The 142,062-nt window shown below is 50.0% G+C and overlaps 2 protein-coding genes and 1 pseudogene across 16 annotated transcripts; all 3 read right to left on the bottom strand.

The window, feature by feature from the left end:
* Positions 1-2,998: 2,998 nt before the first annotated feature.
* Positions 2,999-4,001, bottom strand: LOC101713288 (vitamin K epoxide reductase complex subunit 1 pseudogene; annotated as a pseudogene).
* A 33,095-nt stretch (positions 4,002-37,096) lies between these two features.
* Positions 37,097-43,060, bottom strand: Mrps23 (mitochondrial ribosomal protein S23). Of its 6 annotated transcripts, none has more exons than XM_021240130.2 (5): positions 42,873-43,060; positions 42,217-42,387; positions 38,244-38,321; positions 37,930-38,056; positions 37,097-37,462 (listed from the first exon to the last, which is right to left on the bottom strand). In XM_021240130.2, exons 1-5 carry the CDS (start codon positions 43,043-43,045, stop codon positions 37,331-37,333), a joined length of 681 nt encoding a protein of 226 aa, XP_021095789.1. In that variant the 5' UTR covers positions 43,046-43,060; the 3' UTR covers positions 37,097-37,330. The 6 variants fall into 6 exon arrangements, with proteins under 6 accessions (XP_021095789.1, XP_021095790.1, XP_087058627.1 ...); XM_021240131.2 differs by having other exon boundaries at positions 37,097-37,459; XM_087202501.1 differs by having other exon boundaries at positions 37,097-37,549; positions 42,892-43,026.
* A 10,092-nt stretch (positions 43,061-53,152) lies between these two features.
* Cuedc1 (CUE domain containing 1) lies at positions 53,153-133,173 on the bottom strand. Of its 10 annotated transcripts, none has more exons than XR_015447811.1 (13): positions 132,341-132,491; positions 72,048-72,688; positions 68,924-69,042; positions 63,508-63,634; positions 62,684-62,864; positions 61,570-61,653; positions 59,181-59,252; positions 58,319-58,412; positions 57,560-57,618; positions 57,093-57,149; positions 56,891-56,961; positions 54,188-54,512; positions 53,153-53,920 (listed from the first exon to the last, which is right to left on the bottom strand). XR_015447811.1 is itself a non-coding variant. In XM_087202496.1 (13 exons), exons 3-12 carry the CDS (start codon positions 72,375-72,377, stop codon positions 56,894-56,896), a joined length of 1,191 nt encoding a protein of 396 aa, XP_087058622.1. In that variant the 5' UTR covers positions 72,378-72,688; positions 110,512-110,631; positions 132,341-132,456; the 3' UTR covers positions 53,153-54,512; positions 56,891-56,893. The 10 variants fall into 10 exon arrangements, 9 of the variants coding, with proteins under 9 accessions (XP_087058622.1, XP_087058620.1, XP_087058621.1 ...); XM_087202496.1 differs by adding an exon at positions 110,512-110,631 and having other exon boundaries at positions 53,153-54,512; positions 132,341-132,456; XM_087202494.1 differs by adding an exon at positions 103,656-103,766 and having other exon boundaries at positions 53,153-54,512; positions 132,341-132,444.
* Between the last annotated feature and the right edge of the window lie 8,889 nt (positions 133,174-142,062).

The raw sequence follows: 142,062 nt of genomic DNA, 5'->3' as shown, positions 1-142,062 counted from the left end.
AGCCCTCTAAAGGGTCTCCCGAAAGACACTGGGATCTGGTCCTGAACCTGGCTCCACCACGCACTGCCTGCAGGACCCTGAGCATGTGGTTTAACCTCAGAAAACTTCACTTTCTTCATCATTAAGCTGAGATAATCAATAGTCCCTACATCACAGCGATGTTTCATAGAGATAATTCATGTAAAGCACATACTAAGCTTTCAATAATAGTAACTTGTTCTCATCGATTTCGCTGACACCTCTACAACCCGGTGATAAGGGAAGAACTAACGAGGGCTCACGGACAAAAGTCCGGGGATTTGTTTTTTCAAAGAATTTTCATCATTAAATGGATCTGGTCTAGTTCCATAGGCATATTTGAGGGAAACAATTTTGCCTAGAGCGGAAATAAATGCCAGAGACATTCACAGAAACACCAAGCACAAACAATTACTAAGCACATTGATCAATGCTCCGAGCTGTACAATAAAGAAAAGGGAGAAAGTTATGGTTAGGGAGACTCTGTCCTGCACTATCATTTTTTTTTCCTCTTTGCCAGATTATATCTATCAACTACAAATGTGATGGAGTACCTCCCACAAGAAAAAAAACAACAAAAAATCCCCTGACTCTGTATCCCCCTCTGGCAAGGCCCCACCTCAAATGTCTTTCCTTCCCTATGGGGACAGATTTCTTGAAATGTAGTTGGTTACTCCATTTCCTCTGTTAGCTTTTGAACCTGCTCACCCAGTGTTTATGTCCATTTCTTCTGCCCTTGTCAAGGTCCCCTTCGGCTGGATGCTCAGTTCTTTAAATCAGGGTGCCCTGGGCCTGATGTCCAGGCCTCTACTCTGTAGCCCCAAGCTTGAACCCCATACAGGAAGTTACCCACATGTGCTCCCTAGCGCCCCCTCTCCGCCCCCAGGCCACCACGCGATGTCATGCCCCTTGTCACCAATCTGAATGTGTCCAGTGGAGCTCTGTGTCCCCCCTTCCCACAGTGCTCCCGTCTTAAGGATGGCAACCAGATACTTCAGCTGCTCAAGTGGGCCTCCTGCTGCCTCTTTCTTTCACACCGTCCATCCGTCCATCAGTAAATCAATCAGCTTTACCTTCTACGGGAAAACCTGCCCTCAGTCCAAGCCATAGCCATCCCTGGTTGGTCTCCTAGGTTCTCCCCATGATTCCCTGTTGATTTTTCCACAGAGCAGACAGAGTTTTGTATAAGAAAAGTCAGGTCCAGATTCCCCCTTGCTGAGAGTAGAATGCAAGTTCCCTCCAGGGCCCCCTGTGATCTCGACCCAGCTTCCTTTTGTGCTCCGTGCTCAAGTCGCTTGGACTCCTTCCTATTGCTCGAGTGCACTGAGCAAGATTCTGCCGCAGACCCTTTGCCCTTACTGTCCTTTCTTCTGGCAGTGCCCTGACCCCGGGCAACCATGAGCTTCCTCACCTGACGTCACTCGGTTTGTGCCCATCTCAGCAGAGAGCCCTTCTCTGCCCATTCTGTATAACACAAACCTATCCTTTCACCCTTGCTGGGATGTGGTTTTCTTCATAGCATGTATTACTGCCTGGGATGTTATCAGTTTAATAGTTATTTTGTCTTTTCCAAGTAAGTCACAAGCTCCAGGAGGACAGGGACTTTCTTTTGCTCACCACTGTAACCCCACTTCCTAGCGCAGTGCCTGTCTGGCACATAGTAGCTGCTCAATAAGTGCATGTTGACTTAAGAAACAAATCAGCCAACACTGGCTCCCCCAATCCCATGACTAGGTAGCAACAGACCCAAAGCTGGTCTTAGTGCTGACTTAAGAGGTGTATTCATGACAGTGCTCTGCCTATCACCAAATAACCTGGGAGACTGGCCTGTATCTCAGCCTTCTTAGTCTCAAAAATAGTGATCATGTAAAGCTTGAAGCTTGAATACAACATGATTCCTTCCACTTCAGGGTTAGCTAATTAGATTTAATTTTTTTTTCCATTGTAGGAGCAGAGACAAACTTGTGAAATAATTCACCCCAGATTTTCTCTCTGCTGTCCCATGTTATCCGTCTCTACAGCACATTGGTCCAGTGATAGGTTCAAAGAAATGAACACACAGGGTAATGCCAGCTGTGTCTAGGGTGGTCCTGGTGGTTCCTAAGGACACCCTTAAATGAATCAGAGATGCACCTGACCCTGCAGGAACTTAGAGACAAAGGGGGCCAACGTTTCTCAATCTGAGCCTCCTTTGTTGTTCCACCTAAGTAGCAATCGTTGAATTGTGTGCACTGTAAGAAAGACCGAAATATACTTAAAAATTGACAGGAGAGTTTGGAAATCCTCTTTTTCACAAATTGCTCCTTCTCCAGGGTCTATCAGCTCCCCAGCCATGTCACCTTCCTGTGTTCATCTTGGTTAGATGGGGATGCCTTTGGGAGGATGCAGCATCTCTCTGAACAAATAAAAGGTGTTCCTGTTGGCTCCCCTCCTTTAGTTGTTAAGGAGTGTTGTGGGCTGTCACCTGGCAGAAAATCCTACTCCTGATATTCACTGTACTTTTCACTTATCACAGTAGTGGCTGGCGTTGTTCAACTTTATTGGCCTAAGTGCAAAGTACTCACAGCTTCCAGCAGTTAATTTTAACTCTGGCCCTCATGCCACTTCACCCTGTCTTAATCAAAGGCCTGATTTGTTTCTTCTTGGTACTCTTGGACCCTGGAAATGCAAAGTTCTTTTCTGCATGAGCCCCGGTTCATCCCTCTGGCTTTAGATGTAAGTTCTTCTCACGGATTGTGACCTCGTCTTTCATCCCATAAACATTTGACTGGATAGTCCGTCATATAAACTCCCAAGGACACTGAATGTGCACATGAGGTATTTACAAAGTATCAGGGAAGGAGAACATTGCTTGGGTCAGCAGTGGTATAGACGATGGATCGGTGGATCGGGGTGGGGAAACTCCTGGTAACTCACCAGCTGAAAGTCACGAAGTGAGTCCAGGCGAGACCCTGAGGAGCAGTGCAGGGCAGGCGGTTTTGACACCACGGAGTGGAGTGGACCAGAGAGAGATCACAGCAGTCACTGCAGGGGAGGGAGAGGTGCGAGTCGGGAGACTCCCAGGTTTGGAGCCCGGATAACTGGACACTCAGGTCCCCAGAAAGATGGTTTTCTACCCCTTCCTCCTTTTCCTTCCATACCGTCAGGCACCAAGCCGTCTCACTATCCCCAGGATATTCACAGCTCCAACCCACTAGCCTCAGCATGTACCCTCTGTGACTCAGTCTCCTACTCTACATAGTGGGGGCAATAATAGTCATTTTCAGGTAATTTTTTTTTTTTTTTTACTTATTTAGGAAATTTTATTGCTTAGAACCTTCCCTCCCAAGGCAGGGCAGAAACCAGCCCTTGGAGAGAGCAAGAGGCATATTTGGTCCACTTTCCTGTGTGTGGTTATGCATGGCTGGGGGAAAATGCAGGGCCTTCAAGGGATCCAGACACTGCCTGCCTGGGCAAGGCTATGGGCTCTAAGCCGATGAGGTCATCCTAGTTTGGGCTGAGGCCTCAGTGCTGCTTGGCCTTGCCCTGAGGCTCCCAGAACTCCCGGAAGCTAAGCCACATTAGGCCCACATTGACAGCATAGGTGATGATGCGGACAACACAGAAATCATAGAGCACGAAGAACAGGATCCAGGCTAAGTAGATAGAACCAGCAAGGGACACCAGGGAACTCAGCACCAGCAGGACAGAGGCCCAGCGTCCCCGAAGGCTACCTAACAACAGTTGTAGCGAGTAAAAAATGCGCCCAAATACGCTGTTTGATTGATTGAGGATGCTGTCTGCTCCCAGCACGTGCTCCACCAGCCCGAAGCCTCGGCCCCACCTGGAGGACAGCAGATGGCGGTGCCCACGTCGGAGAGCGCGGGGTAGTCCGGGTCGCGGGCGCGTGCCACCTTCACGTGCAGCGCGTAGAAAGACAGCATCAGGCCCGCCACGCAGAGGCCCAGCCGCACCCAACCGGGGTTCCTCCAGGTGGAGCCCATCTCTGCAGGCCCCGCCCAGGTGCCAGGTGGCGGAGAACCCGCCGCGGGCCTTTTTTTTTTGACATTTGAAATTCAAATAACTTTATTTGAATTGAAAAATAGTCAAGCCCTTTTGTTATAAAAATCACCAGGAGTATTTAAGTAAGGCAGTATTTCTAGGTTAACAACCAGATTTAACTCTGGACCTCTTTAAACAAGTGGAGAGAATACAGGAAAAAAAAAATAGGTTATTTACAGAAAACATTATCTACATATGTACTCAGGTACCAATTTGGTGACAGAAGACTTCATTCAGTACATGCTGGCATCTCAGACGCACTTCTGAAAGAGCTGAGTTTTACTTTAAGAATGCCTAAGATCCTTCTTCATCCTCGATCTTGGGAGCCAAATAGTACTTTAAATGTCCCATGTCAGCAACAAGGGGTACATCTGCAGACATACTGAGTGTTACTGTAGGAGAGAGTGGAGTGGCTTTTGTAAAGAAGTTCAGGCACCTCAGTGCAAAAGTTAGCTGAACAGGCTCACTCATCTCTATGGTAACAGCTTCTTCCTCTTTGTCAACATTACTGGTTTGTGACAACTTAATGTTTCCGTTTCCAAGTTCTCCACTTGCAGAGAATTTCACTCCATCTTTTGCACATGATATTACAACAGCATCTCCGATGTGACTGAGGTCTCGGCATATACGTGCAAACTCACCAGAAGGCATCTTTACCACACAACTGTACTCTTTTCGGTTTTGACGCCACGGAGTGGAGTGAACCAGAGAGAGAGATCGCAGCAGTCACTGCAGGGGAGTGAGAGGTGCGAGTCGGGAGACTCCCAGGTTTGGAGCCCGGATAACTGGACACTCAGGTCCCCAGAAAGATGGTTTTCTACCCCTTCCTCCTTTTCCTTCCATACCGTCAGGCACCAAGCCGTCTCACTATCCCCAGGATATTCACAGCTCCAACCCACTAGCCTCAGCATGTACCCTCTGTGACTCAGTCTCCTGCTCCACGTAGTGGGGGCAATAATAGTCATTTTCACGTAAGCTTAAACAACCCACGTACCGCGTGCAGACAGTACCTCGGACATAACAAGCACTAAAGAAATGTTGACTGTCCCGATTACCATCACCATCATCATCATCATCATCATCATCATCGCCATCACTTATTTCCTAACCGCCTGCCCTAAAGCGCCCTGCCCCCTTCCCATCTCCGGGAGTCATCGCTATGATTTGGGTCCTCTTCTCTAAACTTGGGAACAGTCTTTACCATTATTTCAAGCTTCATTTTCCTGGCATTTTCCAGGACCGCCCCCCCCCTTCTGCTGCAAAGGATCTCTTTGCCACAGACTTTAACTCACTCCCAGTGTAAGGTGAATTAAACTTGGAGAGCTCCAGCTCTGGCTCTCCAGTGGACAGAAAGAAACAATATAATCAGGACCCAAACTCCTCTCCCTGGGGCACTGCCAACCCCCTGATGGGCTCCCTCAGAACCCTGTGCCTTTCTTTTTCTGCTCTCCAAGCACTCACAGATGTCTGTTTTCCACGCCTTCCAAAAGAGAGAGGCTGCTCAGAAACTTGTAAATATTTTAATCTCCCTCTTTCCTTCTCTCTGAATATCAAAAGAAGTAAGGGGTGAGGGAAGGGATGTTTTTCCTCCTTCCAGGTAGAGTTTAAATTGGCAAACCCTACAAACAACTTTATTCCATCCCCTGGGGAGACAGGAATGGTGAATTCCCTGACAAGAGAAACACAGGGAGCTCTTAACCCCTTAGAGCCAATTTCTCCAGCTGCACCAGGACTTTGAGAAGCATTAGAAGGAAACAGAACCAGGAAGTCGCCAACAGCCTAGGGTGGGAACCAGGCTTGGGCAGTTGAGCTCTAAATTCCTGCAAGATCTTCAGATCAGGAAACTGTCTCCGGGAGGGCAGGAAAGGCTACCAGTGGCCTGACATGAGAATGACAAGAACAAGAGCCCGAGTACAAACATAAACTGCAGCCTAAAACCACTGGACAGCACCTCTCAGAAGGCTTTACACAGGAAGACACATGGTGTCAGGTGTCATGGCCTTTCAATTCTGTATCTGTGTAGGAAAATATCTACTACAGAGGGTGTGGCACATGAGACAATGTCCTTCCAAGTTTCAGGACTCAATCAGAACCGTGAGAGTGTAAATTCATGCAACATCTGTGAAAAAGCAAATTGGCCAAATGAGTTAAGAGCTGTAAAATCCTCCAAAATCTTTGATTTAGAAATCCCACTTCTGTAGTAGAGTCCAAGGAAATCAATTCAAATACAGAAAAGGATGTTTTCTACAGTGTTATCTATAATAGCAAAAATGGAAAGATCTCATCTGCCCATTCGTCGGGAGAGGGTGAGAAAAATCCGGGGGAGTCGTCTTCAGGGGCCACCTGGTAAGGGTACAACGAGGCTTTTACAATGGAAAGTACGGTGACTTTAAAATTTGTGTACATTGCAAATGTCATGGTCATGAGTAGTAACAATGTAAAACTGTATACAATAGAATTTCAATCACCAGTGCAGGATGATGGATGATGGTGCCTTTTTAAACTAGCAAAATAAAACAGGTTAAAGTGTATTTACCTTTGTATTCTTGTGATGGGACTGTGTGTAGATCTTTTCCTTTCTGTTTTCCTTTCTTTCATATTTTTCAAGAGTTACTTAATGGAGTGTTTCCCTCTTAAAGTAGAAAATACTTATGGGCCTCCAAATTACAAAATCCATCAGGAGTTTTTGCTTTAACATCTAAGTGAGAAGTTTTACATGGGTGTTATCTTTCTAGAATTGTTTTCGTTCCATTCCAAAGTGGACTGGTGCTCAAATTCTGCCACTCCAAGCAGGTCACACACCTTTGCTCCTTTAAAATGCCCATGCTCCCTCAGCTTTCATCCCCAAGCAGGCAGGAGACCCAGCGGGGCAGAAGCAATGCTAGTCTACTCCACTAAATATAGACTGCTGTTTACCCAGGATGACCAGAGGAAGGGAGGATAAAATCTTGCCTTGGATGGCCTGATTCACCTAAAATACTGCATTCTCTCCACATATGTTCCCGGGCAGGTCTTACAGAGGTGTTCTGGACCAGCAGCCTGCAGAATGCAGATACAGGAGGACCAGAGAAATGGGGTAGGGGGACCATTCCCCTCGGGCCTGTGGGGTACCCTCCATGACAGCTACTCAGAAGCCCTTTCCCAGCAGCCCCTGCAAAGAGGAGAAACCATAGGTCAGAATGGACCTATGCACAGCACCTGGAACCTTGAAGACAGAGCTACTATCAGGAAACAGGTGGGTGGCGGGAGGCAGAAGGCCCCAGCAGCACCACCTGAGCCCTTGTCCCGACTTCCTGTGGAAAGGCTGCGGCAACCTGAGAAGGCCGGACCAGAGTCTCCCCAGAGCCCAGGCAGGGGCAGGGTGCTCCCTAGAAGGGATGGCTACTTAAAGGACACTTTTTTGCACCCTGCATGAGAGCCTATGAGGCTCTTCTTTTTTTTTTTTGGTACCGGGGATCAAACTCTGGTCCTTGCACTTGCACAGCAGGTGGCCAAACCACTGAGCTAAATCCCCGGCCCCGTGAGGCTCTCCTTTTAATTAAACTGTCCGGTTTATGAAACTGGAAAGGACTGGTTGCTAAACGCATAAGGAAAAAAGGTAAAGGGGAGGCACCCTTAGGAGCCCCTCATTTTGGTCAAGCCAGCTCTGCTTTGGCAGCCTCTGGGCAGCTTCTTGGAGGGACCTGGGTCTTTGAACCTTCTGGCTTCCTCCCCACTGCACCTCTCCCCGTCCGAGACACCCATCCATCTCTCCTCATTTACCTTTTATTTGTTCAGCCAATCAGAGAGGGAACTCATTTTTGTCATAAGGCAATATTTTGGAGTATAATAAATAAAGCCCATGTATCATTCTTCCGGATTCAGTAATCACTGACTCATAGCCAATCTTGTTTCATCCGCACCCCACCCACTTCCTCCTTCCCCACCAATCACTCGGAAGCAAATCCCAAACATTACATCATTTCACACAATGAAAGTTCACTATAAGTAAATCTAAAAGATCATCTTTTTTTTAAAGCATTGTCACCATACCATATTCAACCTAAACAAAATTAATAATAATTCTTGAACATCATCAAACACCCAGGCAGTGTTTAACTTTTCCCGGCTGTCTCATAAATTTCAAGTCATTTATTTAAATGAAGACCCAAATAAGTTCCTGATAATTGTGATTGGCTGGTAGGCCTTAGGACAAAGAGCTGAGTCTGTCGTTGACCCCTCTGGACCCTCTGGATCCCCTTCATCAGCGCCACGTGCCCACTCCCACCCCGGTACACTCTGCTGCCAACAGGCAGCTTGCACTGATATTTTTCAGATGATTGATCCTGCAGCAGGGTGTGATGGCACAGGCCTGTAATCCCAGCACTCTGGGAGGGTGAAGCAGGAGGATCACAAATTCAAACCCAGCCTGGGGAACTTAGTGATTCAGCAGGCTCTGTCTCAAAATGAAAAATATATATAAAGGGCTGAGGATGTAGTTCAGTGCCAAGACCCTGGGTTTAATCCTCCGTCCTGAAAGGAGAAAGAGGAAGAGGAGAGGGAAAGGAAGGGAGGGGAAGGAAGTACCGCAGCTGCTTCTCTCTGAGAATTGTCCCCCTGGGCAATGACAGTGACAACGATGAATCTGAGAGTAGAGAGTAGAGAGGCCCAGCTCCTTTGATTCAAGGCAGTAAACTCTGCCGTCTAATTTATACCCCAGAGCTGTCGGTGGGATCAGGCTGAACGTGGGGGCTGAAATCTGGCTTCTTCCCCTTCCCCACCCTGCGTCTCCCATCCTATACATTCTCCTGAAGGCAGTTCCTTTATAAGAATCTAAGAATTTCTTGTACTACAATCCTTGGCCCAGGCTCTTCTTTTGGTAGAATCCAACATTAAGACAGAATCCAAATACCACCTAAAGTACCATCTAAATTTACTGCTCCAAATACCATTCAAAACAGATCCCTTCCCAAACACCAGCCATGCTGTTAGCCTCTACCTTCCAAACTCCAAAAACTGCGATGGTGAAAATTAAAACAACTTCACATTTGAATGTCTATGCTTGTACTAAAAGAATAACAGGTTTCCTTGGCTCAACAAAATTTGAATTCACAACTGGAGCCCCACTTGCCTGTTTAAAATTCCAAAATTTTACCCCAAAATTGACCTACAGCAAGTTTCCAGAAATAATGTATCCCAATAATTGAGACTTTACAAATCTTCTCTGTGGAAGTGGCTTTTTCCCAGGGCCCCCTGGTAAGTCGCCGACTCTGTGAGTAAGCCCCGAGGGTCAGACGCTGGAGAGGGTTGCCATGGTGACTGTGGGTGCGCGCCCTCCCGAACGGCTCAGGCTCAAAGGAAAGCCCCACCCCCACCCCCACCCCCACCCCGTGTGACTGAGACGAAGGAAGCGGAGAAGTAAATGTCATTCTCCCGGGTCAATCAGGCAGATATTTAACTGGCTTAGCCTCTGAGAGGCGAGGAAAGCTCTTAAAAGCCTCGCGATGCCCCGGAGCTGACGCTGGGCCCACCAGCTGCTGTGCGCAAAGGCGCACGGGTGTAGCGACGCGCCTGGCCCAGACCGACGCGGGCACCCGCGGAAGCCCGTCTGCGGGGAGGTGGCTGGGGACCGAAGGGCTCTAATTAATTTATTATTGGAGTTCACTGGTAGAAAGGAAGGGTCACTACGTATGTAAATGACTCTGTTTTCATCCCAGGATCTAAACCCACTTAACCAAGGAAATGAAAGCTCCTCACTTTTGTTTAATTAGCTCATTTGGATAGCCAAGCCTGGGAGGGACAAAGAGGCCCGAATGCGGGCACTTGCTCGCTGAATCATTCCTCCCCTCTTCACACACAGACCCTGCTGAACTCTCTTCTCCGTCCTTTTGGCCCAAGTTATTAATGTTTGTAATTACAGACGTGGTGTGTGCTCATTATAACAAGCCAAACAGGACAGACTTTGTAAATTAATGCCTCTCCTTCCTTCGTTCCAATCTCAGTCGCATCAGGTGATCACAGTGAACAGCCTGGATTTAAAGCCTTCCATGTTGTGTCTTTCTCTGCGATCTTTTCATCTACGCAACCATTTACTGTTGTGCCTCTCGCGCCCCCGTCACACACTAGAATGTGGCCCTTGATGCTTGCTTTTTTGCTTCTGCTGCTTAACTCAGTGATTATCATGGCTTCGTGGAGATTCCTTCAGGCCAACCTGTATGAGTCTAATTCATCCTTCCATACCTCTATAATATTCATATATATATATATATATATATATATATATATATATATATATATATGTAGTTTAGTCGACATTCCCCTGTTGATGAGAGAAAAAGGTAACTGTATATTGATGCCATTATTGCCATTATTTCTGTAGAATACATTTCCAAAATTGGGGTTGCTGGACTAAAAGATGAGTTCCTTTTTAATTCTAATAGTCACCTTGAGACTATTTTCCCGAAAGCGTTTAGCAATTCACACACCCACTCCCCACTAGCAATATATGAGAGTCCCTGTTTATACACACACACACACACACACATGCACACGCACACTCAACAACACTGGATGCTATCAGTCTTTAATTTCTGTGTATCAGATGAGTGAGAATAGACTCATTTTTGTTTTATTTCACATTTCCCTGACTACACAGAGTTGAGTATCTTTCCTATGCTTATCAGCCATAAAATGTTTGTTCAGGTTAGCCCTTCATGGTAGGGCATGCCTATAATCCCAGCACTCTGAGAAAATGAGATAGGAGGATTGCAAGTTCCAGCCCAGCCTGGGAAACTTAGTGACTTAGCAAGACCCTGCCTCAAAATGAAAATTGAAAAGGACTGAGGATATAGCACAATGCAAAGGCTCTGGGTTCAATCCCTAGAACTGAAAAAAGAAAAAATAATTATGTCCTTTGTCCATTTTTTTCTTAACAGGTTATATATTAGGGATATTTTTGTCTGTCATATTTTTATCATTACTCTTTTGACTTAGTGAAATTTCATCATGCTGTCCCTTCCCTGCCAGCTTCTCTTGTGAATATCAGCCTTCATCATTTTTTCCAACTTAATGGGCAAAAATGTGGAACTAGGAAAAAAGCACATCATCACTACAGAACAGAGAGGAGACTAAAGTAACCAAAGCAGAGGATTTGTTGCTGGGAGGTTGGGAAACCCCAGGTGGACGGCACTGAGAATCTATAATACTCTGTTTCCCCCTCCGGATCAATTGTTGTATTGTATTCTGGTAGGAGCACTTAACATGAGATGTGCACTTGTAACAAATTTTTAAGTGCACAATACGTTTGTATTGACTGTGGGTGTAATGCTGTACAGCAACCCTACGGAGTGCGGCTGCTGTGCCTGACCTGTAATACTCATAGCAGGTGGAGAGAGAGGAAAGGAGTGGCCCTTTTCCCGACTCGCTCTCTTCCTCTGCTTTAAAGGGGTGTTTCCTCCTGTTGGAAGAGACCCCTTCTCCACCTCCTTTTATTTAGCTTGCTCCTCCTCAGCCTTCAAAACTCAGCTCACACATCACTGCCTTGAAGAAGCTCTTCACCTGCCCTGAGCCGACCCAGAGGCCCCTCCTGTGCAAGCCCTTCATAGACCCTTTGAGGTGCTTTCCTACCCACAGGCTCTAGCGCCTTTGGGAACACTCCATGTATTGCAAGGGTGACCTGAACCAATTCAGCAAACTTTTCTTCAGCACCAGTGTGCCAGGTGCTGTGCCAGTGACAGAAGAATTACAACACATGGCCCCCGCGATTAAAAACTAGTTGCAATATAAGCACGTGCAAAAACCGAGACAGTAGCACATCACAGCAGTGATAGAACATTCTGTACAGAGACCAGACATGTTCTGAAAGCCCTAGGGTGGTTGCAGGGGGTGCAGGGAAGAGTGGTGGAGGATGTGTGAACCTGTTTGGATCCAGGTGGGCGGGACTGGGGAGAGGGTAAGGAGAGGCAAGGCAGCCCATGGGGTGGGGGACGGGCCAGGGTGAGAGCGGGGGGTGGGGGGTGGGGGTGGTACAGTGTGAAATGAAGAACAGAACAGTAGATACAGTGACCAGAGCAGAGGGTCTGCTGGGAAGTGGAGGGCAACCAAGCTGGACAGCACAGAGCTTCAGAAAGGAACTTCTGGCTTATATATGACTGCACGCCACCTCCCCAGATCCCACCAGCTGATGGTAGCGCTCCCGCCCACCAGGTCTTTGAAGATGTGTTCAGGAGTCTTACTAAATTTTGAGCTCTGGACGATCAGGATGATCTGGATGTGAGCCCACTGTCACCATCTAGATCCTTAAAAAGTTAACAGAAGCAGACAGTCAGAGGGAAATAGGATGACGGAAAAACGTCAAAGTGATGCACGCAGTGTGAAAAGGATCGGCTTGGAGCTGCAGGCTTTGAAAGTGGAAGAAAGCCAGGGATTTAGCTCAGTGGCACTGTACCTCCCTTGCAAGCACACGGTCCTAAGTTCGATCCCCAGTACCAAAAAGAAGAAAGTACAGAAAAGAGGCCACCGGCCAAGGTTTTTGGGGGAGGGAGGGGCCCTCTGGGAGCAGGAAGAGGTGGGGAAATAGATTTTCCCCTACAGCCTCCAGGAAGAACACAGCCCTGAAAAGCTTTTTAGCCCAGCAAGCCCATTTTCAGACTCCTGACCTATGCAACTGTAGGATAATAAATTTATATTATTCAAGTCACTAAATCAGAGGTAGTGTGTGTCCAACAGCAGTTGGAAGCTAGTATTGGTGGGACCTCCAGGGATGTGTGTTTCGTAGGCATGTGCACCCACACGTCACTGGCTCCAGTTATTGAGGGGCCTGCTCACTCAATGCCTGCTTAGTGAAACTGCATAATAACTTCCTAGGGTCTCAACATCACGACAACAAAAATGAAGTCGTAACTGTCTCCATGGGCTCCAAGTCAGCTTATTCTTTGGCACAGCCTTTGCTTTTGCAAATATAAATAATACCAGAGCAAACATCTTCCATTTTTGAAGCAATCTGCTTATCAAGGAAAAAAATTCCTTGCACTGTTTTATGGGTCTTCACCCATTTAGCTCACTTGTTTTCCCCAGCATTTGCACTGATTTCCACTCATGATACAAGTAGCCCACTCCTGCCTCACTCTCAGCCTCCGGCACCTTAAGCTTGCTCCTGACCCAATATCAACTGTATAAGTTCCAGCCACTCAGAGCCAAGCAGGGCCGCGCCCAAGGATCAGAAATCCTGGACATTGTGCTAATGCAGGCAGGAACAATTTGCCAAGGCTGCAAGGAACATTCCTTAGGGCTAACGCTGGTCCAGGAGGAAAGGACCTGACACATCCCTGGCTTATTTTATCAGCAACTGCAGTGAGAGAGGTTTTTATTTAAAGAATTACAAGAGATGGTCTGCCTGTGTTTCGGAAGCTGGTAATTTTCCAGTGTTTCCAAATAGGTAGCCTGGGAATTGTCACTGACTGACCCAAAGGGAAAATCTGGTTTATTTAAAGGTCTGATTCTTTTCTCTCCTTGGCAGTATAGCAGTGGGAGTTTTGGGGGGGTTTTTTTTGTTGGAGTTTTGGGGTTGTGTTTGGTTTTAGTTTTGTTTTTAATGAGTCCCTTGTTGACTGCTAATAAGAGCATCCTACAAGCAAGGAGATGATCAGTAATGATCCCACCTGCTTCCAGTCTACAGGACAGAGACAGACCTAAGGCTTTAGCTTCCCTTAGGACTCTTCCTGTTTTCAAGAAAGAGGAAAAAAAACATGTAACAGCTATGCTTGCTTCTGCTTCCTCACTCACAGAAGTCTCATGCTTGGGTATGGGGCTGGTCAGATAGAGCGGGGCCCACAGGGCTTTTGGAAGAGTCTGGAAGCAGAGGCTTCTGGGAGACAGGTCATCACTGTTCCAGGCTCTACAATCTACAGAGTCTGGTGACCTTTCCCTTTCCTCTTCTCTTTCCTCTTCCCTCCCTCTTCTTCCCTCCCAGTCTGATGCTTCCATGGGAAGCAGGACCAATAAAGTCTAGCCCTTAAGGCAGAGAAACATTCTTCTGCACCCAGACAGTCTGGGACTCTGACAAGAATTCTGACAGGCCTAAAGGTCACTCCGTTTGCCTGCACGTGTTTGACCTAAAGAACCAAAAAAGCTGTTGAATTTTGGAGCTCTTCACTGTAGTCCTAGCTCTTCCAGACATCCCTCGGTGAACTGGGGCCTGGGCCTCAGACTTTCGCACAGTGAAATGGCCAAACAATCCTGCTTCCCAGGGAGTAAGCACTGCCTGTGCCTCAGGGAAAAAGAGCCACAAATATTTATAAATCTGACTCTGAGGTGGCCGCTCAAACAGCTGACAGAGCAAAGCCTGACCCAGCCCAGGCCCCAGACTCTCCACGAGGCCTGCTTTCTCCCGAAGCTTCCCACCCACGCAGGGACAGGGCAGGGCAGGCCTCCCACCTCTGGGTGTGGCCCCAGGTGACTCCTCAGACCATGAATTTCCTTTGGCACTTTGAGGCTCCCCTCGGAGGCTTCATGAGACCGCAGCAGGAAATGAGGAACATATTTTTAAATCAGAAGGGGAAGCAATGTCTTTGTGTCAGATAAGTGGCCTGGATCCAGGGCTGAGAAACTGTGGCGGATTTCTCCTCGCAGACAGCAGGTGCTCTTCGAGATGTGGTTATGGCAACAAAATAAATGATGGATAATTGCTTTTGTGACAACTTGCCAATTAAATTAGACTCAGCAGAATAACATAATGACAATTTGTTATGCTCCGGTGGGCACTAACATACCAATCATAATTAAATGCTATGACTGAAATAGAATAGCGCTCAACGCAGGAATATATAACCCCAATTCCCTCTCCGTGAAACATTATAGGTTGAGGCTTGATTTTAATTTCAGGAAGATAATGGCATTAGCGCATATCCGAGTGGGTTTGTGGAGAGGCCTGTGGTGAGAGAAGATGGGCCTGAGAGAAGAGTAGCCCTAAAGAGGAAACGCCCCGAGGGCTGAACAGCAAGGTCGTGGGGAAGAGCTGAGGAGCCCTGTTGTGAAAACAGAGCTTGCTGGGTTGGGGCTGTGCCTGGTTTTCTCCTCAGAGCTTGGGAAGAGGAGGAGCCTTTGCCAATGGCCTCTGAAGTAGCAGGGCCTGAGCCATGGGAGCTCTAAGGCTCCGTGTCTCTGAATGATAAAAAGGAGCTTAAGCCTCCTTTTGCCAGGCTTATGCTGAGTCCTCTTCACCCATAGTGCATTTTCTCATCACAACCCTTATCTCAAGTGAAGAACCAGCAGCCTCAAAGACCAGGGGCCTACTCAAAATCACAGCTGCTCAGTGCAAGCCCAGAGTGTCTGCTTCAGAACTGCTTCCTCTAGGCTTCTACCAAGCTCTTCCCTCCACACCTTGGTGGCTGCATGAAGCAGTTATGTCAGTGAACATCTGGGAAGGAAATGAGGGCTGGACGCATAGAAGAAGTAGGAAAAGAAACAAGTAAAAGTCAATGCCGGCTAGGTTTACAGATACCCTTCCTTCCCCAGTCCCACCCTCCCTGCTCATAGCTGACTGGGCCAGGAGAGAACAGCTGGTCCAAGGAGAGCTAATCAAATTCTTCCTCTGGAAACTATGACTGAGCTGCTAGGCCAATCCATAAAAGAGTCCTAAATGTGCATTGATTTACAAGAGCTTCTCTATTCTAATGCACACACAGTGAGCAAAGCACATAAAGGTTACAACTCAACTGTCAAAAACTTCACTGGATATTCTAAGTATCGATTGTGTATTCAAACTTTAATATCTTCCCTGATGTATTAATCTCAAGTCAGTCCACAAGAGACCAGAGGTGAGTCTTTTTAAATCAACTAACAATAATTCTGTTTTCGGGCCAGGGATTTAGGGCAGTGGGTTCGCCACCTGCTGTGCAAGTGCAAGGACCTGAGTTTGATCCCTGGTACCAAAAAAAAAATAACAATAATAATAATAATAATTCTGTTTTCTGTTTTTTAAAGTTTAGAAACGGGTTCTATTCAGATAAAAGGCATGGTTGAGTTTTCTTACTTTTTCTCTTAAAAATCTTAACTGAAGGCTGGGTGGGCGTGTAGCTCAATGGTAGAGTGCTTGCCTAGCATGACTGAGGCCTTGAGTTCAGTCCCCAGCACCACAAACCAAATCATCTAATACTAATGCATTTAAAATGAAAACCCACCTCCCCAGTCCCAGCCCCTGTGATGACCACTGACATCAACTTGGTGTCTATCGTCTGAGCATTTCTTCTCCTGCCTGCATCGCCTTGATATGTGAAGACAGACCTGGTGTTCTAAGGGTAAAATAACAAGGTATTTGAGGTTTACTTCAGAATAACCCATGCGTGGGAAAAGCAAAAAGTGGGATGGAAAAAGAATACACAAAAGTTGAAAATTATTACAACCAAGAGATGAGAATTTACAGGTTTGTTACATTATATATATTTTTTTTCTTTTCTTTTTTTTTTTTTTCTTTTTTTTTGGTTCTGGGGCTCAAACTCATGGCCTCATGCATGCTAGGCAAGCACTCTACATTCTGGTCCAACACCTTTTATTTTTCCATGTTTAAATTTTTCTACAATAATAGTTTAAATTTTTAAATACTGCTTTACTGAGTTTTAATTTTTTAAAATGGACTTTTTTTGTGTGTGCCAGGGATCAAACTCGGGTCCTTGCACTTGCGCAGCAGGCGGCGAAACCACTGAGCTAAACCCCTGGCCCCAAATCCCTGACTTTTGATTTATATATTATATATTGATTTGCTTTTTTTGAACTAACACTTTGACTGGGGATGTAGCTCAGTAGTAGAGTGCTTGCTTAGCCTACACAAGGTCCTGGGCTCAGTCCCAGCACTGTGAGAATAAAGAAATAAATAGCTTGTTGCATCTCTTCTTTCTTGAAAGAAGAATTACACATAATAAAATCCTGAAAGTATTAATTTCTGGCCCAAAGAGTAAATGTGGGCTGTTTTTGTTTTTGTTTTTTGGGGGTGTTTTTTAGTTTTTGAAACAGGGTCTTGCTATGTAGCCCAGGCTAGCCTTAAACTCACTATGTAGCCCAGGCTGGCCTTGAAATCATGGCAATCCTCCTGCCTCAGCCTCCTGAGTGGTGGGATCACAAGTGTGCACCACCATGCCTGGCAATAAATGTGTTTTAAATTTGTCTGCAATTGCCAAGTTTCTTAAAAAAAATATATATATATATATATATATAATTTTTTTTAAATCTGTATCCTTCCAAATGCTATTAGCACTCTGTTTAATTTTCATCAATTTTTATAAGGAAAATGTATCTCATTTTATTTTTATATTGTGTTGTTTTAATGATTGCTGAGATTGAATATTGTTTCATGGTTTATATACCACAAGATGTACTTCTTCTTTGATGAATTGCCAGTTTATCACAGTTGCTCATTTATTGATAGTATTTCTTTTTTTTTTTTTTTTTTTTTTGGTACCAGGGATCGAACTCGGGACCTTGCACTTTCAAGGCAAGCACCGGAATCACTGAGCTAAATCCCCAGCCCAATAGTATTTCTTTTTAATTACTAGTTTGTATATGATAGATGTTAATTTTCTGTCAAGTATATATGTTTAAAATATTTTCTTTCGCTGTTTAACTTTTGATTGTGGTATTTTTGTTGTTGTTGTTGGTTCACTATGTAGTTCAGACTGACCTTGAACTTACTGTGTAGCAAGCTGGCCTCAAATTTATGGCAATCCTCCTGCCTCAGCCTCTGGAGTCCTGGGATTATAGGTGTCCACCATCACACCTGGCTTGATTGTGGTATTTTTCACCGTGCATAAAATGTCATTGTTTATGCAGTCAGAATTGTCACTTTTTTCCTAGTGTCTTCTGGGTTTTGTGTCATGCTCAAAGAGGTCCTACATTTTCTTCAAATGCTATTATAGTTTTAATTTTTATTTCTAGATCTTCAATATATATAGGATATATTTAGGGTATGGTACCATATAGAAAACCAAATTTGGCTTTCCCTGAAATTTCACGACCTATTCCTAATAGTGTTTATGTAATGTTCCATCCTTAACTCACTGATGTAAGCTACTGTTTTTGTCATATACTTAATACCCAAACACATGAGTTTTTTTCTAAACTCCCTATTCTACTTCCCTAATCTAACTGCATACTTACATCATGCAGCTTTAATTGTTATTGCTTTGTAACACATTTAACAGCTAATAGATAACATCACATCTTTATATTTCAGTTTTATTGAGAATTCTGATACATTTATTCTTCCAGTTGAACTTCAATAACACATTTTTAAGCTAAACTAAAAACTGCAATAGTATCTGATTTGATTTGCTTTGATTTTACATATTAATTTGGGAAGGATGGTCCAGGAGTCTTTGGATGAAAAGGAGAAACAAAAATGCTCAAGGTTGTCCACACATACCCCGAATTCCATGGCCAGAATCCAGCATGCTCAGGGATGTGTCCAGGAATGATCCTACCCCACGCCCACAGCCCACTCCGCTCACCCTGCTCTGTATTCAGCTCCTGAGTTTTCTTCCAGTTGGGCTCCAACTCTGATTCCTATTAGCCCATAAGTTGTTTCTCTGTCCTTCCAGACACCTCTTGCTCTGTGAGCCATTCCTCTATGCAGGTGAGACCTCTCATTTCCAGACTGATCCCACCCAGTGAAGCCAACCAGTAGGGTCAGAATTGGCCAATGTCTTTGATGTCATGGTAACAGAGGGAAACTTGGGACTCTTATGATGCAGACTTTCCCCTCTTTTGACTTTACTTCTATAACGCAAAAAATGAGGAAATGATTATGACTTAGAACAATCGTCATAGACTAATTGGTAGGTTAGGAAAGGAGTTTTGATTTTTTTTTTTTTAGCAGTAGTAATGGGTAATACCTTTCCCTAACGTCCATCTTGCCCTGATCCCTGAAAAGAAGTAGGAAAGGAATATTCTAGGACTGTGTTGTCCAAGATTCCACCAGTTTCAGACATTGTCTCTACGGTGACTATTCAGTTTCCACAGGTGTTTGACAGGACCAGGACGAGGGGGAAGCAAGAGCCAAATCTGCACTCCTGAGAGCGTGAGAGCGAGTGACACCTTGTTCCTGTGCCTCACTTGCCTCACCTTCAGCCCAGCCCTAGCACTGGATTCTGGGTGATGGAGGCCATGGTCCTCTGCCCAGAACCCCTCTGTGCCAGCTGTTGACGGCTCACAGCTAGTATCCCTCACTGGGAATCACCAGCCACGGGGAACTGCCCTTCCCCAAATTACACCTTTTCCAGGAGCAGCCTGTGGCCAAGGACTGGCTGAGGCACCAACCTCACAGCCTCACAGCTCACTTTGGAAGGGCTCAGAGAGCCTTATCCACAGCCTCAGGCCACCACCAAGCAGGGAGCACGACGCTTGCTAGGCCGAAGAGGCATCTGGTGGCCTCACAGTGCACACCTTGCTGTACAACCTAATCAATCCATTTACTGGAAACACAGAAAGCTGCACCTATGACCAAGACCCAGAGCAGAAAAAGGCTCCCCAGCAGCTTGGGACTGTGAAACAGCAGCCTTGTGTCTTCAGCTGTCTTACTCAGCAGGCTCTACGGACCCACAGAAAGGAAAGGCACCTCTTGGAGTTTCTGGCAAGCCCCGATAGGAGCATAGCACTGTAGGTGCCTGAGGTCTCCAAGCAAGACACACGGTCTGCAGGAAATATTATATGCCAGTGGCAAAGCCGGCCCAGAATGCTCCTGGGCCCTGGTAGCGATGAAGCTTCTAATTGGCACCATGACCTGGTAACTGGAGCTGCCCATCGTAAACTGGTCCTTCCAGGTACCAGACGGAGAGATGTTATGGCAGGGAAAGAGTATGAGACCAAGCCTCATATTATGAATGAGACAGGCAAGGCTTCTTTACAGGGGCTGCAGCCCTTGAGCAGAAAGGAACTGTCCCTCGCTCCACAAAGGAAAGGGTTGCTTTGTATTGATTCATTGGGCTGGGCTGATCTGGTAACTTTGCATTAGTCACAGGCAGAGTTTCAAAAGATGCTCTTCATCTTGTGCACACACATTCTCAGCCTTAAACTTGGGCTAACGGGTTGCAAACTTGTTCAGGAACTACTGAGTTACTCTTCTAGCTGCCATCAACATCTGTCTTTTTAAAAAAATTTTTTTCAGGGCTTTTGCACTGAGCTACATCCCCAGCCCTTCTTATTTTTTATTTTGAGAAGGGATCTCTCTAAGTCTCTAAATTGCATAAGCTGGGCTTAAACTTGCAATCATCCTGCCTCAGCCTCTCAGAATCCTGGGATCATAGGTATGTGCCACCACACCCGGCACAGCATTGGCATCTGACTTATATAAACCTACTGACCTTATGATGGGGCTGAAGGACCTTCAGTGCTTGAGCTCCTGAGAAAACAATGGTGGAGTAGAAGAAACACGCCCCCCCCCCCGCCCCGCAAACAGGCAACAGGCCAAGCTAACCCTGTATCATTGGACAAAACACTTTTTTTGTAGTGATCAACATGTCTACATGCAGAGCCAAGTAGAATCTGCCCCAAGGATTAAGGCAGCAAAGGGGAAGACACAATATAAAAACAGAGATGCCAAGGCTTTTATCCCATTTTGGTCATATACCAGGCATCTATAGGTGCAAGTGCTTTAGCAAAAAAGTTTCTGCAGAGTAAGCTCAGCAACTATTATCATAACCCACAGTGAAGCTTGTACAAACCTAATAATGTGTCGCTCGGTCATATAACCTCCAAAATCAGTGATCTTTAAATTAGCTAAGAGCTAGTGATGTTCAAACGCTTATTTTAGTTTGTTTGGTTTTTTTCTCAGTAATTCTTTTGCTCTCAACAAGGAAGAGTTTTGGGGCCCAGAGTTTATTTGCCTTATGTCCCCTTGCTGTAGTTCCTGTCTCAGGCCCATCCTCTAAGTGCCAAGGGCCGGTAAGCCCAACAGAAATCCATGGTGAGATGGAAGAGGTGCATTCGGGTCAGCACAGGGAAGCTGTGAACAGGCAGCCCTGACTCCCAGGTCACAGGGCAGTGTCAGCACAGCCCCTTTCCCTCAGCTCACCCCGATGGCTCCATGAGGGTCCCCTATGGCCATGACAGAAGGAGAAAAAGGCCCGGCTATGTGCACAGATGGGTCAGCTCAGTGCGTCCGCGTGAGCCAGGCCTGCTGACGCTCATGGCGGGCCGGGTCCAGTATGCCTGGCACACAGTTGGTCCACTGGGGAGGGGCGCTTCCTGCCCTTCCCACTTGAGTTTTAATGATGAGTGGGCAAGGACTGCCGCTAAGGCTTGTGGAGAACTAGTATCCAAACATCAGCCCCCAGGAAGGACAGTCGGGTCATCCCTCCAAACGAGCCACTTAGACAGCAGCAGTGAGAAGGACCTGGTGCAGGTGGTGCAGAGGGGCACGATGAATCAGAGGCTTGAGACCAAATGCGGCATCAGGGGCTGGCGTTTGTCCCATTGATGCAGGAAACCAAACCAACTCGCAGTGAGAAGCCAGTGGATCTGGGCAGCTGGAAGGCTGGTCCGGGTGGGTACTGTCCACCCCCCGCATGACCGTCCCTCAGCCACTGACAGCAGGGCTGCTGAGGATGCAGAGCTTCCTCCCTCACTGGAAACTGCTTTACCCAAGCTACGGCCCCTCCTAAGGGGTGGTGCAGCTGGTCAATAACTAGCTGATGAAGCTGAGCGTGGTGGGGACACGCCCGTAATCCCAGCTAGTACTCTAGGCAGCTGAGGCAGGAGGATGGCAAGTTTGAGTCCTTCCTGGACCATTTAGGTAGACCCTGTCTCAAAATAAAACATAAAATAAATAATAATAATAATTTCAAAGGATTGGGGATATAGCTCAATGCAGAGACCCTGGATTCATCCCTAGATAGATGGATAAATAGCTAGTAGATAGACAGACAGATAGATGGATGATGGCTAGCTGGCTGAGAGGGGATACAAAAGCCCAGCACTCATAGCTTACGACAACTCTGCAAGGCCATCCCAGCTCCAGAGCACCCTGTGCAAGCTGAGGTCCCGAGCTCATTACCCGGCAGCCTGTCCCTCTGCCTTTCTTAGCGGCCCCAGACATATCGCCCAAGAGCACTCGAGGTCATGTTCTGCAGGCAGCTCTCAACTCTGCAACTCAGTTTCCGGGAAGCCCAGCCTCAGGACTAAGTGTCAGGAACCCGAATGATGCTGGCTCCATCCCTTGGCTCAAGGGACCCCAAGAGCTGCACCGAGGTCTGCTCATCAGCAGCTGAGCCTTGCGTGGGTCTTCAGGTCGGCTCTTTCCAGCCTGTCCCACACTCGGTTGCTTCCTCTCATGTGCCCTTTGTCCCCACTCGGAGCCAGATGAGAGGGGAGAATTTTAAACAGTAACAGTAAAGCCTTCAGGAAGCCAAGGACAAACCAAGGGACCTCTTCTAGGGAACTGGACCGAGCTTGTCCTTCTGAAATGACGGGGAAGGGCTATTAGCATTTATGAGGTCCATAAGGGATTCAGTGTAGAATAAAAGTATTTTTAGTAAACGAGAGAAAAATGTAGAAAACCGGCTGATTGATTGACAGACAACCCAATTTTTAATCTGGACATCTTTAATAAATTCTGCAATGCAGGATTATCCATCTTATCTCACCTGGATTTCTACCCTTCACAAGGAGATGGCCTTGATTTTAAAGGCTGGAATAAGTGGCTTCTTTATCAAAAATCTTCCTATAACTGCCCAAGCAGAGTAGCTCTGAGTTTGTCCCCAGGAGCCAAATTTCATCAACTTGCCACAGTAAGAGTTTTTCTGAAGAGCTACACATAGGAAATCAGTTGCTTTTTACGAGGCCTTTCTGGATTTAAACACAAGTGAAATGCAAATGCCAATTTCACATAGATAAAGTCACGCCAGCTGTGGTTCCAAGAGCCAAAGTCATAATGCCAAGGCTCCTGTGCTGACAGAATGCTACATTCTTAAACAGGCAGGAGCTCACTGACTCCTTAACAACCTCCTGAAGCCGGGGCAGTGCTACATCATCCCCATGACGCAGAGGAGCAAACTGAGGCCTGCGGAAGTTAAGGAACTTGCCTAAGATTCCAAAGTGTAGTGTCACAGCTGGATCCCCAGTCCGCCTAACGCACGGCCCATGTTCTTAACTACAATACTTTGCTCCAGGATCCTAAGGATTTCCAGCTATGTCTTCTGTACATCACAACCTCATAGTCATTTATACTTCATACTTACCACTTACATATCAAACTGGACATTTTCTACACTGATTTAACTTTTCAAGATTATAGTGTCCCCTTCCTTTTTGAAGAACTAGGGTACAATATATTGCTTATTATATATTTTCAAGAATTTTTACTCAGTTTGTTTGAAGGCATTTCTCCCATATTAATAATGGACTTCAAATTATAATTTTTCAGAGTCACAAACCAGTCAAAAGGAAATCCTAAGTTTGACTTTCTTTATTGGCAACTAACATATTGAGGACAGGACAGCTATTAGTGTAGTTTGCCTAACACTGAAGCCAGCAAGATTTCCATACTGAATTCTGCTGCCCAGAACTATTTCTTCTTTGGGGAGGTACAATGGGAGGTAGCTGTATATGTGTTCTATAATTACTTTTAAAGATTGTTTCCTATCCCTTTCACAGTAGCATCCAAAAAAATGAAATATCTAGGAATCAATCTAACAAAGGAAGCAAAAGAACTCTACATTGAGAACTACAGCACTCTGAAAAAAAGAGATCGAAGAGATATAAGAAAATGGAGGACCAGGGATTTAGCTCAGTGGTTTGAGCACCTGCTGCGCAAGCCCAAGGACTGAGTTTGATCCCCGGTACCAAAAAAAAAAGAAAAGAAAATGGAAAGACATCCCTTGCTCCTGGGCAGAAAGAATCAACATAGTGAAAATGGCCATATTTCCAAAACTGCTATACAGATTCAATGCAATCCCGATTGAAATTCCAACAGTATATTTCACAGAACTAGAGAAAAAAATTCAAAGATTCATTTGGAACCAGAAGAGACCTAGAATAGTAAAAGCAATTCTAGGAAACAGAGACATGGCAGGGGATATCACAATCCCCAACTTGAAGCTATACTACAAAGCTACTGTGATAAAAACAGCATGGTCCTGGCAAAGAAACAGACCCAAGAATCAGTGGAATAGATTAGAAGATGCACAAACAACTCCAGACGTACTCAGCTACCTCATCTTTGACAAAGGAGCCAACCATTCTCACTGGAGGAAAGATAGCCTCTTTAATAAATGGTGTTGGAAAAACTGGATTTCAACTTGCCAAAGATTAAAACTAAACCCATATCTACCACCATGCACTAAACTAAAATCGAAGTAGATTAAAGATCTAAATATTAAAACTGAAACACTAAACTTTCTGGAAGATAAGTTAGGTAGAACTCTTGAAGACATTGGCATAAGAAAAAACTTTATGAACAATTCCTCAGTAGCACGGGAACTAGCCGAAAGAATCAACAACTGGGATCTCATCTTATTAAAAAGCTTCTGGACTGCAAGAGAAACCACCAACAGAGCTAAGAGACAGCCTACAATGTGGGAAAAATTTTTTACCAGCTGTTCCTCAGACAAAGGATATACAATCTAGATACTATCTAGATACTATACTGTCTATATACTATCTAGAATCTATAAAGAACTCAAAAACATCAGACCCCCCAAATATAAAGACCCAATTCAAAAATGGGCATCTGAAATGAACAGACATTTCTCAGACAAAGAAGCAAATAAACATATGAAAAAATGTTCAGCATCACTGGTCATTCGAGAGATGCAGATGAAAACAACACTGAGATTCCGCCTCACCCCAGAAAGAATGGCTGCTATCAAGAAATCAACCAGTAACAAACGCTGGTAGAGTTGTGGGGAGAAAGGAACCCATCTTCATTGTTGATGAGAGTGCAGACTGGTGCAAGCACTGTGGAAATCAGTATGGAGACACCTCAGACAACTAGGATTAGAAGTCCCATTTGACCCAGCTATTCCCCTGCTGGGGATCTTCCCCAAAGAATTAAAAGAATCATACCACAGTGATATATGTGCACCCATGTTTATAGCGGCACAGTTTGTAATAGCTAAAGCTTGGAAACAGCCCAAGTGTCCATCAACTGGAGACTGGATAAAGAAGATGTGATTTTTATAAAATGGAGTACTACTTGGCCATAAAGAACGAGAAACTGGAGACATTTATAGCTAAGTGGATGCACATTGAGGTCATACTTTTAAGTGAAATAAATAGGACACACGTGTAAATACCAAATAGTTTCTCTGGTGTGAGAAACTGAAAGTGTAAATAAGGATCAAAATGTATATTTGAGGGGCTGGGGATTTAGCTCAGTGGTTTCGCTGCCTGCTGCGCAAGTGCAAGGACCCAAGTTCAATCCCCGGTACCAAAAAAAAAAGTGTATTTGATATTGTGAAATAAGAAGAAAAGGTCTAAAGGAGTAGGGGAAGTGGGAGGGGCAGGGGAAGGAAAAGAAGGGAAAAGAAAAAATACAAGAAAAGAAAAAAAATAGAAACAAAGTCTTTGTAAATAGGGAAGGGTGGAGGGGGTGGAGGGGGTGGAGGGGGTGAAGGGAGGGCAGGGGAGTGGGGAAAAAGTAAGAACCAAGATGCATCATGTACAGGTATAAGATCCCAATGATGAATGTAAACATATTGTATACCTAAAATGTACCAATAAAAGAATTTAAGGAAAAAAAAAATAAAAGCAAAGGCAATCATTAAAAAAAAAAAGATACATCATGTGAAGGTACAAGATCCCAGTGATGAATGTAACTGTACTGTGTACCTAAAATGTACTGATAAATAAACTTCATGGAAAAAAAAAAATTGTTTCCTACCTGGGCACTTGGAGGATGAGGTAGGGTTGCAAGTCGAAGCCTAGCCTGGGCAATTTAGTAAATGAGCAAGACTTGTCTCAAAATAGAAAACAGAAAAGAAGCTGGGAATGTTGCTCAGTATGAAGGCCCTAAATTCAATCCCAAGTACACAAAAGAAAAGGAGAAGGAGGAGGAGAGAAAGGAGAAAAGGAAAGAAAGAGAAAAGAAGGAAAGAGAGAGAGAAAGAAAAGAAAGAAAGAAAGAAAAAGAAAGAAAGAAAGAAAGAAAAGAAAAGAAAGAAAGTTAGTTTCCTGTTCTCTGAAGATACCTTCAAGCTCATAGTTACTAAACATAATAAGCAAGAAGTCATTTATTGTCAGCAGCCCAGTGGTTCAAGGTCTAACGTCTTTATAGATGTGCTTTCATTCTGTTCTTGCTGGTTCTTACTCATGGAGTTCAGTTTCCATGTGGGCCTGATTATGACGATCATAGTCCCATATTTTTTAAATGATTTATAGGAATATGAGACCTGATGTAAAAGCATCTCTTAGAAGATCTCTTTCCATGTTGTGTAGGACCAAACCAATCTGAGGCTACTCACGCCAAGTCCAGGGCCTGAGCGTTCCCGGCCCGGGCACTGGGTGAGTGGGCCCGCATGGCTATCCTACATGCGTGTGGCTCTGTGTCCCTTCACTCTCCCTGGTGGCCCAGCTGCCTGCAGGCAGGCTCTCCTCTCCCGTCCCTGCCTTCTCCGCCAGCTGGCAGTAGCTTTTCCAGGGTCCCCGCCCAGGATCAGTCCATACCCCCAAAGCACAGCAACCTCCTCATTCATTCACCTCTCTCATTCCTGTCCTCCTGTCGCTGAGACCTGGGTATTTCTTACTGTCATGTCAGCGTATCATATTATTGGAGAACTCCAAAAAGTATTTTATGGAGCTTTTTAGGGAAGGGGTAAAGGGACACTATTGTGTCCAAATAGTGTAGCCTGCCATTGCTAGAAGTCTCTTCCTACGAGCTTCTCAACAAATATCACTTCAATCACATTTGAGACCCCAAACACATGGGCATGAAGGGCTGCCTAAAGCTTGATTTATGGGTCCCAAAACAAACTAATCAACTTTGCAACAAATACATCTTTAACTGTGCTTACTGAGGTCTTCGGTACCCCCAAGTGCTGCTTTAGGGTCCTTGAGGGAAGGGGGAGCCTTGGGGTGGGAAGGAAAGCAGCTAAGAATCACCCGCAACATCAGGTGCACGGTTCTGCCAGTAAACAGCTGTGTAGCAGACAAGGCCAGCACCTGGCTGGTCTTCTCATCTGCAAGGTGTGAAGAAGAAGGTCCGCCTCGTACGTTGTCACATGGAACAGATGCGGTTAAATAACACCTGGAAAGCCCTCAGCACAAGGTTAGACATCTGTTAAGTGTTCAATAAACATCACTGCCCCTATGATACCAACGTCCTCAGACACACCGACCCCTCTCTTCCCCACACTCGCTCCCGGCTCTGGTCTGGTGGATGACCTCAGTTAAGGATGACTAGGATAAATCACTCCAGTCCAATGGTCCAGTTGCTGAGGACATTATTCTGAAGGCCTGAAATGCAGGCCTCCCGGATTTTATCTCCCCTCGCTCGTTCTGTGACCTACAAATTGAAAGGAGGACGGTAATTCAGACGTGGAAGGGTCCTGGAGATCCCCTCACCCCATAAACAGTCCACCCTTTAGCCGCATGGCGAGTTCTACTGTTGAGATAAAGCAGAAGCTGTTTGAAAATAAGCCAAAAGTCTCTCAGGAAGCCCAATTATATTTTTACACCAAGAATTAAAATGCTGGTGCTGCCGACCTCAGCCTATCATTCACAGACCTTTTATCCTGTAATTAAGCCCGATCTGCTGCTGGGCTAATTCTTCCCTGAATGACACCACCCTTCGAGCCAGCCCTAGTGTCGGGAGAAGACCTCGCTCTGATGATCTATTACACGCATGCGTCACCGCGGTGAGCTGCCTCCCTTGATGATTTATCCATAACACATCATCGGAGTGAGGCGCACTCGTAATGCATTGCTCAATAAGTCTGCGGTGGCAGAGGGAGGAAGCCGCGCGTGGCCAAGCCGCTGCCCTGACCCGGCTGAGTCAGAGCACCGGCCCATGCTGGGCTGTCCCTTCCTAAACAAATGTTTATGTGGCGGGAGGGCCTTATGCCAATAGGCTTTTAAGACATGAAGAGCCGTGACTTTAGGAAAGTCCTATAAATCCAGAGCAGAGAGGCCTCACCCGCAGGGTGGCCATTTACCTCCTAAGCCCGGAACTCGAAAGCGCTCACTGCTTAGAAGGACAGGGCTGCTGTGAAAGGTGCAGCCCGAGCCAACCCACAGACAACCTGCGGTTAAAAGCTTACACTGTTAAAAACCACACACCTGTCATCCCAGCATTCTGGGAGGCTGAGGCAGGAGGATTAAATCAGTCTTCTCAATCTTATGATGTACTTGAAGAAACTGAGGCACAGATAAGTGAAGCAATTTATCTAGGGTCACAGAACTAGGAAGCGGCAGAGCTAGAGTTTGAGCCAAGGGAGTCTGGGTCCAGGGCTTTGCTCTTAAACCCTACAGATTTATGTGTCCAGTCATGTAATAGAGTACTATACAGCCATGAAAAATGAATTAACTAGAACTACATATGACAATACAGGTAAGTTTCAAAAGAAAACTCTTTCGTGAAAAGATCAAATTACAGAAGAATGCATGTAACAGAATCAATTTTTAAATATGCAAGACAACATTGTGTTTGCTACAGTTGCACACATTTGTAGAGAAGTTATTTTATAAATGGGAAGGATGAATAAAATACTAAGGGTAAATATTTCCACAAGGGTAAGGAAGAGGGTATAAAAGATCAGGGATGAACAGACAGAGGCTTCACCTGTGTTTGTTAAATTTTATGGCTTAAACCAGGTTACAAGTATGTGGACATTTATTGTAACTTTTGTATGCCTGAGAATATATATACACCAGACTTATCCATGACTGTAGATCTAGCTCTGTATTTCCTCACAGCCAAAGCTGAATGGGAAACAAATGAGTCAACTTTACTAAGGCCCTGAAAATAAGCTTTCCAGTTGCTCCAATGCAGCACAGGTTTCCCTTGAACTAAGATGTGAAAGAAACTTTTCCCATGGGTTTCCACTGAAGGAGAAATGGGTCATGACATTCCTGGGGAAAAATCCAAAGTGGGCATCACACCATGTCTCCTGGCACCCTGTGGTGTCTGCTGCTGGCTTTGCGTCAGAACAGGACCTGCCTCACTGCCCACATCCGGGCATCTCCAGAGGGCACAGGCGCTGGGGAGCAGGCATGGGGCAGGCAGGCCCTGGGCAGGCCCCTCTGCACACTCCTGGGCTTGGTGGTTCCAGAGGTGAAGGAACCTGCGTTTGCTCCCAGGGCTGCCATGACAAATTGCCCCACACTGAATGGCTTTCGATAGAAATGTATTCTCCCAGAGTTCTGGAAGCCAGCAGCAGAGGCAGGATTTGAACTCAGGTCTCTCCACTCTGTCCTTGCCCTCCAGAGCCCTGGCTTCTTCCTAAGCTTCCTTTTCCCGTGGTTTTCTGATGGGGTCTGATCACGGAGTTGTGATGTGGACGTGGCTCTGGAGAGGGTCCTGCCTGCCGCTGTCTGCAGCCCACGCTGACTGTGGACCTCCCTTGGCTCACCGCTGGTCTTCGTGTCGCTGTCTTCTACTGTGTCTGCTTCCAAATCTCTCTGTAAGGGGATCCTACTCCAACAAGACTCAGGTTAACTTGATTGTATCAGCAAAGACCCTGCTTCCAAACAAGGTCATATTCCCAGGCACAAGCAATGAGGACTTCAGCACGTCTTTTGGGGACACAGTTCATCCCCAAACAGTCATTTTTTAGCTGCCCCCCCCGCAACTACTGGAGATTGAACCCAAGGCCTTCATTAAAAGCTATATCTCCAGATCCACTTTACAAGGCTCCCCATTCCTCCAGACTAGCTCTGTCATCTCTCTCTTTCCCCTTCCCCCACCCTCAAAACAACCGTCTTCTTTTATTTAAAAAAAAAAAAAAAAGAGAGAGCTATATCTCCAGCCTTATTTATTTATTTTTGAGACAGGATCTCTCTAAGATACTAAATTGGCCAGGATGGGCTTGAACTTGGGATCCTCCTGCGTCAGCCTCCCAGAGTGCTGGGATTAATAGGCATGGGCTGCCACGCCCAATTCTAAAACAGAGTCTTACTTAGCGTCGTAACACAAAGTAACTAAAATGAAAACATGCCGGGCTGGAAGATAGCCAAACCTACATCCATCCCAGCGGGAAACCAACAGACTGTCCGCAGTTGGTACCGCAAGAAAGGTGGCGCAAGCTGATTGGCTGGTGAAGCGAACCCCCAGGAGCACTAAGCACAGAAAGGGCACAGGGACAGGGTTGCGGTGGGAGAGAGGGAGGGTTTGTCCCGAGGACTGCAGGGAAATCAGAAGAGGGACTGAGTGTCAGGTGATATTCGAGAACGACTGTTAATTCCGTTGTTATTAGGTCTGATCATGGTGTGTGTTAGTGGAAGAAAGACTCGTATTTTTCAGAGAAGCAGGTTGAACCCCTTGGGTGGAAAAGGTCAAGTCTGCAGTTGCTTTAAAACATTTCTTCTTTTTTTCCTTTTTGGTTTTTTGAGACAGGGTCTTGCTATGAAGTTCAGACTGGCATTGAACCTTGAACTCACTATGTAACCCAGGATGGCCTCGAACTTGTGACAATCCTCCTGCCTCAGCCTCCCGAGTGCTCAGATTACAGGCATGTGCCACCACTCCGGGCTGAAGGAACTACTTTTAGATGTCAGTAAGAAATAGCAGTACATCCAGTTCACATCCTTTTGTTTTGTTTTTTTGCCTATACTGGGTTCTCATACATAAAACATCTTGATCATACACTAAAAGTTTTATTCTCTTCAACATGACTATAAAGTACATTCTTATCCTTCAGATCTTCAGGGAAGCACTTTGGGGTTTGGCAATGTGTATGCCAATCAAACAATAAACATCCGTCACCTCCCTTTCATTAATTTTAATTCTAAGTGGCGGATGGCTCAGAGGACCTAAGTCCTGCAGATGAGATTTTCCTAAATGCGAACCTCTTAGGCTGCAGGTGTTCAAAGGAGCTCTTGTAGAAGCCCCTGTAGCTGGACTTGGCCGCCAGCCCCTGCCTCAGTACCCTTTTCTTCTCCACAGCCCCAAGTGGGAGACTTCCAGCTGGGGCAGGCTGCCCGAGCCAAGCACTACCACTCAGGCCTTAAGCTGGAACTGTTCAGGATGGAGGCCACTGCCTCTTGCTGTGACCTCAGGGAGCCTGTGAGGGTGGCCGGGCAGGAAAGCCAGGAGGCTTGGGGACTGACCCTCGGGCACTGCGTGTAACGGTGGAAACCCTGGCCCAGCTAGGAGCAGTGGCAAGGCCAGGCCTTCAGCTCCAACTCAACATCTTGAGGGCCAAAGCCCGAGGAGCCAATGCTGCATACACGGCAGGCAGAGGAGCTGTGGCCGGGCTGCAAGGTTGGGGAGCCACAGGGCCACTGCCTCAGGTGGCCAACCTGGAGCGCTGGTGATTCACATTCAAGACAACCCCGAGCACCTCGGTGATCGCCCCGCGCCTGGGGAGGGTCTCACGAGCGGGCGGTCTTCCCTGTGGACTCCTGTAGCAGGTGGCCTGGCTACCCCGCTCCCCAGGCCTGGGCAGGGCTCTGCACATCACTGTCATTGCCACAGCATTTCCCCTTCCTCGCATCTTTATTTCTGTGTAACTGATGAAGGCTCGCATGTTGACAAAGTTCTGTCACAGCTGGTGTCTTCTTCCAGTGTTGCACCCCAAAACGTATTCGGTACTGATTTTATCATTCCCGTGGCACAGATGGGGAGCCATCCATTTGTTCATCGTTTCACTCAACAAATGCATTTTCAACAATCTATTAGATTCCACAGGAGGCTGAGGCAGAAGGATTACAGCCTGGGGATCTGAGCAAGACCTGGACTCAAAATAAAAATTTTAAAAGGCCTGGGGATGTACCTCAGCACTCTCTAGGTTCAATTCCCAGTAGGACACCCCCCCCCAATCCATTAGGTTTCAGATTCTGTGGGGCTGGTGTGGCTTACAATGGCTAAGTGACTTGTGCCAGCATCAGCATTCGAACCCAGCTCTTCTGACTAAGATGTACAGAGGAAGGAGCCCAGAGTGGGGTGGCACCGAGGCTCTGTGCTCCTGCGGCTTTCCAGCTAGCTGCAGGCGACTAGGATGCAATGGGGGAGGAGGCACTTTCAAGAGCCGAGGGTGAGGACGGAGCCTCCCCACTCTGCCCACCGCTCAGCCCTGGCACCTGTGGCCGCCCCACGCCTTCACAGGAAGACAGGGCAGCTCTCGCACCAACTGCTGGCCAGCTCCAGGCCCCAAGAACAATGTCTCAGAAGCTGCACCCTTCTCTGTAGCTGGGCCTCTAGGGAGCAACCGGCCAGCTTTCCTCCGTAATGTGGGCTGCAGGGCGGGGTGGGGCGCAAAAAAGTGTGCCCAAGGCGGGTGGGGGGAGAGCCATGCGGAAGGAAAGAAGAGAGATGTGGCGTTAAGACATTAAGATTCTGATTCCTTTTTATCTCTTTTGTTTTGTTGTATTTGTTTCTTTTTAAAACAGGGTCTTACTCCCTAGTCCAGGCTGGCCTTGAACTATGTAGCCCAGGCTGGCCTCAAATTTACGGCAATCCTCCTGCCTCAGCCTCCCCAGTGCTGAGGTTACAGGAATGTACCACCCACCACAAAGCGTGGTGGTGCGCGCCTGCACTCAGGAGGCTGAGGGAGGAAGGTGGCAAGTTTGAGGCCAGATTTGGCTACATAGCCAGACCTTGTCTCAAAAAAAGAAAAACAGAGAAAAGAAACTAATTTCTAGAGCTAGGGGTGTAGCTCAGTGGTAGACCACTTGCCCTATATGCATGAGGCCCTGGGTTCCAAACCCCAGCACTGCAAAAACAGTTTTCTGCACACACACATAAACGCTAAGAAACAGCTAAATAAAAGCAAGTTTTTCAGTGAAATCTACCAGCATTGGGTAAGTTCCGGGAGTGGACAAGTTCCCAAGAGGTTTGATTTTCTTTCTCCTTTGCTCTTTTTGCTTTTCATTTTCTAAAATATTCACTGCCCCATTTATTGGGTGCTAAAGGGGAGGCTAACTGCGTGCTGGGGTAGGGGAATGGGGGCTGAATGTCCCGACGCGACGCGGCCCCTTTCCGACCCAGCGCTCCCCGCCCGCCGACGCCCAACCGCCAGCAAAGACAGGCGGGTGCTGGTCGCTGTCGCTGTCGGGAAGGTGGGGACACTGCTCGGGCAGGGTCTCAAGGGGCGCGGCGCAGCTCCCGGTTCCTCCGCTGCCCCTCTGACGGCGCGACGCCCGCAGGCCTTTGTCATTTGTCCCCATGGCCTGTCCCCTCCCATCCCTACTCCATCCCAATAGCGCCCCAGGACTTCGGCTCCCTAAATCTCCGCCAGAACGCTATTTTACAAGGACATTCGTCAACCTTGAAAGGCAGGGTACCCAGAGGCAAGGAGAGGAAGGGGAGCGGTTTAAACAGCGTGAGAGCGCAGCGCCACCTCGTGGTGCCGGGGCCGACTGCTTCCCGCGGTGACATTTTCAGACAATCAATAGCTCATTATGAACCATAATCACAACCTGATGTTTACTTTTGGAGAAATGCTCAGCAGCAAGGGATGCACATGCACTTTGCCGCATGTGTGCGAGACCCGCGATCCTAAATGCCACCGTGACTATTAAATAGTATCCTGCCCGCGAGCAAACAGGAGGCAGCAGAGATTGATTGTGTATCTTTTTCGTCTGAGCTACTCACCAAAAACAAAGCATCCATTGAAGCCGTTGACCTTTTACTAACTGCCGGGAGGAAAATGCTTGATAAATAATAAATAGACCACCACTGATGTTGCTTAGAACCATCTTCTAATTAAAAGAACTGGGCGACTAGAAGGTCAAGTGACTGACGTTTAAATTACAATCCAGGAAGTGTCAATCAAGGGCAAAACTACACTTGAGATGTAGTTTCACTGTCAGCTGGCAATTCAACAAAAACTGCCTCTGTCAACTTCCAGGTAGAAAGTGGCAGTGGTGGACGGGGGCGATATTTTTAGGAGATATAACACTTACTTCCTGGCTCCTTCACTTTCCCTAGCAACCTCCTCATTACCGTGCTCCAGCTATAACCGCTTGTCTGCTTCAGAATCTCCACAGAAACTGCTTCAGCGCCGGGCTCACCCAATCACAGACGCGCTGGTCACACTGAGCTACCCTCGGAGTGATGGGGAAGCCATTTCTTGTGTTTCCCACAGGAGGGCAGATGCCCTTCCTCTGCCAGCCAAGGTGACCTCAACCGAGTCGCTCACTGAACCTGCCCAGGCTTCCCTGCTCTCTCTGAGCGCAGTCAGAAGCTGACACACGAGACTGACCGCCAGAGTCACTTTCACCTGTTGGCTGTTCTAGAACAGAGCTCAGGAACAGAGCAGGAGGAAGGAGTCTTGGACTCCCTGCCTGAGCTCACTCCGCTGCCTCTCCCTGTCGCTGCCTGCGTGGCACCCTGGCCGAGGGAGGGCCAGCTGGCTTTCCCTCTCGGCACCCCTGGGTCCCCTGCCCCAATTCACTGGGACTCATCCCGGTCCGGAGGCGGAGTCAGGCTTGGTCACAGCGCACAGGTCACCCCTGGGCTCTCAGGGAAAATTGTATCATCCCACTTGAATACCACTGTTTAAATTTTTTTTAATCTTCTGAATGTTTTTACTTTTTAGTTTTTAAAAACTGTATTAGTACGTGTTTGCGGTACATCATGAATACATTCATTGGAGGTAGTCAGTACGTGTACATAACACCTCTTATTTCTTTTTACATCCCCTTCTCCCTTCTCCCCCACCCCATCTGAATGTTTTTAAGTGGCAAGCCACCCTTTACCTAGAAGCGGACACACCATCTGAAACGGGCACTGCAGACGCCATTTCCAAGGCCACAGTGGCAGGGAGGGTGCTTCTACCACAGCAGAGTGCACACAGCGCTGCGTCTGCCCTGCCAGCTCCTCCTGCCATAGCTCAGCGCTGAGCCCTTACCCTGGACTTCTACCACACATTTAAATCACAGTCCAAAAGGGTTCTGGCTCATTTTGCTGACTCTCATCACTCTTGCCTTCCCAACTTGATTTGAAACTTTGGGGGGGAGGTGTGAAACAGGGTCTCACTATGTAGTTCGGGCTGGCCTTGAACTCACTGTGTAGCCCAGGCTGGCCTCGAACTTGTGGTGTCCTCCTGCCTCGGTCTCTCAAGTGCTGGGATTACAGGCCTGCACTACCACACCCAGCCAATTTTAAGCTTTTTAAAGAAAAGAATGAGGTCAGAGTTCCATTCTCCCCAAGAACACCAGAGGGGCCTGATGAAGTCGTTTCCCCAAACTGCAGGAAAGGTTCTGAATTCCCCACATAAACTTCACACCTTCCCCGTCTTCTGATCACTGAGGCTGTCCCTGGAGAAGGCACTGTGTGACAGCAGCTGCCTCCCCATGCTGAGAGGCTCTTCCTGTCCCTCCTCCTGAGTCCCATTCTCATACCCTGGTGGTGAGGAGAACTGAGGTTATTATTACAACTGGAGATGGCTCCTCCTCAGTGTAGTGGCCCACTCAGTACAGTCAAACCTAGAAACAATCACTGTCACTCTGGCGTTGGGTGTATCACAAAGCACCCATAAAAAAGGATGAGGCATATTAACTGGAAAAACAAGGTACAGAACAGTATACAGGGTCCCCATACTCACACCCAAATATTTCTGGAAGGCCAAAGAATTGGGGACCATGGTAGCCCAGGGGTAAGGTGGATAGCGGGGGAACAGAGGTAGAAGGGCTTTCTACCTTTAAATTCTGAACCATGCACGTATCTAAGTTGTTTTAAGTGTGCAAGGACTTTGTAAGTCTTATCATTGTGTCAAGGAAACTGCTTTTTATAACCTGAAACCCAAGAGAAAGATGAGTGGCACCTCCCCACCCACCCACCCATTGTTCCTCCTTCACTGGCTTGTAGGTCCTCTTCCCAAGGTCTGGCCAGGTACTTGTAGCCAACGGTCGCCTAATGGCATTTGTATTTCTGCTTTTTGAGACAGGGTCTTGGTCTGTAGTTCAGGCTGGCCTTGAATTCAGTGATCCTCCTGCCTCAGCTTCCTGACCACTGGGAATGCAGGCGTGGGTCACCACGGCCAGCTGGTTTCCTACTAGTATCTTTGACAGAATGAAAGTGACTTCCTCATCTAAAAGCGAAGCATTCCCCAAACACAAGGAATTGTAAAGTGACAAACTGGGCAGAAGCAGAAGCAGAAGTGCAAGTGAAAGGGCCGAGAACTGCTTCTGCTTCGGGGACTCGCTGACCTTCAGTAACTGAGTACGCAGGCAGGGGGACAGGCTGTGAGATGTGGACCCTGCCTTTCGGCCCACCAGAAAGAACCTCTGGATAGAAAAGCTTCATGAGTTTTAAAATAAGGAATTTCTGAAGCAGCAGCTTATTACTATTACCTGAAAATTTTAACGTGGTCACAAGTACAATCTCAGCTACAGTCTGAGGAGTATTTCATTTACTTACTACAACACAGGAAATGGGGAAACCAGGACAGCTAGTGAGGGCTGAGCACAGCCAGGGAGTCCAGATGCTCATGGAGAGTGTCGTCTGAATCAACTGCCCCAACCACCCACGGATCCAGGGACCTAGAGGGACACCATCTGCATGTGTAATCACATATTCATATATTCATTCACTCATTCACTCATTCATTCAACAACATCTACTGAGCAGCCCACTCCGCACACAGCCGTCTCCAATGCACTCAATCCATGACACTAAAGTGTGAGCCTCCATCCATCATCAACAGTCCGTCCTCACTGCAAAGCACAGGTTGGCTTGGCCTCTCAGGGTGACGTTAGTAACTGTACACAGCTGGCTTGGGACCATGTGCGCGAGGAAGAGTCTGGTGGCCCCAGACAAGATTCATAGCAGGGGACAAACGCAACTCACCACAAGCCAGCACCCTACTCAGAGAAAGTCCCATTCAAACAGTCCTGCTAAGGGTTTCTTCGTGTTATTTATAATTTCAGTGCTCACCTTGGCAGCACATATACATGTTATTTACAATTTCAGAGTAAATTTACTTTATCAGCAGTACGGAATTCTTTATTTAGAGATGTCCTAAAATAAAAGTTCATAAACCGCTTTTTACAAACCACGATAGAGGGCTTATGACAACCCAGAAGTGGGAGCTAAGAGAAGGCAAACACAGCACCTTGGAGATCAGGGAACATTTACATAGCCCAACTGTTAGAAACAGCTCCCTCCTCCAGCGCGCAGCGTGGCTGTCCGCGTACACAGTACACAAGTCCTTCAGGGAGCAGGGGGACCTTTCCACTGCTCCTTGGGTGCCTCCGAATGCTGGTCCTGGCTGCCTTCTTCCTCGGGCTGGTTTCCGTCCAACACAGCTTGGGGTCTGACATCTATGTAACTACTTTCTTGCTGCTTAAAAGACCAGACAGAAGCGTGTCACACAGATGTCACCATTGTCACTCGACTGGCTGCGGCCATGTGATGAAGCACGTTTTGCCACTGAGGAAAAATTTAGCACTAATATCTTGTCAAATTCTTTTATGGCAAATGGTAAACATGATACTAAAAACGTCTACAGAATCGTATTTTGGAGAGCCCTGCTAATTCTTCACTTGTTCCAAATAGCAGTGACGACCACAATTCCAGTACACTCACTCAGCCAGATCCTGACCTGGGGTTTGAGAACGTGAACCAAGGTTGGGGAAAGAACACCAAACTGCTCTTTAACTTCTGCTAAGGAAGCAAAAATTTCAACTGTAAGGGTACCTTCTTGTGGATGCTGGGGATCAAACTCAGGGCCTCATGCAGGTGAGACAAGTGCTCTACACTGAGCTACACCCAGAGCCCAACAAAAACAATTTTAACAATAAAGTACTCACAGTCCTCATTTCTCCTACTCGTCTTAAAATGACACCTTCTGCCAACAATGCCTTTCCTGTTTCCACAAATAACTTCTCTTCATCTGTTTCTCCAAGGTTCTGTAGCTCAACGTACTTCTCCACAAACCTGGAATTCCAAGCAGCTGTGTCTCAGCCACTTTGTCAGGGCTGTCAAGATGTGACATCCTAGCACTGAGCACATCTTCAACAGCTCCTCCAACGGCTATGTCTGTTTCTCAAGGAGAATTCAACAGAACTTCTCATTCTGACAGCGAAATCCTTGGCAGGGAAGGGGGGACCTGAAAATGGCTTACCGTTGACAGACAGACTTGAAGTTTGGATTGAGTAGATCGAAAGGTTTTTGACCAGATCCATAGGCAGAATAAAATTTCCTAGAAAATACAAACAACACAAAAATCACATTTCCTCTTCCTTCGGTGCCCCAGTTCCCCAGTTCCCCTCAAAAGAAGTAACATTAACCAGTTTTTGGTATATCTACCCAAAGATAACCCACGGCCTACAAGCACTTATGCATCTATCATTTCTTGTCCCAACCACATTCTTTAATCTTTAAAGGATAAAAAAATCCTACTCTACATTTTCTTTCTTTTTTTTTTTCTGCAGTATCAGGGATCGAACACAGGACCTTGCGTTTTCGAGGGGGGCACAGAGCCACTGAACTAAATCCCTGGCCCTCTCTTTTTTTTTAATTAAGATAAAATTCACAAATTAAAAAATTAACCCTTTTTGAGCCGGGCCCATTGGTGCACCCCTGTAATCCCAATACTCAGATGGCTGAGGCAGGAGGATCACAAATTCAGGGCCAGCCTGAGCTATACAGTGAGCCTCAGGTCAGTCTGGACTACAGAGCAAGACTGAAGAAAATGAAAAAAACATTTTAAAAAGTAACATTTTAATGACACTGAGTTATACTTAGTACAATCACAGTTGTGTAACTATGAACTCCATCCAGTTTCAAATACTTTCATGCTCCCAAGGGAGTTCCTACACCCATTAATGAGTCATTCCCCATTTCTTCCTCCCTCCACCTTGCCTTTAAAGCTTATTTCTTGGAGAATCAGTGCACATTGACTGTTTCCAGCCCTTTGCTGCTGCAGACACTGCTACACGGATCACCTGCGTCTGTGCACTGTGCAGAGAACTCTCTGGAATACATTCAGGAAATGGGATTATTGGATCAAAGGACTGTAGCTGTAAACAAGCCATCCGAGTCACCAATATGCTTCCCAAAGCAGCTGCTCCAATTTGTACCTTCACCAAAGTGTGAGTGCCTAGTTCCCTGTATCCTGACCAAGTTACACACTCCAACTGCTTGATCTTTGCCAATTTGATAGGCAAGAAATAAGAACTCATTTTAATTTTAATTTGCCTTTTTTTTTTTTTGGTACCAGGGATTGAACTCGGGACCATGCGCTTCTGAGGCAGGCGCTGGAACCACTGAGCTAAATCCCCAGCCCTTAATTTGCCTTTTTTATGAAAGAGGCTGGCTATCTCTGAAAGTTAAAAGCAAACTGAATTTCCTTTCCTGTGAGCTACGCATGTTCTTTGCCCATTTTTCTGTCTAGTGGTTGCCATGGACTGAATGTTTGCAACACCTAAAATTTTTATATCGGAACCCTGATCCCCACGGTGATGGAGTTTGGAGATGGGACCTCTGGGAGGCTGGGATGCAGCTCGTGCGGGGATCAGTGGCCTTAGAAAACAGGAGAGGGCCTGCTTCCTCTCTCTGCTCTCCCCCATGCAAGGATGCAGCAAGAGGGTCTGCTCTCAATCAGGGCTCTCACTGGAACCTGACCAAGCTGGCAGCCTGGTCCCAGATATTCTGGCCTCCAAAACTATAAGGCTTATAAAGCTATTTTACTTACAGAAGTATATTTCTAGGGCTGGGGATTTAGCTCAGTGGTTCCACTGCCTGCTTCGCAAGCACAAGGTCCCAAGTTCGATCCCCGGTACCAAAAAAAAAAGTATATTTCTGTTTACTGAGGTCTATGGAATGTTATCACAGCCCAAAACAAGCAGTGATCTTTTGCTTGTCAGTTTAAAAGCAAACTTCATAGCCATATAAATAGGACATCAGTCCTTTGTCATACACGGTACAAAAAGTTTTTTCTCTTTTTTTGGTTGTCTTCTGATTTTGCTTCACAAATGATGTTAAGGTATAAATGAAACATGCAAGCTTCCTGACCCCCAGGTACACAAAATGGTACTGGGCAAAAAGGTACTGAAAAAGTCTAATTTCGCCAGAGATCTAATGTCCTACCCTGAATTTCCACACAGAGCAACAACATACTTGTTCTGCTATCTTAAGAAACTGTGATGGAAAAAAGAAAGAAGAGTCCTAAAAGATAATAAAGACTATCAATTCCATTTTCTTGCCTCTAAGAATAATATAAAAATAATTTCAATTAGGCACAACCAGGACTGGGAATGTAGCTCAGTGGTAGAGCCTGTACCTAGCATACACAAGGCCCAATACTCAAGCAAAACTGATCAATTAGGCACAAGCACTGGTGTTAACATTTAAAAAAAAAGAACCATACAAAATCTAGGCAATAAAAACTAAGTATTTGAGAGGAAGGTTGGTCAGTAAATTCCCAGTGAGTGATTTACACTTAAGAATTAAGCTGTGTACACGGGGAAGCTGAATGTGGCCATAGATGGGGTTTCTAATCCATTGTTCTTGAAGTTGCTTCAGGGTGCTAATAAAATACTTATGGCAGGGCCGGGGATTTAGCTCAGTGGTTCCGCCACCTGCCTTGCAAGAGGAGGGTCCTGAGTTTGATCCCTGGTACCAAAAAAAAAAAAAAAAAAAATATATATATATATATATATATATATATATATATATATATATCATAAATATCCAATACAAGGACAATGATTAAATTACAAAACACTCACAACAGGCTAATATATTTTTAAATGTATAACAACATGGTAAAATGCTCACAATGTTAAGTAGAAGGACACAAATTATTTGTATCATACATTACTGATTTTATATGTGCACAGACATATACACACATAGAAAAGAAGGGAACAGATCCAAATGACAATAATGGTTATTGTGTGTGGTACTGGAGATCAAACCCAGGGTCACAGTATCACAAAACTACATCTCCAGACTTCTTAATTTTTTATTTTGAGACTAAGTCTCCCAGGCTAGTCTCAAACTTGTGACCCTCCTGCCTCAGCCTCCTGAATAGCTGGGATTACAGGTTAGTATTTTTTGAAGGTTTACTTTGTGCCAGGCACTGAACTAAAATCTTTACATGCATTTTCGTACTTCACCTTTACAACTCTATGAGGTACTATTATTATATCTTACCCTATGAAAATTAATGCATACAGGATAATTTGTCCAAAGTTCTAGGTCACAGAGCTTCCTTCAAACTACTGTCTTTAGATGGTGAGATTACAGGTGATTTGTACTTTCTTCTTTATGCTTTCTCTTTGTTTCTAAATTTTACACAATAAGCACGTATTACCTTTATAATAAAAGAGAAAATAGATGCTAAAGAAGTAAAGCATGCAAGCACTATCCCTCAAATTTCTAGTGATGAATATTTCAAATTCCTTGGACTTTTTAAAATTAATTTTATTGGCACATCTTTAGGTATACAATACAGTGACATTAAATTTCTTTCTCTCTTTCATTTGTATAGTCCTTTTTTTCTTTGGTGGAACCAGGAATCAAACTCAGGACCTTGCCCTTGCCAGGCAGGTGCTGGCGCCACTGAGCTAAACCTCGGCCCTTTCCTTGGACTTTTGAAAGGTCCTTCTGAGTGCCTTCAAAGACCCCAACTACTAGGCCACAGACCCTGTTCCTCCTATCTCCTCCACTCTTGGAGGAGGCACAATGACCAACACAAATGAAATCAGAGATGTGATTCCCAACCAGTCACCCTCCCGTGTAACCAAAGGGAGTTAACCTCCTTCGGTCTCCTATGTTGAAAAAGGGTTACTAATAGTACAGTGCCTGGCACCACGCAGATGTGCAAAAGACAGCTACACCTGCAATGCTGTGTCAGCCTCTGGGCTCCACATTCCACTTCTCAGAGCTTCTGTTTCCTCTCACCTTAGAAAGGGTTGCTATTGCCTCCCTTACTATACATGATCATCCATCTGCACCAGGCAAGCCCCTGACTCAACGTCTTTTTTTTTTTTTTTTTCAACGTCTTCTTTAGGTTACCAGACTGCTACCTAAACCTTCTTTCTTTCTCAAGTTCTGTTGCGTCCTGATGACTATACGGGCTGCACACTCACGCTCTAATCCGATCCTCGTAGTACAAGATATCCTGGATGGACGCTTTGGCTTTGCCGTATCGCAAGCGGGGCCTTCGGAAAACCGGCTCACTCAGCGGAGGAAAGGCCTTATATACGTCAAACCAGAGGGGCTTCTCCTTCAACAGCCCAAACCGAAGCAGGTCCCGAGTCCTTAGAGAGGGAACAGAACCAAGGTCAGTAAGCTACAACAGTTGCCAAAGGCCCTGAATCGGTCTGGCACAGCCTGGTGCATCAAAGGCTGTGCAGTCCATAGAACCCGAGGAGGATGGAGCAGGAAGGTTCCCCACGTCCAGGAAAAACATCGCCACATCCCACGCCAGCCTAAGCTCGCTCAGGGGTGAAACCCCTCTATCTTCTGGTGCGCGTCCCACCCACGTCCGGTCATGAAAAATGCAAGGACATTACAGGCAGGGCCATCAGTCTCTTCCTCAAGAGCGGCAACTGGGAGTGGGGGTACATTCGTTAAAGTGACATGAATGTGAAGAGACGCCGACAAGCACAACTGCTTGGAGCCAGGAAAACATGACAGCCTCACTCGGCTAGGACACTCGCTTCTGCAGAAGGCTTCGCCCAGCTCGCCCAACGAAAAGCGTGACCCAGAGAACCCCTTCCTGGGGGAGGCACTCTCAGCCTACCCCGACTCCGAGCACACACCGCGAGAAGACGCTCCCCACGGTTTCCAGCCGGCTCCCAGCCATGGCCACGCGCGGGACAGAAGACGACACGCCGCAACCGGAACCGGAAGCAGGTGAAGGCAGCGTAAGTTGCCCGCCGAGCCCAGGATCGCGCTCTTAAACCACAGCCCCATCCGGAGGACGGGGCCAGGCAGAAGCAAAAGATGGGCAGAACAGACGCGCTCCGTGGCTTCTTGCCAGATTCAGGCAGGAACATTCGATAGCCGAGTCAAAAGGGAGGGAAGGCGCCAAAACCAAGCAGAAGTAGTAAGTGACCTATCTAGGGGAAGGATTGAGTATGGTGCTTGCTTTACTCTTTGTGAAGCCAGCTCCTTCCAGAAAGTCGAGCCCCGCGGAGATAATACTGTGGGGAAGATGGGGTGGTGGTAAGGCGGGGCTTACTGATGGGATAATAGAGCCAGAGATTTGAAGTCACTAGTTCTGGGGCTGGACTCAGCCTAATCTTGGTCAGTCACAGGCTACGCAGAAGGAAACCGAGGCCCACGGAAGGGCACTTTCCCAAATTACACTGGACTCCAGGCAGTATAGCGCTCGCCACCTGAGCCCTTGGTCCCAGGAGTGCCACCGGCATCCACTATCACAGAGATGCTGCCTGCCCCTGGGTTTCCTCCGCTGAAGGAGCCTCTGGCTCGCTGCTCCTCGGACCTTGAACAGTGAAAGTGTCCGGAACACGCAGATTCCGAAGAGAGTACTCCAAAATCCGGAGAAAGTCACGCTCGCTGTTAAACTGCTAAAAACAAGGGGCTGGGGTGTAGCTCAGCATTCATACTGCAGGGGAAGTGCTCCATAGAAACTAAAGCATAATGTGATCAGAATACTTGTGCAGAAACGGTCATTGCAACATTATTTGTAATAGGAGAAAATCCACCGGGAAGTGACTGGAAAATATGACATATATTCCAGGGAATCCTGTGCAGCTATTAAAATGAAGAAGCCAGACCCATATCTATTTGCCTAAATTAATATCTGTAGCTTATGGCTAAATGAAAAGGGAAGTTCCAGAAACGCCTTTAGTGGGATCCTAACCTGTCAGAGGAAAAATAAAAACAAATTTCCATCTTGGTGCCTGTGTTTGAGGATAGAAACTGTGCGGAAGAACATGCCAGCCTGTGAATATGGCGGGGGGGGGGGGGTTACAAAGGGAGAATGGAGAATTCTTTTCTCCCTTTATGTGTGTCTTGGAGTTTAACTTGTAAAAAATTTGTATTCTCCTGGGCGTGGTGCCACAAGCCTGTAATTCCAGAACCCACGGATCGCAGGAGGATTGCTGAGCCCATCTGGCCTACTTATTGAATTCAAGATCAGTGTGAACTACATAGCCAGACCCTGTCTCAAAAAAATTTTTGTTTGCTGTATTCATATTTGAGCCCCCCCCCCCAAAAAAAACCCCTTCGGTACTGGGGAATGAACCCAGGGACTGCCCTGTGCCAGGCGAACACTTTACCTCCAGGCCACATCCCCAGCCCCTCCACCCCTTTGTTTGTTTGGAAACTCGGTCTCCATAAATTGCCCATATTGAAGGGGAACTTGAGATCCTACAGCCTCAACCTTCGGAGTAACTGGGATTACTAGATAGGTGTACCACCCACACTGGCTCCTTTCTGAATTTTTTAATCCAGTGAATGTTTTAAATCACACACACGGGGTCCCTTGGGAGCCCGTTCTCTTTGTCAGCAGGAAAAAGCCTGAAGTCATGAAGTCTTCCCACTCCAAGGGAGGCTCCTGAGGGGAAGCAGGACTGTTTGATGAGCAGTTACTACTTGTTTGTGTTATCTCTCCGAATCCACAGCCTACTCACTAGCTATTATCATGCTCATTACAGATAAGAAAGCAAGGCCTCAGGGGGTTAAGTAACTTGTCTGATCGGCAACTGATTCAGCCAAATTCTAGCTCAGCCTGGCCCCTTTTTAGGACCCTAAGATGCTACCTAGTCTTGCTGAACATTAGAGAGTGGACACTGAGAGGACCCAGCAAAAGGGGCCTGTGAAACAGAGGATGCAGTGAACTGAGACGTGCTGAACTGAGAGGTAGGCTTCACAGCTGCCTCCCGACCCTCTGGAACAGAGGAGGGAGCATTCTGCTCTGACTCTTACTCCCTGGTGCTGGGGAGGTTGAAAAGACCTGGGAAATCGCAAACATGCTCCTAGCTAAATATAGCCTCCCCAGGCCTCCTATCAGCTTTCCAATTCTGTCTCAACCAGGGCTATCTGCCAGCACAGACCACAGACACACTTCCCTTCTTCCGCCAGGGCCTGGCCCCCAAAGCGAGCTTGGTCACTCTACTAAAGAATTAGAAGTGTTGATTCCAAGAGCTGTGAGGAGAACCCAAAGACCCAAAGCTTCACTGTGGAAGAAATTGCAAGGCAGGACTTTTCTCTCGAAATCACCTTCCTCTTTTGAGTCTTAGAAGTTTCCCTTTCTAGAATCATAGCTAATGCTTCTGCGACTGAGAGAGCAGAATGCCGGTGGGCAGAGCAGGGGGACTTTGGGGTTGCAGAAGCATGGTTGACTGGGAGCCCTCTGAGCCTACAACCAAGTTGTTGGGTAGCTGAGGACACAGGGAATGGACATTTAGGCTTTCCGTCGTTTTTGGTAGGGACCACCTACTCAAGGCTGAAAGGGCCTGGGCACTTAGTAAGCGCTGGTGAATGACAGTTCCAGTGGCTCTTTCAGGATCACCATGGCTGCTATGTCATAATCCACCAACTGCCACCAGGGTGTGCCGCATTTTGATGCTGTCCCACAGATGGCTCCATTCTTGCCATAAGCATTCAAGCACCTGTCTGACCCTCCTGAGTCCTGAGACATCAGTGCCATATTTGTGAGTGATATGCCGAATTGCTTGATTGTACTGGGGCTGCTAGGGCAGCTGTAACAAAGATCAGGTGCCTAAAATAACAGAAAGTTCTTTTCTCACAATTCCAGAGCCTGGAAGTCTGAGATCAAGGTGTCTGTGAGGTTGGTTTCTCCCGAGGCCTCCGTCTTTGCCTTGTAGAGGGCTATTTTCTCTGTGTCTTTGCCTGAACTTTCCTCTGTGAGTGAAGCTCTGTGTCCTAATCCCCTCTCCTTATGTGGACACCAGGCATATCAGGTAGAGTCCACCCTTAAAGCCTCATTTCAAGTTTGGCCCGTAACACTGGTAGGTGCCCACGATCGCTCCACTGTACCCACAGATCCACGCCCCCACCTGCCATCCTCCACCCTGCTCTGTGCCACAGCAGGGTGACTTCTGGGGGCTGCATCTTCAGTCCCTTGCTCTCTGCTTCCAGCTGGATTCCATTTGGGCCTGCCAGTGGCAGGCATTGGCAAGGGACTGGGAGGAAGAGGAGAGTGGAGTCAGTCTTCATTCCCTGGCTCCCTCCACAAACGCTGGTCAGTCCATGCCAGGCAGCTGCCCCGCCAGGACTAGAGACTGAACCCAGGACCTTCACACTTAGCTACCTCTCCATCCCTTTTTAATTTTTTTTATTTTGAGACAGGGTCTTGCTAAATCACTAAGTAGTCCTTAGAATGCAAGTCTTTGGGGTTGTTTGTTTTTTCTTGAGACAGGGTCTCGCTATGCAGTTCAGGCTGGCCTTGAACTCACTATGTAGCCCAGGCTGGCCTCAAACTGGAGGCAATCTTCCTGCCTCAGCCTCCCAGGTGCTGGGATTATAGGCGTGCACCACCCTGCCTAGCCTTAGAATGTAAGTTCCCTATATCTGTCCACCTCTCTGTAACCAGGACGCAGTGAACTGAGGCTAGAGCGCTTTTAAGTAGTGCATGGAGTTTGTCGGACAGAAGAAAAGCACCCCCAATACTGGCACAGATTTGGGAGGTGAAAAATGCCCCCATACTGACAAAATCATGAATACGGCTGCTCACCTATGGCAGACAGCTAGGGTCAGGGATGAACTAACTCGTTACTTTGAAAGGGGGAAAGCAACAATATACAGCATATGGGGCCGGGGATTTAGCTCAGTCGTTCCGGCGCCTGCCTCGCAAGCGAAAGGTCCTGAGTTTGATCCCCGGTACCAAAAAAAACAACACACATACAGCATATGAAGCCAGATATAGAGGCAAATGCCTGTAATCCCAGCACTCAGGAGGCTGAGGCAGGAGGATCACTGTGAATTTGAGGCTAGCCTGGGCTACACAGTGAGGTCCAGGCCAGCCTGAACTGCAAAGCAAGATCCTGTTTCAGGAAAAAAAAAAAAAAAAGTATATGTAATACACAGTGTATGAATTACAGGCCCACCGAGTCCCAGGACAAAGATGAAAGGCAAAGAAGGGGACGCTGACGACCAAGGCCAAAGTGCCTTCCCTTAGCTAGGCTAAGAGAGATCTCCTGGGTGCTCCGGGAGGCTGAGCCAGGAGAATGGCAAGCTGGAGCCCAGGCTGCGTGATTCAGCAACTTAGCAAGACCCTGTTTCAAAATAAAAAGTGCTGGGGCTATAGTACCCCCAACACACACACATTACCTTCCCCTTTCTCCTGGGTGAGCACTGTCCGGTCTCCTTGGGACACCTGCTCCTGCAGTCCCACGTACTAGCTGCATGGGTGAGTGCCAGGCCTGCTGTCTCTCACGACTCTTCTCTTGCAGCTCGGCGACTTGTCTGTCCCACTGAGCCCCTCTGAGGGCAGGACCCAGGGCTCTTACCTCTCCCTGCCCACTCCAGCCTGTTTGGCCACACGAGGGCTTGGGCTCCTAGTTTTCCAGTGAGCAGCATGGAAGACTAAAGCCAAGTGAGGATAAATGAAGATGCCGCGACCCCAGCCTCCCTCCTCAGCACAGCCGTCCTTCAAGGCCTCCCCGGAACACTGACCGGGAGAGAGCTACGCTACGGTGGCGTGGAAATATCCCCCACCAGCCACACGCTGGGCAGCCTGGTCACTTCCACTTCCAGCTGGGCTCTGGACCTCTCTGGTGGACAGAGGTTTGGGTGGTTTGGGTTTTTGTTTTTTTGGTTTTTTGTCTTTTGCCGGTACTGAGACAGAACTCCTCATGGCCTTTGCACTAAGCTACATCTCCAGCCCTTTTTAAATGTTTTACTGGGTTTGGGGGGAGGGGGGGTTGTTTTGTTGTTGTTTTTGGAAACAAGGTCTCACTAAGTTGCTACGTTGTTGCCTGGGCTAGGCTCAAACTGGTGATTTTTCTGCCTCGGCCTCCCAGGGTGCTGGGATGACAGGCATGCACAGTCACACTTGGCTCAGAGATTTTTACAAATCCTCTGGGCCTCAGCTTTGTCGCCTGTGAAATGGAGACAGTCGGAGCTCCTAGGAGAAAGCCTTGGGGCAGTCAGTCCGTGGGTTGATACAGTGAAGTCCTCCAAACGGTGGCTGGTGTTTAGCAACCGTTGGACGAACACGAGTGATAGTAATGATGTCTGACTACTCGGCAGGAAAAAGCAACAGTGGCCTACGGTTAAATCCCATTCGTAAAACATTTTCACATGGCCGCCTGCTCTTTTCTTCACCAAACAGGGGCCTTGCACGCACGCGCGCACGCACACACGCACGCAGGCATGGAGAATCCAGCCCGGACAGAGGAGAGATCCGCACTTTCCGCTCACACCTGGCCTGGGAGAGCTGCGTCCCCTCCGGGCCATTCTACAGCCAAGGAAACAGGAGCCCGCTGGGCCTGGGGTGACCATGTGGCCTGTGATCATTACAGTTAAAGGTTGACTCGGGTCTCTGTGGTGTTCCATGGTCCACCAAGTATGAGACCTGTCCAAGGCCCTGGTCTTTCAGGGCTGCTGTGGGTGCTTCTCTTGCTGTGGAAGTCAGAGCAAGTTGGTCTTTAGGTGTGCACTTGAATCTCCTGGAGATCTTCAGAAATACAGGTTCTGACTCAGATCCTGGGTGAGGCCTGGAGCTTTGCATTTCTTTCATTTTGCAGCATTGATGGAACCCAGGGACACTACCTTAAGCCACATTTCCAGCTCGCTCTTTCTTTCTTTTTCTGGAAAGAGTCTCACTAAGTTGCCCAGACTGGCCTCAAACTCACTACCCTCCTGAGAAGCTGGAATTAGGGATACGCGGCTCCACACTCAACTGAAAAGCTGCTCCCCACCCCCCAGTACTGGGTATTGAATCATGGCCTTTGTACTGAGCCACATCCCTGGTCTTTTTTAAAATTTTTAATATTGAGACAGGGCCTCACCAAGTCCCTAAGTTTCCCACGGTAGGCTTGAACTTGTGTTCCTCCTACCTCAGCCTCCCTGAGTGCTAGAAATGCAGGGGTGTGCCGGGTCCCTCTGAAAGTCCGCAATTCCAACAAGCTTCTGGCTTGATATTGGGGCTTGCTAGTCTACAGCAGAACAATCAACTTTCCCAGGTTTGTGTCAAAAGTTGTAATGGACCACTCAGCTTTAGCACTGAAAGTGCTACAACCTGACCACACTTAAATAGCGAGGTCATAGCAAGGTGGCTTGTGCTGAGTTTCTATGGAGCTTCAGAGCTTCGTACTCCAGAGTCCCTGGAAGAATCCTCTCACCTCATAAAGAAGAGTAACAGTTAGGGCTTTGGGTGTAGCTCAGTGGCTGAGTGCTTGCCGACTATGCCTGAGGCCCTGAGTTTGATCCCCAGCATTGCTAAAAGAAATAATAAATAAGATTCTTTTTTTTTAATAAATAAGATTCTTTAAAAAAGGAATAGTGACACTTTATAAATGACCCCTGACTCCAGGCCTCAGCCTTCCAGGCAGAGTAAATGCTAGTTTTGTGGGGACTGAAACTTAAATCCTTAGTGGCCCTTTTAAGCTAAAACCAAAACAAAACCCCCCAAAGGCTTTGTTTTTCAAATCTTGCAAAACAAGATCCTGTGAACAAATTCCCTTCAGTCTGTTTAGCCTCAGGGCTGCTCACATCTGGGAAAATGATGTTTCCTCTTTTGGCGGCCAGTGACTGCCACTTCTGCAGGATGACCACCAGGGGGCAGTAGATTTACACAGCGCCTTTCAATTCTGCTAGCTACAGAAATTTCCAACTCTTGCCCCGAGCTGGCCCAGCCCGCTGATCCAACAAATTAATCTGTGCCGTGATAACGGGCATAAGGAGTTCATGTGCTTCTCTCTCAATAGCATATTTTCCATTTGATGAAAATACTAAGAGATTGTTTTAAAACCAGATAAAGAATGTTAATGGGGTAGTTCAGGCATACTGCTGGGTCACAGATCACTGTGGAGTTTCTGAGCAGGAGGACCCTTTCTCTATTCTGGGAATAGCATCCATGCAGGGGTCCTGGGTCTTATCACTGTCTCCTGCCAGCCCCCAACATACTGCCCCAGCATTAGGCATCAGGTCTGACATTCAGCTGCCTGGGTTCAAATCCAGGTACTACCATGTATTACTGAATAAGGAACCGAACATCCCCATGCCTCAGTTTCCTTTTTTGTTTTTGTTTGTTTGTTTCTTGCTTTTTGAGACAAAGTCTTGCTATGTAGTTCAGGCTGATCTTGAACTCACTATGTAGCCCAGGCTAGGCTTGAAGTCATGGCAGTCCTCCTACCTCAGTCTCCTGAATGTTGGGATTACAGGTGTGTGCCACCATGCCCGGCCTCAGTTCCCTGATGTGTATGAAATGGGAGTAATGCTGATTGCATATCAGTGTTGGGATTAGGTAAAATCATGCCTGTAAAGCACCTCAGAAGAGTGATGCCATATAATAAACCTCATCACCCCACCTTACTGTCCTTTTATTCTTTAGACCAAACAAACTCTCCCGTTTTCCCGCCAACCTCTAATCCCTACTCCCAAGCAGGTGCCTCAAGAACAGAGGGAGGGTTGAGATCCCAAAAGGGATGCAGTGTTTTCCAGACCTGTGATCTCCTTGCAAGTTGGCCTTTGAGCCCCAGGGCCACCAGTGGGACCAGACTCCAGAGAGCCTGGCTCAGCATTTTGCAGAAGATGAATCTGTATCACCTTGTGGCTCTGGGGAGCCCAACATTTGCAGATAAGCAGCGTGCAAGGGTAGAGGCTGGGGCCGCCATCGCGCCTGCTCTGTCTCCATCCTGGGTCCTGGGCCTCACTCTTCAACATGGTAGTGTTCTCTCTTTCTCACTCTCCCCTCCCCTTTCTTGCTTCCCCTCCCTGTGGTTGCAGTCACCTTCAATCTCATCTACACTAATAGGCAAAACAGTGTATGGTTCTAGGGCCGGGGATTTAGCTCAGTGGTTTCACCGCCTGCTGTGCAAGCGCAAGGACCTGAGTTTGATCCCCGGTACCAAAAAAGAAAAAAAAACACACCCAGTGTATGGTTCTCAAATTTTGCTATGCATTATCATCGCCTGAAATTTTACAGTCAGATTCTCAGGCAAAAATCCTAAACCAATGGGATTGGGATCTCTGGCATCCATAATGATTCTAACATACAGCAAATTTGAGAGCCAGTGTCCCAGAGGAATTCTCCAGCTGTAATGTGCACACAAGTTGCCTAAAGAGTTGGTCAAATGCACATTCCAGTTCAGGAGGTCTGGGTCAGAGTCTGAGATGCCCAGGTGCTGCTGCTGCTAGACCACCAACCAAATGTGAGTGGCCAAGTTGCAGAATTGTGGTTGATGTATCAGAATCTTCTGAAGGGCTTTTACAGTGCAGCCCAATTGCAAATTCACTACATGTGGAGTGGGGGCTGATAACAGGGGTTCTGACACACTCAGAGGTGATGGCTGGTGAATTGCTGCTGGTTCGTGGAGCACACTTGGAGTAGCAGGGAAATACAGCATGCAACACAGGGTTTGGGATCAGGCAGCCCTGGGTCCCCTTTTTTGGCTTAATGCAGTTCTAGCTCTGTGATCTTGGATAAGTTACTTAAGCTTTCTGAATTGTCATTTCATCATCTGTAAAGTAGCTGTTACTGGACAAGGTCAGGTGAGCTAATATGGACAGGTTAGTGTGCTAGTCCTCAGACTTGACCACAAACTTGAAGAATCTAGGGAGCTTTAAACAACAACCTGTAGTTGATTTAATTAGTCTGGGGTACTGAGCATCTGGATATTTATTTACCAGTACTAGGGACCCAACCTAGGGGTGCTGTACCACTAAACTACACTTCTAGCCCTTTTTATTTTGAGACAAGATCTCACTAATTTGTCCAGGCTGGTCCCGAACTCATACTCCTGCATCAGCTTCCCAAGTGCTGAGATTACCAGCATGTGTCACCATGCCTGATTTTAAAAAATGTAGCTCCCCCACTTTTTTCCAGTGCTAGGAATTGAACCCAGCTCCTCCTGCATCCCAGGTGAGTGCTCTACTAATGAGCTACATCCCCAGCCCCTACAGAATTTTAAAAAAGTATTTGTGGGCACCCAGTACTAGGGACTGATCTAGTACATGGCTTCCAAGCTTTAAAGTGCACTGGAATTGCACTAATTCACCCATGTTTCTGACTCACAGGCCTGAGCTGGGGCTGGGCCTGGAACTGGGAACTGGCCTTTCTAACAAGTCCCAGGTGGGGCTGAGGCTAGCTGTCAGTGGCCCATGTGCAGAGCCAGGGTGGTCACCATGGCTGTCCCAGACCTATCACTACTCAAGCCCATCCAGGTTACATGGGGTGGGCCAGCCCCCAGTGGGTGGGGGAACCTGTTTGTACCTAGGGCAGAAGAAAAAGTTGGTTGCTTGGGAACATGGCATTAGGGGGAAGAGAGGCGGGCTCGGTGGTGGTGACCTGGAGCCCAGGAGCAAGATGGAAGCTACTGGGAAGCCTTTGGCTCACTACGAGGAAGAAGGTTTAACCTCAGAGGGGCCCTGTTTGGAAATAGCATCAGCTTCCTCTGCTGGTGGTGCCCCTTTCCTGTCCTGTGTGGGACTGGGGAGCAGGGCAAGGCGACGGGGGACTGGAAGGTCTCTGCGTTCCCTTTGAAGTTGGAGTTCGCAGGCCCTGCTCTTCCAGTCGCCTTTAATCCAGAAGCTTTCTGTTTATTTAGGCAATTGACCCAGAGTGCAGGCAGCTTTCGCAATACACTGGCTTTCCCCAGGCATTTCCTTTGCCTATCAGCAAGCACTTGACTTTCCTGGGCAAACAGGAAGACAACAGCGCCCAGACAAAGCCAGCAGGTCGGTGAGGTTGTGGTGCAGGGCGATAGGCGTCACCTGGGGAGTGCAGCAGGGACAGCGCTGGAGCCCTTGGGGCCTAGAAATGCCGAGGGTTAAGGGGAGAGCGCAGGAGAGGCAGGTGGCCCAGGGACACGCAGAGAAGGGACAAAGCGGGAGGGTCCAGCCCACAACTGCAGGCCACATGAGAGCACCAAGAGAACACCAAGTCTTTATTACGGGAATTCCTATGAAACAGCTCCAAGAAAAAACCCACACATAGGAGAAAAAATAATAAAGCAACACACAGAGACTTGGGGCTGGGGCTTCCCCCGCTGCGACTGGTCCAGGGGCTGGCAAGGGAGGAGTCGGGGTCACGCCCAGAGCTCCTCTTCTGCCCCTCGGGGTCCAGCCGTCTGGAGCTTCAGTGGGCGGCTGAGGGTTCCCCCTCCCTTCAGCGGCCCGGGCCTGGCCAGGGACCCGCCAAGGCCGGGACCGCGACCAAGACCGTGACCGCGACCGGAGTCCCCAGCACCGCGCGTCCAAACTTGGTCACGCTGCCGGGCTTGAGGACTCTCGGCCGCCAGGGGTCGCAGAAGAGGGGAGGGGGACGAGGAGCGAGGCGCGAACTGGCTCCCCTCACCACGCCCCATTACCTCGCAGCCACCGGGCCCCACAAATACTGTGGATCCACTCCCAGCCCCGCAACCCCGCAACCCCGCAACCCCGCGCAGGGAAGCTGGACCCGGCTGGGCTGGCTGCGCGCTCCCGGGTCCAGGGAGAGTGGCGTCTCCCTCCCCTTGGCAGTGGTCGTGGCCGGTTAAGCGTCGCGGAGTCAGTTTCCCTCCTCCCACCACTTTCTGGCTTTGGGCAGGCGCGCCCACCCGGCCCTGCACCTTCTCCAGGGCGTCACTCTTGAGTCCCCCGAGGCCCACCCTTGCAGGACAGACGCCGCCTCGGCTCGGAGGCCACCCTCCGACCCTGTTGGGAGAAGGGGGAATGCTGAGGGCCACCTCTGGGCACGCCCACCCGCGGCTCTAAGCGGCTCTGCAGCCCGGGGAAAGGCTGAGATGCAGGTGGCCTAAGAAAGGGGACGAAGTGCCCAGAGAGCCGGGGCCAGGGGTAGGAGGCTGGGCAGAGTCTGAGGCCTGGCTGGAGAGAGGGGGAGGGAGGAAGGCGGGAGCTCGCCTCCAGGCCAAAGAGCCTCAGAGCCTCGTTAGAGTGATCCTGCTCTTTCCCAACTCCCACCTCTGCACTTTAAGTAGGGCAGGGGTGGTTCCTGTGATTCCTGGTGATTCCACTCATTGCTGTAGAAAAGCCTGGCTGCAAAAGGGGCTGTGACCAGCTGCTGTCTCGAGGGGTCCCGAGCCCCCTCCTCCGATCACGGATGGTGACTCCGAAGTTGTAAGGCCGGCAGAAGGTGGCAGTGGCTGGGCTGGACCATGGCAGGAGAACTACCCGGCCTCCAAATCAAGTCCGGCTGCATTTGGGCCTTTAGCAGGGTGCCGCCTTGCCCTCGGCTGCCCCACCGGGTCGGGTCAGAGCATCCCTGGCGAGGTGGAGAAGCTGGCACCTGGCAGGGAGAAGAGACAGGTGAAGTCCTTTTTCAAAGGTGCCCACTGGCTGGGCATGGTAGTGCGTGACTGTAATCCCGGGACTCTGGGAGCCTGAGGCAGGAGAATCCTAAGTTCCTGGCAGCCTGGGCAAAACTTAGTAACTTAGCAAGACCCTATCTTAAAATAAAAAGTGAAAAATGGGCTGGGGATGCAACTTAGTGCAAAGACCCTGGGTTCAATCCCCAGTATGGGGGAAGGGTTTGGTCAGTGGTTTCTAGAGAGATATTGTTGGGTAGAAGATACCAAAAGTCAGGAGCTGCCTCCTTTCTCCTTTCTCCAGGAACTCTGGAGAACTCTGGCCCGGGTCATCCTGGCGCCCTGCAGCACAGCAGGGGCTCTGCAGTGGGAGAGGGAGGCCTGGGATGGGTGGGATGGGCTGGCAGGAAGCAGGACAGCGCCTGCCCACCTGTGCTGACCCAAGGGGGTCTAAGGGCAGGGAAGTAAAGTGGGGCCAGAATCGGGTGGGTCCCAGACACCAGGCTGAGATATTCCTAAGGTTTCGCTCAGGAGACCCACACAGAGAACAAGGGTGAAGTGGGACCAACGTGGTGTTTGGCAATGGGAGGGACAGAGGTGGCAGCAACTAGGGCTACTAAGGAGGTGATGAGTCTGTGGGGCAGAAAATGGGGAAGAGAAATGGAATGAGGAAGCAGGAGGAAAGACTGCTGGCTTTCAGGGAGCTGATGTCCAGGGCTGGAAAGACAATCATGGTGCAGCTGGGGATCGGAGACCATGTGGAGGAGCAACGGTGCCAGACAACTGCTCAGAAGCCCTGTTGATGCCAGGGAGTGTGTGTGGGTGTGTGGGGCCGAAAGGGTCAGGGGCAGAGCAATGAGTGGGCAGAGAGGGCATGGGAGGAGCAACCGGAGCCCGAAAGGGAAGAAGGAGAACCAGGGGTCCTGCGGTCCCGGGAGCTGAGGGAGGGAGGGAGGGAGGGAGGAAGAGCAGGGAGGCTGAGGCCCTGGAGCATCTGGTGACCTCCCCAGTCAGCCCTGTCTTGGAGCTGCCAGCTCCAAGTAGGTGGAGGAAGCCGCTCACTCTGGGGTCAGCGGGGCAGCACAGGAAATGCTCCTCCTGGTTTGCCTGTGCTACTGGGATTGAACCCAGGGTGCTCGATCACCCAGCTGCATCCTCAGCCCTTTTTATTTTTTTAAATTTTGACACAAGGTATTACTAAATTGCCCAGGCTGGCCTTAAACTTACAATTCTCCTGCCTCAGCCTCCTGAGTAGCTGGAATTGGCTGGGATTATAGGTGTGCACGACCAGCCAGCCCCTCTGGGTTTTCACAGTGGGGAGAAGTAAATTTAAGGGAAAAGCTAGAAGACTCAGGAGAGAAAGGAATGATGAGCAGGATTCTGAGACTGGGGTGGTTTGGGGTAGGACCCACTCTCCCTGGGGACCAGTGGAGAGGAGCAGGGTGGGAGATGACTCCAACATGGGATCGGGATGGAGGTGTTTCCCTGGCTGGCTTTATCTATCTATCCAGGCGTCCCAGAAATGTGGGATGCAGGGGTGTAGCTCTGTGATGACTGAGGCAAGGCTGGGGAAAATGAGGGGGTCTGGAAGCGCCTGGGGAGGGGCATAGTGGGGAGACAGCTCAAGGGGAGGGAGGGAGCTTGTATTTACTGGCTCTGTCCTCTGCACCTGGTGCATCTCACTGCCACCGTCACTACCCTGAGCCCCGCACCTGCCACACAACAGCTCAAGAAAGCCGGGCAGATGCTGATCACAGGGCCCAGGACAGAGATGGGGCAGGGCAGGCAGCTTCCTGATGAGAGAGAGGGAGGCTTGTGTGTCTGGGTCCTGTGGGAGGCCTCTCGTGCTCTCCCCGTCTGTCCCCTAGGTAGGTGCACAGGGACACGGGAGGAAAAGCAGCCGGGTCTCAGAGCTCCTGCCGGAAGCAGCTGCCTCGGGGGAGGTGGGATTTCCTCCTCCAGTGTGGCAGGTCCCAGACCACCTAACCCAAGTGGAAGACTGGACATCGTGCTATGTGTGCCTCATTTTTTTCTGAAATGGTCCACTCTGTGCTGAGTGTGTCCGGGACTGTCTTCTCAGTGGAGCTGTAGACTATTCAAGGTCAAGAGCTGATTCTGTTCTCCTGTTCCCAGCACCTGTCCAAGGCAGGTGTGATGATATTTTGTCAAATGAGTAAATAACCAAATAAAAGAGATGCAACAGATTAGTCTCCATGCAGAAGCCCACGTCCCTGGCCACAATGAGGAGGGAGGAGACGGAGCACCTGTGCTGTTCCGCTGCCTGAGCCCAGTGCCTCTGTTCCCCTAGAAAGACAAGTGAAGTGTGGCAGCCCCAGACAGCCATGGCTCTGTGACTTACCTCTTACTGTCCTTCTCTGAGGGCTTCCTCCATCTTGGGTGTCTCCTGCCGCCTTCCCCGGAAGTCTTCATCTGAAAGCAGAGGGAAGGCACCTCATCCTCCACCCTGAACCCACCACCCCCTTCCTCCAATGGGGCACATGCTGGCTCAGGTGGGCAATGCATGTGTCTAGTGAGAGGCAGCAGGACACCTGGGAGCTGACCTGACTCTCGGGCCTTGGACAAGTTCTTTCCTCTTCTTTGGGTCTCAGTTTCCTCATCTGTAAAATGGGAGGGGAAGCCGGGGATTTAACTCAGTGGTTCCGCTACCTGCCTTGCAAGTACAAGGTCCAGAGTTCGAGCCCCAGTACCAAAAAAAAAAAAAAGGGAGGGGAAGCTGGACTATCCAGAGGACCCCCAAGCCCTCTGGTCCTTGTCTCTGGATGTCTCCTGGCCTTGAAGGGCCCCATGGCATGAGGATCAGGGTTTAGCTGTGTGTGGCTTGGCAGGATCTGAGGGGGGTAGGGCTCTGTAGGGTCTTCTGGTCCCGTGGCTTTGGAAGACTGGGTGAAAGCTGAAAGGCCTGAAGCTGTCCAGCACATGGCCCCTGACTTGGGACACCCAGGACCTCCTCCTGCAGTGTCACCCATCACAGACACCCTGGAGCCGACGGTTCCGCTCCCTGGCTCACCACAAGCGTGGCCGTCCACGTCGTCCAGGAGATTGGCCGTGGATGCGGCGGGCCCCAGCCTACCCAGCCATTCAGGAAAACTATCCAGGAGGGAGACCCGCACTGCCAGAACCCACCCAGCTCTACCTACGCCCTGCCTTGCCCCACCCCAAGCTCAGGAGGCCTCCATCTGTTCCTCAACACCCCAACACTGCCCCTCCAGTCTCCTTTCCTGGGGCCAGCAGAGCAGCCAAGCCCTGACCCTTGGCCCCTGGGCCCCATCTCCGGGAGTAGGAGAGGGACTCTCTCCCTGCTCCTCTGTGGATGTTCAGCTTCTAATATCCTGGCCCCCTGTTTGACAACATGGACGGGAATCTGGGTAAAAACATGGAAAACCTCATTTCTACTCAAGGGGCTGAAGAGGGGAAGGCGGGCCTCTCGAAATGAGGAGGTGTGAGGGCCCAGGACCAGTTCATCTGGAGAAATTAGGGGAAAGTTTGCTGATCACAATGGAAGAAAGAATTTTTCTCCCAGGAAGGAGGAAGAGGAGGAGAGGAAGAAGCTGGCATTGGCGTTGTCCCCATCATAGGGCAGACAACCTCCTTCAGCTCTGCTCCCCCAGCCTGGCCCTACTGCTCCAGGACACGGGTGGCAACCAAGCAGCCCAGCGCATGGAGCAGAGAGAAGCCTGCAGAACCCGATGACACTGCTGGCAAGGCCACAGCCTCAGAACACCAAGGCAGAGTCCACCACCCAACCCATGCCAGGCCAGAAGGATACGACTGATGCTTGGGCAAGTGCTTTCTCCTGGACTTCCTCATTTTGGTCTTCTCAGAGAAGGCCCGGGCCAGCTCAAACAGCTTCCTCCGGGTGGCTGGAGCAGAGAAACCTGTGAGCGTTCATTCTCTTGGCAGTGAGGCACCAGATGGGCTTCCCCCAAGTCTGGGGGTGGCTAGGGCAGCACGAGCCCCCCTGGGGTGGGAGCTGGGGGGAGGGAGGTGACAGGAGTGGCAGACACCGGCGGCACCTCAGGAGCAAGGCTGCCAATCCCAGGTCGGCCTGCAGGGGCAGCAGAGGCCGCTAGGAGCCAGGCCCAAGGCCCCTGGGCAGCCAAGATCCGGGTATTCCTTCCCCAGCTGCGACAGCCTGCCAGTCGCGCAGCATTTGGCTTCCTTTCCTGCCCCTCCCTTAGCCACCTCCAGAGTTGGTCCTGGGATTTCCATGAGTAATCTGAGATTTTTCCTGAAACGAAGCCTGGAAGGATAGCGCTTCTGAAGGCTCGAAGGACTGAGGGGAGAGGTCCCCAACCCTGACGGCTCCCTGTCCCACAGAAAAGGGGTTTCACAAGGGCCTCCCTGCATGGCCGGTCAGGGCCAGCTGCCTCAAGCCACGGGGAATGTGAAGGCAACATCCGGGTGAGGCCATGTGGGGCACATTATTTTCCTGCAGACAGCTGGCCCAAGAGGATTGAAACTTAATTTGTATCCAGACTCAGCTGCAGAGGGAAGTGAGGCAGGAAGGCTGAGGGAGCCAGCCTGCGATTAAAATGTCACTCCAGTTTACCCAGAGTCAGTGGCATTCAAAACCCTGCCTGCCGCCCAAGAGCTGGGAAAACGGGGCGGGGGCCACAGGGAGGACTCACATTTTCCCATGTGTTTCAACTTGTCCCGGAATAAGGCATCTTCAGACACAGCAGGGTTGGCATCACTGTTTCCTAGAAGGAGGAAACACCTGCTGAGGGACGGGGTCTCCGAGGTCCCGTTAGAGAGGAAGACCGAGGCCCCAGGGAGGTGGGGCAGGGCATTCCCCACGGTGGCCCTTTGAGCCCTATCCTCCCATTGCAGCAAAGATGCAGGCTTCTTCCCTTAACCAGGAGCGAGGTTAAAGCCAGCAGGACACCTGGGATTGCAGGAGCACTTCTTTCCCCTGGCAAACCATGCTTTCCTCCTCTGTGAAAATGGGGACCCTTTCTTTTTTGAGGGGAGGGGGAATTGAACCCAGGGCCTTCACATTGAGCTACATCTCCAGCCTTTTTTAATTTTTATTTTGAGACAGGGTCTCACTAAATTGCCCAGGTGGGACTCAAACTTGCAATCTTTCTGCCTCAGCCTCCCAAAATGCTGGGATTACAAGTGTGTGCCACCCGAGCTAGCTGAAAACGGGGACACTCATGATCTGCGGCATGTGTGGGAAGCCGGCTGGCATGGAGTCCCGGCTCTCCACTCCTCACAGCAATTCCACAGCCCGTGAAGTCACACTGGTAGTCTGAGCTGTGGCAGGGGTATTTACATCACAGAAGTCGCCTGGCACTACAAGCCAGGCTTCCCCTGCACCAGAGCCACTGTTAACCATTCTGCCCGCATCTATGGGCGTGTGTCAAACACCTGGTGAGCTTCCCTTCTTCCTCTGAGGGTCAGCCCTCCCTCATGAGCTCCAGGACTCTAAGCAGGAATGGGAATGGGGTGCGGCCAGGAACCGGAGCCCCTCCTGGTTCACCAGCCCTGCGTGGGTCCCTCCTTGCCTTTTTTTTTTTTTTTTTTTTGTACGGGGGATCAAACTCGGGTCCTTGTGCTTGTGAGGCAGGTGGCAGAACCACTGAGCTAAATCCCCGGCCCTCTCCTTGCCCTTTTAAAGCCACATTCTCCATCCTGTAACTAATCCCAAGTCACCTTGCCTGCTAAGTCCCCTCTGAGTCATTCTGATCCACCTCAGCAGCCCTGGTGTCTCTGGTTAATTCAGGATCAGGGACAAGAGGCTCTGTGAAAATGCCCAGATGCGAATCTGCTGGGGCCTAAGCTGCTGGCTGTGGGATTTTCTCTCTTCAGACTGGGTGAGCTGAGCCCCCACCCTGCTGCCCCTGCACACCCCACTCCAGTGCACCATGGATGCTGTTCCAGGCAAAGGCTGCTGAGCTTTTCTGTGCCTGGGCAGCTTGTGTATGTGTGGGGCAGGGCAGTGACCAAACAGGGGACACTGTGCCCACACAGAAGCAGAGTCCAGATGTTGAGGGTTCCCAGCTCTGGCTCTGCTGTCCAGTCCATGTGTCCCATGCCCTGGGCCCCCTTCAGCCAGAAGGCTCCTGGCACAAAGGCCTGGCCTACTCTTCAGGCAATTCTTGTTTTCATGACCTTGTACTCAAAGCTTGAAATTTCTCTTCATTTAACAGCTAGAGCAGGGCTTAGCCCACAGCAAATATTTCCCAGCTACTTGATAAATGAATGAACAAACTCTTCCTGGATGAATCTCACCCTCCTCCTCCTCCTCCTCCTTCTCCTCCTCCTCTCCATGCATTCTCTATAATCAGCAAATGTGTCCTAGGTATGGTGGTCCATGCCTATAACCCCAGGCACTCAAGAGGCAGGAGGATCACAAGTTTGAGTCCAACCTGGGCAACTTAGCAAGGGCCTGTCTCAAAATAAAATAAAATAAAATAGGGCCAGGGATTTAGCTCAGTGTTTTCGCCGCCTGCCTCACAAGCACAAGGACCCGAGTTTGATCCCCGGTACCAAAAAATAAATTAATAAATAAAATAAAAAGAGACTGGGATGTAGCTCAGTGGCAGAACATTTGCCTAGCATGTCCAAGGACCTGTGTTCAATCCCCAGTACTGCCAAAAAAACCATTTTAAATGTGCATCCTCAGCTTTGCTGCTGTGTTCTACCTGTTTCTTGGACATAGTTCCTTACAGGACCATGAGCTTCTACAGGACAGAGATCAGGCCTCGTAAGTCTCGGAGACCTTCCTGCCCCCATGTCCTACCAAGGGACATTATGTGGTGAAACGTGTCTCACCAGGCACAGGCTGGGAGCTCAGCCAACCTGTGTTAACCATAGGCCCAGGCTAGCGAGGACCCAGGGCTGCTCGGTGAGGGGACTCCTCGCTCCACAGCAGATGCTGAGAAGGGAGCAGCACCATCCCTTCCAGCTTGCTGAGGGGCCTCAGGACCCCACCTCTTTCTATTTCAAAGCCTACCTCCAAACTCCAAATATTCAAAGCAAAGTTGGGGTGTGTTCCCCGGAAAGCAAGGTTACCTGGGACAGAAGAGGGAAAGCCAAAGTCGTCTCCCACAGCCACATTGCTGGATTTGGATTTCTGGGACTCATATTTCAATCGATCTGGAAAAGTACCACATTTCTGTTAGGGAAGCGAGCTCCTGGCTCCCAGAGGTACACTCAAAGACGGAGGAGGCTGAGCCCCTAGAATGACAGCCAAGCATACATGTGCACACAAACGATACAAGTACAAGTGGTAACATAGAAACCACTACCTGACAACTACCTAAAATGTTAAAAAGTCAGAATCTGATGGTGGCCGAGAGAGTCCAATACCTTGATTTTTATTTGTTTGTTTGTTTGTTTTGGCTTTTTGAGATAGGGTCTTGCTATGTAGTTGGGTCTGGTCTTGAACTCACTATATAGCCCAGGCTGGCCTCAAACTCATGGGAATTTTCCTGCCTCAACCTCCCAAGTGCTGGGATTACAGGCGTGGGCTACCATACCTGGCTCCCCAGTGTCCTGATTTAAAAAGGAAAGGCCCTGAGACCTCCACAGCCTTTGCACAGCCTGCCTTTGGATCCCCTCTTTAGGCCCTGTTCTTGCTGCTCCTCCCCACCCACACACATAGGCCATGACCCGCAAAAGACAACCTCCACAGCCCTCTTGTACCCAGCCCAGGAAGCCCCCTATCCTGAAGGAGAAAAGCAGCCAGGCTGGGGAGCAAGGTACCCCCCCAAAGATCACCCAAATGCCCTGCCCTAGCATGCTCCATGCAAGGAGCCCCCACTCTGGCTGTGGTGGCGCCGGTCACTGTGTCCCCGAAGTTCCAGGCTGTCCCATCATCCTTGTGGCTAGAGCCCAGGGAGGAAAGGCAACATCCTGTCCCCTCAAGCCAAGGCCAGTGCTGAGCACACAGCAGATGGGGGCGGTGCACCCCTCCTCCTGTGAGTCCCAAGGGAGGAAGAGGGTGTCTGGTGAGCCAGGTCCACATGGGCAGAATTCTGGGGCTTCCCCAGGATTGCTGGTGTGGGCTGTGCTCTAGCAGTACATAAGTGCTGGCACCCTGAGCCCCACGGCAGAAGCCCATAGCCCTTCCTTCTCCAGCCCTGGGGCAGCGGCCGCAGTGCCCATCCGAGCCACAGATGCCCACCTCTCTCCAAGGCAAGGAGGAAGTCTCGGTTTCGCTGCAGCTCCTTCATGAACTCCTCATTCTGCAGGAAGAGTGCGATCCTCTCATCTTCCAGGTACTGCTTCCAGCGGCTGTCCTGGTCTCCAGCTGTGGGAGGCAGGCCTCCCTCTCTGCTCACAGACTTGGCACACCGGGAGTTACCCTGAGGGAGGAGCATGCTGATGCTTCCTCACAAGGCACACACTGCACACACATCCATCCACACTTATATGCACATTTACATGCACACATACCCTTTCCCAGGATGCTTGAGCCCACCACTCTGCTGTGGAAGCTGCAAGAGCTCAAAAATTATCTTTCCCTGAGACCTCAGACCCCCTCATTCCTTCATCCACAACCTGTGTGCTCCTGAAAACCCATCTGCACACTGCTCAACAGCCTGCATATGGGCACTCAAACTCCAACCTCTCCCTGTGCAGTCGCTCTGCAGGGTGACACACATGCTCTGCAGGGACACTTTAGGATCTGTCAGGGTCTGGGGAGAAGCTACCCCAGCCCTTTCCCAAGAGACAAGAGCCACTGGCTGCCCCAAGCCCCCTCCCTCCATCCTGAGGTGAGAGCTGTAGCCAGCTGTCACTTCTCCCTGGCAGAACAGGAAACCTCCAGGTCCAGACAGAAAGTGAGGCTTCCGGTTGGGCATTCTTTGTCTGCAAAGCCAGGGCAACAGAAATAACTCAGCCTGAGATTAATGACCAGGAAGCAAAACAGGCTGGCACAAATCATGTGGGTGAAGAGATACTAGACAGGCAGGCGGGCCAGGGGCGGGGCAGGGTGCAGCCCGTTACCTGTATGCTGTCCAGCTGCTGGGGCAGGATTCGGAGAAAGTCGTCAGGGAGGTTGCCCAGTAGGGGTGGGTTCCAGTTCCGATAGTGCCTCTGGCTTGCAGAGGGCCCAGAGCCCAGCACATCAGTCCTGGGGGTGGAAGGTGAGGAGGAGGAACAAGCAGTCAGGCCAGAGCATGGGCCTCCCCGCCTCTTCACACTCGTCCTCCAGGCAGGCAGGATCCTGCTCAGAGCTTCCCAGGGCCCCTGCTGCCTTAGACAAAGGCTTTGCTTTCATCACAGGAGGCTCTTCTCAGTCAGCCTGGCTCAGTCCTGGCCCTTGGCCTTGGCCCTGGGCTCAGGTGACTGTCACTGCTGTCTACTCAGAGGCCCTCCAGGGCACTGGAACTCTGCTCCTGGTACTATTGTCAAGCTTGTAGATTTAGACATAAATGTTTATGAATGTTCCCTGTAATCAAGGGGTCATGTCCTTTATACCTAGCACAATATAAAGGAAGTACAAGGCCGGAGATTTAGCTCAGTGGTGCTGCTGCCTGCCTCGTAAGCGCAAGGTCCCGACTTCAATCCCCGCAGGTATGAAAAAAAAAAGAAAACTGAAATCTAAATGAAGTATTGACACAGAAGCCACCAACAGCCAGCTTGGCTGCAGGAAAGGTGTGCAGCAGGAGGTCTGTGCCAGGACAGGGGCCGCTGTGTGGCGATGCTCCCCAGGCCTGAGGGCAGCCTGGAGCCCGGCCAGGTGCTCCCCCAGTTCCTCCGAGGCCGCCTGCCGCGTGGCAGCCGCAGGACACGTGTTCTGCTGAATCGGGGAAATGACACACTGAGGAGGCAGCTGCGGGCCAGGGGTGGTAGGGGCTCTCTCCTGCTCAGCCTGGCTTTGATTTGGCCTCCAGCTCCAGGAATCCCGCCCGCCCCCTCACTGGAGGGGAGCTTTTCCGGGCTCTAGGACTGTGGAAATAACTTCCTTTCCTTTTCTATTTTGGGCCAGTGGCCGCCGGGGGCGAGAGAGAAGAGGAGGCAGCAGACGGATCACCAGCTGCTAGGAGCATGGTGGGAACTCAGCCTGGCAGCCTGGAGCCAAGGGAACCCCGCATGCGGCCACCCTCTCACAGTAGAGGCCAGGGAACCCTCGGAGAGGGCAGCCTTCTGTCCCTGTCATAGGCTTTGCTTTCCTTCCAGGCCCAAGAGGACACCCCAGCTCTCAGGGCCTTGAAGACCACCTCTGGCCACAGCTGGGAGAAACATTCTCTAGGGTCATGACCCTGCACTGGGCCCCAGGGTCTTCATCTGGGGACACAGGTGCCCATCCTGAACTCAGCCACACCTTGGGGCCACCCAGAAAGCTGCAGAGCTATATCTGGGCCCCTCCAGCCACTCTGTCACCAAATGACCCAAGCCGGAGGGGTCGGGGTAGAGGAGCCCCTGCTTCCCACTGAGTCTTCCTTCCTGCTGGGTCCAGGGTGCTAGAGGAAGGACAAGCCCAGCCCCATCGGACCCCGAGCCCTGGCACTGGTCGGGGCAGAGATGCGGGCAGGCCACAGCTGCAAGGGCAGGGGGAGCAGACCGTGGCAGCCTAGGAAACTCCATTGTGGTTGGAAAGGAATGTCAGAAATGAGCTGAGAGGCAAATAAAATACTTCCAAGGCTGTAATTCCAATGCAAGAACAGCAGGCGGCCGGTATGGAGGGGTCTCTGGGACTTCAGAGACTTTCAGACAGAGGGAAGGAGGGACAGGCTGGGGGAGGGGAAAGACTGCAGGGTGGGGCCGATCTCCTGGCCAGAGCCTCTGGACCCCAAAGCCAGAACCTCAGGCTCCATCAGACCCAAGTTTACCGAGTGTCAGACCTGGCTGCCAAGGACTTCAGAGACAGGAGGTTGAACAGCAGGATTTTTGGTGGGGATTTTGGTGGAGATTTTTTTTTTTTTGGTACCAGGGATCGAACTCGGGTCCTTGCGCTTGCAAGGCAGGCGGTGGAACCACTGAGCTAAATCCCCGGCCCTGCTGGGGATTTTTGAAGTCCGCATGGGACAGGCCCTGTCCAAGGCACATCAGTCCTCCAGGATGCAGGGATCCCGATGTTCCAGGCTTGCTCTCTGGGAAGGCCCTGCCTCGTGGGGCAATGTCCAAGCTTCCAAACTCAGCCCACCCTCACAGACACCCAGAGACTGAGGGGTCAGACCATTTTCCTCCTTCAAGACTGACCCCTCTCAGCAGGTGGGAGAGTCTGACCATACCACTGAAAGCCTCTCAGGGCCTCCCCGTGGCTGCAGGGTAAGATGGAAGCCCCCACCACCTGCTGGCCTCTCCAGCCTCGCCCAGCTCTCCATATTCCAGCAGTTCCCAGATGCACCTCTCCTGCCCCCAGGCCTTCGCACATGCTGTCTGTCTCCTGTGCCTGGGACGTCCTCCTGTCCACTACTTCATTAGGCTGATGCCAAGGTGTGTGGCCTTCAGCTCACAGCGTGGACAGCAGTTCCTCTAGCAGCTCCCCATCCCTGTGTCTATGCTCCCTGGACTCTGATCTCCTTGGGGTGTGAGTGAGGGGATATGGCAGTCTGCTCATCTGTGATAAATGCTGGAAATGAAATGTCCTGGATACAGAGACAGGAAGGGGCCCTCGAGTGACCTGGGGTAGGCAAATCTGAGCCTGGCAGACCATGAGAGCAAAGGTGCAACGCTCAGGGGCTGGCCCTACTGCTGGTGCATGCCGAGAGCCTGGGGAAGCCTCAGCACTGGTCTCCATCTCAGAGTTGGAGCTGACCTTCAAGGTCAGCCAACACAGCTAAGGCAGGAAGAGCAGTAAACCGATGATTATAGGTCTGCTCTGTCCCCAGCACTGCACTAAGTGCTCCACATACAACAGCTCAGTCCTGAGGGGCAAGTTAGTAACCCCATTTCCCAGATGAGCTAATGAAGCGATACAGCAGATACAGCAGAGACAGCAGAGACAGCAGATACATCAGAAGTTTGGCAGCAAAAGAAGGGGGAGTCAGGGCCAGGGATTTAGCTCAGTGGTTCTGGCACCTGCCTTGCAAGCACAAGGTCCTGAGTTCGATCCCCAGTACCAAAAATAAAAAAGAAGGGGGAGTCAAGTTCCCTTCAATGTGCCCGTTCCCCACACAGCACAGCTGAGGTTCCTGAGTCAGGTCCAGGCAAGGACAACAGCTGGCTGAAGCCCACAGGGTCTAAATAAGGCCCCCTGGGCCTTGGTCTAAGTGAGGCTCCCATCAGTGGGCTGCACTGCCCCTGCCCCTGGCCCTACCTCACCCACAGCAGAGCATGGGAGGAAGAATGAGGCGGGACACACCCACCCTAGGTCTATGCTGCCATTTACTCCCACAGCCTTGGTTTTCTTTTCAGAAAAACAGCCAGAACCATTTTGCCTAACAGAAACTAAACTTTGTGCAAAAGTTATCTTGAGATACTAAAAAAAAAAAAGTCAAAGCCAGGCACTAGTGGCACTTGCCTATATTCTCAGCACTCTGGAAAGCAGGAGGATCAAAAGTTCAAGGCCAGCCTGGAAAAGAGTTTATCTCAAAATAAAAAAGGTGAGCCGGGGATTTAGCTCAGTGGTTCCGATGCCTGTCTCACAAGCGCAAGGTCCTGAGTTCGATCCCTGGTACCAAAATAATAAAATAAAATAAATTGAAAAGGCTGGAGATATGGCTCAGTGCTTGCTGGTTTCAATCCCCAGTCCCCCACCCCCCCAAAAAAAGAGAGGGGGAAATAATTGTGACCCACTAGAACATGCAGGTCCTGCCCAGGTTTCACCAGACTACCCACTTATTCCTTACCTCCCACCCCAGCACAGCCTGGCATCTTCTGTACACTTTTTTTTGGTACCGGGGATCGAACTCGAGTCCTTGCGCTTGCACAGCAGGCGGCGAAACCACTGAGCTAAATCCCCGGCCTTCTGTACACTTTTTTTTTTTGTACCAGGGATCGAACTCAGGTCCTTGCGCTTTCGAGGCAGGCAACGGAACCACTGAGCTAAATCCCTAGCCTTCTGTACACTTTTAATAGATCCTACCTCAAAACACTGCACTCTGTAACTCTCTAGATTTCAACTGGTCCCTAAGCTACAGTCCGAGAGTCCTCACTGGGCAGAAAGAGTAATTGGCTTTGAAATCCAAAAGATCTGGATTCAAATCCCACCTGTCAGCTATCTGTACAATAGGGGTACTGACAATGCCACCTCATAAGTCATTGGGTAAGGAACCTTGGAAGTTTCAGGCGTTTGAAGGGTGCTTGGTAAATGGCAGTGGTTCTTTGTAGCTATACCTGCGTGATAGATGACACGATTCCCCAGCACCATGGCTCAGGGGCTCCCAAGATCCCCCACCTGGCCTGAGTCCTTGTAAAAACAGCAGTTCAGGGTCAAAGAGACAACACCTAGGCTCCGAGAGCCCACAGTCCACTACAAATGCGGAGCCCAGGAAAACAAGGACCTCGAAGACCCACAGGACCCTGCTGGCCGCCAGCTTCATTTCAAGCTTCCATTCACAGAATCCTTAACCTGGAAAAAGTCTCCAGGGACCTCACACTCCACTCTCCTGCCTCCAGTTATCAAACTATCGCTGAAAAAGGGATTTACTCCCACTGTTTAAAAAATCCCCCTAAGGGCTGGGGATTTAGCTCAGTGGTTCTGCCACCTGCCTCGAAAGTGCAAGGACCCGAATTCGATTCCCCAGTACCAAAAAAATAAATACATAAATAAAAAAATCCCCTTAAGATTGCTGGGCACAGCGGTGCATGCCTTTAATCCCAGAGACTCGGGAGGCTGAGGCAGGAGGATCACAAGTTTGAGGCCAGCCTGGGCAACTTATCAAAAGCCTGTCTCAAAATAAAATAAAAAAGGCTGAGGTATAGCTCAGTGGTAGAGAGCTTGAACAGAATGTACAAGGCCCTGCTTTTGGTCCCCAATACCAGAGAAAAAAAATCCCCACAACCTCTCTGGCCCAGAGAGGACAAGAGACAGCAATTCTGTCAGTTACTGATGACTACTTGAGAGAGCTGTGTGGAGGGGCTTCGAGATCCATCCTGACTCAGCAGGAAAGAGCACAGGGATTAATCAGAAATGTTTCCTCAGGCTCGGGGGCGGGGGGCGGGGGTCAGTGCACCCTCCGTGGGGTCACCCTTCCTACTGTGGCATCTCTGTAACCCCAGAAAGCAGAGGCTGAGCATGCAGCACGTGACACCCTGCCTAGCCTGGAGTAGGAATTTAAATGTTTGCTCTTGCAATCCGGACATTTTGAAAGTTCTCCGTGTTATCGAGCCCAGGCGTCTCTTGCCGCTGTAGGAGCCTGCTCTTCGTGGAATCGTACAGGGAGAGATCCAGCCACGTTTCCTGCAGTGTCTGTACACAGCCCCAGCCGAACCCTCCCTACTCCCCTGTGCTCAGAGAGAGACGGATCCTCACCGGGGCGGTGGCGTCGGAGGGTAAGGCCTGTCGAACATGTGCATATGGTAGGCTGGCGGGGAGTACACAGGCGGGGGCTCTTCATCGGAGCTATCGGGTTCCAAAGTCCTTTCCAAGATCTAAATCAGAGACGACAAAGAAAGACATATTAAGAAGCCTTCCTGGAATCCAAATGGCACGGAGACAAAACCAAGTGTGGGCGAGGATGTGTAATGAGGCACACATGTGCCTTGCTGGTGGGAGTGGAACTTGATACAGCCGCTTCTCTGGAAAATGGGTTTTGTCTGCTAAGCCTGAACCTGTGGCAACCTCTGTTCCCACCATTGCTGCAGCCCCAGCAGACATGAAAGCACATGTCCCCAGAGGAATGTTCATAGCAGCATCAGCCTCCCAAGTGAGGTTCAAGACCAGGCCAAGGTTAGGGGGCAGCAGCCTCACTCTGTGGGCAGGGCACTGAGGGCTCTTGCTCCCTGAATGTCCCTTGATCTGGGTGTGACACTGTGCCGTGAAGCTTCACCCAGCTGCATGCTTGTGATTCTCATCCTCTTTCACTGGAGAAACGTCACCCATATCCTCTTCAAAAATACTTCTGCATCTATTGTCTTACCTCAGACTGCCTGGCAAGGTAGGATGTGGACCCTACCCCTTTCACAGAGGAGGAACCTGAGACACAGGTTGACTAAGCAACATGAAACTGAGTCTTTAACTGGAAACCTGCTCCCACAGCTAGGGTCCTTCCTTCAGGGGCAAAGCCCCACACCCAGCTTACATTGTCAGGGTGCACAGAGGCTAGAAGCCAGCTCTCCCATCCAGCTTCCTGTCTTACCCAGGAGCCAGCAAGAGGGACAGGGACAGGCCAGGACTGAGCTAGGCCTCTCCCCAGATGTCGCCAGAGGCATCTGCCGCAGGAGATCCCTCATCACACGTCCCGATGGTCTACATGTCACCTGCCAATCCTCCTCCACCCCTCAGTGCTCTTCCCAACTCCCGCAGGACTCGAGAACGGGGAGGGCCTCAGAGGCTGTGGATGGGTCCACATTTAACTCCAAGTGAGTTTTCAGAAGTCACTTCTAAACCTGCCTCTCCCTGCTTCTCCCCCCGCAAGCCTGGCTGGACACATGTCTGTCTAGACCCGCCGTACCCGGCCCTACAGCTTCACAGGGAGCCTGGCAGTGAGCACGCACGTGTGAGCGCACACACACTGCAGAGTTTGCACATGTCTAGGAGGCCTCTGGCCCTGGAATACACTAACGCTCTTTCCTGTGAGGCAGAAAGTATTTAAACAGATGCTTTTGCAGGAAAGAAGAATATAGCTGCTTTGTGGGCCAGGGCTGTGTCTATGGCAGATTACCATGAGGAGGAAGAGAGGGAGAGAGGGAAAGAGACAGAAAGAGAGAAAGAGAGACTGACAGAAGCACAGAGAGACAGATGGAAACAGAGAGAGATAGACAGAGAGAGAAAGATGGAGACAGAGAGAGAGAGAGAGACATCGAGACACTGAGCACTGTTCCTGTTCATGGCAGCTCCGTGGGAACCTGAGGCACAAAGAGGACTTGCTGAGGCCACCGGCTGCCCACACACTCATTACCCAGACTCCTCTGCTCTGGGCCCAGCCTAGGGCCTGGCCAGTTCCCATGAGGCTGGTCTCATGAGGCATGGCGGAGGGCAGAACTGGTGGGAACTGTTTCCAGAGGAAGCTGTCCTGGTTTCCTCCACTGACTGCCTGTGGGAGTCAAACTCCCAGACCCCAGAGGGAGATCAGGCCAAGGGCTCCCCAGTGCATCCTGCAGGGGCAGAGGAGGCCATCCAGAGCCTCCTGGGGAGGAACAACGCCATGTACATCTCAGAGGCAGGTGAGCTCCAGAAAGGCGGCCCCAGTCCCAGTCCCTTCTGGCCTCCTCTGCCACCCGACCAGCCACAGGGAGCCTGTTCTGGCCCTAGGGTACTGGGGTTTTTGGCCCTGTGGGCTGCTTAACTCACTGTGGGTAACAGATGCTGGCCAGGTGCAGGGGTGGGGGACAGGCTCTGGGACATTTATCTGGCAGGAGACAATTCCCTGTGGCAAGGGCACCCCTGGGCCGGCCTGCCACCCATCACCCCGAGAGGGGGTCTTTCCAGTCAGCAGTTACTGTCGCTCCAGCTGCTGCTTGTAAATTTTCTGCAGACTTCTCACTGGCGGGGCTCAGAGCTGGCTGCTCATGGGCCCAGCCAGGGCGCCAGAGGGGGAGCTGGGAAGAGTCCAGGAGGGCAGTGTGCAAGGAGGGTCTCCACTGGACAGCAAGTCTCAGGAGAAGAAGTCACACACAGTGTGGGTGTCAGAGGGACCGACCAGGGAGCCACAGGGTTGTGGGCAACACGGATAAAGGAGGAAGATCCTGCTTGTCAGACTGTTAGGACCAAGAGACTGCAGAGTGAGACACTGCAGGGAGCTTTCCAGCTCACACTGAAAAAATGTATTGCACACACACTCACACACACTCTCACACTCACACACACACACACCTCCTTCCCACAAGGAGGATCTGGGCTTTCCAATACCCCCTCCACTGGCCAATCCAGGCAGCTCAATAAGAGATGATAGAAAGTTGTGCAAATACAGTGGCAACATTTATTCATTGGACAAACATTCCCTGCGTGCCTGCTACGTGTCTGGACTGTCCTGGATGCCGCGTGTGGCACAGGGGGAACAGAGAGATGCCGCCTCCAAAGCGCTGGTGTCTGGTGCAGGCTGAGATCCTCTCATCTCCCCAACTCTTGCCTCCAGTCCCTACTGGTCTGTGCCCTGGGAGGGCACGAACTTTCTGACTTGGCCAAGGTACACACCACGAGGTCAAGAGCCTTTCTTTAAAAGGATACATTAGAAGACTCTGGGCCTGGAATTGGGACTCGGTGTGTAACCCAGGCATCTGTATTTTTAACAAGCACCTTGATTCTGATGACCCCTGATCCAGGCTCTTGCCTGTTGCACCAGGAGAGCTCAGTGTTTGTTGATCGACTGCACGATTTCTGCCCATTAAACTAAGGCTTGATTCTATTTCCCAAGGGGAAGGAGGCCTGCTTGCGGGTTAGACCTAGGCAGGGGAGTCGCCCCGGGCCTCTAAAGGCCGCGCCCACTGCACCCTACCTCCGGGGGGATGCTATCTTCCGAGTCGGAGCTGTCCTCCTCGGCGCTGCCACCGCCCCCCTCCAGGTTCATCTGCAGCAGCTGGTCGATTGTGGCGTCCACCGCGCCGCTGTTGGCGCGCAGCACGCACTCGATGATGTCGTAGTCCATGTTGGGGAACATGGTCTTGAAGTCGTCCATGGCCTGGTTGAACTCCAGGCGGCGCACCTGGCGGGCCGGCCGGCTGTTGTTGAGCTCCTGCGGGCCCGCGGCGCCACCCCCGCTCCCCGCCCCGGCCCCGCGCGCCCCGGCTCCGCCGCCCCCGCTGCTCCTGCGGAACAGGCTGGTCATTTTGTGCAGCCGCTTGGGGAAAATGTTTCCAATCGGGCGGCCGCGAAGCTCCTTGTTCCCGGTCCTTCCGCCGTCGGCTGCCTGCTTGGTTGCTTGCTCGCTCCGCGGGCACGGGGAGCTCACCCCTGGGCCTCCTCCTCCGCACCCCGGGGCGGCCAGGAGGGAATGGGCGGCTGGAGGCTCCGGGTCAGGAGACTAGGGGCGCTGGCGCGGAGCCCCAGGCGGCGGCATGCGAGCCTGGGCCGGCTTGGCTGGATGCAGCTCATCCACACCACCGGGGCATCCTGCAGCCGGCTCCTGGATGGTCGCACCTGGAACAGGGGAGAGAGGGCGGTGAGTCAGGAATCAAGGCTCTGCGGCGCCATATTCTGCCACCGTTCTTCACCGACGTTGGAGAGCTGCTTTTAGCAAAGGCTCTCTGCAGGTTAACCGGTGCCAGCACTCTACGGTATGTGCACAATCCCGTGCTGCAGATGAAGAAATTGTGCAAAGACTTGAAGTAAAAGAGGCAGGATTTGAACCCAGGATCCATGCCCCATTCCCCAGCCACTACCAGTTTCAATCACTACACCTACTGCACCAAGGACCCCTGAGGACGCGATGGACAGGAGGTGCCGGGGTCTGCTTCCCGTCTTCCCACATCACCACCCCAACATCGTGTTCCTGTCACCACAGTGTCCCCCCCTTGTGCAGAGTCCTCCTGAATCTGAGGGACTCCCCAGGGTCACCAGGAGCCTCCAACCAGGGAGGAAACATCATCTCCATCCCTGAGCAGCTTAGGATAGGGGAGGCCCTGCACCACCACCGCGCCATGGGGAGCCCAGGACAGGCCTTAACACTCAACCCAGGCCTTCAAGAAGGGCCAGTTCCACAGGAAGGAGAGCTCCGATCCCGGGACTGCGTCTCCCCCACCGCTGTTAGGCTGGCATGTTACATTTACATCAGGGATGGAGATCTGTTTTTAGACTATGAGTGCCCTGCATGTTTAAAAAAACAAACCCCTAGAAGTTTCTTCTGAAAGCTCTTGAGGAACCATGGACATCAAGTTCTCCCCCAATCCCAGTTCCTCTGCCCCTGCCAGCTGGGCCTGCAGACCCCCAACACCAGCACAGTGTACCTGAGGATATGTGCACACAGGGCTGACAGTCAGCACAATTAGGGACCTGAGTCTGCCACAGAAAACCACCCAGCCCACTCAGAACCAGCAAGGAAACCACCGCCAAGGTTACCCCTGGGTTAGTGCAGACGAGGGTAAACTGTATCCAAAGCATCACGTTCTGACTTTCTCCCGCTTACCCCACCATTGACAGTCATTTAGTTAACTGTAGAAAAGTAGTGGCTGTATTTTCCTTTTCTAGCACTTGGGGGTCACAAGCTTTACAGCCGGAGGAGAAACAGTCTTGTGAGCGAGTCAGCTGGATCTCAACACCGGATGGAGTGAGAAGCAGGGAGTGAGGGCTGCGGGAGGTCAGAGGGTGCCTCGCTGCCAGTGACTGCCTGTGCCTGCAGGTCAGGCCCCTCATCATTCACCGGCCCTCACTCATCCAGTGGCTTCAAGCACCACCACACTGAGCTTCTTGTCACCTTCACACAGCTACCTCCTTGGTGTCAGGGCTTCCGCTCTGGGCCTGCTGAGTGTCTGCCTAGCCTCAGAGAGGTGGTTGGATTTGAGGCTGAAAAACTACAGGAGCTCTGTGCAGCCAGTGGACACTGAAGATACAAACCACAAATCCACTCCCACCCTGGGGCAGTGTGTTAATAGAAACACGTATCTACATTCGTCCTAATGTGTACATACTTGTTCTTTGCACATATTATCACACACATGAATTTATTTTGCTAAAATGTCATAGCTAAGCCCAGTGGCCTATGCCTATAATCCCAGCCACTTGGCAGACTGAGACAGGAGGATCATAAGTTTAAGCCCAGCCTGAGTAATTTAATAAGACCTTGTCTCAAAATAACTTTTTTTAAAAGTGGAGGAAAGGGGCTGGGGATGTAGCTCAGAGGTAGAGTCCTTGCCTAGCACATGCAAGGCCCTGTCTTCCATCCCCAGCACCACAAAAATAAATAAATACATAAATAAATAAATAAATAAATAAATAAATTTAACTCTTTTATTTTTATGTGATTGAATCATAAATTCTACTGTGTCCTAGTTTTTACTGTTGAATAGTATATGGTGGCCATCTTCCCATGTCAGAACACACTGACCTACCCCATCATGCTTAACCCTTGAGTGGTATTCTGTTGACGGGTAAAGCTTGATTTATTTTCCACCTCCCTCTGCCCAGATGAGCCAGTCACAGCCCAGAGAGGCCAAAGTCATTTCACAAGGAGAAACAGAAGGGCGCCCTCAAGTGATCGTCCAAGCATTTGGTGACAAGAATGAACACAGGGAGGTAGCCTTGTGCGACACAGCTTCCCACAGCTGGCTGCAGATCCCCGACCCCCTCCTCCGCCTAACGCAGCAGCAGGTCAGAGGCTGCTACTCTGGCTCTGCCAAAATGCGCTCTAAGCCTTGGCTCTGCCCTGGTGGCTGCTCTGACCCTGGGCTCTGGGGACCTGCCCTGAGTGAGGCCCGTAACACAGACCCCTGGGCCAGCAGCCCCAAAGCCAGTGCCCTGGTGTCATCACACATAGGGACCAGAGTCTCATGCTCAGGGCCTCTGGAGCAAAGCCACCATGTTCCCGCCCCTCTGATAATTCTGCAGATGAGGAAGCCAGCTGTCACTTGGAGAAAGAGGCCAGAACCTGGCCACCCAAGGGGAGTAAGAAGATGAAGTGGGGCATCTATGTCCCCATTCACAGTCCTCTGGGCAGGTCCCTCTGGCTCTCAGCCTGTGAGTGCTGAGAAGCCCTGAGAGGTGTCCTGGCACCTGGCGTTCAGTGACAGTGAGCATTTGCTGCTCAGCCCAGCTGCAGACTCCTACACATCCCTGTCCTCTCTGTGGCCTGATGCCCTTATATGGCTTCCATGCAAAAAAAATAAGCTAATCCTCAGCACAGTGCCTGGAATGCGGTGAGCTGTGTTCTGCTGTCTCTGCCCCCAGATGCTGGTAAAGAACCAGGTACAGTTGGGGTGCCAGCCAAGCTGCTTCCCAGGGTTGGGAGATAGAGTGGGGAATTCTCAGGAACTCTTTGCAGCACTAGATGTCAACCCTGGGAATTTCTTCAGCACTTTGGAAGGAAATGCTGGTCCTCATGCCCCTGGGGCTGGGGGTGGGGGTGCCTGGACAGCCTCTTCATTGACCCCAGATGCAAATGGTTAAGAAAGATTATTATGAGTGTGTGGCACAGTATAGAGCAATCAGGATCCCGAAAGCCAGGCTGCCTATAGGTAGCACCAGGAAGGGCGTAGGGACTCCCACTTCTCAGAGGACTGTCCCCTTCTCCCCCTTATTACACTGTGCCGGCGGTGTGGCTCGACACAGAGAGAAGGCCTGTCCCTAGGGTCAAAGTTATCCATGTCAGGGTGCTTTTGCTACCACCTCTGCTCAAACCAAAAGCAATTTAAGGCACATGAAAGAATGAAGACACCCAGGTGACCTAAGTCTATGAACTTGTGCCAGGCGTTCACGATAAATCTTTATTACAACTCCAAGAGATAGGTGCCATGATCTCCATTTTATAGCCATGGAAAATGCTCCAGAGAAGTTAGATAACTTGCCCACAGCCACAGAGGAAGATGACCCACACAGCACGGGGGAGGCTTCTTGGCTCAGCCCCAGATTCGGCTCTGTGATCCTGGGGAAACCATAGCACCCCTCTGAACCCCAGCTGGTGAGCTCTGGCAAGGAAACAGGGAGATAACCCCTGACTGGCCTCTGACAAAGGAACAGAGTCAAACCCACTGGGCCCGTTAGACCTCTCATGAACACAGGGTAGTGGTGACCCGAGGACCTGGAAGCAGAAACCCACACCTGTTCTCCCCCATGTCCCACGGAGCCAGGCTGAGGCCAGCCTCCTCTTTCTCCCTGGAAAAGAATCCAGGCCTGGCAGGGGCGGCACACAGCCAACTCCACTCCTAGAGTGGGTAGCAGCCAAGGCCTGAGTTACTCCGGGCCTGGCCCAGGGAGGTGGGCAGGCTCCCCCAGCCTTGTCCAAGGTCAACCCAGCCAGCCTCCTGCCTTAGCGAGGCCTGCTGCCATCAGGGCCAATGCAGCCAGGGTCCTGGGTTCCTGTTCTGACCCTGGAAGGCTGTGTGCCTTTGCAACATCAGTTCATCGCTCTGGTTCTCAGCTTCCTTGCTGGTAGAAACAGGGGTGACACCTACTTGGAAGGCATGCTGTGCTAAGACTTCTGTGGGTGCCTGGGGCACAGGGAGCAGCCAGGAAAACAGGCTGGTGTGGCCTGGGCTACACTCACACCCTGAGCCATCTCAGCCAGCCCCATGGCACATGGCACCCCAACTCCTAAGCTTCTGTGGCGCCTTCTGACCTCCTCTTGGACACCCCCACTCCACCCCTGCATGGCCCACCTGCTGCCTCCACGTGCTGCCCACTAGCAACTCTGACAATGTGGGTCTATCCCATTGTGATTCCACCCGGCCCCGGCCTGCTGCTCTCCATCTCTGTTACCCGAAACTCCATGGGCCGCAGGCAGAGCTTTGGGCTCATCTTCAAGTGCTCTCATTTTGTTAGGCCCTGCAGCCCATCCACAGCACCTCCTGTCTTCCCAGCCTTCACAATGTCTTAAGAACCCAGCCACCTCCATGCCTAGCACCCTCTGCCTAACTCCCTGCCTCTCCTTCCCCGCTATGGTGGCCATGGCATCCCTTGGCTCCAAAGCCCTCCTGGCTCATGGCCTTAGACCCAACCCAGAGCTTCCCAGTAACCCACCAGGCCCCACGTGGTTCTGCCCCGTCACCCCTTTGACTGCCATCCATCAAGCATGGAAGCACACAGAGACACACATTCAGATAGGCGCATGGACAGACCTTCGCCTCTCTGACCACCTGTGTCCTCACCCGTTCCCAGCAGGCCAAGCACACTCCCTTCTGGGGCCTCTGGCTCTTCCCTTTCCAACATACGCCATGTTCTTCTCCCACAGATCTGGGAAGCTCCTTCCCTCCATTCCTCATCCTTGTCACCACCCCACCTCCGAGGGCTCTCTGACCTTTGCCCTGCTCTGTCCTATGAGACCGGCCACTTCAAATGCTATCTGTCGTCGACTATCTTCTCCACTAGATGTAAGCTCCACAAGGGCAGGGTCATTGCTGTACTCACTGCAGGACCCCCAGACCCTGAAACAGTGCCCAGCACTATCAATCACTAGATATCCTCTAGGTGGGTAAGAAGGGAAGGGAAGATGGAGAAGCATGATAAATAGGGTTTCTTCCTTGCCCTGCCTCCTTCGGCTCACAGCAAGGGAGGAGGACTTTTTAGTTTCCAATGCTCTTTCTCTGCACTCTCCCTGACTCCTCACTGCCAATCTACAAGGTAGGGCATGCGTTACTGTCCCACTTCTCAGAGAGTGACAGAGGCCAGGGCAGTTCAGTGACATGGCTAGGTCCCATGAGCTTTCTGCTGCCTGACCTCAGGGCCCCTGCCTGGCATGAGAGGCTGGTCCCCTTTCTTCACCAGATCAGCTCAAGGGGACGGGAGGCCACCCACTCCCAGAGCTGACTTCACTTTCCATTCCACCACCCCGGAGAACCACAGTCAACCCTGAGAGGTGGGAGTGACCACAGGGGGCCTCGGGAGGAGGTCCCAAAGGCCAGCTCTGGAAGGCAGGGTAGGACTGTCCCAGACCAGCTCTGTCCCTGCGCACCTCAGGCTCCCTCTTCAGAAAATCACCGAAAAACAGACCCTAGATCATGTGATCCCAGCTGTCCCAGGAGGCACCTGTTTCCTGCCCAAGCTCTGGGCCCAGCCCAGTGGTACTGCCAGACCAGGCCACTAGGTGGCATAGCCGTGCTCAGGCCCTGGCTGCTCCCGGGAAAGGGCAGACGGCAGCTTCTCTGCCAGGAGCCAAGAGTGTGCCCCACCCCCACTCCGAGAGCCCGAAGGGCCACCCAATGGCCCCTGGGGCCTTGGAACCCGAGGTGGGAAATCTAGCACTCCGCCACCGCTTTCTAGCCCTGGTCCTTGGCACACATCACCAACCCGTCCCCCAAAGCCCACCCAGCTCAGGACCTTTTGTGACAGGGCGCTTTGGCCAGCCACTGGCACGTGACCAGACCTGGCCAGGGAGACCCAGTGTGCAGCCAGCACCTTCCCTCCCCTCCCGTGTCCATCCGGGAAGCTAGGGCTGGGCTGCAAAAGCCAGCAGGGCCAGAATGAGGTCACATGACCCCCCGGGAGGCTTGTGTAACCATGGATAAGTCCTGGGAAACCTCACTGCAATGGAGGGGCGACTGGGTCGGGGCAGCCAGGCAGCGCATCCTCCTTGTCCAATTGTCACCTCAGACACAATGGGGGCGGGGTGGGGCTCCTGAAGAGGCCCAACAGGGGAGAGGGGAAGGGAGCAGAGCAGAGACAGAGGCGCTGCGATCCGTGCATGCATGAGTGTGAGTGTACCCGGGGGTGGCTGAGGGGCGGCCCTGACAGAGCCATCTTGTCCTCCTGCCCCTGCGCAGGCTTGTTTTCTTCCCAAGCTATTAATGTTGCTGCAGCTTCAAAAGCCGGGTGACCTTTAAATGTCGAGTTGCCTGCTCCTGCCCAAGGCGAGGAAACAGCTTAATGGAAACTCGGCCCAAATGGCCACAGCTGCTGGGGCTGCAACAAAGCCAGTCTCATTGTCTGAGGTCCCCAGGGCCACTAGACAACCACACCTCTGCCCACCCCAGGGTAGCCAGGAAGGGCCCAGAGGTCCCTCGCCATAGCCACTGGAGAAAGAGGCCAGGCTGGATGTAAGCAGAGGAGGAGGAACAGGAGGAGAGACACAATTCTGCCATTCCCTGCTTGCTGTGTGACCTTAGGTTGGCTCCTTCCCTCTCTGGGCCACTTAGCACTTCTTCATCTGTTAAACGGGATTTGATAAAAGGACCCTCAAAGCTCTTTGCTAGGAAGAAAGAAGGGATACAGAGAGGTAGGACACATGGCTTCCACAATCACTCAGCTAGGCAGCTGGGGCGGGGGGCGGGGGGCTGTGGGGCACTACCTACCTTTCCAGGGCTATCACTTGCAGCTGTGCAGGCTGTGCACTGCACAACTCCTTGACCCAACCCCACGTCTTATCACCTAGTCAGATCTGTAGATCTAAGGCACTCCAAAACCTTGTTGTTGTTTTTAAAACTTTTAAAGCCAGGCATTGTGGTACATGCCTATAATCCCAGGCTCAGCACTCTGGGAGCATGCTGCAGGAGGATCACAAGTTGGAGTCCAATCTGGGCAATTTAGCAAGACTCTGTCTCCAAATAAAAAATAAAGGAATGTAGGGAGGCCTGACGATGTAGCTCAGTGCTGAGGCCCTGGGTTCAAGTCCCAGTACAAAAAATAAATAATAAATAAATAAAAATTAAAAAATTAATTCTGAAAATAAAAAAGAAGGAATAAAATATTTTTCTTCTCTAATTTCCTTTTTCCTGCTTCGACATTTCTGGCCATATCTGTAGCCAATGGGAGATGTGAGGCAGGGACTAGGGCAAAAGATCCCAAAGGAGGTTAATGTCCCTTCCCCACAGGCAAATTGGCCCTGGGTCCTTGGGCCTTAAGGACACCATCTTTTATCTCTGCTTCTGACGCCCAAATATCAGGCTTGGCTGCCATAAAAGGCGTCATCAAAAAGTCGGCTCTGCTTTGCAGCTGAACAGATCCAAGATGAAGCTCCTGGGAGTGAGTAACTCATGTCCTTGGTAGCATAATGGTAATAACAATACTGATGATAAGAACCAATGCTCACTGCCTGCTTTCTCGGGTGCCAACCACTATTCCCAGTGCCTTATGCATGGCGACTCTCCATCCTGTCAGCCTAGAAGCTACACATTACTCCTGCCCTTTCCGCTTTATAGAAGTGAAGGTGCTCGTTCAAGGTCACACAGCTGAGTAGCCAAGCTGAAATCTGAACCCAGGCAATCTGATTCCAGAGTCAACACGCTACACCCATCAGGCTTGAGCAGCACTCTGTGTTCCCTGGAGCCAAGCACAGGGCCAGGCACACAGCAAGCATCGGTGGCTGTGAGCTGCACTGAATCTTGACAAGCAGAGTGGCCCCTGAATGGGATGGGGGGGGTGATTCTGGGTGCCTTAGCATTATAAGGGATGGCACTCATGTCTAGCAAGCAAAGGAAGGAGTCTGCAGGTAAAGCCTTGTCCAGTAGAAAAGCAAAATGCTTTTCCCCACACCACCAGAGTTGTCAAGTTGCCTGACAACCAACTGTTTAGCATCACAACCTGGGTGGATGAGGACTATTTCTACAACAAACACCAGAAGCTCAGCCAAGACCTTAACCCAGGCGCATGGGAGGAGATCAAACCCCAGTGGATGGAGGGGTGCTGCTCCCCACCAAGGTGCCACAGCTCTGGGGAGCCCCACTGGACTGGCAGGAACGTGTGTGTGCCTGGGACCTGGCGAATTTGACCTGACTGGGAGAAGAGAGCTATGGCAGCTCAGGTGCAGGGCCAGGAAGCTGGGCCGGCTCCAGGCATGAGCTCATGCTGGCCCAGGCCCAGCTTCTTGGGAAAGAGGAACCAGTTGCCCTCCCTGGGCCACCCTTCAGGGTCTGGGGGTGAGCTTTGAAGTCTGGAAGGCAGCAGGAGACATCTCTGGGCTCCTGGGACAGGTGGGGAGTCAGCCCCACAATCTAGCATGGCCTGAGGCATGGAGGCCTAGGGACCTGAGGTTTGCAGGGGTCTCAGGCTGGGCAGAGGGGCCCTGCGAACAGAAGCTCCAGTCCTTCCCCTAACCTTCTAGGGAGAACTGAGCCAGAAGAAATAGATCAGGGAAATTTTCCCTGTAAATTGTTGTATGCCTGTTAAGTCTTAATTCGTGTTCACTTCTTCATTTAAAAATAAAATATGCAAGAACATCAAAGTAATAGCATTGCCAAGAATCTTGATGTTCTTTTTGCATATGTGTATTATCAGCAATGGACATGAGTTACTTTTTTTTTTTTGATGCCAAGGATTGAACCAAGGCCTCATACCTGATAAGCACATTCTACCACCGACCTATATCCCCAGCCCTTAGAGTTACTTTCTGATAAAAATGATAGCAAATATCTATGAGTCCTTGCTATGTGCCATGCACCCTCTGAGCATATGGCATGTGTTATCAAATCACCACAGTGATGTGATTATTAGTGACATTACAGATAAGGAAACTAAGGCTCAGAGAGGTTAACTGACTTCATAGGATCACACAATCGGGGCAGAGCCAGAGGTGGAATCCAAACAGTGTGGCTCCCAAGTCCATGCTTTTCTTAACACCCACCTGACACTGTCTCTCTAATTAAATCAAAACAAAACAAACAACAACAAAAGCAAACTGATGCTGGTAGAAGAAATCTGGAAAAGCAACCAAGCCCCAGGGCCTTCACGGCTTAAAACCTTGTGCAATCCTTAGACCCCCCCACGCGTCCTTTCCTGCCACGGTTACTTTGGTAGACCTTCTCCAGGCCTGCCTCAGTGGGAACCAGGCGCTGTCCCCTCACTGTGCACCCTTCCACCCTGGTCAGGGACACAGGGCCCAGGGGGCACAGGGGTGGCCCAGGCAGTAGCCTTTTTGAGGCAGGACCACAACTAGAGGGCCTAACTCCGGCTGGTGACCGCGGGTGCTGGGTCTGGGGAAGAGACGTCAGAGAAGGGCAGCTGAGTGGGCCACCACTCAGGCAGACAGCAGATGCCCGACTGCAGCTACCTGGGGAACTGGGCTCTTCCAGCGTGTTTCCCTGTCTGTGAATCAGGGACACCCGTACCCTCGCAGGTGGGGCTCCCGAGGGGAGGGAGATTCACCACAGTGGGCACCTGCCAGTTGGGGGCAGCTGTTCTTAAGATGGGCATGGACCCTTCACACCCCAAGACCACACAGTTCTCAGGGGCTGGCCCAGGATGTGCTCTTGAATCCACCCCAGCTGAGCAGGAGCACACCACAAAGGTTTCAGAGGCTTCTGAGGGAGAAGCCCCTCTGTCCTTTCCTGCCCATGCCCTGTCCCCCAGCGAGCAAGCTTCTGAGGGGAGACGTGGCTGGAGTATTACACCCAGGCCTCCTGCTCCTCCTCAGGAAGGAGGTGGCTCAGTGGCAGTGGTGGTCCTGGTGGTGGGTCTGCCCCACGGCAGCAGCAGCACAGGCAAAATGGCCCTAACAGAAGCGCTGCCTCTGGCAGCTGAGGAATGCAGGCCCAGGACGGGAGCCGAGGCCAGGAGAGGGGGGAGCTTGGCCCATGGCTGAGCTTCAAAAGAGCAGGCAGCAGCTGCTCAGGGAGGGCCACCCTCCTCAGGCAGCCCGGACACCATCAGAAATTCCATGCAGCCCAGACAGCAGATGGGATTGTTTAGAGCATTTACCCCGACCAGCTACTCCCGCACCACAGGCTGCCCCTCCTCCTCGCCTCCCCACTGTGGGCTCTGTAGCAGCAGCCTCCCCTTCCAAGCCAGGAGCACCCAGAGGCAGCTGCCAGGTATCCCCTCCCCGCCTGACACCCTCACTCACTCACATCCCCAAGTGCCCCCACATGCACTCTGGAGTTCCATGGCCAGGGAAGCAGGAGAAACCTCGGCTTCTCACTTCCAGATAGTGCAGGGGTTGAAGTTCACAGGGCTCAGTGCCTGCTGAGCTGGGACTTGATCCCAGACTGTGAGACTCCTGGACCAGGGCTCTCTCCTTGTGCGGCGTACACACAGCGCGCTCCAGCGCACAGCCCATGTGCCGCATGCGCCCGCTGCCACACACACCAACTCACTTGCCCAGTGCAGCACATTCACATCAGCCTGGGCCCTTCACAGCCATGGGCACAGACATCTTCTCCAGGATTTTCTTCGCACTCTCTCATCATCCAGCCCAGGCGTTCAACAGGTTCCTCTCTTCACTCAACTCTGAATCTGCGTTTTGAAAATAGTCACACTCTAAGCATGTGCAAATACACACATACTATGCACATGAACAGCACCCTCATCCTTCCTACAGCAAGCCTGTTCCCTCACTGGGCTGATGGCAGAACCAGATGAGGCGAGGATCGCTCCCTTTCTCTTCCCTCTGCGCCTACGATGGCTTTTACAGCCCTGGTGAGGTCAGGCTGACCCGACTTGAAGCAAACCTGGCCGGAACCAAACAGTGGCACGCTGGCCAAGGCATTGGTTTCCTGATTGCCTGCAGGCCCAGCTCCTAAGGGAGTGTGGGGCCGGGCCTCAGCCTGGCCTTGAAATCTGATAGTCAGGGGAAGGGGCAAGAGTTCCCAGGGGCCCCAAAACCAGTTTCCTTTGCTCTTGGGGGCCTCAGTCTCCACTTCTACACTTGATCTTAGCCAAAAGGCCGAGAAGCTCTACTAGAATATGGAGAGCAACAGGACCTGTCCAGTCTGGTCACTGAAGTTCACCCAGATGCACAGATATCGGGAGGGATGGAGGAGTGGACCAGGCCCAGAGAAAGTCACCACTGTACTAGGCACATACCACAATGCCAGAAGGTGGGTGTGTCCCAGCCCCTCTGGGATGGATGGACCTGTGCACTTTCTTTCACTGTAGAACCAGAACCTCTTCCCTCAAGTGGAACCTTCAGCAGAAGTTTGTTACTGAAGACATTAAGCAGAAACTTGCCCTTGCCTGGTCCAGTATTTATGCATAATGGAGAACCTGCCCTTTAGTGGGTGCTAGGCAAAGTGTTTCTCACGCATCTTATCATCTAATCATCCTGACAGTGTAGTTCAGTACATTATCTCCTTCTACTGGTGTCACCTTCTGCTGTCAGGCACTTTATAGATGGGAACCCTGAGTCACATATGACCTAAAGGTTGTCCAGGATTATGCCCCCTTCCACCTGCAAAGCCGTATGGAAACTTCCAAAAATGGCTAGACATTTCTCAGTCCTTGGCTCCTTTAATGATCACCATTAAAGCAGGATGTATTCAGCTAGTGCTGAAACACTGCCAATGAGTATGCATCCCAAGTCTCCTGACACACCACAAACTCCTGCAATGTGTGCTAAAGCCTGGATTTAATCTCTCCTGCATTCGTCTTCCAAACTGTTTGCATCTACCTGTTCCCCTCACTGCAACCGATGTAGCTTCAGGAAATTCAAATACATTTTCCTATGGGTCCAAGAAAAAAATGCACTCTGCACTGTGGTAGCGCATCAGAAGATGTTGGAGGAGACCGCTATCATCTGACTCCCCTGAAGGGTTTGTTAAGAAAACACGTTCTTCATCCCACTATTCAGTGGGACTTTCTGGTGGTGTGGTCAGGAAACATGCATCTTAACAAGCTCTCCAGGCCACATGGATGCACGGTGAAGTATGAGGACCACTGTTCTACAGGTGGGTGCAGTTTGGAGACCTGAACACTGGTTTTACGTCCATCACTAAGCAGCCAAATGATCTTAGGGAAGTCCATTCACCTCCTGGACCTCTAGGTTCCCTGGAAATAGACAGAGAGGCAAATGAGCCCCAAGATTCTTTCCATCCCTGACAGCTCCGCGTCTGCTCAAGTCCCCAGTGGTCCATACATGTAGGAACTGACTTTCAAGGACTGATAGATCATCATGCACTATAGGGACTCATTACAAAGTGTTCCTGTCTGGTTGGCTTAGGAAATCTGCAAAAAACACCTTCTCTGGCTCCAGGCCCTAAACAAATGGCTTTTGGATTATCCACGCCACCTCCCTCCTTCCCTGAACATCTATCTTCCTCATTCCAGCCACATCCCTCACCCAACCAGGATTCTGTAAACATTGGTTTCGCACACCTGGGCTTAGTCAACAGTCATTAAACAAAGGCACTGCCAAAGTAGCTCACAAGCCCACACTTGCACTGGGCTTGCACCAGCTCTGTGTCTCACGGGAAGCAGCCGGTCTGGGCTGTGTGGATGGACAGCGAGCTCTCTTCCTCCAGCACAGGGTGAGCGTGAGGGCTGCTCACAGAATGAGCAGAGTGACAGAATGGCCCCAGCCTACCAAAGGGCTGCATGCTTATCTGGACTTAAGGGATGTGAGGAGACCACGTAAGGAGCGGCCAGCAGTTGCTGGAACCTTCCAAAACTAACTAGACATTTCAGTCCTCGGCTCCTTTAGTGATCACCATTAACACAGGATGTATTCAGCTGTGCTCAAACATTGCCTGCTGGTACCAAACGTATAACCAGCTCAGCCTTCCAGGTCTGTGAGTGGTCAGCAGTGGAGGTGTGGGGGTTATCGGATCCGCTGCCTGGACACAGGGTGAATTCAGACTCATGTACCTTTGCCTGCCATGAGCCTGTGCACACAAAATAACTAAAGGGGAAAGGGAAACAGGAAAGCAAGAATGCAAACCTCCCCAGCGGGAAACATCTGTGAATTACAGCCTGCATCTGCTGATCCTCATCATTTAAGAAACCCAAAATAGATGATCCTCTCACTCCGACCATACTGACTGTCCATTATGACTGTGCTTTGTGTGTGCGAAGTACTCCACAGTGTGCAACGCTGGGGAGAGTCCATGAGACCCCTCCATCAGCCAGGCTCCAGGACAGGCATGGTAGCTACATGGAATTCCCACAAATCCCAGGAGGTAGAAAGTATTATTTTGCAGGGCTGGGGATTTAGCTCAGTGGTTCCGCCCCCTACCTCACAAGTGCAAGGTCCCAAGTTCAATCCCCAGTACCAAAAAAAGTATTATTTTGCAGATGGGGAAATTGAGGCACAGAAGAGCTAAAAAAAAAAAAAATAACAACTCACCAGAGGTCTCATAGTCGAGAAGTGACCAAATCAGGACTATGCTCAAGCCCAAACTGCCAACTACTTACCATATTGTCACCCACTTACAATAATGCACCTGTGTGGGGAGCAAGAATGTCCAGAATGGCTGAGCACACGGAGCAATGCTGGCAAAGGTCTCCCCTCCACCCTCCTAGAGTAGGAGAGAAGTGATCATGTGGAGCTGCAGTGGGCAGGGAGGGAGCAGGGAAATGAAGAGAAATGGGGGCACCCCAGCTGGAAACTGAACACTCACTTCCTCTGCCACAGTAGTCCAGGGCTACTGGTGAGGGACCTCACCATGCTCCACTGCAACCCCAAACAGGGCCTCCCCGTCCTGGTCTGGCCTCTCTTCACATTACATTTCCATTGCAGCCACTCTGGGCATCGGCCAGCATGAGTGAGGCCAGGCAAGAGGAAGTGGCCACACTTGAAAATCATTAGCATGCAGCCCTGAGCTTGAGCCCTTTGTTCTTGAGCAAGGACTGTAGCATTTCACTTTCAGGAAAGAGCTAGGAGGGCGGGGCAGGCTCGGAATTGCACAACCAAATGCACAGGCTCAGACACACACTGGCCCCAGGTGGAGTTTGCTCAGAGGCCACCTGCAGAAAAGTGCAGGCAAACCACAGCCAGTCACACACAGCAGGTAGAGAGACAGGGGAGAGACAGAGACAGAGAGAGAGACAGAGAGACAGAGACAGAGAGAGAGCGCACAAATACAGACTGACTGTCTCCACTGCTTTTTCAATTAGAGAGGGCTTCCAGCAGAGGACAAAGTCAGGACTTTGTGGTCAAGTCTTCCAGGTCAGGGAGGCCAAGCCAAGGAGCAATGAGAAGGAAGGGACTCGGCTGAGCAGATGCCAAGGGAACACTGCATCCTGCAATTCTGGGAAGGCTGCCTACCTGCACCCCTGCTTCCCAAAAGGCTGCACCCCTCTTCTGATCATCAGATGTCACACACACCTCACCCCTGCCTTGTCCCAGATGGGAGAAAAACACCTAGAAGTCCTCACGGACACCCACAGTGAGGGCAGCTTTGGCAGGGCTGTGGCCTTTCCCTGAGAGTCACCTCTCAGCTACCAGCTGTGGCCCCAAAGGCTGTGAGTTAATTTGGGGGGAGGGAGGCTAAGGGCTGGGGAAGTGAGAGGGAAGGAAGGAAATAGGGTTACCAGGGGAAAAAGTCAGTTGCAAGGAAAAACCTGTTTCTAAAATGAAATGCAAACAATAATAAAACCGGCTGTGAACAAGCCCCATAAGCCTTTGTCCCCAGAACCGTCCTAGCCACCCCCTCCCACCCCACCTTGCCAGGTCCACAGGAGACTAAGATTTTACTCTGCTTCCTTCCTGTGTCTCCTTAGAGCTTAACCAGGAGGCTCTTGAGGAAATTAGGAGAAATGGGCCTTTGTCCTTTGGCAGTGACAAAGTACACAGCTTCCTTTTGAGGGGTCTTCTCACATTCTCACACCCCCACCTGGACTCACCCCACCCTCCCTGGGCTCTGCTGGGTGGCGGCAGGGAGAGGGGTCAGGAATGGGCTTGTTGAGGGAAGCTGTTTCCTCCTTGTTGTGGGACTGACGTCTGTCTGGTAGGAGCAGGCCACCCACTAGGTCCAACTCACCCCCTCAAAGCGGCTCTGTTTGCAAAGGGCTTTCGGGGACAGGAAGCAATAAACAGAGTCAAGCGGCCAAGATGCAGGGGCTGATTATGCAGTTTATGGATTTTCCAGGCCTCTGTGTACTCTTCCACCAGCTGCCTAGGGCTCTGCAGAAAAAGGTGCTGGCGAAAGACCCGCTGGCCCCTAGCTTCACAGGTGGCCTTTTGCAGGCCTAACTGGATCTTTCCGAGCACGGACTGTGTAACTTGAGGGCCCCCATAAACCACCATGGAGAATAGCCCCTGCCCAACAGGACTGGAGTCCAGCCTGCTAGTGTCTACACACACACACACACACACACACTCCCGGCAGATGGCTCGCCTCTCCACTCAGCTCTGAGTTATTGGGAGGAGGGAGCCCCCATGCTCCTAGAGGGTAGGGTGTGCCTGGTGGAGACAGTCTAACGCTCTGCCCTGGGGGGTGGCCTCTCACACAGAGCTGAGGTTGTAAGAAGGTGGTCTGGGCTGGAGGCCTCCTCAGCTGGCAATGCACTCCCCAAACAAGGCAAGACCTGGGGGACGGTAGACAAGTCCTTGTGGGCACAGCCACAAATACAGAGTGGTTTGGAAACCCAAAAAGGGGAAATCCCACATATCTCTCAGGAATAACATGGCGGGTGGCACTAATGGGGGACGTAGCTCAGCAAGTACTCAGTAGAGCACTTGCCAGGCATGCATGATGCCCTGGGTTCAATCCCCAGCACTGTAAAAAATAAAAACGGATTAAATTTTAAAACATACGGCTGGGGATTTAGCTCAGTGGTTCTGTCGCCTGCCTTGCAAGTGCAAGGTCCCGAGTTCAATCCTTGGTACAAAAAAACACACAACAAAACACAGGATACCTTCATGCACAGCCACAACTGTCAAAGGGGAATAGAATCCTATGAAAAAGCAAGTGGCAGGGCCATGTGTGTGCTAAGCTGCTTTCTGAAGGTATCTGAGTGTCTATGGCTGGATCTGCAAAGCCACACATACAACACACAACACACACCCAGCAGCAGTGGCCTAGGGCAGGATGCAGAAGGTGGCAACTCCCCCCCCCCCCCCGTAGCAGCAATCGAACTCAGAACCTTGTGCTTTCGAGTCAGGCACAGCTCCACTGATTTGAGCCAAATCCCCACCCCCGAAGGTGGGAACTTTTGCTGTTTACTTCATGTACCTCTGCATCTTTTCATGTTTTTACAAATTTGCATTATTTCTAGAGCTTAAAATTAATAATTTAAAAAATACAGTGCATTGGTAGTAGGTATGTAAAATGATACAGCCACAGTGAAAAAGGTTTGGTGGCTCTTCTAAAAGTTAAACAATAGATTTCTCCTGTGACCCAGTGATTCCCCTGAGTGCACATCCAAAAGAACCGAGAGCTGGAACCCAGGCAGATAACTGTACCCTAGCATTCACAGCAGCCCACAGGTAGAAAGAACCCAAGTGTTCATCCACAGATGAATGGTAAACAAAACACAGCATATACATTTGAAACAATGGCATATTATTCAGCCACAAAAAGGAGTGAAATCTTGATAGATGCTGTAAAATGGATGATCCTTGAAAGGATTGCCCTAAGTAAAATAAGCCAGACCCACCCAAAAGGGCAAATACTGAATGAGTCCACTTCTGTAAGGTACCTAGAACAGGCAAATTCATGGAGGCAGAAAGTAGAAGAGAGGTTTCCAGGGGCTGGAAAGGCAGGGAATGGGAAGTTAGTATAAATGGGCATAGAGTTTCCTTTGGGGTGATGAGAACATTCTGGAAATTCTTTGCATGACAATGCAAAGGCATTAAATGCCACCAAGTTGTACATTTAAAATGGTTAAAATGGTAAAGTTAATATTAGGTATATTTTTAGCACAAGAGAGAAGGAAAGAAGAAGGAAAAGGGGAGGGAAGGAGAGGGAAGGAGTGAGAGAAGGGACATGTAATTAAGGGAGGACGAGGCACTGGGCACTGGGATGCAGAAGCCCGACTCCTGGGCAGAAGGGGACACTACTTGGGCACGCAGAGAGGGCCGCCAGAGCACAGGAAATCCTGGCCTACACAGAGGGGCTCTGTCCCCATCTGCACAGAGTGGGCCGGGACACAATGACACCCTGTTGGTGAGGGCTGCTCACGTGCCCCGCGGGGGAGGCGGTGGCCGTCCAGGGACACATTGGGGACATTTGGAAGAGCTGGGTCGTGATGCATCAGGAAATGGGAATTAGAATGGTCAGTGCGCCCCAAAGGGAGCATCTGAGCACCTTGGACAGAGGGAGGGAGGCGAGTTCTGGGAGGGGAAACGGGCAGGAGTCCAGCCCAGCGTGAGAGGAAAGCAGAGTGGGCTCCGCGGGTGCTCTGCCAGACGCGAGTCATTCACTCAGCTCGCGCGCCAGCCAGCACTCCAGGCCCCGGGCCGGGTCGGGCCGCAGGCAGCAGGAAGTGGGGCTGGCAGAGGAGAGAAGAGGCCTGGGCCACCTGGTAAACAGAGGCTCCTCCATTTACGATGAAGTCCCCTCCGACAAACCCAAGGCAAACTGAAAACACGCACTGAATATGCAAGCTGCCGAACACCATAGCTCGGCCTTGCCTACCTTAAACACGCTCGGCACACTTAGCCTGCAGTCGGGCAGTCATCTAGCACAGTCTGCTTTATACTACCGTGCTGAGTATCTCAATACTTACTGAATACTATACTGAAAGTGAAAAACAGAACAGTTTATGGGCTCCCAAGCGCAAGGTCCTGAGTTCGATTCCTGGTACCAAAAAAAGGAACAGTTTATGGGTATGCTTTCACGACATCATGAACGAAAAAAAAATTCTGAGTGGAAGCTTCACAAATCACAAACCATCTGGACCTCAGTGCACTTTCAGTCCCCCACCCATATGGTTCAAAAATAAATACGTGTAGTGGGCCGGAGATTTAGCTCAGTGGTTCCGCTGCCTGCCTCTCGAGTGCAAGGTCCCGAGTTCGATCCCCGGTACAATAAATAAATAAATAAATAAATAAATAAATAAATAAATATCCAGGCAGTGGTGCAGCCTCTCTGGAGGCTAAGGCAGGAGGATCACAACCTTGAGGCCAGCTTGAGTGACTTAATGAGTCTCTCTCAAAATTAAAATTTTTAAAAATGGCTAGAGGATAGCTTAATGGTAGAGTCCTTCCCTAGCATGTGCAAGGTCCTGGGTTCAATCCCTAGTGCCAAAAATAAAAATAAACAAATTCCTATATAAAACAAGAAAGAAAATCTGCCCTCCCATCTCCATGTTCTTGCAGCAGGCCAAATCCCCTCTTTCTTGAGGCTGGATTGTTGCATCCAGAATAAGAAGTCAGATCAAGCTGCCCGAGTGGGCTGAGCACCTGTGAGCTGCTGCCCGGTTATCAGACATGGACTGACCCCATTTCTTCCTTCCTGGAGGACAGGAGCACAGGGAGCCCAGGCACAGCCAAGCAGGGTGCCAGGCTCTGGGGCCTGTGACTGCCCAAGACAGACTTCTGAGAGCAATATGGTTTCCTGAGGTTTCACCCCACGTATCGCCAGTGTGCAAGGACAAAGAGAAGGCGCGGGCAGGGGCAGGTTCGTGGTTAGTGACAGCTCTGCCTCTCTGAGACAAGAATAGTTCAACAGCCGACGTTTTATAAAAGGACATCCAAGGGCTTCCTGAAACATGCTAGGTGCTGGGTGGTGTGTGTGTAAGAGGGCGGGCAGCCCTGAAAGATCCTGACATGACACTCTGGCCACCTCACAGACCAATTCTGCCTACAATTGTACTGTCCAAAAAGGTAGTCACTAAGCACATGTGGCAATAAAAATTTTAATTGAAATTAAATAGGATTACAAATACAGTCCTTTGGTCACACTGCCACATTTCAAGGGCTCAACAGTCCCTGTGCTGGCCAGTGTGTATTTCAGACCATTTCCAGCCTGGCAGGGTGCTCCATCCCGCAGTGCTATTCTGGAACCTAGAGGAGAGCCCCCCTCCTTAGGGGAAGAAACCCTTAATTTACTGTCCCTGTGAGAGCTTTGTCACAATCACCAGGGGACCCCCAACTAAGGAGCCCCCGCCAGGGCAGGCAGAGCCAGGGTAAGCTCTGTACCTGCCCTTTCACCATGATACCCAAGAGCCAGCCTCATCCAAGATCAAAGCTCTGCCCTGCTTCCTGTGAAACTGGAGCCCCAAGCAGAGGGGAAGAGGAGTCCAGCCAGAGCCCAGGTTTCAGAAGAGGTGGGGAAAAGGGGTGTTCCTAGCATCCAGGGCTCCTCCACCGGCCCCTCTCCTGGGTACATCCATGTATGGCCCTGGCACTGCCTCTCTACTGGGCTACTCCATTGCAATGGAAGCAGCCAGAGAAAACCGGAGTTGCGGTGGGGGTAGGGACAAGGGCTCACTCAGGGCAATAGTGTTGTTTCACAGAACACATGGTCAGGCGAAGGACGTGACGGTGCAGAGTGCATGGGTCTTTGGCCCTGTGTCTTTGACTAACCCAGACAGACTGAGCTCCCCGACCTGTGCCACACAGGGCACCCAGTGATGTACGCCCATCACCCTGACTCAGCCAGTCCTCTTCAGAACTTCCCCACCACGTCAAAGCGGCAGCACTGTCTCTCATCAGCGTGTCTCAGCCTGGCCCTGAAAGCCAACCAAAACGACCTGTAAATCTGCACTTTTCCCCATAGGCAGCAGATGGGGGCCAGGAGGAGGCTGAGCAGATAACACCTAAAGTGTGGTATAGGGCCGCAGGGAGACCCTAAGAGGGCCAGGCCAGTGAGGCAGGCCAGTGAGCCTGGTTCTGCTCAGGGATCTTGGAGCAGGTTCGTTTTTAACTCTGGCCTTTTCTAATTCAATAAAATAGATATAGAAATCTGCATGAAACACATAAACTTAATGACTTATCATCAGGCAAACACCTCGTAACTACCCATGGCAAGACACAAGATTTGCTGGCCACCCTAAAACCCTCTCCACGTGCCACGAGCTAACTGTTGTGTCAATCACTTCCACACTTTTTTTTTCCTTTGGCAGTACTGGGAATTGAACCCAGGACCAATGCAACTAAATTACATCCCAACACCCCCATCCCCCTTTATAAATTTTGAGACAGGGTCACTGAATTATTCAAACTGAGCCCTAATTTGTGATCTTCCTGCCTCAGCCTCCTAGTTACAGCCCAGGCTGCTCGGCTGTACCCTATGAACTGGGGTCTGAAGTTCATAGAGCAAGTTTCCTCTTTTCTCTGAACCTTTGTTACCTTCCCTGCCCAACTCACGGGGCTCCTGTGACAATAAATAGAGATAATGAACCTGAAACCACATAGGGAAATGTTTATGACATTTTGTTATGCAAAGAACACAGGATGCAAATGGATATATAGAGTATGCTTTCAACCACCTAAAGAAAAATGACCTAGAAAAGAGACCAGAAGGAAATGTGCCCATACATGCATCGCCATCCTGAATTCTGCAAACCTTTCCCTTTCTTATGTTTTCCCACAATTAGAATATCACAGTGTGATCACGAGGGGCCAAGTCATTTTTAAGTCTTTTTCAAAAGTGTTCTTAAAGCATGGCACCAGATTGAATGTGTCACCAGCCTTGTCCATCCTCCCTTCACCGTCCCCCACCCCCAGCCCTGCTTCTGGGTTCTCTCGCCCTCCAAGAATCCGGCCAAGCCATGGTATCCACAGCCCGCTTCCCTTGAGCCTCCCCACTGATCTGGTCCCTCCCATCTCCCCTCTATGCAGGGTCATGTCCCAGCATCCCTCCCTCTGAGTCAGTGGTCATCCGGTCATCTGTCACCTGCAGGGCTTGTTCCACGAGGACTGCTGGGCTCTATCAGAATTCCTGACTCGCCATATCTAACAAGTTCTCAGGGGCTGCTGCCCATTGGTCCAGAGACTGGAGCGCACTCTGAGAACACTTGATTTGTACCTCTCCTCCATCTGCCTAAACAAGCCTCATTCATCCTTCAAGCTAGGGGGTCCTAGCTTAGGATCCCCTTTTCTAAGAAGCAACTGCTGAATGGATCTCTCTCCCCCTTCCTCCACTCCGACCCGGAAGGGTGTGCTGGTGGAGGGAGAGCACCTCAGTGGCGTTGATCATCTGCTACCTTATGGGATTGGGTCCCCTCCATCCTATCAGCCCTTAAGTGCAGAGATTGGGACAGACACGTCTTTAGTGACTCCACATTATCCAGAAGGCATTCCTCATCTCCGGGCTGAGGTGAGTCTATCTAGACCACAAGCTCCCCAGCGATACATGCAGGCTTCTAACTATTACACTCACTGGGCCCCTACTATGTAAAAGGACGCACAGGATAACAACCTCTTTGCAGGCTGGGGAAATAGCTCAGTGGTGGAACACTTCCCTAGCAAGTGCAAGACCCTGAGTTCAATCTCCAGCACCACACAAAAAATTAACTAATTAAAAAGGCATTTGAGGGCCAGGGATTTAGCTCAGTGGTTCCACCACCTCCTGTGCAATCGCAAGGACCCAAGTTCAATGCCTGGTATCAAAAAAAATAAAAATTAAAATGCATTTGAAAAAATATCCTTTTTCTTCACAGACACCAAGAATTACAGAGCACGAGTCATAGCAGAAGCCTATAAAAATGCTCCACGAGGCATCCTCTCAACTGCAGCCAGACAGTCCCCACCCTCAGCCTAGCCTGCAACGCACACACAACCGTGGCCCCAGATGCAGGTGTCGGGGCCCACCAACACCCCACACACACACACACACAGAGTTGCGGTCACACCCTCATGTAACCATGGCGAGGGTTTGGCCACCTGCTGTAGGCTCCATTGTTCCCCAGCTCGCACCATGGATGGCGCAGACATTGTTAAGAGAACAGATGTCCAGGCAAGCGGGGACAGCAACTGGGAACAATGGCTGTGGTTATGCAGAGCTGGACTCCACCAGAGTGGGGCAAGGAGACACTGCCTCCCTGTTCCCTGTCTAGGAACAGACTGCCCATTTCTGCCTATAGCTGGGGGTCTCAGGAAGATATTGTGAGCAGGCCAAAGAGACCCCAGGTTCTGGAAGGTAGATGTTGGTTTCACCTTGACCATGGACAACTTTCATTTGTATACTTCAGTTTCACTATCTACCAATATGTACTACTCAAAGAAAGGCATGGTGACACACACCTGTAGTCCCAGCATTCTGAGAAGCTGAGGTGGGAGGATTACAAGTTCAAACTGAGCCTGGGCAACTTAGAGAGACCCCATCTCAGAATAAAAAAAAAAAAAATAACCAAACAAGGGCTGGGGATGAAGCTCAGTGCAAAGGCCTTGGGTTTAATCCCCAGTACTCCTGCCCCCCCCCACAATGAAAGTAAAGTCAAAAACAGAGATGGTAAAGATTCCCTTTGGAGGAATGAAAGGAGAGATTAAAAAGAAAATAACAGCCAGGCATTGTGGTGTAGGCTTATAATCCATCACTTGGGAGGCTGAAGCAGGAGGGTCACAATTTCAGGGTCCAGCCAGGCTATATAGCAAGTTCAGTGCCAGCCTGGAATAGCAAGACTCCATGTCAAATACACACACACACATACACACACACACACACACACACACACACACACACACTGCCACTGTGTAAAAGAAAGTAACTACAAAGAGACTGGGCAGAGAGGCAGCATCCGCTCCTGCAAGGGGCAACCTGCAGGCCAGCTGAGAGGAAGCAGTGTCAAGACTGAAGCTCACCTTGTTTCCTCCCCATCCCCAGAGGTGTTTCCAGACAGGAAACGGCATCTTCCACATGCCAGTTAAGTCCTCTAGGAACCTGTCACTTTCTTCCAATCCCGCTACTCCTCCTTCTGACCACCACCTGCCCCGACATGGCCCTAAGTCCTCACCCCAGGAGCCTCACCCCAAGCAGCTGTGACTATTTCAGGACCAGGATTGCAGCTCTCCTCCTCCAGGCAGTCTTCCCACATGCACTGCTTGGCTCACTCCCTTGGCCTTGCCAATTAGACCCTCTCTCTCCTTGCACTGTCCACGTGGCAGCACGTGGCAGTCACTGACACCACAATTGTCATTACTGGTGGCCCTAAAAGGCAATGCCCACCTGGAAGGAGGGAAGTTTTTGGTTTCATTCAGTTCCTTGTCCCCAGCACCTAGCTTAACGCCTCCTACAGAGCAGGCAAGCAAGTATTTACGTTGATCCAAGGAAAGGATGGGGAGGAAATTTAAAATCAGGCAGATCCACCCTAGGCACACGTTTCAAAGCTCTGCAGAATTTCTAACAGAGATTTTTATTAGCGCATCTTGCCTGCCACTGGGAAGGCTAAGTCACAGTGGGTAAACATGCCACAGGTAACTGTGGCTCAAAGGGAGAAAGAAGAAAACTTAGAAGTTGCTGTCTCAAAAGTCCTTCTTTCCCCGGGACTTTGCGATCACAGTGGCCTCACAACTTCACCCTTTGGATGGAGAACAGATCCAAGTTGCTGTCCACAGGGGCAGGAGCAATATGTCTCCACTGAAGTCCACTCTCGATAATGTCACGGGGATAACTGTTGTATGTGGGGGGAACCTGGGAATCAGCATTCCTGACTGGGAGCCCCAGGAAGGTCAACTCAGAAACAGGGACAGGGGTGATGTCACACTGGGCCTTGGGAGAGAGGGCTTTTCTCTCCCACGCCTGAGGCTCCCAAGGGAGGGAGAAGGGCTCCAAGTGTCTTACCCTACAGGCTCAGGCTCCCCGGGCTGGTGCAGACCACCCCTCTTGGCCTCTCCAGCCCCAGGCACAGACCAGTGAGGACGACAGCCCTCAGAAGAGGCTGGAATGCAAAGCAGGTGCCCTGAGTAGCATAAAAGTAGGCAGGAAAGAAAATGTATTCAGCCTCAACCAGAGTAATTTAAAAATGTACCATATGCCAAACCCTTGGCAAGGTGCGGCCCCAGTCTTTATTTGATCTTCACACCAACCCAATGAGGCAGCTCCTATATTCCTTGTTGTACGAACAGGAAAGTCAGGCATTGTTCTGCTGGAGGGAGAGAAGCCCAGGAGGCAATCCTCAAACACTGGGTGTGTTTGGCCAAGGCTGGGGCAAGATTTAAGTATCTTCGAGTAAACTATTAAAGATGCTTGCTCTTTATTGGGTTTCTTTCTTAAAGACAGAACACAATAAAATGGGATTAGGCAGGAAAAACCTCTTGCTACAGGTAGGGGTGTTAGAGGCACATGGTACCCCTGTGTCTTCCCAGGATAGAGCCGTGAAAGGTGCAGCTGGACCAAGTGCCATGCTGCAGGCAGGAGACTGGACAACTTGACCTTTCCTGCCATGTAAGCAATGCCTCCCATGCTCACAGGTTCTTCAGGCTCCACCTGCAGTCACATGAGGGGCTTTTGGACAATGCAAAAATCAGAGGTCACACATACACCCTTTGCTCAATTTAACAAGCAGTTGGGCTGAGAGTTCAGATATTAAAAGTGAAATATTTTTTTAAATGAATGTAAGGTTTGGAGTTTGACAATTTCATCAATGAGGGTCATGTGATGGCATTAAAGTTAGCACAGTTAAGTTAGCGTCCCTGCTAAAAGCCACCTGCCTCGCCTGCTGGATAATGTAGTTTACCAAACCAGCAGTGCCAGAGATGAGTAGGCAGGCAAACAGCTCAGGCAGAAGACAGTGCCTATCTTGGGAAGCCCCTTCCTGTCCGCTCTCCTCTCCCTCCTGAAACTCGCAAGGACCTCAAGGACACAAAGCAGATCTGCGGCTGCCCCCAGCAGCTCAGGCCAACACTTGTGCTTTGGTCTGGAACAGAAGGTTCCCTAATAGGTTGTCATTAGCCTGGGAAGGCAGAATGCCCTGGGCCTCCGGGCAGGAGGAGGAGGCCGGTTTATATGAAAGATGTGAAGTCTATACAGAGGCATTCATTCTGCATGTTTCATTCCAACCAGCAACTCACTAGTCTGAATCCAACACAGAATTTCCTATTGATCCTAGGACAATCATACGACAAAAAGCAGCATTTCTCCAGATAGGATTTTTCTTAAGGTAAAGGGAATCTCATCACGAAAGCCCTGTCTTCTCTAGAGTTCTAAACCTCTCTAAACTCTCAGAAGAAGCCTGGAGAGGGCAAAGGCTTCACCCTCAGGGTTGCACCAAAGAAGCAGAGCTGGTGCTAGCTCGCTGACCCCTACCCAGCAACCCAGCCCAGATGGCCGGCAGCTGCCTCTGAGAAGGTAGTGGGCAAAGGGGCTGAGAGCGTTTATAAATTACTGCACACCCCACTCTGTCCTGATGGCCCCAGGCCACAGGGGGAAGACCACGCAGGGCAGGCCAGGTCAGGAGCCACGCTGTGGAGTCCTCGCTGGAAGACTGACCCCTGCCTCCCAGGCTGCCACAAGACCTCCGGTCATCCCTGCCTGTAATGCCCTCACCTCCCTCTTTGATCCCAAAGAGGGGAGGAGGTGGGGAGCAAAAAAGAAATTTCCACTCAGCATCCATCTGCCCAAAGCAAAGGCAACACAAAGGCCACACCTGTTTCCATGGAGATGCAATTGGCCAAGCAAAAGAACAAAACAGTGAGAAACACAAGCCTGTCACCACCTTCCGGGCCAGTGTGATCGATGTTGGCGGCCAGAGGCCCCGACAGGAAGACAGCGGAAGGATGAAAGGTAATCAGCAGATCTAGAAGCCTAACGGGAGTCCTTTCAGTGGGCAGAGAGGGAGTCGGTGACCTACCGCCCCCCCGCAAGGCCTACACACTCACCCTCGGGGGCCCAATCTTCAGAAAGATCCTGAACAAAAAAATCCTGAACTGAAATCCAAAGTGAGCGATTATTCATTTCACAAAAGGATTCTTTACTTGACAAAGGAATTCCAGGAGACAACATCCCAGGGTGGGTTGGAGAGGTAAGCCTGGTCTCCTTACTTACTTTTCTGAGGCAGTGGAGGAGGAGGAGGGACCCTGGGGATAACTGCCAGGCAGAAGACAGCTGTGTGGGGACAGGACCAGCTTCTAAGACATCCACTGAGAGCGCCACAAGGCAGTTTTGAAACAGGTGAACTGGGTGTCGGGAGGCCATTCAACAGCAAGGACACCGGGCCGGTAGAGCGGAGGAGGCTGGGCAGCAGGTGTGCAGTGAGGTGCCTCAGGTGGTGGGGGTCCCGGCAGGTGCAGGGAACCGAGAGGGAATGTGTGGGAACCAGTCCTCACCACCCCAGGGCCGCAAGAGGAGGGGCTTGGAATGTCAGAAGCTGTCCACAGTCTGTTCAGCAGATGGCTGGGGCTCAAGGGCAGTCACAAGAGAGCCCTTGGCTTGCTCTCGCCATTCATCAGGTGACATTACTAAGCGCCTCTGTGCACATGTTGTCATCCTGGGACAGGAACAAGGCCACACACCCACACACCCTGCCTTTGGAGAACACCACTCCACTGGGTCCTTCCTGGCTCTAATCCCCACAGGGAACAAAAACCAAGGGTAGCAGCGATCATATTTACTGAGCGTGATGCGGGGCCAGACAAGCACCCCAGGAAGGAGATCCTGTTCCTGTTCCTTCCTCATTAAGTGACGGAAAAACAGGCACCAAGAGGTAGGTAATATGTCCAAGTGGAGAACGAACTCAAGACCAGCTCTCTAACCCAGCCAAGGTGGTTTTTGCCTTGTGATGCCTCCTCCAGGAAGGCCAGCTGGCTTTCTTGCCAGGTATAAGAATTGCTCTGTGGCCTTGAAGTCATTCTGTCTTGGGCCTTAGTCTGCCTCTCTGCAACCAAGAGGCATCATTCTAGGCTGAGCCCCCAGACAGGACAGCTCCCGGGGAGTGACTGCCATCTACTCCTCCCTAAGACCGATCTTGGGGACCATCTGGATTCCTTGGTTTTCTCTTCCCAGCGGCCCTCATAATGGCTTCCCGAAGACAGCCCCACCGGGTCACCCCAATTAGTTGGCTCCCTGCCCAACTGGAGAATATCCCTGCTGGGATGACCCAGGAGGACTGAGAGAGCTTCCCTGAGACTCTGAGGAGGGGGCTGGCTTTATCTCACCTCTATCCTCTCCAGCCTCCTGCTTGTTTTAGAATTAAAATTAGGAAGCAAAGAAGCGGACACAAGGACACGTGTTCAACACAATTCACCAAATGAAAAATAGAGTCAGGCTGTTTCCAACTCAAAGTGTGACAAGGTGACTGGTCTTGCAAGGAGATCCAGTTTACCAATTAGGATATATGGCAGACATTTTCCTTCCCTGCCTGAGCTGAGCGTGCAGCTCTAAGGCTCTGACAAAAACATATGCAAAGCATACATAAGCATACAAAATCAAGTAGATGCCATGTAAGGCAAATGTCGATTTAAAAATGTGAGCCAAGCCAGATGCGGTAAAGCATGCCTGCAATTCCAGCACTCAGGAGCCTGAGGCTGGAGGATCTCAAATTCAAGGTCAGCCTGAGCTATACAGTGAGCCTCTGGCTCAAAAAACCAAAACCAAAACCAGAAAACACAAACAAAAACAAAAATGGTGAGTCAAGAGTGGTGGCACACATCTGTTCTCTCTCAGCTATTAAGGAGGCCAAGGCAGGAATATTGCGAGTTCAAATCCAGCCAGGGTCACTTAGCAGGACCCTCTCTCAGTGGTAGATTGGCCCTGGGTTCAATCCCCTGTACTGAAAAAAAAAGTGTGAAGGGACCCACAGGTTTTTCAAAATTCTTTCAACAAGTGTGGGTGTGAAAAAAGTTTGAAACCTGTTGCTTTATTTCCCTGGAAGGAACCCTCACTCCCTCTGTGGAAAACCCAGCAGGCCTCGGAGTAGTAAGTTCCGGGTGGAAGGCAGCTGCAGGTACAAAGCAAGCATGGACCTGGATCTCGGTACCAGTTTGCTTGTGCTGCTTCTTAGCTGTGTGTATCTGGCTAAGTCCCCCAAACTCCCTGAGCCTCAGTTTCCCCATAAGTATCTGGGTATATATACCATGCCAGGCATATTGAAAACCCTGATGAGGAGAATGAGGATGACATTAATGAATAATGGGAAGTGCAACAGCACAAACAGCCCCAAATAGCAGTCAATCAGCAAGCATTTTGTGTTTGGCTTGGACCATTATATGCTATTTGCCTCAGCATGATATTAGTAACTACTATTTTTAAATAGCTAATACTCATTGACAGCTCACTACATGCCAGGCACTGGACCAAGTGCCTCCTAGGCCCCAGCTCATTTTGTTTTCACAGTAACCCCACAAGTCAGGGGTTTCATTCTTATTCCTGATTCACAGGTACCAGCAGGTTAGGTAGGTACTTGCTTAGCTCATTTGGCTAGCAAGTAAGGGCCCAGTAAGTCTGGGTGTTTTGTTGGTGGCACTGGGAATTGAACCCAAGGGTGTTCTACTACTGAGCTACATCTCCAGCCCTTTTTTTTTTTTAATTTTGAGACAGGATCTCTCACTACGATGCCCAGGCTAACCTCTAACTTACAATCCTCCTGCCTTAGCCTTCCAAGTAGTTGGGATTACAGGTGTCCACCACTATGCCTGGCTTGGGTCTGTTTGATTCCACAGTTCAAGCTCTAAAAATCCTTCCTGCTCACAGTACAGCCTTCAACCAGCAGCAGCCTCTACATCAACTCATTTGCAGAGCAGGAACCCAGGACCTAGTCCAAACCTACACTGTCAGAATCTGCATTTTAGCAAAATCTATGAGGGATTCATATGCACGTCCAGATTTGAGAATTAGTGCCCTAAAGCATCAGTCTGACTGGGTTACCGTCCCGGTTTGCCTCGCTGAAGGTAACAGAATATTTGCATACATACACAGCTGGCAATTAAAGCAAGTGAGGTGGTTAGGGATTATAATAATCCAACAGTAACACATGCAAAATGCCTTTTTGGAAAAGGGCTAAGAGAACGTGCACCAAGCTGTCCTCAATGGTTTCCTCTGTGGGGGTATGGGATGAAGGGCGAGGAATCAAAGAGGGCTTTATACTATTTGACAGTTTTAATAAAAAGGAGCTAGCTCTGTATTGGTTATATAATTAAAAAGAAAAGCAGGGCCAGAGATTTAGCTCAGTGGTTTCTCTGCCTGCTGTGCAAGCGCAAGGACCCGAGCTCAATCCCCGGTACCAAAAAAAAAAGAAAAAGAAAAGCAGGTTTTTTGGTACCAGGGATCGAACTCGGGACCTTTCACTTGCGAGCCAGGTGGCGGCACCACTGAGCTAAATGCCCGCCCAAGAAAAGCAAGTTTTAAAAGACAAATACAAGCCAGGTGTGGTGGCTCATGCCTGCAGTCCCAGCACTCGGCAAGGCTGAGGCAAGAGGATCACAAGTTCAAACCCAACCTAGGCAATTTGGAGATTTGGTCAGACCCTGTCTCAAAATAAAAAATGTGGGCCGGGGATTTACCTCAGTGGTTTCACTGCCTGCTGTGTGAGCACAAGGACCTGAATTCGATCCCCGATACCAAAAAAATAAAAAAATAAAAAATAAAAAATAAAAGATAAGGAGGGGCTGGGATGTAACTCAGTGTGAAGGTCCTGGGTTCAACCCCCCAGTACTGCAAAATAATAATAATAATAATAATAATAATAATAATAACGCAAAATAAATAAAGCCACAAGTACAGGATTGGAGTGTTGCTCAGCAGTAGAGTGCTTGCCGAGCACGTGTGAGGCCCTGGGTTCTATCCCTAGCAACACACACAAGAACAGAGCACTGAAAACTGATTGTATCTTATAAGCTCCATCTGTCCCAGGCTGTTGACAGCTTCTTGCCTCGACCCCTAGAAAGCCAAGGTGGTCAGTGGGAAGTGTGACAAAAGAAGCACCATGCTCACAGCTGGAAGATCCAGATTTAAGTCCTGGCTGTGCCCCTAATTTGCTGTGGGACCTGTGTTTCCTCTGTTACTGGACAGGGGTAAGCCCTGGACCTTTCCAGCCCCTAAGGCAGGTGTGGGATCTTCCATGTAGTGAGATGCATAAATGGTCTTGAGAACTGCAAGTTGCTGTACAATCCAAGGGCCAACTGTTTCCTTGAAAAGAAGAGAGGGAAGAAAAGCAACGAGGCGTTTATCCATACTCATTCCATTCCCTAAACACAGATATTCCATGACTTTATAAGGAAGATATACAGAGTAACCTGGATTTAGAATCATGGGAGCCCTGGGCTGATTTTCAAATCCTTATTCGAACTTACAAGTTAGGTTTGGCTATGGTTCAAACCATGAAAAGAAAGGGCTATTTCTCAATGCCTGGCCCATTTTCTTTGCCTTCTCTCCTGGTCTCTCTGCAGACTGGAAGATCCTCAGGAGGTTTTATTTCTGGGCCTCTCCTGTTTGGGGACAGCTCTGTACTCTGTATGGCCTTCTGTGACTCCCGTCTGTGACCCCAGCGCTACCACCCAGCTGCCCTTAGAGCAAGGGACTGGGAGTCTACAGTTCAGCTAGTTTCTGGCCAATGGCTCGTTTCTCACCTTTTTATCTTAGAACTCAGATTTGCAGAACTGCAAAGAATAGTTACCTGTAGTTTGCCTGGTGGGGAGTGGAGTTTGGGTGCAGAGGGATAAAGAAATTTGCTCAAACCCATACAATTATCTTAAAATAAAGAGCTGAGTAGAGTTGTCTGTCCTCAAATTCCACACTTTCTGTATGGCTTTGGGAAATGGCTCCTTTCCTTAAAATTTCTCTGTCACTTGTTTATAACTTGCCTGTCACTGATCTCACCCCAAGAGATATAAATCTGAGGACTGAAAGCCACTGTATTTATCTTCAAACTGAACAATCTTCAAGCAGCATGGTCTGAAAATATCATTGCAACTGAGGAAAAAAATAATCTCTAGGCAGATTTTCTGCCGAGAATCAGACGTGTTTAAACGCTATTGAGCATCAGTTACAGTACTCACAGGAAAAGAAGCCCGGTGAAGCCAGACAAGGTAGTGCAGGCCCCGTAACCCCAGCACTCTGGGATGGCAAATTCAAGCCCAACCCGGGCAACTTGGCAATTTAGCCAGACCCTGTCACAAAATAAGAAATAAAAGAAGGGTTGAAGATGTAGCTCAATGCAAAGGCCCTGGGTTCAAGCTACAGCACAGTAAGTAAACAAACAGGAAGCTTAGAGGCCCACAGTTCCAGCCACTTCCCACAGGGCCTGAGAGGACTCAGTTCACCTCCCTGAGCTGCAGTTCTCTCCTAGGAAGACAGGGAGCATAACAGCAGCTGTCAGGTTTGGAATGCAGATGACAGACTGGATAAAGCTCTCCTTGAATAATTGGAGCTCAACAAATAGCAATTACTACTGTCAAGATCACCCTCATTTGAGACCACCCAGCCCAAAGACAGGCCTAAATCGGTTCTCCAGTCCAGCTGTACATTAGGGTCATCTGGGGAATTTTTTTCTCGTTTTGTCCCAATACCCAGATCTTATCCTTGGTGATTCTCATTCATTGTTCTGGCAGTCCGTCCTAGGGAACCAGTATATTTTTTTAAAAAGCTCTCCAGGTGATTCTCATGTGTGCCTGTGGCTGGAAACTATCGTCTGAATCAGCACTTCTCAACCCTTAGCCTGCATATGAATTTTCTAGGTGTCTTCCCAGAATGTAAGTCCTGCCTCATTAGGTCTGGTGTGAGGCCCAAGATTCTTTTGCATTTTTAACCAGTGCCCAGATGATGCCAATGCTGCTAGTCTACAACCTCGGGAAGAAAGGCACCCAAAAACTCGGGTCATGAGCAGATGGTTGGAAAGGCTGTAGGATTATTTCCTGCACAGCCTCAAAGGTCAGCTCTGTTCAGCCTGGCTAGAGTGCTCTGCATCCTGGAAGCAGACAGCCCTATGATATCAGATTGGGGCACAAAGACTCAGAACCAAAACCTGTACCCAGAATACTCTTTGGCTTCCTGTTGGTCACTAGCAAATTACTGCTGTCTCCACACCCTGCATTCTCAAGATCATGTGAGGGAGAAGTTAGAAAGGAAAGGAACCTTGCTACTTTCACTTGGAGAAGCAATGTGGAGGAGACGGAGGAGCTCGAGACCAAGGCCTGCCTTGGCAGGATGTCCCAGCCAGAAGGAGCTGGAACAAGAGTGACTCTGGGCAGCCAGACTCCTCTGATCAGCCAAGCAGGGCAGCTTCCTGCCTGGAGCTGGCTCAGTAAGGGCACAGTTGCAGGGTCTCTGGGGAAACATGTGCGGGGAGGCAGCTGGGTGCGCCTTTGAGGTCGGTGCATTTTGTGACCCTGAACATCAACAAATACAACACTGACTGGGCACAAACTATGTGCCAGGCAGTTTTACAGAAACACTTCCATTTGATCTTTGCATCAACTCTGCAAGAAGCCAGGCGTCACTATTTTCATTGTACACAGGAGGAAATGGAGGTTCAAGAGGTAACTGACAAGGAGACTGACACAGAACAATGCCAGGAATGGAATCCTAGCCCATCCAATCTTCCTACTTCCTTAGAGTGCTGCTCAAAACTCTTAAATCTCTCAGTGACTCAATTTGCCCTTTCTCGGGGGCAGAGGAAAAAAGGGAAAAGTATATACATCAATAGAACTGGTACTGGTCGTGGGTCTACAACAACAAGGGACAACACTTATTATAATTAGTATTAATCATTATGATTGTCAAGTGTAAGTAAGAGACGCTCAGAGAAAAGGAAGAGATCTATCTTATATGTGGGGTGGCTAGGAAGACTCTGGCCCCAGGCAGTTCCAGCAGCCCGGGGTCCCTGTGCAAGGTGAACAGCACCTGAGGACTCTGGGGAGAAGGCCCAGGCATCTTGGGGAAGAGCCGGAAACCCCAAGAGCTCAAGGAAGGAGATGGAAAGAGGTCAGCATGCTCCTGGCACCCAGACCACGACACCAGGCCCAAGCTTGGGAACAAGGCTCAGTTAACGTGTTGATGGCCCCCAGGGCCAACTTGAACCTGGGTCCCATCCCCAGCCCTGCATGAGCCCCAGGAAGCTCCTGAAACAGGACACTCAAGGGAGTGTCCCACTCTGAGTACACAGCTGAGGACTGCAGAGGGACAGGACAGCAAGGAACCTTTGTCCCATACAGGTCTGGAACTATCCCATAGCCTGGTTCTTCCTCCTATCACCTTGGCAAGATGGGGTTTGGCAGCGGTCCCACCCTGGATTAATATGACACCTGTAGAACCCAGAAAATGGCTCCTGACCTTCCTGCTTCTTGAAGTTCTGAGGTTTACAATAACGATGTGGGGGAGGGATGACAGCAAGCAATGGTACAGCCACTAGGATGAAATATTTTACAGCCATTTAAAATAATTTTAAAGCCACACCATTTCATTTTAAACACTCATATGTAGAGCCTGGCAAGGTGGTGCATGTGTATAATCCCAGCGCTTGGGAGGCTGAGGCAGGAGGATTGCCACAAGTTTGAGGCCAGCCTGGGCTACACAGTGAGTTCAAGGCCAACCTGAACTACACAACCAGACCCCCCCCAAAAAAAACACCAAAGTAAATAAATAAATAAGTGCTCACATGTAGGATTACATGACGAGGCAACATTTGAAGCATGTAATCAGATCACAATTTTTAAAATCTATATACATTTGAAAAACAGAACAGAGGGAAATACAACAAATGTTATCAGCAGCAGAATTTACATTATCAGAATGATCAATTTTTATTGGGAATGAAGCATTTTCCAGTTTTTCTGTAAGGAGGACATAAACTACCCAGAACACGGTATCCTGTCCCAAGTCTGTATGGGCTCAGGATGAAGTCCTGCTTCTTCGAACCAGAACCAGCAGACAGCCCCCAGCGATGAGCTGTCAAGAGCACAATGTAGTCCAGAGCTCCCGGGGCTCTTGTCGCCTATATACCGGCAAGCCCCGCGAAGCCTTCCCAAGGGGCTGAAATTCTCCAGGGAACAAAACAAAAGCCCATTTGTCTTTCGAGTGCTCCAAAGGAGTTTGGCAAAAAACATCAAAGTGAAACCCGCAATCAGGTGTTCTGCCCCGGGCAGGCAGAAGACAGCTGCCCTGCGGAGTCTGTTGTCCCTTAGAGACCTTCAGCAGGCAGGATTCCTGCCTGAGCTACCACCCCCAGCACAGAGACAGAAAGGAGACAAGCGTCACCATATGGGGTTCGGGAGCCCCCTGGGGACAGCCTGGGAGGAGAACGGCAGGTCCCTAAGCCATGTGCGTGTGTGAGGGAGCAAGGGGGTTAAAAGCAAGGCCACAGCTGTCTCCAAAGACGCTAATTACAGGGGCTGTGCCGCCCGCCCAGAGAGGCTTGGAGCTGGGGCTCTCCGCTGTCTGCAATCGCTGCCTGTGGCTGGCCCAGAGCAAGGGAGGTCTGCCTGGGGCTGAGGGCCCCGAGCTCCTCCAGCTTCCTGTCCTCGTCACAGGGTCAGGAGGCCTGTGTTGGGGACTGGAGCCCCTGGGACGTGGCGAGGGTTGGAGAACGTGTTTCTCGGGGGATTTTAAAGACTCACGCTTCTGGAAGAGCTCAATGCTTGAGTGGGGAAAAGGGACATCCCAGCCCCACGAAGCCAGGGAAGGGACAGGTTAAGTGGAGAGGAGAGAAAAGTAGTTTTTAGGGGTCCCTCAGAACCTCACCAAAGGTGCCCCTTCTGGGTGGCCTGTAGCAGTGGCATTCCTGTGCAGATGGTGGGGGTGAATGAAAAAGGCCACACTCACAAAGCCGAGGAGGCAGGCATGAGGAAAGAGCTCTGGCCGGAGAGGCAGTCACCAGGTCCCCCAATGCCTTCACTCTCCTGCCTGAAACAGTCACCAACGTGGCTACAGATTCACAAGAAATGTACGACATGGCACTTCCAAAAACTAGCAATTTCTGCCAGGTGTGGTGATGCACTCCTGTCATGCCAGCACTGAGGAGGCTGAGGCAGGAGGGTCCTAAGTTTGAGTTCCACCTGGGCAATTTAGCAAGACCCTTTCTCAAAAAATGAAAAAGGGATAGGGGTGTTACTCAGTGGTACAGCGCCCCTGGGTTTCCATCCCCAGTATCCTACACACACACACACACACACACACACACACACACACACATACACATGCACACATGCACACAAACCTAGGAATTTCTAAACAAATGAGGGTGTTGTTATGATTCATCCAGTGTCATTAGAAAGCGGGGCATTTTGTTTCCCCCTCAAAGGGACAATACACAAAGCAGAAGCAAACCAGACAAACACGTGTGTGATCTTTTCAAGGTGCTCGGGCATACGCTGTGAAAACGGGTGGGACACGGCTGCCTCGGGAAAAACAGGCTCGGAGGCTGCCACTGCGCCCGCCCTCCCAGGCCGGGGAAGGGAAGACTAAAGCTAAGAAAACAGGGAAAGATGTAAGGAGGTTAGAGCCCCACGTTCCTGGGAATGAGGCTGAGATGAAAGGGAGGCGCAGCTGGGGGAAACGGCCGTGAGAACAGACCGCCGATTGTTCCCGGGACAGCCGGCCGCGAAGCGCAGGGCTCTGGCACCGCCGCCTTGTGCTTAATGTAATTAAGGGCTCGGTGGGGGCCAATGTTTAGAATCCTTCACCTCCCGCCATTCTCACCGCACAGCCGAGAGCGTGGGGCTCCAAAGAGGGTGGCGAAGGGTTTCTGAGCAGCTCGGCTAAAAAGGGGCAGCAAGGGGCCGGCGGGGCTGGGCAGCAGGAGGCCAAACCCTCGTTCTGGGCCCCCCGGGAGGCACTTCCGCCTCCTCTGCACCGTCCCCAGGAGTTCCCCAAGCCTTGCCACTGCCTTGACCCCAGTTAACACTACCCCCTAATAGCTGGGGATGCAGAGAGCCTGAAAGCCCTGGGAGCGCAAGAGCCAGAGTTAATTAAGGAAGAAAAAATGTCTGCTCCTCCTCCTCCCCACACCCTCGGGCTGCGCTAGTGAGGCAGCAAAGGAGGCAGCGATCTCCAGGTCTGGGGCCAAGAGCAACACCAGCACTTGGGCTACTGCACAAGAGCAGCTGGGCCTCTCGCTCCAAACCTCCCTGACTTCCCCAAATTTCCCGGGTATGCCCGGGGGCTCCCCGACCCGTCCGAAAGAGCCTCACACCCACCTACGCCCAAACTGGCTGCTCTGTGCCAAAGGCAGCCCAAGCTCTTTGCTACCAAGGTAGGAGTCCTCCAAAGGGCAAGGGGACATTCTGGAGGCGACACAGCAGTAATTCATGCAGCGCAAGCATTTTACCCACATTAACTCGGCTACCCTCCCAGCTACCTTAGGTGGGAGGTACAATTCTTATCGGAACTTTATAGATGGGGAACCTGCGGCTTAGAGAGGAGAAATAACTACCCAAGATCAACAGGCCAGCAAGTAGAGGAAGGACACAATTCCCCCACACCCGATGCAAAGACCCTGCATGGAACGCTATTCTCCTCCGGGTACCGGGTTCTTAGCCAATGGTATGTGAGGGCTCTATGCAGCCCATGAGCCTCTGTGAAGTTAAATGCACAATTTAATGTGTTCGTGTGTGCATGCCCTTGTCAGGGTGAGGAGGGGTATCAAAATTCTCTTCAATTATCAAAGGGGTCTGGGGCCAGCAAAAGGTAAGAACCAATGACCAACAGGGTAACACTCCAATGCTTTGCTAAGTTGATTCCAGAACACAGACCTGGCTGAGCTGAGTCCTCTACTTTTTCCCTTCATGGCCTTGCTCCCCAGAGGGCTGCCTGCATTTTTCTACAAAGGGAGAATGGACTGGCAGTTTGAAAGTCTAGGCAACCTAGCATTGAAAATCCACCCAGCCTGCTTGGGAGACAGTATCAGGAAATGCACTGAGTGGAAGGAGAGAAAGCGTCAACAGCCAGGTCCTAGTAGATTAAGGGATTTCCTACAGTGTTTATCACTTCTTTCCACTGCTTAAAAACAAGTTCTGACATTGTCCCAATTCTGACCCTGGGTTTTGTTTGGATCTATGTTAAGTAATTTCATTAACAGCAGCCCAACCTACCAGAAATTAGCTAGGAAGGCAAAGTTTCTTTATTCTTTTGTTGTTTTTTTTTTAGTTTGTTTTGTTTTGAGACAGGGTCCCACTATGTAGCCCATGCTGCCCTCGAACATTCAGTGATCCTCCTGCCTCATCCTCCCAAGTGCTGGGATTACAGGCTTGCACCACCATGCCCAGCTGGAGGAAAAGTCTCTGTTCCAAACTAATTTGCTACTGTTTCAAAGACCACTGTCTGCCTAAAAACAAGAATGTCCCTTACCTGAGGGCATTCTCCTCATGTCCAGATGCTCCAACACAGCAAATAACAATGATGCTGCTGCCAACCTTCGACACCCATATTAGGTCACACGAATTCTGTGTGTGCTGGGCTCCCTGCTTTACCTGCTCTTCTTTAATCCTCACTCTGACCCTATGAAACAGGAGCATTATCAGCTCCAATTCAGAGATGACAAAATTAAGGGTCTGGGAGGCTTCACAGCTGCCAATAAAGTACAAGAGAGTACTGGGATTCAAACCTGGGTCTATTTGGTTCTAAAGACAGGGTTCTAGATTGGGGCATTAAAAGCATATCTACAGCCAGGGATCTAGCTCAGTGGTGCTGCTGCCTGCCTCTCAAGCCTAAGGTCCCGAGTTCGATCTCCGGTACCAAAAAAAAAAAAAATTGATCGGGGAAATAGGAGAGATAAAGTTGATGTCTCAAGACAACTTCTGGAAATTAGTTTGTCTTAAATAAATAAAAACATATCTACAGACCACCCGCAAATGACTAGCTAGGGGTCCCTGGCAAGCTAAGTACAGAGAAAGAACACAGGGAAAGATTTCAAAACCTTACTTGCAAGTTGGCATTAGCACCCCATCCAAGCATGTGATCCGAGGACTTGCCTTTCTGAGTAGGGGATAGACCAGTTCCGCTGTTGTCAGACTTGCACAGACTGGTCATGCTCACTGGTCCCTAAGTAAATGAAAGAACAAAACAAAACCAAAAAATCCCACAAGTTGTCCTTTAATTCAGATAGCCGGAGAAACACTGTTTTAAAGCACTCGGCAAAGCCAGGGACATAGAAGATGCTCAAATGAGGTCTCCAGCCACCCCTCAGCTCCCTCAGCTTCCAAAGCCTTCCCAGACCCCAGTGTGCATACCATAAACCACTTGTTAAAATGCAGATGACTCACAAAGTCCTTGGTGGAGCCTGTGACTCTCCATTTCTAGCCAGCGGTGTGAGTGCTGTTGCCCTGGGAACCTGACTTTGAGGAGCAAGGCTCTACCTGCACGCACACACTGGAGCCCTGGAGGCTGGTGCGAGGACAGAGCTGGCCAGAGTGCAGCGAAGAGACCCACCCAGCCCAGCTTCTCCATGCAGGGCCAGCTGCAGAAGGCTTTGGCATTGGGCTTGGCACACAGGCAGCCCTTGCAAAACACCTCTCCCCACTCCATGCCACGGCCAGGACACTCAGCACCCCAACCCCTTCCTATGACAGACACAGCAGCCCTTTCAGTCCCACAGGCTTCACAGAAGGCTAAGAAAAGCATCTGCAAATACTGAGAAGAACACTATCCACAACTATGCCCACAAGGAAGAGGCACGGTGAGAAAACTGTGCCCGCTTTTTCAGTTCTGCACATGCCAGATACAGCTGGGTCTCTGACCGTGATGCTCTGGGAGGATAACTACACACACACACTTAGGCAGCACTTTTTACTGCTTAATCGGCCGGGGATTTAGCTCAGTGATTTCACTGCCTGCTGCGCAAGCGCAAGGACCTGAGTTCCATCCCCGGTACCCACCCCCCCTGCAAAGAAAAGGGTACTCACCTATCCTTGTGAGAGCTAAGAAATCTACTTAAGAGCTCAAGCCTCAGAGGAAGGGAGGTGCTGTGGCCAAACCAGAAGGACAGAAGTCACCCTTCAGTGGTCATTCTTATGGTCAAGAAAGAGCCACAAGCAGCTCAATTCCAAACAGGAATGGCTCCCTTTTCCTCAGGTACCTGGTGTACTCCTGGAAATTCCTGAAAGTACAGGGCTTCCTCCTATGACTAACCTCAGTTTCTTCTAACTTCATTTGCAGTATGAGGACCAAATGACTTATTAAAGGGGCAATTCGCAAGAAAAGGCCAAGATCTCCCATTCATTCATTCATTCAGATCTACTCATTAAAAAACATAGACCATTGGGCCGGGGATTTAGCTCAGTGGTTCTGCTGGCTGCCTCGAAAGCGCAAGGTCCCAAGTTTGATCCCCAGTACAAAAAACAACAACAACAACATAGACAGAGCAACTACCTGAGCCAGGCGCTGTCAGGCAGCAGGCCTACCACGTGGGACCAGCAGCTGAGGTCCCTTTCCTCATGCTATTCTAAGATAAGAAGAAATAGGGCCAGGGATTTAGCTCAGTGGCACTGTGCCTGCCTCATAAGCGCAAGTTCGATCCCTGGCACACACAGAAAAAAGGAAGAAATAAATGATAGGAGAGTCACGATGCAATTAACCAAGTCAAAGGGCCCTGCCTGTTCCTGAGCTGGGAGAGAGTGGGTTTGTGAGCAGTGGGTCCCATAGCTGTATGGACTTGCAGCACGTCAGCTAGAGGAGGCACTGGGCATTTGGGGTTGATGGTGCCTAACAGGGATGAGGAGATACCTGGGGTTACTGATATGCAAGGCAAGCACAGTACAGCAGCTTTGTGTCCTGATTAAAGATGTCTGCACAAGGCACAAATCCAGGTCCAGGAAGCAGCAGACTGAAAAACCTCCACTGGATCCCCGGCAACTCCTAAGAAACCATGGAAGTCTTGCACCTTTGCAAAACCAAATCACACTGTCCTGCTCCCAAACCCCGCCACATGCACCACGCATCTCCACACGATGCCCACACCCCACCCCACCCATATCCTTCCTTCTCTCCAAGTTCTCATGCCCAGAAGGCCTGGTCCAGGCAGGGCTTCTCCACCTTAGGCACTACTGACATTTTGAGCTGGACAGCTCTCTATCATGGAGGGCTATCCTGTATATTAGAGGACATTTAATGGCACCACTGACCTCTACCCATAAAATGCCAGTGGTACTACCACCCTCACTTGTGACAACTCCAAATGACTCTAGACACTGTCGGTGTCTGCTGAGGGCCAAAACTGTCCTCGTGCGCGACCCACTGCCCTAGAGGTGTGATTCTCAAGCCAGTAGGCACTCATAAAACTCATGCATGCCTGGGCCCTGCCCCACACAGGCAGAATCAGATATTCTAATGTGCACCAGGGTGGAAAACCACTGAATGACCCTCTCGGGATATTTTAGACCTCTCAGCCTGATATAAGATTCTACCAGGAAACAGAAAAATCTGTCACTCCACATCCTCTAATGTTCTTCTAATGTGTTGGCTGGTTCTTCCATTAGACCAAATCTCTCCAGATGCAAGAACTACAGCTGCTTTTTCCCTCTCTCCACAAAGCTCCTCTTAAGAAAAAGCTCATCAAGAATGTCTGGAAACTGCCCTTGTTCCCCACCTTAAGGAGAAAGCATTGTATCTTCTCCATTCATATAAGGCGTTCTCGCTGGAAGTATGGAGTACATGTCTTTAATCTGTTGAGAAGGTTCTGTTCTACTTCTAGTCTCCTGATAGCTTTCGCCATGAATAGCTGTAGAATTTAGTCCAATAATTTTTCTCCAACGAGTGACAGGATCATATGGCTTTTTCCTTTCCTCTGTTAAAATGATGACTTTTGGGGGTGGATCTTCCAATGCTGAACCAACACTGCTATCCCTATAACAAAACCACTTTCTACATCCTGCCAGATCTGACTTTTAATAGTTTGTTTTGTTAAACAAATTTCTATCTATGTTCATACTTTTTTCTTCTATTATCTTTATCCAGTTTTAGGACTAGCACAATGTTGAGTTCCTAAAATGAGGGGAGAAGTGTTCCTTCTTTTTTCTGCTTTAATTGTTTGATGTAATTTATCAGTTAAAATGTATATAAGCCTGCTGTTGTCATATAGGTAGGTTTTCAAGCTATGAATATACTTTCTTTAATAGGTGCTATTCAAATTTTATATTTCCTCCAGAGTTAGTTTCATTAATTTGTCTTCCAAGGTACTTCTTAGAAGTTGTCAAATTTATTTCAAAACAGATTTTTGAAATATGCTTTCTATATCCTTTTAAATTCTGTATAATCTGTGGTAATGTCTCCTAGATCTTGATATTGTAATTTTAAAAAGGTATAATGGATATTGTGTAACAGGAAGAAAAGGTCTAAAGGAGCAGGGTAAGTGGGAGGGGTAGGGGAAAGGGAAAAGGGAAAAGAAAAAATATGAGAAAAGGAAAAAAAATGGAAACAAAGTCTTTGCAAATAGGGAAGGGTGGAGGAGGTGAAGGGAGGGCAGGGAAATGGGGAAAAAAATAAGAACCAAGAGACTCATGTAATGGTACAAGATCCCAATGATGAATGTAACTGTATTTTATACCTAAAATGTACCAATAAACTTAATGGGAAAAAAAAAAAGAATATCTGGAAAATTCCTAAGTGCCCTCCACCTCAACTTGAGATGAAAAAGCTGCTTTAAACAGCACCAACTGGACCTGGGAAGTGTAGCTTGTGTAGCATGCATGAGGCCCTAAGTTTGATCCCCAGCACATGCCTGCATGCATGTGTGCATCCACACACACAGGATCAAGTCACCCAAATTCAGCATGTGATAGGAAGTATTATGAAAGGAGGAGAGGACAGAAGAGATGAGGGCTGGAGGAGAACCCAGCTACCTGGTTTGGGGCCCTGTGTCTGAGCCCTGAATGAGCCAGATCATGGTCTCCCTCAGGTAAGAGAGCTTCCAGTCCCTGCCTGTGGAGCCCTGTCCCTCTAACCAGAGTGGAGGGCATGAGGCTGGGTTCATCACCAGTGAAATCCACTCTCCCAGACTAGATGCTCCTTCCCTGGGCTCACAGTGACTTTCGAACAAGTGAATGCGGGCCTAGATCAGCTCCTCTCTGGGCCCTGCTTGCAAAAACTGAGATTTTTTTCTATACCTTCTTCAAGGAGGCCAGGAACACATGGGGACCTGACAGAGAGGCCAGGCCAGTGTTCACAGATGTGGTCACATCTGCCTCCCTGCCTACCACCTCTTTGGACAAGGCTAAAAAAGGAACACAAGCCCTGCGTGGTGGCACATGCCTATTATCTCAGCACTCTGGGAGGCTGTGGTAGGAGGATCACAAGTTCAAGCCCAGCCTGGGCAAATTAGCAACCTAGTGAGGCCCTGTCTCAAAATAAAAAATAAAAAAGGGCTGGGGAGGTATGGCTCAGTGCAAAGATCCTGGGTTCAGTCCCCAGTGCCCCCTCTGCCAAAATACAAGAAGTATGGCAGCAAGAGAGGGTACCTGGATGCAGGCCCTGATCTCTCCTAAGAAGTGGCAGCGCATTTGTCATTCGCTCTTCCCCTAACAGATACACAGAGACACCTCATACACGATCTAGGTGGTTAGAGAAAGGACAGACCATGTTTCCTGACTCCTATGCTTTCGGTGGGGAGGTAGGGGCAAATGCAGAGAGGAAGATCCAGGGACCAAGCTCCCCCAAAAGACAGCAAAGACTATCCAAGTGTCCACCTTGTAGTGCCTTCTCGGGAAAATTCACCGGCCAATCCATAGGAACTGGCAAATTGCCAATGTGGCCACCTTCCGTTTAATGAATGAGGTAGTGTTCACACTGAGATGTTACTTGTTTGATATTCAGTGCCAAAAGATGAGCAATCCTTAAAGATCTTCCCCAGGCAGCCCTGACTAGCTTGCTGAAATCAGTGCAGGGCAGTGAGGCCTTCCACTCTGAGGTGGCCAGAGTGTCAGTGATCTTTCTTGCCTCCGCCCAAATACACACACTGTCTCTCAGCCTGTTGCCTAGAGACTGAACACAGGCCTGGCGCTCACCCTTCTTTTCATTCTCCAGAAGCAGGGGCTCCGGAAACTGAGGCCTCCAGGAAATATGCCTGGGGCCAGGGTGAAGAGGGAAGCAGGCAGGACATTGCCTCCCAGGCAGGCCAGCCCGATCCCCAAGACCCTCCCTCTCCTCCCTAGGTTTGAAAGGCCCTAGCAGGCTGGAACTGAAGGGCTCCCACAGGGAACAAGGCCCCCTTTGAAAGCTTGTGTTTACCCCAGCTGCCTGTGGCCAGGGGTTGCCATGGTCACGGTCTACCTTTGCCAGCAAGCCTAGGCAGACCCAGCCAGAGCTCAACACCCAGACACCCCACCTCAAACCCCTTCTAGGGGGCCCTACTGCCCCCCAAAACACCCCGTCCTTGGCCCCCACTGCTGCTGGAAACGCTGAGTCCCCCCAGGGTGAAAATATAACTCTGGAGGGAATGAAAGATAATTAAGGCTCCTCCTGAAAAAGGCAACCTCCCTCCAGGCCCCTGAGAGAAAGACTGGGCAGCCCGAGTAGGAGTAGCTTTGCTGAGAAAAGGATGAGGGCCAGGTCCACGCCCCATCCCCAGGAATTGCCCTGCCTCCGGGGCCAGTCGCTGGCCCCGGCCCGGTGCTAATGGGAATGACTTATTTATGTAATTTATTATCGCTCTGTCCTGAGCCCAGCAGGATTGGAGGGAGGGAAGGGAGGGGCTCCCTCCAGGCCTCAGCCTGAACCTGGCAGCCCACAGGAAACCGCAGGGACCTCGCAGCCCGAAGACAAAGGCAGCGAAGCCCGGGCCTGGCAGCGTGAGCTTGTGGGGCTCCTGAGTACAACAGCACCCCTGGAGCAGAGGCGCTCCCCTCCCCCATGGGCCTCAGCTCCTGGAGAAGGCCGAGGGGAGCCAGCCAAGGCTCTGAATAATTCAGCTCTCAAACAGCTCTGTGGTCACAATGGCTTCTTCATTTATTTTTAAAATCTGAGCTCTGCAGTTTCAGGACAAGAAGCACTCATATCCCAAACCTGAGACCAACTTGTAGCACCAGGGTCCAGGATTCTGGGAAATCATCCTTGAGGTGCAAGTATCCCAAGACCCCAGCTAAGCGGCAGGAAAGTAGACAGAGGGAAGAGTGGGGAGGAGGGGTCCTGTCTCCCGCTGCTCTGGGACAGGAAGACCTGAGCTGCTGCCAGGTCCAACAGGTGAAACTGACCACCAGTCTCCCCCCTTCCTCCTGATTCCCCTTCCGGCTCCCTATCCTTTCTCTTCCTGCACCCCACCCCACTGGTTATGTGACAGACCTTGCTGCACCTGACCACAGGTCCCTGGATTGGCCTGGCCTTGATTTCTGTCCCTAATAGTAGTTAATACTCTCCTGCAACCTTTACACTACCCATAGGAGGTAGGTAAGAAAACAGACTCAGGGAGGTTAGGAAATCTGCCCAGGTCACGCAGCTAGCAAGTGGAGAATAAGGATTCAAATGCACCTGTCTGTCAGGCATGGTGGCATGCACCTGTGATCCCAGCACTCAGGCAGGAGGACTGCCATGAGTTCGAGGCTAGCCTGGGGTACACAGTGAGTTCAAAACCAGCCTGAACTACGTAGCCAGACCCTGCTTCAAAAAACCAAACCAAATCAAACAAACAACAAAAGCAAATGGAGCTGTCTGATTCCAGACTCCCTGTCTTCACCGCTAGCTATGTGGACGTGTGCTGCACATACAGTCTTCAGGGAGCAGAACTGGGCCCCAGAGAGGCAACTTGCTCACAGGCACACAGCCAGCTGGGGCGCTGAGCGGACAAGGACTGAAGTGCTAAATCTGGCCTAACATCCCTTCCACATCACACAGTTTCGCTGCAGAAGTATCAGTATTTATGCAGGTGAGAGAGACCCATTTAAATTCTTTTTTACAATGTTCTGGTCTAACAGCCTCTAAACCTGGCTGAACCCTCCTCCCAGCCCCATTCCACCACCTTCCAACAAACAGCTCCCCTGACTCCACCACAGCTTTTCAGTCCTCTCCTACAGCAATATCATCTTTCTGATGCCCTTTAAGGGCAGTGCAATCCCCAGATTCCTACCAAGCGACTCACATCACCATACCAGTTCACACTGCTCAGCCTCTTACAGCGCTCAGAGCTCTTACAAATGTTATCCAACCACTCCGAAAACCCTTGGGCCAGGTAAGCACAGACTCATTTCTGAGGTTTCTGTCTAGCTTATCCCATCTGTGAGGACTGCCTCCACCCCCCTTCACAGCAGAAGGCCCCCATGCCTCTGTGGTACTATATGACCACATCCTAGTCACAGGTGATTGGACCAGTAGTAGACAGATGACCCAAATGAGCCAATCAGGTTCTCTCCTCAGCAAGTCAAATCAAGGCTCAGACACCATCTGCTCTCTCGTGGTTACCAGAAAGAGGAGGATGGGTATATCTGGAAGCCAAGGGACCACGCATCTGACCCATGGCCACAAAAGTGGCAGCATCTTGCAGGTGCCCCAAGCAGAGGTGCAGAGAGCAGCTGGCCTGGCTCCACGCACTTGGGAAACCAGCTGTGTTTCCTGGCCCTGAGTCTTCAGTTTTCCTGTGGCTTCAAATACCCCAGGCCGGTTTCTGTTCCTCACACTCAGTAGTCTGAACTGCGATGGGCTGGTCTTACTACCTTCTTTGTACAAACGAGGGAAGAGACTCCAGTGGTGAAGAGAGTAAATGATCATCCCATAACTAGCATGTTACTACAGAGGGATTAAAAGTCCTGCCCAAACAAGGTGGGGTGGAGCACCCCTGTATTTCTAGCGCTCTGGGAGGCTGAAGCAGGAGGATCACAAGTTCAACCCCAGCCTGGGCAACTTAGCAACTTACCAAGACCCTGTTTCCAAATTTTAAAAAGCGCAGGGGGCGGGGGGAGCGGGGATTTAGCTCAGTGACACCACGCCTGCCTCACAAGCAAAAGGTCCTGAGTTCAATCCCTGGTACCACAAAAACAAAAAAAGGGGGGCCGGGGATTTAGCTCAGTGGTTCCAGCGCCTGCCTCGAAAGTGCAAGGTCCCGAGTTTGATCTCCGGTACCAAAGCCAAAACAAAACAAAAGCTGGGGATGTAGCTCAGTGTGAGGCCATGGGTTCAATTCCCAGTACCAAAGCCCTCTCTCCTTCAGTGGCCCCTCAGGCCTCCTTCCTGGGGCTAAAGAAGCAGCAGATGTTGCTTTTTTTTTTTTTTTTTCTTTTGGTACTGGGGATCGAACTCAGGTCCTTGCACTTGCACAGCAGGCGGCGAAACCACTGAGCTAAATCCCGGGCCCTAGATGTTGCTTTTTTGCCTGTGTCAAATCATAGTGACAAAGTAAGCAACTCAGCCAGAGAAGCCCAGTGGGCCACAGCCAACAATAAGACACCAGATCCCCTCCTCCTTCACTCGCCTACCTTTCCCAGCACCCAGTGCCGCGAGGCCCACGTCACATGACAGGCATCGGCCCCTGGTTCGGAGAGTCCAGATGCTCCCCCCACCGCTCTTCCTGCCCTGCAGTCACCTCAAAGGCCACAGGTTCCAGACGCCACGCCGCAGACGGAGGAGGCTGCCTCAGCCGCATCACACCCCATGAGCCAGAAACAAACCTGGACAGTGCCGACCCCTGGGAACTCAGGGCTCCATGTTCCACAGCAGACTCCAGCCTCTCCTGGCTGACGTCCCCAAATGCCCCAACGGGGGCCCTTGGGCACAGTGTTCCGGTCTGCAGGACGCTGCATTCAGCTGTCTAACAGTGGTCTGCTTAACCAGCATTTCCACAGCACCGGTGCCACAAGCTATAAAGGGCACAGTCAAGGGCACAGTGGTAAAACACAAACTCGGCACATGGAGGCACCGGCCTGTAATTCCAGCACTCAGGAGGCCGAGGCAGGAGGATCACTGCAAGTTCAAGTTTTAGGCCACCCTAGGCTACATAGTGAGTTCAAGGCCAGATTCAACTACATAGCCAGATCCTATCTCAAATAATAGCCACCCTGAGGAAGGTCCCCATTTGGTGACCCACAGGCCCCACTTGGGACTAAAAGAAACAGTTCTACAGGTGCAAAAGCAGAGCTCACACACAGTCCCTGGCTAACCAAAGCCCCCAGCCAAACTGAGCCACCAGGGGCCAAAGACAGCACATCCCTGGGACACCGTGAGGGTGGCAGCCAAGAGTGAGTTCACAGCAGACTGTCATGCCCTGCGCTCCACCGGCAACCCTCCTGCCAGCCTCGTGACTGGCCACAGACAAGTGCTTCCCTTGCCCTGGCCCAGAACAGAGCGGGGAAGGCACCAAGGACGAGGCGTCATCAAGAGAGCAGGAGGTGGGAAACAGGAGCAGCAAAAGGCACAGTTCGTCTGCCCCTGCCTCTTCCACAGCAGAAGTAATGTTCTCTGGGAATCATTTCCCTGTCTAGTTTTAACTGGGAAAGGCCTCAACTTCTGAGCTGCTCTTCCCCACCCCACAGAGCTGAGGATAGACCAGAGAAATCATCGCTCTGTCAGTTGTCTGGCTATAGTCTCCTTTCTTCATGCCAAAAGTTAGTTGAGGAGAGGAAAACTTAGGCAGGCCGGGTGGCTGTGTACAGTTATACAGGCTGTTCACGGCACAAAGTGCCCATCCAGAGCTCACTCTCTGCTTACCAGGCTCTGGACCTTGAAGGAAGGGCACCTTCTTCCAATTCACCCAAAGGTGTCCATCTGCCAGGGCTTCCCTATACAGACCGAAGAAGCCCAGTAATGAGTGTAGGAATTTACTATGTTAGACTTTCCACTTTTTTTTTTTTTGGTACCGGGGATCGAACTCAGGTCCTTCCGCTTGCGAGGCAGGCGGTGGAACCATTCAGCTAAATCCCTGGCCCACAGACTTTCCACTTTTGTGTGTTTGAAATGTATCTCAGTAAAAGGCAAAGACAAACAAATCCCATCCCATAAGAGGGTGTGTTACTTGGGCAAGTTACTTTACCCTCAGCCTCTGTTCTCATGTCCAAAAAGACATTAATGCCTGGCTCAGAGGGTTGGCATAAGGACTGAATTAGATTAAATTGCATAAGTAAAATGTTTGACACAGAGTTAAGTCCTTTTGCAAAGCTATTAACAGTAGCTGCTGCTGCTGGTTGGGGACAGGAAGAAAACTGAGGCAAACGGGGACAAAGGGACACTGTCAAGAAAAACAAACGTTAGCTGGGCATGGTGGCCCATGCCTGTAATCCTAGCACTCTAGGGAGGCTGAGGCAGGAGGATGGCAAGTTTGGGTCCAGCCTGAGCCACTCAGTGACTTAGCGTGACCCTGTCTCAAAACAAAACATAAAAGACTGGGGATGTAGCTCAGTGCAAAGATCTGGGTTCAATTCCCTGTATCACAAAAAAAAGAAGAGGGGGGGAGGGGGGGAGGAGGAGGAGGAGGGGGAGAAAGCAGTTTGAAAAACATGACAAGAAGCCAGTCTGAAAATACAGCTACTCTGTTAATATTTCCATATTGGGCTTGGGGAGCTGAGCTGGGCTAAGGGTTCTCAGGCACCCTGTCCTCTCTGGCAGGCTGTACATGTCCCTGGGGTCACTGATTCCCAGGAGGGTCCCTAAGGCTGGCTTGGGAAAGGATGTCCCCCCAGCCTCCCAGCCAACCAGAGAAGGGCTGGCTCACAACTGAAGGCTCGAAGCTGGGGTCCTACAAGGGAACTAAATGTCCCCAAATACATCCCAGGGGATTGCTCATTGTACAGAGATGACCCTGCCACCTCCACAGACAAGTCAAAAATGACTTTTTTAATTGTCTAGTTTTAGGGAATGAATTTTTATGTTAATGTCTTCAAAATGATTGTTGCAGTGTGTGAATTTCACTAGTACTCTACTTTGAGTTTCACACCCCATATTTATTTCCCTTTAAGACCTAAGGTCCCAGAACCTCACCGGGATGAAGAAGGCTGAAGGTGGCAGTGACAGGAAGCTGGGCGTCCTTCCCAAAGCCCCTGGAGGGACCCCACCCCTGGCACGAGCCACCCAGGCTCTGGTGCCTGCCCTAAGAGGCTGACACAGAGGGCATCTAGCTTCAGGCCAATGCCGTCTCACTCACTCCGCTTTCTTATTGCTTTTCCAGGATAAAAGCTGATAGGATGATTCATTCTTTTATTAAATGAGAAAAGGGGAAGTCACCCAAGTTCCCCATCCTCTCTACGCTCAACAAGGCCACTCCGTGGCTCACCTCCGACAAGCTCTTCACAGAAATGCCACTAAAAATTCACCCTTCACCTTTCCTTTCCTGCCATAAGAATTTACTACCCTTGGCAGTTTGCTAAGTTCCTCCGACAGCTGCTACAGCTGTGGCTCAGTTGTAGTTTAAAGATAGGTCGTCAAATAAAAATGTGACAGGAGGGAAAGAGGACACGTGGCTCTTAAGCCCACAGGCGAGCAATCCTTCTCAGCAGAGAGTAAAAATCCACCCAGAAAATCTTCTTCCCCGTCCCTGTCCAATCTCTCAGCTCTGTCCCAAACTTAGAAACAGCTGTTTCCCTGTAACTCCAAAAACAACTCTCATAGGCCCTGTCTCCTCATTCTTTCCAACACTGTGATCTGTACACTTAATCTGCCCTCGGCTCAGTTTATCCCTCCCTCACTTGTCTAATGAGAAGAGTAACAGTCAGTGAAGAACCACAAGGCTAGAATGCTACGGAACGCTCTGGTAAACGTGAATGCAGACCCAGTCGGCCCGCTTTTTGAGGTCAGGCCCCATCTCCTCAACTAACTAGCAGTGTGACCTTGGGCAAGTTAAAGTAACCTTTCTATGCCTCAGTCTCCACCCATGTAAAGTGATAATACTATCTCTTATAGAGTTGATTAAATACCTTAATATTCTTAGGTGCTTAGAAAGCTTACTGGTATGCAATAAATGTGAGCTATTATTATTAGACAGTTACAGCAATACTGTGAAGTAGGAATTATTATTTCCAGCTCCATTTAACAGATCATCCATTTGCTGTTATGGGGCAAAATAATAGATTAACCTCTAGAACAGCACACATTAAAAAATTAAGGGACCTGCTCAGAATGACACTGTGCACACACGGCAGAGCTGAAGCCTGAGCTCTGATTGTGGACTCTGACTTGTACACTGACAAATTTCACCTTTTAACATGTTCCCTCCTTCAGGAAGCAGGAAATTTGAGAAGCCTTATGCATCCGCATCAAAAAAAAAAATGACTTCACCTATGTAACCCTTAGAGAGAAGCAGTATCTCAGGGGAGTGATGAGACTCTGCTAAACAAAATTAATTTCCATTCTTTTTCATATTCCAAGAAAACACACCAAAGCATCCTTAGGGAGAGGATGCCACCCATCAAAGATGTCAAGGACTGCTCAAGTCCAGGGCTCCAGGCCAGGGATCCTAGCAGCTTCGACATGTCTCAGACTAAAGCATCGCCCTTGGGAGGCTTGTAGGCTGTCAGCGATTTTGCAAAAGGTCAGTACATATCACTTGGGAACACAGTTATGTAGGCATGGCCTAAGATGTGTGAACTTCTGCCAAGCCCATATATTTTTCTAAAACATCTGCACTGTCTTCACCCTTGATACATAGCAGGCAAGCTCCAGGAATATTTCCATTACACTCAAAAGCTTGCTTTGCCACCATTACTCATTGAAAAGGGTGTTTCCATCTTGAGAAGAACTCCTCAACCAAAACCTCCAGAAATACCCCAAACTTTCAAAACCTCCAAATGCTAGTAAATGATATATGTGGAAACAAATTATTTGGTAAACGTAAGTCCTCATGCCCAAAGCCAAGCCCATTTCTTGCAGCTCTATTTTGATCATTCATTAGAAAACTCTGCGCAAACACTTTCATAAGTCTTTTCATACATTCCAAGACTAAGATGACATCACTTTATGGCCATCCTCTCAAGAACTAGGAATCAAAAAGAGGTTAGCATTGTGGCACTGGGTCTACTACAAAGTAAATGTGTGATTGCATGACATTAAATAATAATAGCAGCAGTTAACATTTATTGAAACTTGCAATATAATAAGTATTGTGCTTAGAGCCTAATAAAAACTTGGCTTTCATTAGCAACCATTAGTAACATTATTCTCCCATTGTATGGATCGGGAAACTAACAGCCAGAGAGAGTGAGTAACTTGTCCACAAAACTCAGTATCCATTGGCAGATGCAGGATTTCAACACAGGCAGTCCAATCTGGTGTTCTTAACCACCTACCATCCTTCTTTTCAAGGTGCTTACTGACCCAGGACCACAAATTCCTGTAGGAGCAGACTGAGTAATCTTTAAAATCCTTTGCAGCTTTAAAATGCACAGAGTCTCTCTTTAAGAAATAAAATGAATTGTGACCCCAAGATATCAAATGCCATGATGCTCTAGTTCTGCTAACACAGAATGAAACATCTGTGCCAGGGGAGGAAACCCATTGATTTTCTAGGGTAATGATGCCCTGTGAAGCAACCAGACTGGCCTCAAACCAGCTCAGGAGAAATGACAGCCTGAAGTTCTTAGAGGATGCACCACCATGCAAGCAAAAGTTCACAACCACCCATTTTTAAACTTTAATTTGACTGTTTGGTTTTTTTTTTTAAGGAAAGTCAAATGCAAAACAAAAAGTACAGCTACACAGCAGGGACTGGTTTTAAGAGTGCCAGCACAACATGCCTTTGAGTTTGTGGCATGCTCAGTTTGCTTTCCTCTCGGGTCTATTCATGGAAAATCCACCTCACCCAGGAAGTCTATGTTAAGCCTTCCCTATGACCACCTAGCTGTGGCTCAGTTAGCCCTATAATTGCATGGGGTTTTGTCCTGTGCACATCTGATCTCTTTGCATACCACCCCAACCCCAATTACCCAGCCCAGCCTCCACACACACTCAGTTGCTGCCTTTCCCAACTCCATCTCAGATACACCTTCTTCCTCTCTTCCCTGCTCAGTGCAAGAGTTCCCTGTCCACCCACCCTGCCACTTGCCAGTGGCGAAACTGTCTCCCAGCTCACCCCTCCCCAGGGTCTCACCAGCTCTGTCTCAGATCCTGGTACATCCTGAAACCAAAACTAATCTCAGACCTGAACACAGTGAAATCATTTCCTGTGCCTGTTCACGCCACATGACCACAGAGCATCTTTGCCTCAACGGAGCTCCACATCCAGCTTTGGAAAACAACGAAGCTTGTGCAGGCACCCTCCTAGGACTGAGTGTTTTCTTAATGCACAGGAAATCATGGGGTTAGAGGAAGAAGCAAGAGTTCTTGCCATTTGTGGTTTCTGCTACTTCTCTCTAATTTGCACAAGTCAGTTTAAATTCATCCTAAGAGCTATAGTCCACCACCTGATGTTTAAAACTCAGGGCCCAGCATGCATTCATATATGATGCTTTTTGGTTTTTTCAGTACTGAGATTGACCCCAGAGTCTCATGCATGCCAGGCAAGTGCTCTACCAAGTGTTACATCCCAAGCCCTTTTTAATTTTTGAGACAGGGTCCCTCAATAGGCTGGATTCAAACTTGTGATCCTCCTGCCTCAGCCTGAGTTGCTGGAACTGCAGTTCTGCCCCACCATCACAATTATATTTGACGCATCTGTCTTTTTTTTTTTTTTTTTTTTTTGGTACCGGGGATCAAACTTGGGACCTTTTGCTTTCAAGGCAGAACTACTGAGCTACATCCCTGGCCCTTGATGCATTTTTAATCAGAGTCCCTTCTGAGAGCAAGCTTGTTCTCTTGAGACCTCTGTAGCCATTTTTTTTATTTGTTTGTTTGGTTTTTTCGGACACAGGGTCTCACTATGTAGTTCCAGATAGCCTTGAACTTGTAAGTAGCCCAGGCTGGCCTTGAATTTGCAGCAATCCTCCTGTCTCAGCCTGCCAAGTGCTGGGATTACAGGCACGCACCACCACACCTGGCCTTCTGTAACCGTCTTGTTGAATGCAGTTGAGATTGTTATACTTCATATTTCCCTAAATTTTGAAGCTCTTTACTTTTGTGCTTGGAATAGTAAGAAATTTTTTTAAAGCTATTATAAATAAACATGTCAACTTTTGGTGATCTTTCAAAGAAACAGAAATTTTGAGAAGAGTCCTCAGCTACCCTTTATTAATCTCACCCTTGCCCCTCAGCACATCTGTGGGCCTTTCTTACTACTTAGGTGTGTTAAGAAATGATTCTACTGTTGGCTTAAGCAACACAGGAGAGGAAGGGTTAAGCATTGACCCAGCAAGTAGATGGTCAAAGAGAAATACGTGGATTATCTACTGTTTACTCATTCATTCAGTAAACTTTACCAAGGGCCTCGTATGTCCACCCAAGGCTCTTCTAGGTGCAGGCCCAGCAGGACGGACATGATGAGCCACCAGCTCCATGCGGGAATGCCACTCTCAGAAATGCCTCTTGATGCTTTCTACAGCCAAAGCCCAGACACATGCTCGGCCACCCCCCAGTGTCCCGTCTCTCTTCTCCCAAAGCTTGCACCCTACGCTGTCAGGCCATGGGTCACTCCAGTGAACACCCCTGCTGCTAGGATTCACACAGGGTGAGAGCCCCGGCTGTTGAACAGACAGGCTCATGCCTGGGCTTGCTAGTTAACAGATGGCCAGTGCAGAGTTCCCGCGTATTCCTCAATCACTTCAACGGGAAAAGGAGAAGCCAGGCCAGATTTGAGCAACCTCCCAGCTCAAACATTCCAGCCCCTTTTATCGTCCTATCACTGAACTGACATGGACCTCTAGGGGCCTCTACTTCAGCTTCCTGTCTCCAGGCAAAACCTCTTAAACCACAGACACATGAAACTTGTTCCCATTCCCAAAGACCTTCAGGCAGAGGCCCTTCCCCTCCGCTCCTCTGAGTCACTTTCTTACATCACACATCCTATCTGGAGCACCCTCCTCATATCTTACTGGAGTCCTTCCTCCGCAGTTTAAATTCGTTTGCCTCTGGTTCTGTTTCTAGGTGCAGGGAGACGAGAGTGAATCACTGTGTTCTGAAAAGCGATCCTTAGGAGACTTCTGCTGCTTCTTTGGGATGTTCACTGCAGATGTGACAGGAGGTGACAGTGGGGCTCAGCTATTAAAAGCCACAAAGGCATCAAGAAAGCTGACCACACTGCTCAGTTCCTGCCTCACCCTGGCAAGAGAATTACAGGATCCAGAAAACCTGACCCTCTTCTGATGCCACATGCCAGCTCCTCAGCTCTCCCCAGAGTTCACAAGGGCAGAGAGTAGGGTGCTTCTGTGGCCACATCAAGAGCCCAGGAGACAGCAGTCACTTAACCTTCAGTCAGACCAAGCGCCCCGTCCTCCAGGAAGCCCTCCTGGTCCAGCTCCTTTGCCGGGCACAGTACCCCTTCCACAGTGCTTCATCTTGGTTTGTTTGGGTTTTTTTTCAGCATTAGAGACGGAGCCCAGGGCCTCATGCATGGGAGGCAAGTAAGTGCTTTACCACTGAGCTGCCATCCTAGCTCCAGTACTTCATCTTGTTCCAGCACCTGCCATGGTGAGTAGAATGCTAGGCTAATATGTTTGATTTGCTGCTGGGCTGTAGACATCTTGAGATAAGAGCCATGCCTTGGTGACCTTTGTGGCCCACAGTAGGCCTCAGCAAAGTGTGTGGCCCTCAGCTAGTGGTTCTCAGTAGACTATGAAATGAGCTAGCAAGGCCTGTGCCAGCAAGGTCCCACCTTGTATTTGTGGCTCTTCTAGCTCACCAGAGGCCAGCCAGGGCCCCTGACTTCCAATCCTGGCTCTGACACTTTCTAGCTACATGATCTTGTGCAAGTTACTTAAGCTTTGGTGTCTCTGATATCTCTGTTCCTTCATCTGAGAAACGGAGATAACATCTCACAGGGGCTTGTGAGGATTAAACAAGCTGACCCACGCAAAGCACTAGGCACAAGGTCTGACCCAGAGCAAGTGCTCTGACCCCTCAGTGAGGGTTGGAATGATAGCTCCCAAGTCTGTTCCTCCATAGGCTTCCACCCCTGGCTCCATATTGAGCCTGCCCTACCCCTTGCTGGGCACCCTGTCCATCTGCACCAATGTTAGCAGCACCATTAAAAAGCCATTCAACCCCTCCACACAGCAAGCTCTCCAAGAAAAGGGAGAAGAATCCTTTCCACAACAGGGCCCCCAGTGCTAAGTCATGCCACCACTTACTATGCTGAGCTGTCACGCCCAGCATTTCAGCACCCCCACAGTTCCACTAGTCAAGAGCCTCGGCCCACCCATGCCCACCTGTCGAAAGCCAGCCTCTGCCTCTACAGCTTTGACTGAAGATTTTTCTTAATAACAAACCTCAGAATGTCTGCATCCACGTACAGAAATAATAACAATTGCTCCTATCAAAGGATCACTTATTCTGTCTGGCACTCATGTTAGATCCTAAACATAAGGCACTGAGGCACTGATACAGTCTTGGAGTAAGACGGTGCACTGGGATTCCACCTGGGGATGCCTAACTCCAGATCCTATGCTTTAAACGACCAAACCATGGGCTGGGATGCAGCTCAGTGGTACAGCACATGGTTACCATGTGGGCCCTGGGTTTGATGCCCAGCACCACCAAAAACAAACAAAAGGGGCCAGGGATTTAGCTAGCTCAGTGGTGCCACCGCCTGCCTCACAAGTGCAAGGTCCTGAGTTCGATCCCCAGTACAAAAAAAAAAAAAAATCCACTAAGAACAGATGAATGAATAAAGAAAATATGCTATGTATACACAATGGTGTACTACTGAGCCATAAAGAAGGATAAATTTGAGTCATCTATGGGAAAATGAATATACTTTGAGACCACAATGCTTAGTAAAACCAGACACAAAAGCTTAAATATCACATGGTTTCTCTCTTATGAGAATCCCAAAGTATAATTTTTTTAAGCAGATAAAAGACAGATAAGAGCAAACAGGGAGATAGATCTTTTGCAAATGGGAAAGAAATCTAGAGATGAAGGGAGCGGGGGGAAGAGAAGGGAAAAGGAAGTAAAAAGAACTAAGATATAATATGTTTATGTACCAACTCCCCAAGATGAATGTACTCATTATGTATTGCAAACATGCACTAATAAAAATTTTCAAATTAAAAATATTTAAGAAAAATCCACTATGGGGTAAGGCATGGTGGTCCATGCTTGTAATGCCAGCCCTCAGGAGGCTGAGGCAGAAAGGACTTTGAGTTCAAGAGAGTTTCAAGTTCAAGACACACATGAGCTACACAGCAAGACCTCGCCCTCCCCCCCCCAAAAAAACCAAAACCAAAAAGGACAAAAAATAAAGCTCCTTGAGGACTCTTGGTGCTGCCATAACAGAAATACAGTGGTCACATGAGAAGGGGAGTCCTGCTGACAAACGTTATTATTGTGTATGACCTGTTTTACAGATTAGATCTTTAGCTGCCTTGTTAGGAGAACGTTCCACTGCTCTGGCCCATGAAAGGTATTCCTGGGAGGCTCTGTCAGTGGAGGGTGGAGTGGAGAAGCAGAGTGAGCCAATGGGAAGTTCACAAGCAGCACAGAAGGCAGCCAAGTTCTGACCACGGGGGAAGCTGAATCCTCAGTCCCTTCCTTGGGACCCCTGCATGCCACCAACACATCTTCCAAGTCCCAAATCAGGGACTGCCGGACCGTAGGCCTTAGGGTCTCCAGGGTCCTTTACACTCTTACTTCCCAGAAGTGTACAAAGTGATCCCTATCCGACGTCCAGCTTCCTGTGCCCAGGGCTCTAGAAAACTTCCAGCTCTGTTGCTTTGTGCCAGAGCAGAGTAACCGCAGGGACAAACAGGTGTGAGTGGTGCCATATGCCAAACAATGCGTTCATCAGTTACAGTGAAAAATCCCAAAAGCTACTGCTGTCTGGACAGAATCCGGGCCTAAGGAGGGCTTCTCAACACCAAGCCAAGGAAGTCACACGTGGCAGGCCCTCTCAAAGTCTCCTCCAGATCCCGGGCAAGTGTGGATGCCACAAATACCTGCACAGCAGCCCAGGACCAGCAAGCTGGGGGTAAGAAGGGAGGGCAGCCAGGCCTCCTAGGAGCTGCACCACCAATAGGGACAGCAGCCACTCTGGCCTCCACTTGCCTTCTAGAGTCCTGAGGGACTGGAGAAACCTACAACATTCAGATCCTATTCTAGGACAATTCCACCCTTAGGCCTTTCCCAAAAGGAGTCTTTCAGCAAAATAAAAGATAAATAATAGGAAGTAGGGAGATAGAGCTGTCTCAAAAGGGAAGGGACTCAAGGAATGGAGGAGAGGGGAGAAAGGGGAGGGACAGAAGATGAAAAAAGGAACTGGGATGTGTTACGTACATGTCCAACTGTACACTAGGGATGTAAACATTATGCACTATACACATGTACTAATACAATAAAATAAAAATTTTAAAGGAGACTTTCACAATTAATACTCTGCACTAAGGCATTTCAAGCCCATTTCCCAAAGACAAGTAGGGACCCCTAAGGGCCCTGGCTCCTATACCCAGCTAAAATTGAAGAATTGCCCACCCTGCCCTAATCCCTGTATTTTCCTCTAACTCAATAGCCCTATGGCTCCAGCCAGTACCCAGAGCCTCCCTGCAAACTCAGACCCTGTTCCCATCCTCTAGCTAGCTGTAAGGAGCTGGGATCGGGGCCACTTCATCTGTCCTCATCCTCTAGCTAGCTATAAGGAGCTGGGAGTAGGGCCAGAGCTTCCAGGTCCCCATGGCCACAAGCGCAAAGTGGCCTAGGAAGGCCATGAGCAAAGACCTCACGAGTGGTCTGCCTGGAATTGGTCACTGACCAGCCACACAGGAGGCAGCTGTCCCGAGTGTAGACTAGACCACCAGCTCCGGCATAAGGGTCTTAAATGGAACCCTAGTTCCAAGCAGCTGCATTAGCCCTCGACATGGAGTACAAATGTGTGTCTCTGTGCTTGTGCATGTTTGGGGCTAGTAGAGCGGAACTCTCACCAGAGTCTCCAAAGAGCTTAGGACCCCAACCCCAACCCCACCTCTGTGGCCATGGAGGCCTGGAGGCCATTCCTGGGCCAGCCTGGCTGGTCTCTTTGATGGTCTCCTGCTCTTCCAGTGACAGAAAGATGACAGGAAGTGGGCAAGGGATTTTGAACCCAACACTGCTGCACATACCCTCCAGCCTCCTGGTGACCCAAACCTCCCAGCGGCACCTCTCCACCCCAGAGAAGCCACCCTCCTCCCAAATGGAAGTCTCCACTTCACGCCAAGTCCAGCAGGCCCAAACCCGGTGGTGGGAAGAGCTTCTCCCTAAGAGAAGCCCCAGGCTCCCTCACTCCCTCAGGCAGCCCTGCTAACCACCAGGCTGGAAAGAGAAGGGATGAGAGGCCCAAAACAACTGCCTGAGACTTTTCTCCTGGGACAGGCAGCTCAGGGTGCTGCAAGATCACCAAGAGAAGCCTGGTGTCTGTGGCGCACACCTATGGGGAGGTTGAGGCAGGAAGACTGGGGAGTTAGAGGTCAACCTGGGCTACATCGTGAGTTGAAAGCCAGCCTGAACTACATAGTGAGACCCTGTCTCAGAAAAGCATCAAATAAATAAGTTAAATAAATAAAGAAAAGATCGCTAGAGAAAGGCTTATTCTCAAAGTTCCAAGATCCTGCTTTCTAAGGAGTAGGGTGCGCAAGACATGTAGTCTTCTTCTATTCAGAATCATCTCTAGGGGATCTTATTTCTAAACTCCCAGGCTTCAAGTTTTATTCTCCGTATTGTGGTGGCACATGCCTGTAATCCCAGTACTCTGGGAGGCTGAGGCAGGAGGATCGCTCAGCTTGAGCAAATTAGACTTAGCAAGACCCCATCTCAAATTTTAAAAAAAGGGGGGGGGCAGGGATTTAGCTCAGTGGTTTTGCCGCCTGCCTTGGAAGCACAAGGACCTGAGTTCAATCCCCGGTACCAGAAAAAAAAAAAAAAAAGTGAAAAAGGACTAAGGATGCAGATCAGTGTAAAGCCCCCGGGTTCACTCCCCAGAACTGAAAAATGATGAGGGGAATGGAATCTAAAACCTCTCTCTCCTTAAAACAAATTCCTTCCCAGAAATTTAAATTCAGTATAAATTCCTTAGAACTAAAACTTTTTTTAAGGAGAAAAGAAATGGACAAGCTAGTGCTGGGTGTAAGACAACAAAGCACAGGAGAACACGGGAAGGACCGAAGGAACTAGAGGGGGACATCAACGCCCTGGAGCTTGGCGCCCCGGGCACTTGGGGGAGGGGCCAGGGGCGGGGACAGCGCGTCCTGAACTTTCCCTGCCCCGGCGCCTGGAGATGCAGCTCCCAGGGGACGGGGTGGGACCGGGAAAGCCTGCGCCGACCCGACCAAGGCGCGAGGAGGGAGCGCGCCTCCCCTCCCCCTAAAAGGAGACGTGCTCCCGACCCGAACCCTGCCCGCTGTCGCCGCCCAGCCAGTGCCCCCAGAGCCGGGCAAACCCGGGAGGGGCGCCCACACAAAGGGGGGCGGCGGGAGAGGGGCTCGGGCGGCGCCGGCTCAGGAGGCCTCGCGTCCCTCGCCGCGACGCGACCGGCGACCACCCCTCCAGCGCGCGCCCCGCGCCCAGCCCAGGGCCCCTGCCCCCCACCGGGGCCTGGGAGGAGAGGGGGGCGGGGAGCAGGGCGGGCCTGGCCCCCCGCCACCGGCGCTGGGTCCCTGGGAGCCACAGCGACAGCGCCGGGAATCAAACTCGCGACGGCCCGGCCTCCCGGCGGCGCCCGAGCAGCGAGTCCAGGGAAGGTGGGGCCGGGGCTGGAGGGCGCTTGGCCCCGGGCCGCGGGAGCGGGGAAGGGTCTTACCGAGCAGCCGTCACGCGTGTCCGTCCGCTGCCCGCGGCCGTGGGGCGGGGGGCCGGGGAAGGGCAGCGATCCCGCGGTGGCAGCGGCGGGCCCGACGCGGCGGGTGCGGGAGGCGGAGAATGCGAGGCGCGGCCGGCGGCCTAGCGGCGGGCGGCGGGAATGCAGCTGTCCCTGCTCAGCGGCCAGAGGGGACACAAGTGGGGGGGGGGGGCTGCAGGGGGTAGGGGCAGGCTGCGGCGCCCCCAAACCCTCCCGGATGCCCGATCCCTCTCCAGAGAGCGGGGCGGCAGGAATAGGGGTCCGGAAACCAATGTAATCGCGGGGGATGGGGCACGGGGACACCGGGTGAAGATGAGGGCAATGCTGACCCCGCCACCCCAGCACCAGCTGCAGTGACTCCCCGGCTTGCGGGCAGGAAGGCTGAGTGGGGACCCCCGGTCTCCACAGCACAGCACAGCACAGCGGGGTGCTGAGCGTCCTGCCCTCCCCGCACGGGGCGCAGGGAGGGAAGATGGTGGGGCGGGGAGGCCCAAACCGAGGAGTCTTGCCGGGCAAGGAGCCTCTGAACAGAGACTGCAGATAGATACCGGCAACCCCGGGGTGAGGGTGCAGAACTCGCAGGCACAGCTGGGAATCGGGACAGCGATGTGGGAGCGGGGTGGCTCCCCTGGAGTTGGGACTCGGCTAGGAAACAAGATCGCAAACTGAGGTCAAAGCTTTTACTCACTCACATCATCGGGTAACCTGCCATCTCCCCGAATTTCCCCTTCCCTCCTCTAAGCATCTCCGAGTCACTTCAGGGCCTTCTGAACCTAAGGAGGTTTTCCACTGAAGAACTTGTTTAATAAATGAGAAATGGACTTTGGCTGTTCTTTTTCCACGTGGTTTGGTTTCAGGCTCCAATTTGGGGGTAGGAGGTGCCCAACAAGCACCAGCTTTAAAAAGAGGCGTTACCCAGAGGATCTGAGGCCAGATCAATTCCATCTCTTCCCCCAACCAGCTTGTAAAGAATCTGAACTATGTTCCTCCTGGAAAAGCCTGCCTCAGAGGCCCACTTGTCAATTGGGAACAGTCCCCTCTACCTCTTCTGAAGGGTTTCCATCTGCTAACTTCCTAGAAGGATTCACAGACTCAGCCACAGAATCATCTGACGGTAAAAACCACAAACCAAAGCACCCCCAGCCACCAATGTGTTTCCATCATTTGAATGTCAAGGGTAAAATATCTTCAGCAGGTTGGGAACCTGGGCAGGGGGGACGGACCTCAGAGGCCCAACACTAGGTGACTGAAGAGCTGAACTCCAAGATCTCTTCTTCTGCTCTCCTCTGCCCATGTTCCTTCAGTCTATGATGTATTAGATTTCTGGAGGCCTTCAAAACCCCAGGCAATGTTGGGTAGGCCCTGGGTTAAAGATCTTAATCTAGAGGTACTGACCTATGCCTCTATGCTTTGGGCTCCTGGCTCTCTGCCAAATTGTAACTGAGCTCAGGATTTATCCTCCTGGCCAGCAGTCTGAATGGTGTTATCAAGTATGTTACCTTATCCTTACCCACAGTGCAGTTCATCTGCCATTTTTCTGCTTACTGGCAAGATCCTCTGTAGTTTATCCCCATCACTTTGGCACTTCAGGACCAGGAAAATGGATCTGCAAACTTGTAGATTTCCCTGTTTGCACTCATCTCTGGATTGCTCATAAAGTGTTTAAATGTTATCGTTGTAGTCATTCATAAAACCAGTCACTGTAGTGGATGCTCTTGCTGGAAGTACACTTTTCTTATGCATGGCTAACAATGCTCCTCCCTTGGGATCTGTCCCAGAGGCTTTTTCCCAGACCCTTTCCCTGCCTCTCACCCCCCTTGGGTCACCTTGCCTACTCACAGTGCTACCTCTGAGTCCCAAGGGTCCCAAGACAGACTCCCTCCTGCTCTCCAGCCTCTCACACCAGCAGCCCACACAGTGTCTCTGCCTGTGAATCCCCTGGACACTTCAAACCCAAGAAGGCTAAAACCACATCCTGAGCCATCCCCTCCTTAAGTCTCTTCCTCCAAAGGCCACTTCTGGCTCGAGGACTGGAAACCTGGGTCCCTCACCCCATCCCACCACTGCCAATTCCCAGGCACCATCTGGTCATCAGGTCCTGCTCAGTCTTCCTCCTCCCTCTTCTTCCCTCTTTCCCCAGCTTCTGCCTGGTTCAGGGCCCTGTATCTCTGCTCTCCTCAGAGGGTGAGATGTTGTTCCCTTTGCTTTTCGGCCAAATCTCCTACCCACTTCAGCAAACTATTATTAGTTCTTTCTCTCTCCCTCTCTCTGCTTCAAACCTCCCAACACTTCAGGAAGACCCCTTCTAAAATAACTTCACCCCAGCCTGTCAGGAGTGGTGGCACACGGCTGTAATCCCAGCACTCTGGGAGGCTGAAGCAGGAGAATCCCAGTTTGAGCCCATCTTAGGCAACTTAGTGAAAGCAAGACTCTGTCTCAATAAATAAACAAATAAATAGATAAATAAATAGGACTGAGGATGTAGCTCACAGTGACTGCCCTGGTCTGAACACCTAGTATCACTAAAGGAATATGTAAATACCTTGTTCCAACCCTGCCCCACCTTCAGGCATCCTTATTTCTGCCTTCCCCATTCATCAGTAGACTTCCTCCAAGATGCAGCTATATGTACACACTCTCCTTGCTTCCTGCATTTGGCCTTCTTCCTCATCATCTCAGGGGCAGCTCTCAGTGGGAGGCACTGCAGGCTCCCAGTTGTTTTATCCTGAGGGCCTCCTCCTGCTTACCCCACTCTTTGGCCCTGCCACAGCCCCAGATGCTGTTAATGCCTTCTGTGGTACCCAGGGCCTTGTGCCTGCTCGGCAAGCATGCAAGCTACACCCCCACCCGGTTGATGCCTGGTCTTCCTAGTTTTCCATCCCCTTCCACACATATTTCACTCTGCCTCCCTAGGACTTATTCAGGACTTGGTCCTCTTACTTCCAACACCCCTCTTCTGTGGACACACAGAGGTAATAGTGTGGCATGGGTACCAACCCCTCGCAGCTTTATTTGCATGCTCTATGACCTTAGGCTAGTTATTTAACTTTCTCTGTGCCTCAGTTTCCTTAACTATATTTAACACTAGTGCCTACCTCAAAGGATTGCAGCAGGAATGAAACACATCTCTGTACATAAAGTGTACAAAACAGCACCTAGCACGTTACCTAGTTCAGTAATTGCCAGTCATGTTATTGTTATTATTATTTGATTTTTTTGAGACAGGTTCTCATTATGTATTCCAGGTTAGCCTTGAACTCACTATATAGCCCAGGCTGGCCTCAAACTCACAGTGATCCTCCTGCCTCAGCCTCCCCAATGCTGTTATGCACCACCATGCCCAGCTTATATTATTAATAATTATATTACTACATTTGCTCCTAGGCATAGGATGTTAGAGACCTCTCCCTGGACCCGCTTCCTCTCTGGAGTCCCCTGATGCCCTTCATGTGGCATGTGTAGCTGCCCTTGGACAGGTAGACCCCCAGCTGGCTTGCTTTCTGCATGGCAAGGCTCTGACCAGTCATCTCCCACCCTCCTTTGCCAGAATCTCTGTCCTGGCTAAGGATACCGGCCATTCACCTGAGCTACAAACTCACATGCTGCCTTCTCCCTCCTCTCTCTCTCCTCTCTCACATGTAAACCCCTCTGTAAACCCAGGGCTTCTACTTTCTGCATTTTTCTGGAATCTGCCCCCTCTTCCTTCCCACATGCTGCCCTGACTCAGGCACTGTGACCAGGCCCTGCCATCCAACCCATCCCCCTTCCTCAGTGCTAGTAGCTATTTTTCTAAACAGACTGGTAAGGCCTCTGCCCTGTTGAATAGGGTGAATGGCTCCCCATTGCTTGGAGAATAAAATGTCAATTCTGCTACAGTTTGGATCTAGAATGTCCTCCAAAGGCTTACGTGTCCAAGGTGTGGCCTCAGAGTGGCACTACTGGAAGGTAGTGGATCCTTCAGGAAGTGGGCCTAGAAAGTTTTCAGTTATAGAGAGGTCATGCTCCAAGGCAAGAGCAAGCCCTGCCTCTTCCTCTCTTTCATTTTCCCAAAAGAGACAAGGCCAATTGATCATAAACTGGAACCTTTGAAATCGTCTCCCTTTTTGTAAATTGATTATCTCAGGTATTTGTTATAGTAACAAAAAGCTGACTAACAGAACCATTCCCAGTCTGCCCTTAACCTAAGTTCTAGCTCCTCCTCTTTCCTGTCCTCATTCCATACCTGTACTCCTCTAGCTGGAACAAGCTAAGAACAGCAGGGGTTTCCATAGAGTAAATGGAAAGGTGATGGGAAGCTTTTGCCGAGTCTCTGCCTATGCTAAACTCCGATCATTAGGAGCGGATCTCACTACAAACTGTGAGGATGAGGCTGATGGAGAATTGTGAGATTCAGGTTTGGACGAGGTAGGTTCCAGCAGGACCATCGGGAAGTCCAGACATTTCCCTTGTGGGATTTCCACAGCTCAGGGCAAATGCCAGAACATAGGTGGTGGCTTGGAGCGGTCACATCATCACTGCCACATCATCCCTGCCACTGTAAGACCCACTCCTTCCTAAGGCCACCAAAAGCCACTCAACAAAGCCTAAAGGAGAAAAGCAAGGGATATAAACACCCAAGCAACTCGAATAACCTGTCCCTTTCTCCATCTTGACCGATTTAACCAAAAACTCAGAGGAAACTTAAAGAATCAGTAGCAGTGTTTGCAGATTTGAAAGAACACAAGGGTGAAACACGGAAGCAGTGACAGAAAATAAATAAATAAAGGACCCCTTTAGGGATAATAACTAGGCCGAGGCCTGTGTGGTCACCAATCCCATGTCCTTCCAAGAACATTCCTGGGAACCCCACCTCTTCCACAGAGTGCCAGCACCAATGTCACACCATGGTCCTTTCGGGAGTCCCCTCCCCATGTCCAGCACCTGGGTATTATATATGGATTCTGCAGAGCTCCCCGGAAGCAGGGTATCTCTTTGTCTCAGTGTCTGCACCTTCCAGTCCAAGGCCTGGCAGAGCCCCCAGAGTGAGTGAATGTTTGCCAAAGAGCCGACTTTTTTTTTTGGTACCAGGAATCGAACTCGGGTCCTTGTGCTTGCGCAGCAGACAGCGAAACCACTGAGCTAAATCCTTGAACCTGCAAAGAGCCGTCTTCTATCAGGTGCATGAGACGTGCCTGGTCTGCCCTTACAAAACCACGTCTTCCCCTTTGTTGGCAATAGTTTCTAAGGCCGGGGATCCTGCCCTCCTGGCAGAGATGCCAGCTTATTCTCTACTGGCTGGTGGGTTGGAGACCAGGCATAGATAATGGAATCCCATGTAACCATTAAAACTGGCTTCAAAATATATTCACACTCTGTAAAAACTGTAATAATATAATGTTCTGGCCCAGGAGTGCTACAACAAACTCTATGCAATAGGACCCCATTTATTTGTTTTTATTTGGTTATAAAGGGAAGAAAAAATGCCAAAATGTTAGCAATTGTTGAGCAAGTGTTTTACAGATAAATTTTATTTTGCTATTACTATTTTTCTAGATTTTATAAATTTCCTACATTGAATACACTTTCTTTTATTTTGTTATCATTTCTCGACATCTTATCTATTTTGCAGGGCTGGGGATTGAACCCAGAGTCTTGCACATGCTAGGTAAATGTCATATATTCCTTTATAATCATATATCTTGTGTGTGTGTGAGTCTACATTTAGCCTTCAAAGTCATCATGATTAGAAGGAGAAAATTTAGGCTGATGGCATACACCTGTGATTCCAGCACTTGAGGGACTGAAGCAGGAGGATCATGGGTTTGAGGCCAGTGTGGACTACATAGTGAGACCTTGTCTCAAAAAAAAAAAAAAAACAAGGCTGGGGGATTTAGCTCAGTGGTTCTGCTGCCTACCTCACAAGTGCAAGGTCCTGAGTTCGATCCCAGGTAACAACAACAACAACAAAAAATGAAGAAAAAGAAAAAAAAGTAGAAGAAGAAGAAGAAAAGGAGGAGGAAGAAGAGGAAGAGGGGGAGGAGGTAGGGGAAGAAGAAAGAGGAGGAGAAGAAGGAGAACAAGAGGAAGAAAGGTGGCTTAAATATAAGTAACTTTCCTCCTGGGTACAAGTATGTTTAATTTAGGCTCTTTCAATCTAGTTCCCTGATGACTTTTGTTCTCCCTCCACGTTCCCATAGTAATACCCCACAGATGAAAACCATGTGGCGCCCTCCCCCAGTAACAAGGCTAAGGAGAAGGCTGGGGCTGAGCAGCTGGTAAATAGCACAGGTAGTGTGTGACAGCTCTGGGGCTCCACAGGAGAAAGTAGTTCTGGAGGGAGGAGAGGTCAAACAGGCAGCTTAGAAGAAGTGGCATTTGAGCTGAACCTTGAGAGGCAAAAATGATCCTAAGTGGAAACAAAGGCAATCCCATTTGGTCACAGCATAAGCATTCCCATCTGAAGGAATTGCTGGATAAAACCAGGGTAAGTGGAGTTAAGTATTTGCTACAAATAATCTCCCACCCCAATCCCCACGGCATAGTATAGTGGCTACATTAGTACCCAGACCTTCGTGACAGTCAGACTGGGGTACAAGTAAGTCCCTGCTATACCCATTCCTAGCTGGTGACTGCTGGATCATTGCTTAACCTCTCCAAGATTCACTTTCCTTCTCTCTAAAATATGGCAAAGAAGGCTGGGAATTTAGCTCAGTGGCACTGTGCCTCACAAGCACAAGGTCCTGAGTTTGATCCCTGGCACCAAAAAAAACAGCAAAGAGAGCCAGGCATGGTGGTACATACATGCAATGAGGATTGCTGTGAGTTTGAGGTCAGCCTAGGCTACACAGTGAGCTCAAGGCCAGCCTAAACTACATAGCAAGACCCTGTCTTAAAAAAAAAAAACCCACAAAATAATAATAACAAATAAAATTAAAATATGGCAGAGAATACTACTAAATTAGCAATAGTAGATGATAGATTCTTGAACAGTTACAATGTGTCTGGCCCTGTTTTAAATACTTTTGGATGTCTTATTTCATCTTCAGAAAAACCCCAAGGGCCACACATTAGAGACGTGGAAACTGAGACACAGAGAAATCAAATAAGTTGCCTAAGGTCCCACAGCAAAAGTGAAAGCAAAATACAGTAACCTTAGAGCCCAAACACATCAGCACATCCCTGACAATAACAATTACAACAATAATAAGCCAGCATATAAAGCTTACTATATGCCAGCTAGTATTAACATATATTTTCTTATTTACTCCTCAGTAACCCTATGGTAAGACACCACTACTATCCCATTTTACAGACCAGTAAGCTGGGGGCACAGAGAGATTAAATAACTTGCCTGTTTCTCCAGAGAACAGGGTCTGGTTGGAGTCTATCCTGCATCATTTTAAAATTCAGCAGAAAATTACTTTTTGTCTTACTGTCCTTATGGTTCCAAGCAGGAATATTTGAGATCAGTTTAGTCCAGATGATCAGATCTGATTCCTCACCACAGGTACCTTGATGTCCAGGGGGAAGGGGTTCTTCCTGCTTGGAGGGGAGACCTCTTCTGAGCCACTAAATACCCAGGGAAGCAAGGAGAACAAATCAGCACTGTCTCATCAGCCCCCGGAAGGGGCTCTGGGCACTTGTGAAAATGGCAAGAATGTCTTCTTTGGTGGAAGAGCCTCATTTAGGTTGTACAATATAGTTCCAGAGTGGTGGGTGGAGAAGCCCCCAGAGGGCTGAACAGGGGTTGAAGGGAGATTTTCCTTACCAGGTATCTCTTTAAGAGAGAAAACAGCACTCTGTGAGACAGGGCTGAGCCCCTCCGTGCAAGAGGACCATAAGGCCATGGCAGGTCTGGGTTCCTAGGGGCCAGTTCCTCAGCCTCAGGTCCCACACGAGCCTGCAGAGCCTGTTTCCTTTGGGGAAGGGGGAAGTAGAGTCCAAGGCTCACTTCAGCTATGTTTCCCCTGCCAGTTAAGTGCCACATTATTGTGGCAGGTCAGAAGAGAGGCACAGCTTGGGACAGTAGCGTAGAGGGGCTCACCTATCACCATGAGAATGGCTGACAGGAAGATTGGGCTGAGTATAAGGAGAAGGAGGATCTGGTCACTCATTTATGTGTGGGTTTGTAGGTTATCATTTTCCTTCAACTGCTTATAATTTATAATTTATTATTATTTATTTTGATGCTTAGATTGTTCTGGATTGGGCCATTTGGTGTCTCCTAATGTTCTTCTGATATGTTCCCATCTTCAAGCATACTTCCTTACTTTCTTGTGTGAAGAGATGTTATGATCATCATGGTCAAGATGGAATTAGACCATCCTTGAGTGCTAAATCTAGAGGGAAATCTTAATGAGAACTAGAATATTTGGATGGTTTAAAGTGTCGTCCCTCCGACTGCTGCCTAGTTGTGTGTAGGGGGCTGGAGAAACAGGACAACGCTTTGACTAGATGATCCAACTTAACATGAGGGACAGAAGGATCTCATGTGTCTCCAGGTAAGATATCTTAAGGACAAATTGCCTGAGGAGTATTCCCTCAGACAATGTACGACGTCATGAGAAAATGTCTGTATCTTTAAAGGTGCCAGCTATGCAAATGTTCCAGAATTAAGGAGGCCACAGAGACACAGCAACTAAATGTGATACTCAATCCTATATTAGGTCCTGTACTGGAGGGGAGAAAGCATTGATATAACTGGAATGAGTGGCAGGTTAAAGAAAAGTTTTATGTAAAAATCAGTCTACAAGTGATTAAGTAGGGGATAAAATGTTAATCTAGTGAATCTGGGTGAACGGTATATAGATGTTCGTTTTCGCAACTTTTTGTAGTTTGAAAACTGTTATGGCTTGTGTCTAGATGTCTCCCCCAAAGCCTTGTGAAGGCACGGGTGGGGCTTTTTCAGAGGTGACTGGATCTAGAGTGTGTGACACTAGAATTGATTCCTGGTGCAATGCTCAGATCAAAGGCACTAGGATTAAGGGTGTGAGTGCTACTCGCCCTAAGTAATCTGATAAGATATAAGGAATAGAAAGAGTTTTGGTCGACCCGTGTTGCTTTACAGTCTTCTGCCCACCACAAACTGTTCCTCCTCTGCAAAGTTCCTCTGCCATGTGCCACCCTGCCTTGGAGCCAGCTGATTATAGACTGAAATCTCTACAAACTGTGAGCTAAATAAACTTTTCCCTCTTTAACTTTAGGGGTTGGGTATTTTGTCTCAGCAACGAGAGAAAAGTAACTAAGACAAAACCATTTCCAAACTAAAAATTTTTTTTCACTTTATTTTTCCTGCCTAAGCCCTGAATCAGCTTTTTTCAGGGGTTGGGAGTGGGGTTCCAGGTGAGCTTGAAAACTTAACCACATTGTAAAAATAGACAAACGGGAAGGAATCACGTGGAAGCAAGGAAATGTGACAGTGTAAATGGTAGCAGTGACTGGGATGAAGCGCTAAGCCAGCAAAGGGCCTCTCAGGATAAACTGTGACTACGACTGCATAGGCCGAATGCAGCCCTCCAAGGCTTTCCAGCCCCTCTTCCCAACTCACAAGCGCAGGAATGATTTGGAGGTAGGTACAATAAACTGTCAGGCATCCTTGAAGGGGTCAACACTGTAAATTGGGGGCAGGTCATCTGAGAAAATCATAGAACTGAATGTTATCTATTTACAAAGAATAAGAACAGCTACTGTATTGTGCAGAATGT

The sequence above is a fragment of the Heterocephalus glaber genome, unplaced genomic scaffold (assembly GCF_053883595.1).
Source record: "Heterocephalus glaber isolate CG9 unplaced genomic scaffold, H.glaber_assembly_v1.0 deba00001773, whole genome shotgun sequence".
Classification (NCBI taxonomy): Eukaryota; Metazoa; Chordata; class Mammalia; order Rodentia; family Bathyergidae; genus Heterocephalus; species Heterocephalus glaber.
The sequence above is the reverse complement of the archived record's forward strand: the minus strand, read 5'-3'. Positions and strand labels throughout refer to the sequence as shown.

Excerpts from the sequence above, each read along its gene's own strand:
- Cuedc1 (XM_021240032.2), bottom strand. The coding sequence starts at position 72,377 with ATGACCAGCCTGTTCCGCAGGAGCAGCGGGGGCGGCGGAGCCGGGGCG. Across the intron at positions 69,043-72,047 it reads AAGATAGCATCCCCCCGGAG|ATCTTGGAAAGGACTTTGGA; the intron begins GTAGGGTGCAGT and ends TCTCTGATTTAG. Across the intron at positions 57,619-58,318 it reads CACTTGCCCAAGCATCAGTC|GCTGGGGCCCGCCGCATCCA; the intron begins GTATCCTTCTGG and ends ATGGCTGGGTAG.
- Mrps23 (XM_021240130.2), bottom strand. The coding sequence starts at position 43,045 with ATGGGGCTGTGGTTTAAGAGCGCGATCCTGGGCTCGGCGGGCAACTTA. Across the intron at positions 42,388-42,872 it reads GGTGTGTGCTCGGAGTCGGG|GACTCGGGACCTGCTTCGGT; the intron begins GTAGGCTGAGAG and ends TCCCTCTCTAAG. Across the intron at positions 38,322-42,216 it reads TACGAGGATCGGATTAGAGC|GAAATTTTATTCTGCCTATG; the intron begins GTGAGTGTGCAG and ends TGTATTTTCTAG.